Below are 139150 nucleotides of genomic sequence, written 5' to 3'. Positions count from 1 at the left end.
AGCTCCTGCCCTGGCCGGAGCGAACTCTGCTCCTGCTGTGCGAGCCGCCTGCTCTGCCTGCATCCCACATCCAGCTTTCTGAGCCTCGTTTCATCTCATGCACTTGCTACAGGCCAAAAAAAAAGAGAAGAAAAATATGATTCATGCCTTAAACCTCCCGTCTGAAGCACCGCGCTGGTCCTCAGCCCAGTTATTTTGCTCTTTGCGCAGGTGACTGCAGCGAAGGTGCCCTCCTCACCCCGAATTAGCAGGGGTGTGGGCGCTGCCTGCTGTGTCCTGGTCACAGATTGGGTACCTGGCTCAGCACAATTCTCTATTTCAGTCGATCCCTCTTGGGTCCTGCCCCAGTTTCTTGTCTTGGGCAGTTGTTGTCCCCAATTGAGTCATGAAAGCCAGTCTGGTATCAAAAAGTTGTCATGGGGATGTTCAGGAACGTCTTGCCTGGTTAGGTTAATCGAGCGAAGGATTTCAAAGCAGTGGCTTGGAAATGTTGATCCAGGCAAAAATCTTGTGCACTGAAATTTCGGCATGGGCTGTGGGGAGCATTGGCCGCTCCATGCACCCATGAGTGGATCATCGCTCTCTGCTTTCCAGAGGCAGCAGCTGCGATTTCTTGTGAGCTGCTTCTCTGACGAAGGCTTCTCCGAGTGAGGAATGGAGAAGTCTTCCTGCGCTTTTCCAGAATACTCTCTTGCAAGGATGGTTATTTGTAGGAAATGTGTCGTATTTGTAGGGAATGCATCATCCCATCTGCTGGTGCCAGCAGACGTCACTGCCTGGTTGTTGCCCAGGGACAAGGGTGTGTCATGGACCACGGCTGAGCTCATCCATCACCGAACCTCCTCTGTGCCTCGGTGTCCTCTTAGGTCATTAGGAAGGATGAGCGCTCCCTCCCTTCTCTCGCAAAACCCTTCGCCGTGCAGCGACAGAGAAGGCTGCAAACAGCCCTTACAAGCACGACTTTTCCCAGCGGAAACACAGAGGAGGGAGGGAAGCAGCATCGTGTCCATTTTGCAGTCAGGAGAGGCAGCGAGACGACCATCTCCCCCACTGCTGGGCACGGTGATGCTAAACCCCATCCCTGGACAGACCCTCCCAGTCCCCGGCTGCTCCTGCCCTCACCATGGAGCCGGAGGCTCCAGCCCAGTGCTGCTGGCACGAACGGAGGATTTGAGCCTGGGATAGAGCCAGCCAGAGCCTGGGAGAGCTGATTCCTCTTCCCAGCCTCAGTACATCTGCACAAGGAAGAGGAAAAGCCCTTTGGGACAAGGAAGAGAAAGCACTGGAACAGGCATAAATAGCTTAGTAATAATACTAATGATAGCACTTAGCATGGAGGCAGCAGTTTGCAGAGCAGAGCGCTTCACAAACATTAATTAGTGCTGGTAGACAGTTCAGCGATACCGTTCCCATTTTGCCAGCTACGAAGAGCAGAGAACCGACCATCTGCTTAAATCCTTTTTAATTTAATCCTGGGGCATTTGTAGGAAAATCCCGAGCCCGTTTCAGCGTCGGATGAAACCGTCCAAGCGCGCGCGGGCCCTTCAGACCCCCTCGGAGCGCGACAGACGCCGAGCGTCTGGGGAGAGGGATGTTTTGAAGGGTGTTGGTGGCTGCGGGTTGTGCCTGGGGTGCGGAGCTGGAAAACACGAGGTGGCTGTTTTCCATGTCAATAAATACACACGGCGTAGCCAGAGCGCTGGTGGTTCCCCTAAAGGCACGTTGTGTTGCTGGAGCCTTTGGGGTTTGCCAGATGGGGATGGGGGGTTTGTTTGGGCTCCTCTCGCCCTTTGCTGGTCTCTGCTTGGCCTGTGGCAGTTTTCTGACCACTCAGAACACCCAGTTCATTAGCGAAAATTAAAGAACGATGAGAGTCAGGTAGGTTAAAGCTGTACCTGGGGTTCAGGTACAGCTGTTCCAGCCGTGGGGACACACGTGGCTGACACCGCGGTCACCGGACACAGCAGCCAAGGATGCCTGGCACCAGGATATGCTAAAGCTGCTTAATTTAGGGTATCCAGTGCTTTTGTTTTTCTTTAAAGATACCTGCTTTGTACTGCACAGCAAGCAACGTCCCTGCAACACGCACTGCAGCGGGGTTTTGCTAAGGAGAGGGTCAGGGCTGGGGGCTCAGCCCAGGGGCTGGAAACAAGTTGAACACCAGCACGAGTCGGACGTATCCCAAAAAGTCCTGGGGGAAGTGCGGATATTGCAGGGTGTCCAGCCAGGAGGGCAAGTGGCTGTGGGCGGCGGGCGGCTGGCGCTGGCATGGCTGGGTTGGAAGCAAAGCTGCTGCTGCACCTTGAGACAGCAGTGCGAGCAGCGTGCGGGGCGTGCAGCCGTGCATGATGTTTTTCCACAGCTTCCACTCTCTCCGGGGATAATTTGCAGGCAGGAAAAGAGGTAGAGGAAAACAGAGGGGATGGGAAAGGCCAGCCCTACCGCAAGAAGATCCCCTTCCACTTCAGCATCAGAAAAAGACATTTGTCTACACTTCAGCTAACACCGAAACCTGCAGCCCTTTCCCAAACATTGCATTTGAATTTCTCACTGCATATGAACTCATCAACTCTACTGATAGAAAACCCTGCTCAGCGACGGCACTGGCCAGTTTCCTCGGCCTGATTTATGAGGATTAGTGGCTTTTTGTCTTAGGTATAGATTTGAAAGTCTGTAATGATGGAATTTTTCCTTCTCTCTGGGCAGATGGGTCCTAACACAGAGCATGGAAGAAAGGGTCAAGTAAGGCTTACAATTAATTTTATTTCTTCTCCAGACAAGAGAGCTCCCAAATCACTGTCCCTGGCTGAGCACACCGTGCGTCTCACTTAAATCCCTTGCTGAGCTGAGCTGGACTTGCCCCTCCATTGCAATTATGCAGCTGCTTAAGTGCTTGGCTAAATCAAGGCCTCCTGCCTGCTCACTATCTCCAGGGCCTTTCCAAATTATCCCCCAGCTCGGCCACATTTTGGGATCAGGATGGTGCAAACAGTCCAGATAAGGTCGATTTTGGCCAGATCCTCTAAGCTCAGGCTCAAGCTCACCCCGCACAGCTGAGGCTCTCGCTCGGTTTTGCGTTGCGGATGGTTTCCCCAGGGCAGCTCCCACGTCCCAGCTCCCCACCAGGTTGCCTCGTTAAGTGTCTGATTTTAATTTCTCTCAATCAGGAGCTAGGCCCGAGCAATTACATAATAACGAGCTATTCATCCAGAGGGAGAGTGCGGATCTAGGTTAATTGGTCTGACAACTGAACCCAATCCTTGCCGGTTTTGCCCAGTTTTCCTTATTTTTCTCTCTTTCTGCACAATATCTGCAAAGCTCTCAGCCTCGTTAATTAAGAAGGTAACTTCACCCCGAGGGCTGTGTTGTTCTCCCCTCCCTCCATCAAAAGCAAGAATAGGAAAAGCAGCAAGAATTAGCTAGTTTGGGATGAAGCAACCACCTCCGAGCAGGATGGAGCCGGTTGGGTCTGACGGGGGTCAGATCACGTCGAGCTGCTGCTGTTCTCCAGGGCTTTGGGGAAACAATGCTGCATGGTGAAAGCAGGTGCTGTGCCAGAAATGCTTCTCCTGGCACATTCAATGCGTTCCATAGGTGCATTGCAAAGCCGGGCAGCGCAGAAAACAGCGGAGTCCCTAGAGCTGGTCGGGTGCTGGGTCATCGCCGGGGCTGCTGAGCTGCAAATTTTAGGGGAGAGATGCAAAAGAGTTTTTGGCTTCTTGGGAACACACAGTCCTAAAGGTTCAGGCACTTCTGAAACCCTTTTAGCCAACAAGCACTGCTGCAAAAGCCCCGTGCACAGGATTCTGCGGAGCGAGGGGATGCTGGAGTCCGGCATCATGCCCCGAGGCCATGCCAGGCGGAGCAGAAATGAAGCTTTGTCCTTTTTTGTGGCGTCTTTGTGGTCTCTATTTATGAAAACCCAAAAGTAGGGACCTGGTCACAGCGCTGGGCCCTGTCCTGTACTGAGTGGGGTAAGTGTGGGCAGTCCCAACCCTGTTATAGGAACTATAACATATTTTGTGCCTCCGTTTTCATTGTCTGAAAAGTTGTGGGTAACCCAGAGATCAGTTTTAGACCAAGGAGGTGCTGGTCCAGCAGGGTTTAGAGTCAGATGTGTTTCCTTGCAGGCTGGTATTTGAAGAGAATGAACTGGAATCTGCAGAGTGGAGCCCCATTGCAGCGGTGACGCAGTCCCAACACAGCAGCACTTGTGTCCCCAGCTGCAGCGAGGGGCTGTGCCCGGCCACGCTGCGGCTGCCACCTGTCCCCAGGAGCCAGCCTGGGAGCGCTTGCCTCGTGATAAAAAAGGATGTATGTAAGATGGAAGATCAGGAAGCACGGCTGTGAGACTGTGCTGCTGGGCTGGAAAGGGAAAATGTGTTATAAAATGGGCATCCAAGGCACAAGTTTACTTTTCCAGAGGATGTAGAGAGCTGGGGGGGGCGTCTGGGACCGAGAGCAAAGGCAATGCCTGCAAGAGGAGGAGGTGGTAACACCTGCAAAGCTTTGGGGATCTGCTCCCTGTAATACTTCCTCAGAGCTGATGGAAGGGAAGGACTCATCCTGTGCAGCATGAGCTGCTCCTCATCCTAGTGCATCCCCCAGCACACGTGGCCAGGACCCCTCGCCTCCCCTTTACTACAGAGAGGCTGATTCCTGGCATCCACGGCTGCTCCCGCTGCATCTCCCAGCACCTTTGGGATTTTACCCAAGCCCATCGTCATTTTGGCGCCATCCCCAGAAGCCATTGGGTGACTCACCTCCATCACCAGTGGACATGCAAGTGGTGAAGGTTGTGCAGATGCTGCCCAGCTGGGGCTACCACTGGGCTGGCATGATGGAAATGCACCACGGGCACCAGGCAGGTCCCAGGGGACTGTGGGGCTTGGGGACAGCCAGCCATGTTTCCATAGACCCTCTGGATCTCAAGAAATGGGACACGGCTCCGGCCCTGGCTACCTGGGGATGCTGAACACAGGCTCTGGGATGTGGGGGATTGGGCTGGGCTTGACCCAGACACAGCCAAAGCAAGTTTCCCCCAAAGTCTGGCAAGTTAGTGTTTAAAATAGTACATATTCAGAGTGAGTCTGTTCTGGGAGAGGAGCAGCATCTCCCAAAGCACCCTCTCCGTCCTGGGAGCATTGCTGGCACTTGCCAGCCAAGGAAGAGCGGGTGGGCGAAGGAGCTGGGGATGGGGACGGGATCAGACCCATCGGAGGTGGCCATGGGAGTGGAGTGTGCAAGCTCTGCTCCACGAGTATCTGCCTATGGTGTGGCCTGAGACCAGTGTCCTCCCCTATGATCGGTATTTATGGAACTGAACAGGATCCCTGGAGCCTTTGTGTCTGTGCAAGACACCGGGGTTGTCTGAGATCATGGTAAGACCCTTCCCCTGGCTGCATCCCTGCTCCAGGACCATGAGCTGGGAGCCTCCAGGAAGGACCCACTGGTGGGACGTTGCTGGTAGGTCCCGGTGATGCTCGTGAGTGCAGCGTCAGCAGCATCAGCAGCTGGTTTTCAGCAGCCGTGAGCTGTGACCCTGCATCGCCCATGGGCCTGGCCCCAGGGAGGCAGGGAGAGGGTGACATGCTCATGTCTAAACACAGTATGTTCCACAAGTGTGTTTGTTAACACAGTCACAAATAAACCTTCTGCAGGGTCTTTGCCAGAAGGACGGGCTTAACGTGCGTGGAGCCCTGAAGGATGCGGGAAAGTTGATGCAGCCCATCACTGTGGGCCCTGATCTGGTCTCCCCAGCACTGTTGGGGCAAGGGAAGCTTTATTCCTCTCTGGGGAGTGCATTAGTTAAGTCCTTGTGCACAAATAGAGAAGCAAAGCCCATTAATCCTACCAGGAGGGAAACGATATCGTGGTGCTGGGGGAGAAGGGGAGAGCAAGAGGAAACTTCTGGAAACCATTTGGCTCCTCCTGCCCTCGCCCCTCGTGGCTCTGCCCCCCTCTGCCCCTCACAACAGGTTCCGGCTTCAGGGTAAGTGAGAGGAAAAAGTAAAATAACAGCTCTGGGTCCTTGGGGAATTTCAAGCTCAGAGGGACAGGGTGAGCCGTCGCAGCCCTAGGAGAGCAGCAGGGTCCTGGGGGGAGCCGGGACAGAGCCAAGCAGGGCGACATAGAGGAGGAGGGGGATGCCCTGGGCTGCTAGGGGCCTATAGCCCGTGTGTTTTCTATATAGACCCTATAGATGCTCAGTTCCTCTTCTAACCCACAAGTTTTTCATGCCTTTGCCCATCTCTTTCTCTCCCCATCCTGCTGCAGGGGGAAGGAGCGAGCGGCTGGGTGGGGGCTTAGCTGGCACCCAGGGCCAGCCCAGCACATTGCCCAGTGCCTGCAGATGCAACCGCTTTCTCGGTACCCCCCAGCACCCCACCTGGCCCCAGCTAAGCCGTGTCCCCCCGCCCCGGGCTGCGGTGCCCAGCGGGAGGGATGCGGAGCCCGGACTGGGAGAACCAGGAGGGCTGAGGGCCGGAGGGAGGCACCAGCCCTGCGGCCGGAGGAGCCGGATCCCGCTCGGCAGCCGGGCTGGCTGCTGCGCTCCCACACACGATCGCACAGTCCCCTCTAGTGGATATTTCTCCTGCATCCACACGGTTGTCCTGCCCACGGTGCGCGGGCAGCACTGGGCTCCGGCCCCTGAGCCCAACCCCCGGGCACCATCCTGCTCCTCTCCCGAAGTCGGGCAGGGTGGCCCTGCAGAAGCAAAGCTGCTGCTGGGGCTGAGTCATCGCTGCACCCGCTCTGGCCTCTCCTGCGTATTTGGGTGACTCCACGCTCCCGCCGCCGTCCCCTGCCCTGGCTCCGTCCCACACCACCCGCTGCCCGTGCGTCAGGGCCGGCCCCAACCAGCCCCTGCAGCCCTCGCTCTCCACCCTGGCTCCGAGTTATTTGGGTATCGGCCAACGTGAGGAAGAGCTAACGAACACCCGCGTGGTGACAGCGTCCAAGGGATCCAGGTGTGAGCATCGCTTGCTCCCACCCTGCTGGGTCCTGCAAGCTTGGTCCAGCTTGGACTGGGGTGAAGTGGGCTGCTCTTGGGGTGAATTCTCTACGGGGCTTGGGTGTTCGCACCCCCACCCACTCCCAGCAGCTGAGGGATTTCATGTGGTGGCTGCCCCAGCTGCTGGGAGGGGACTCAAACTTCCCAGAACTTCTCCAGTGAGTTTGGGCAGTGCTCAAATGCTTACGTGATGGAAGATATGTGATATCTGCGACCTGAGGCTTTTCAAGGGAAAAAAAGGCACGCAGGTGAGCATGGAGGAGCAGATACAGCTGCAGACCTGCAGGTCAGCTGCGTGCTGGTGGTTTGTGATGCTCCCTCCATCTTGCTCCCTCCATCCTCTGTGGTGAGGATGCGGTCCCTCCATCTTGCTCTATCTTTTACCAGGAAACATGCGGCCCTGGTCCCAGTGCCACTGCCGTTGCAGCCCCAGCTCAGGGCAGGGCTGGTGTCAAACCCGCTGCCTCTGTCCCCATGCCGGTGAAAGAAGTGGAGCTGGCACCTCCAGCGCGGGGCAAAGGTGGTGGGGAAAGAGGCAGCTGGGGCAGAGAGGTGCTTGTTGCCCAGACCAGCCCCAGGGCAGCCTTACGGACCCCACAGCAGCACCTCAGCGGACGCAGACCCAGTGCAGGCTGTGCTGCCAAAGCTGGCAGCCAAATTGCTCCGGTCTCCATGCCAACCAGGAGCCCCTGGGTGTCCTGGCTCCAGCAGGATGGCACCTCCAGCTCATGGATGTGATCCTGCTCGCACTCCTTGTCACGTCCTGGAGTCACACCAGTGTGAGGATCACGCATCCCAATCCCGGTGCAAATGCCCCGTCCTTCCTGCTGTCTCACAGTGCACTGGGGCAGGTCACTGCCTCCCGCAGGACACTTGGGACCCCGGTATCAGGACGAGCAGAGTCAGATCTTGCATTATCCAGCTCCAGCTGAGCATGACTCAGGCCCCAAAACTTGGGTACAAGCTATGGCATGGACCACGTTTTCCCTTGCTGTAGCATCTAGGCAGGGGCTGAGCTGTGGCAGGACTGGGCTGACGAGTGACTGGGTGAATTTAACCTCTGAGTGCTTGTAACCATCTCATGAGCTGGAAGAGACAAATCAAGCTGTCTTCAGAGCAGCACGTGGTAGCGAGCTAGTGCTGCACTGAACATCAGGGGAAAAAAACAACTCCCATGCTTTGTCCCAGCACCAATGTTTGTTTCCTCTGTGCTGATCCCCACTACTGTGCTCAGGGCAAGGAGAGCCCGGGACAGGCCACTGGAGCATCCCTCCCCAGAGCCCAATCCAGAAACAGGGATTTTCCCAGCCCTGCCAGGCTGATCCTGCACTCCTCCCTCCCCGCCTTGGATCCTGCGTGTCTGGCAGGGCTACGGCATTGCTTACAGTGTGCAAGTGCTGGTCAGGAGCAGCGGTCCCCCATGGCATGGTCCCACGGTGGGCAGGGGAAGCCTGTGGATACCCAGCCAGCGTGCGTGGATATGGAGCGGCTGGCAGCGACGGACAAGGCACAAAACCCCAATGAGAGCCAGCCCATGACCACTTCAGCCCCTTTTATAGCTTCTGCTCTGTAGCCCAACAGGAGACACACTTTACAGCTTTATTTATTATAAAAGACCTTCAGGAAGCCGACTGCTCCCTAAAACCACCCCTCAGATTTATTTCTGCCCACAGGGACCCTGTCTAACAGGGTAATGGCACTGCCAGGGGCTGGTTTCAGGTTTTTGGATGTGGGGACTTGCCCAAGCCCACAGGCAGACATCCCCCATCCCCACGCAGAGGGCAGAGCTGCGGGGGGAAACTGCAAACCCCAAGCTCTGTTTCTAGGAAGCTGGACGCCAATAAACTCGTGTTTATTGCAGTGCTCCTCATCGGCCTCGGTTTTATAGATGTGCATTTAAAAACAAAAGCTCTGTGGATCTTAGCTGGCCACAGAAGGGCTTAGACGTTGAACTGGCCGATCTGCCGGGCGATGGAGAACCGTCTCCCGGTCCTGAGCTCGGCGGGAGCAAACAGGCCAACTACCTGCACGGGGTTTCTGTGCGTTGAGTCGGAGTCTCATGCATGAGGAACTCCAGCTCTGCTTTCAAGTATATTTGGCATAAACCAACGTGCTCTCTCCGGTATCACGAGTCCCCCCCAAGGGAGAAAGACCCACTGGCTCCCCGAGACCCACGTCCTTCAGGTCTGCCCCAACCTTGGGGGAAAGATGGCTGGTTTGGGCAGCTGCCATAACAACGTGCCAGCTCCAGTTTTGGCGTGAGAATGGGCACGCAGAAGGCTCCAGAGAGCTCGGGCAACTCATGTTTAAATGGTGCTGCTGGGAAAAAACACAGCTCAGGCGCTATGAGACCACCCCAGCCGCATGAAGGGGCCAGCAGCCAGCACTGCTCTGGCAGGGCTGAAGGGAACGTGATGCTCAGCAGCCGTAGCAGCTGCCCACGGTGCCCAACCGCTGTCCCAGCTCCCCGTCTGCAAAACCGTCAGCTGGCTGCATCTCAGGTAGCTGCATGTTGCAAACACTCCTCCCAAACACATGCCCCAAACCAAACCCACCACTCGGAGAAGGATCCAGTGGTTTAAACAGAGAAAATAAGAAAAAAAAAGGAAAATAAAAAAAAGATCCTTATGGTACGTAACTCGCATTGCCACAGGTCAACCATGCCCCCTTTACGCACTCGCCCCATCCCAAGACACAGGGCAGCTTTCAGAAAGACCCGAGACGATGTGGGCTTCATCCCTGGCCCCGCAGCAGCTGGGGAAGGCACAGGTTCAGAAGCACCGATTTCACCAGCCCCTCCAGGTCCCGGACACGGCGGGGGGCCGGCTGCTGCTGCTGCCGTGGGTTATTTGTTAGCTATGTGGCTTTGAGTTCACATAGTTTTTTGCTGACAGGGGGCCCACAGGAGAGAGGAGAGGCAAGCCAAAGGCATGAGCAAGCAGTGCAGGGTGGCTAACCCCAGCCAGGCCCTGGCTACCACCCCCGCCCATGGGGCTGTATGTCCCAGTGGGGAATTTTCCTCCCGCAGCCAGCAAGTCTTCAGGCCAGGAGAGCAGGAGCACGCGGTGGGATGCTGGATGCCGTGGGCGCAGGCAGGAGCAGGGGCTGCTTATCCTCCGCTGAGTCAGCAGTGACAAAGGCACACACCGGTCCCGATGCTCCCAGTGTGTCCGTGGGGCTTTGCCCGGGGCAGCCCAGCACGAGCTCGGCTCTCCCCAGCAGCTGGGACAGCTCTTCTCCAACACTGGGCAGAGGAGAAGCAGCAGCGGCTGCTTTCTGGTGCTGCAGCCGGTGCCAGCTGGGTCACTGCAGTTCAAGGCCGGGGTGGTGAGGGCTCGGGGAGGCAGGAACAAGCTGGGCAGGGGAGCAAGATGCTGTGGGCACAGTTATGCATAAAGCATCCCTCTTGGAGCTGCCCCTTGGTCCAAACGCTCCCTTTTCGGTGCCCAGCTGCAGCTTCCCAGCAGCACCGGCCGCTCCCAGAGCTCAGCAGCCCCAGCACGGCCATCCGGCACTGGCGGCTGGCACAGACAGCTCCATACACCGCAGCCTCTTCGCACCAGCCAGGTGACCGAACACCTCACTGCAGGAATCCCAGCACGGGGTGAGCGGGGCCGGCAGCACGCTCTGTCCCCAGACATCCAGAGCCGGGACAGCGGCAGAGCCATGGGCAGCTGCAGAATGAACTAAGCCTGTGATACTGCCTCATGGGCACCTCTGATGGGCTCCCCAGCCTCTAACAGCAACGTGCCCCCAACCTCTTCCCTTGTGGTATGTGAGGACTGAAAACAGCATCCGTGGCCGTGGCAATCCTCCACCAACACACCCCTCAACCTGCCCTATGGACACCCCTGGTGCCTCTGCTCTACCCACTTCTCAGCGATGCTGGAGCTCCTCCACCAGCCCCCCCTTCTCCACCCAGCACCATCTTCCCAGGTGGCTCTGCACCGAAGGCTTTAGGATGCTCTGTGGCATCGACTGTCCCAGTGCCTGACCCCGGTGGGATGCAGCACCCAGAAGCCTCTGTGTGGAAGCACACTCAGAGCTTTCCTGGCAGGCTGATGTCGGGCACTACCAGGAGGAGGGAGGTGGGGTGATTTGACCACGCAGCCTGTGTGTGCAGACCTTCTTGGCTTTGAAATCCAAGGAGCTACCGTCCGATCACCAGCTGGCAGGGAGAGCCATGAGCTCCTGCAGGAACTGCCTGGCTCCCAGGAAGGGCTGGTGCTGGCACTGCCGCTACCTGCTCCAGCAATGCCCTGGGCGAGCGGCCCGCAGGCGATGAGCAGGTGGAAGGAGAGCCCCTCTCTTCATCCCAAATCAGCTCTAAAGCTGCAGCAGCTCCTCAGGGATGAGGACAGGTGGGGATCCCTCCCACCAGCGGGAGGACAGCTACATCTGGGGTGTGACAGTGCCTCAGGGCTACTTGCCCACGGCCAGATCCATGCAAGGAGTGGTACCATCCCCATATCCCACTGCAGGGACTCTTCCCACAGGGAAGTACATAGCCGCCCCATTGCATCAGCTGCAAGGAATGGCACAGCTGAGGCAGTGCAGGGAGCCTGGGTAGCATCTGCCGGGTACCCCTGCCCCTCCAGTTGCCCCTCTCCCCGGAGCCTGGCACCAGCCAGGAAAGAAACGTCCCTCAAGGCAGTCCCTCAGGATGAAGCCCTGTGAGGATGCATCAAGCCATCCTGTGCCATCCCCAACTGCAACGCAGAGGATGGAGAGCAGGTCGATGCCACGCAGCGCACCGGACAAGGGCAGTGACATGCTGAGGGTGACCTCGTCTGTCAAACGACGGGCTGGCCTCGTGGGGGAGCACACACGCAGCACAGAGACGTCCAGAGCTGATGAGAAACGTCCCCTGGCCAGGCTGCCAGGTCCCTGGTGGCACAGCCAGGCTGAGGTCCGTTCTCCAGGTCCAGTTGGCCACGGTGCGTCAGCTCACCGTCCTCTTCCTCTCCGCAGCAGGGTCAACGTCCATCTGTCTGTCCATCCACGGTTTCAGCCTTCAGCCGGACTCTGCAGGGACACGAGCAGGTGGCCACAGCCCTGGGCGGCCGCAGGAGGCTGACAATTAGGCAGCCTGGCCGGGTGGCAGGCGTTTGCTGTCCAGAATGGCCTTCCAGTCGTCGGTCCAGGACTGCAGCCTGCGGCTGGGGGGCTTCAGCTGCAGGTGCTTGTTGTGGCAGGCGGTGAAGAGCACGTGCTCCCAGCTGGGGTTCAGCTCAGCCCCTGCAAAGCAAGGAGAGAGGTTGGTTCTCTGGACAACTCTGCAAGACACAGAGGTTGACCTTACTCCAACATGAGGAACCTGCAGACACAAACCCCTAATGAGAACCTAATCAAGCAGAGAGGGATCAGCTCCCATCACCCCTATACCACCTCCGGTCTTCCCTGCCCACTCCGCACCTCCCTTACCTGTTATATCAGGTCTGTCATCTATAAGCAGGTCAGCAGAAACCACCGTCTTATCTCGTGTCAGAACGATCTGCTCAAGAAACTCGGGGCCGAAGTGCTTCTCCACCCAGGCGTACTGGAAGGCGAGGGACGAGCGGTGAGCGCGGGCACGGGAAGGCTGATGGATGGGGCAGGGGCTGCTCGGCAGAGCGGCAGCAGAGCCCAGCACGAGCCCTGGCCTCCACGCAGGGAGGACATCCCACTTAGTAAGTTCATTAGTGGGAAGGATTCGGATGCTGCTGGAGCACAAGTTCTTTTAAAGCCAAACAGCTTTTGACATCGTGATGAAATATTAAGACCAAGTGTCTCACTGCACGCAAATGGCAGAGCTTGGCCGACGGCGGAGCTGCCACTCTGCAAAGATGCTTGGGAACAAAATTGGTGGAGCAGGGAAACTTTGCTGCCGTTTCACAGCCAGAGGCACGTGAGGGTCGGCGGGCTTTCGCCAGGCAGTGCGGTATGGGAGGGGGAGCTGGGATTTGGACTGGCTCACCTTCTCATAAGGGCAGTAGCGGTACTTCTTGATCGGGCTTGTGCAGATGAACACGTCGGTGCTGCCATGAGGAGAGAAATGGGAGCAGAGTGTCAGTCCAAGCACGCTGATCAGACCCTGCTCCCCCTCGAGATGTACCTGGCTGCCTCTGCAAGACCCTGCTCGGTGCCTGAGCAGGCAGGTGCCCAAAGCAGATCCCCCGCCACACACAGATCAAACTGGGGTGATTTAAGATGTTAATCCCCCATCTCGCAGGATCTCACACCCGCAGCACAAGTTCCCCTTTTCGTCACCCTTGCTGGAAACAGAGAACTGAAGGAAAGGGGCTGCACATGGCTGATTTTTTTGGCAACTGCTCCAGGAGCCAAAGCCCCCTCTTTCCTCCCATGCCGGGCAGGCTGGTTGGCATTTTTAACACTGATGTATTCAGTGCTTCTGCTGAGAGGAGCTTGAGCCTGCAAAGCCACTGCTGCTCCCCCGTCCATTCCCCAATACCACAGGCACGTCCCTACTCACTCTGCCAAATTTGCCATTTGCTTCACAGCTTCCACAGCCCCAGGGAGTGGGTCCAGCTCGATGAAGAAATTCTTGGATTCCCAGATGCTGATGGCTTTCTCCTGTGAGGGGGAAGAAAGTAGTTATTGTACAGGGCTTCTTACTGTTCTTCTCCTTGCATGTGCATCTTCCCCACCCTTTGCTAGGACAGAGGATGGTGACAGTGAGAAAGTTGGGAGCCCTGGCTCTGGTCTCCTCCTGCTAACCCACTTTGCCTCTGTGGGTTCCTCTGTTCCCCACCTCCCAACCTACACCCATCCCATACAATTTAGATTGAAGATGCTCTGGAGCAGGCTTGGTTTTGCCAGTGCAGCCCCAGACACAGAGGGAGCAGCACATTCCTTCAAGGCAAAACACTGAGATTGTCCAGAACTGAACCAAACTCTGGGTCTGCATCTGGAAGGGCACCTGGGCATTTCCACATGGATCTGGCTGACATGGCCTGGTAGCCCTGCTGTAACGTGATGCTGTTCAGCTCCAGATGCTGCCTGGCCTATTTGTCTCAATCAGATCACTTAAAATAGCAGCTGGGCTGCTCTCCTAGGAGAAAGTGTATTACAGGTTGAACTACATGTCAGGATGAATGCAGATGCTCTTCCTCAGGGATGCCTGGGCAAGGTCTACCAGGCAAATAGAGCATCTCCAGGCAAGGGTTTGAAACACTTAACATGCAGGTCAGCAGCTGAGATGCTCTGGTATGGCACACCGGGAGAGCAGAGCAGAGAGAGACCACAGGGAGCAAGACCTTGGGACAAGGGCAGAGTCCAGGGACTGCCCGCAATGGGTCCAGCACGGCTCTAAGGAACAGCATCCTCTGCACTCCCTCAAACAGGTAATGGGCTTGTCAGATGCCAAACAAAGTGATTATTTGGCAAAGATGCTGAGTCCTCAGGGAGGAAAGCCTGGGAGCGCTGCAACACGGCCACAGGCAGAGGAAGCAGCCACGTGCGTGTTGCAACACAGTTGAGCAGCTGTGGCGGGGAGAAGTTGCGAAGGGAGCCCTGCCCTGAAGCACCGGTCTTGATTTTGAGCTGCTCTGTTTCTGTGTTTGAGGAAGGGGAATAGTGACAAAAGGAATTTTAAGCTCATCTTGGCCTTCTTGTATTGCTCAGTATGGAGGCGCCATAGGGAGAGCAGCCTCAGGGATGCTTATATGGCAGTTCGTAGAGCTCACAGCAACAAACAGGCTGGTTGGACATGCCAGCGAGACTTGCAGCTCCCTCCTGCCTGATGAGTGTGAATCTAGTGGGTAACCACCACGTTTTGCCTTTACTACACCTGTACTGGGGGAAGAAAGTTGCTAACCATGAGCAACTGGGGCTTTGCTGGGAACTCCAGGCTCAGGGCAGCAACATCCCAGAGCAAACACAGGGAACACTTGGGGAGTCATGTTCTGCTTCATCCTGCCAGCTGCCTGTGCCAAGACGCTGGCTGCGCACCTTGCCTGCTCTCAGGAAGATGAAGACAGGAACCCATTACACATTTGGGCACTGAGTGTTTAACACGACACGCCAGAATCAAACCCTGTATTTCTCAAAAAATCCCAGGTAACGTGAGAAGACCAGACACCCAATTGAAAAGGAAAGACCACTCAGATCAACTGTTGCACTCTTGCTTTTTGCCTGAGCAGCAGAAAACATCGGTGGTTCAGAGGAGGGAAGAAAAGCCTTCTTCACTCGTGTTCGAAACGAAACACGCTGATTTGGTGCAAGAGAGTCAGCAGAAATGCCTCCTGGCACCATGACAAGAACAGCCACCCTAAGAGCTTGCCACGGGGCCAGGCAAACATTCAAATGCCAGTTGCTCTGCTTTAGACCTGGGAGCAATGATGTTTTAAGATGCGGACTGAAGTTGCACAAGAAACATCTGAGAAATGCGGCCTGATGCAGCAAAGCACTTCAAACTGCGCTGAAGTGTTTTCTTACAGCAAGGACTTCCGTAGCTGTTCTGCTCCCACTTGTGTCAAAAAGCATTTTGCAATCAAGCTCGATGAGGGAAGAACTAAGCTCATCTTGAAGAAAAGACCCATTTGTCTCCCAGAGCCAGAATAAGTCCCCGCGGCACCGCAGCCAGAACACTGCCCAGCAGATGGAAAAATCCCGCAGGCTGGGAATCCCACCACATGCCGGGTAGGACAGACCCTTGGTTTCCTTCTTCTTATCTCTCCCCACGAGCAACTTCTCTACCCATCCAGGGCTTCCCATCCTTCCAGGTCTGTGTGTTCTGAGCATTGCTGAGCTGTTGTTCTCCCTTTCGGAGCTGGGACCTTCAGCTCGTTGGACTCTTTGTCTCCTGTTTTCTGGTTTCCTCCAGCAGGTTGATGGTGATCTCTGATGAAGAGAGACTAGAACGGCTCATACGCCCGTAGCCACAGAGCAGCTCCTACTCTCTTTATCCCTGGTCTGAAACCACAGCTGAAATCAGAGCTGCCCTGAGGTTGGTCAGTGGAAGTTTTCCTACTTGTTCAGCCCAAGGTTTTGGTGGTTTTACGTGATCACAGCAGACACAAGATAAGCTCACTTCATTTAACACATCCAAAGTAGTTAAGATCAAGAAAAAAAAGAATTATCATGCATTAACCCTGCCAAACATTTAGCATCTGCCTTACTGCATGAATGATGTCCTCCATTTCCCTTTCTCAATCCCAGCTAGAGAAGACGCTCATCAAACTGTTTAGGACTTTGCCAGTGGGAGAGCCCCAGTCCTTATTCACGCCCCCTTCCTTGTAGCCATCATAGCACCAAGGACAAGAGTACTTTTATTTGCTGTAATTCCTTTCCACTAGTGCAACTGCAATCCACAGATGAGAACACAGACACCCCATCGAGATGGGAAACCTGTAGAGGTAGAAACTGACTTCATGCAGCCCTCAGCCCTTCACTGAACGATAAAGTACAACATAAAGAGAGCTTCTGCTTTTAGGCTTTAATTATTAAAATGAATACAAGCATTTTCAGGCATGGAGGGCTTGGGGTTGTTTCAGTTTTAAGTAAGCCCTCACACGAAGCATGAATTGCATGGTTTGCTCTCAACTTCCCTGCTGCATCCCACCCCTCACGTTGCTGTTCAGCAATTATTTACTTTAATAATCCACCCAGGAACAGCATCAATCCATGCAGCTTGGACAAAGCAGAGCTAGAAAAAAAACAGCTATGCAATTTGGGGTATTTTAAAACAGATGTTCTGAAAGATCTCCTTTCCTTGCATCTATCTCCATCCATGCATGCAGGGAAAAAGAGACAGATGTGCATGAAAAGAGTTGGATTTCTGGGAAAAGAGGCACCGCTGGAAGCCCTCCTACGTGCAGACCTGTACCTGTGTTTCCGTGGGAGATCCGGCCAGCACCCGCAGCCCTCCCCAGCGCTGCACCCACAAGCTGGGGGCCAGTGGGTCCCACAAGGCCGGAGCTCCAGCTGCACGGCACAGAGGGAACAAGAGCCACGCGCAGAGCCGGGGGATGCAAAAACTCACACTCAGCTCAGGTCCCAGGCGCCCGTATTGCTCCGACACCCAGAAGCCCCTCCGGTCCTCCAGGGCAATGTAGGGCTTGTCGGGGTACCTGGCCCTGAACTTCTTGAGGAAGCCTCCCTCGAAGTCAGCCAGGACCCCGTCCATGTCCACCAGCACCCGCAGAGCCCTGCGGGACCCCGCTGTGGGGCCGATCCCCCTGCCCAGCCCTGCAAAGGGGCCGCAGCGCCGAGGCCGCAGGTGCAAGAAGCTGCTCAGCAAAATCATGGTGGAGGGGGGTTTGGGGCAGGGGATGGGGGGGTGGGTGTCCGGGAAGGGCGGGGGGGGGGGGGGGGGCTTTATTTCAAGCACGCACCCTGCAAGCAGGCGGCCCTGCCAAGCACGTCCCCTGGCAGCAGAAGGAAGGAGCGGGGGGGATGCGGGGGGGATGCGGGGGGGGATGCAAGGGGGAGCAAAGGGGCAGCAGGGGGGGTGCGGTGGGGATGCAACGGTCCGTCCTCGCCTCCAGCGCCTCCTCCCCTTCCCCGCCCCATCCCTCCCTTGCAGCGAGCGCGGAGCAGGCGGCGGCAGCGGCAGAGGCGGGGGCCGGGGCCGGGGCCGCTCGGTGCACGGCGGTTCGCTCGCCCCGACCCGGCAGTGCAAAGCCCAGTTCCTCTTCCCAGTGCCTGAGCGAGCCCGGAGCGACGGCACCGCCTTAAAGCGGCACAAGCGCCCTACAACGGCGCGGCTGCACCGCGCCGCCCGCCCGCTTTAAGCCTCCCCCGGCCCCAGAGCGGGGGCTGTGCGGGGCGGCGAGCCCCTGCCTCAGTTTCCCTAACTCTCAGCCTCGGGGGCACCCCGCGCCGTCGCTCCATGTCCCCTCGCCTGCTGCGGACCCTTTCTCTCCCCCATCCCCTGCCGACACCCCCCTCCCCCCGCCCCCTTGCGTGTCCCTGCTGGGAGCAGGTGGTGGGTACGTCTTTGGGGGGCACATGTGCGTGGTTTGGGGGCATATATGACGTAGTGATTTTTGCAGGTAAGCTTTGACACAAAATGTACCTATTTCTACCAGCTCATGGGGAGGGGGCATGCTCTGCCCTGGATCTCACTAGATGTGGCACAGCTCTCTCCCCACGGGTGACGGGAACCCATAAAAGATGCTGCCTGAAGCCAGAAGCAGCTTTGACAGCCAGGAACAGCACATGACGATCCGTGTATCCTGACACGGGACCAAAGATTACTCTGGTCAAAAAACACTGCGGGGATTAAAGCTGCGGAAGAAGGGGGAGGCCTCTGCATGTGGCTAACAGGATTAGGCAACCGGCGAGCTGGGAAAGAAAAGATTTTGGTCGATGGCAGTAATACGGCTTCAGTGGCTCCAAAATATTTCGTCTTTCACTTCCAGAATGTTTTCCAGCAGAACACGTTGTCCTTGTTTCGCAGAAAGGGCAAACGAGCGGTAGAGATCGGGTGATTTGGGGAAGGTCAGAGCGTGACGGAAGGAAGGAGAAGCGGCAGGCAGGCTGCGCGTGATGGCGAAGGTTAACAGCGAGGAAAAACGGGAAAAAAAGGTGAAGTTCGAAGTCTGTGTTCTGCTTTCACTTGCGCTGGAGGCACTTCGCTTATTGCAAGGAATGGGATTTCCACACAACGTGATGCTTCTGGCTGAGCAGTGAGGGAACACGCAAGCGTCTCCATGACAGGGAGAACGCTTTCCTGCGTCTTCGCATTGAAGGACAGACAAATTCCCTGCGGAAGGCCCCGTGTGGCGGTGTGAGAACGGCGGGCCACCGCCGAACGGCGGGCCACCGCCCCTCACACCGCCACACGGGGCGGCCGGGTGACGCCATCATGACGTCGCCAGCTTTGCTGAGTCACGGCTTCCCGCACTGAACGGGGCCGCCCTTGCGCTCGACGCGGCGACGCCATTTGCGGGCGGGCGGAGGGAGGGAAGGCGGCGGTTACCATAGCGACGGCGGTTCTCGCGAGAGGCGCGCGGCCTCCGCAGCGGCGGCTGATTGGCTGGCGGCGGCGGCAGTGGGTCCTTCCCGCTTTCCCCCCCCCGCAGCGCGCGCGCGGCCGCGCCGCCAGCCGCCAAGATGGCGTCGGCCCTGGAGCAGTTCGTCAACAGCGTCCGGCAGCTCTCGGCCCAAGGTGACCGTGGGAGGGAGAGCCGCGGGCGGGCCCCGGCGGCCGGCGGGGCTTTGAGGAGGAGGAGGGGGGAGGAGGCGACCGGTGGAGCCCGCCAGGCCCCGCGCGGCTGGGGAGGGCGGGCCGGGGCCTGCTGCCGCTCGCGGCTCTCCCTCAGGCGCGGGGCCGGTGCTCCCCCGGCGGGGCTGGCGGGGTCCTGGCCGGGCCGTCATTCAGGGCTCCTTCGGCGGCCCCGGAGGGATCCCAGCGGGGTTTGGCCGCCGCTGGTTTGACAGGGCGCGGGGAGCCGGCTGTGCCCTTCGCGGTGCTCCTCGTTTCCTCCCCCAGGGCAGCGGCAGGGAATGGTTTTCGGTGGCTGGAGCTCCTGGGTGAGGGGAGTGAAGCCGGCACCGGCGGTCGCGCCGAAATCTGAGCCTGAAAATGAGGGGAGTGGGCATCACCGCGACCTTAACTGGGGTTATGTCGTCCAGCCTGTCCCTGACTGGTGAGCGTGCAGCGTGTGTTGGCAAACACGTTTCGGAAGCGTTAACTCCTGGGAACGGAGTGGAGCACGGGCAGCGGTCCCGCCTCACCGCGTGTGAGGGCCCTGAGACCGCATGTCAGAGCTGCCGTAACCCAGTGTTCAGACAGCGTTTTAATAACCGCAGTTAGAATTCCTCAGTTTCGCTGCCAGGCTCCCATATTTCTTGTGTGGGGGCCCAGCGTTTTCTGATTCGTGAACTTTCTGTCTGTGTTGATCCTCCCTGAAGTGTGTTCTGAGCGTTTCTCTGCACGGGATCTTTGCTCCCTGGAACTGATCAAAAATTGATGCTTTCATCTGTGGCCCCAGGCTTTATCTCTGGCAGTTATTTTGCGTGGAGCTCCAACTTTCTTCTATAGAATCGCAGAACCGTTTGGGTTGGAAGGGATCTCAAAGATCATCTAGTTTCAACCCCCCTGCCATGGGCAGGGACACCTTCCACTACACCAGGTTGCTCAAAGCCCCATCCAACCTGGCCTTGAACACTTCCAGGGATGGGGCAGCCACAGCTTCTCTGGGCAACCTGTTCCAGTGCCTCACCACCCTCTGAGTGAAAAATTTCTTCCTTATATCCAATCTAAATCTCCCCTCTTTCAGTTTAAAGCCGTTGCCCCTTGTCCTGTCACTACACACCCTTGTAAAAAGTCTCTCTCCAGCTTTCCTGTAGGCCCCCTTTAAGTACTGGAAAGCTGCTATAAGATCACCCCGGAGCCTTCTCTTCTCCAGGCTGAACAGCCCCAACTCTCTCAGCCTGTCTCCATAGCAGAGGTGCCCCAGCCCTTGGATCATCACTTTGGTTTAACTTATTTAATATAGAGTATTTTTACTGGGGGTGTCATATGCAAGAGAGAAGGTGTAGGTGCAAACCAGGTGAAAGGTGATTCTTTGTACGTGTGTAGAGAACTACGTGCTGGAGAACTTTTCATTAGACGGTTTTGCGGATGCAAAAGGTTCAAGGGGAAACTGGTTGACTTTATGGAAGTTCTCCCATTAGGGATGAGCCAGAGGGATGTTCTCTGTGAGAAAGTAAATCCAGGCTACAGGAGGTTATGAGAGTGCACAGGAGAAGTACACGTGCTTGTGATGGTGTCGGTTTCTGGTTGTCAGTGTTTGGTTGCAGGGGAGGTGACAGAAACAGGCATTTAGTTGGGCCTTGTTTGGGTGTTTCTACTTATACTGTAGGTTGTTCAGTGTGTGTTTGTTGGTAGAGGGTCGTTTTGGTGGTTTTTGCTTTGTTTTTTAGGGGGATACTAGATGATAGCTGTAGAACGGGCAGATTTTTCTCCTAGGCAGGACACCAGAACTAAGGTTTTGCAATTCTTGAGTACTGTTATCAAACCACAGAGCGTCCTACAAGCTCTGTTCCTTTCCATGCTTATGCCTGGAGTTTTCATTCCATATGGAGAGCGCAGTTTTGGGGACCCGTTTCTGGAGTTCCTGGGCTCTGGTCCCCCATTTGGAATTCTTGATCCCTCTGTTACTGCAAAGCTAATGTTTCATTGCTAGGGCTCCCTAGGTTTCCTTTTTGAAAGGAAAAAGCTGGAGAGTTGAGGATAGTGTAAATCTCTATGAATGGAGCCACTATTCCTCATTTCAGGAAGATGTTTGTAAGGGTGAGAGAACCTCTGTTTTTTCTCTCTAATCTGCAAGGATTGAGCATTGAAACAATAGTCTGCTTTGGAAAAGCGTAATTTTAATTCAAGTAATTGCAGAGGAGAGGAAGAGTTTAAAAGCAGTTCATGATAATTGATCTGCTTTCTTTGTAAGATTTTTTTTTGGGGCTTACTGTACCTTTCTAATTCAAAATAGTTGCCTTTCATGCTGCATTCATCGCTTACAACAAATAGAATAACATTGTAGCATTAATTATACAAAGTAAATTTAAGAACACATTTTTAGATCCTTTTGTTGCAGGTACTTAGTTGTAATTTAATGTCTGCCTCAAAAAAATGCTTACGAGCAGACCTGAAAAGTGGGTAGGGCACTTGAGAAGCAGCAAGGAACAAGCTCTGGGATTGAGATTTTTCAGAAAGTGGAGGAAGCTATTTTTGTTAGTTTTGTGTGGTTTTTTTTTTTTTCCTTATAACACAAGAAACGAGAAACTTTTTCCCTAGAATGCACAAGTGTAGCTAAATTTATCCGCATGAGGCAAAACTTTGCATCACAGTACACTGGTCAAAAGTTTTGTAGACTTGGCTTCGGTGGAGCTGGGTGTTAATGCCAGATCCTGAAGCTCCCTCTGACGAGGTGAGCTAATGCCACTTTTCGTGTTGTGTTTGTGTTCTGAGGGCCTCCTTTGCAATCCCAAAGTCCAGAAGCTTAGCTGTCACCTTAGAAAAAACATGTGGTGGGTACCTCACTTGTTGAAAACTAATGCCTATGGTATTAAAGAAAAGTAAAATCTCTGGGTGATGCTACTTTTTCCTCAGGTTATATAGAATCACAGAACGGTTTGGGTTGGAAGGGACCTCAAAGATCATCCAGTTCCAACCGCCCTGCCATGGGCAGGGACACCCTCCACTAAACCAGGTTGCCCAAAGCCTCATCCAGCCTGGCCTTGAACACTTCCAGGGATGGGGCAGCCACAACTTCTCTGGGCAACCTGTTCCAGTGCCTCACCATCCTCAGAGTGAACAATTTCTTCCATATATATATAGGGAAGCAAGATCTAATGAAGTGTGGGAATGCGCGAGTAATCTCTAATTAAAGTTTGTCGACGATGTTTTGTGTTTCAGGGCAAATGACCCAGCTTTGTGAACTGATCAATAAAAGTGGAGAACTGCTAGCAAAAAATCTTTCCCATCTCGACACAGTGCTTGGTGCCCTGGATGTGCAGGAACACTCGTTAGGCGTTCTCGCTGTCTTGTAAGTGTTGCTTTCTTTTAATTAAATATCTTAGTGGTAAAACTTCAGGCAATGTGCTGAATTGTCAAACGAATGTTTTTCTTTTGGACATAAATGTTTTCCGTCTGCATTTCTTAGAATGGTGCTTAGTTTCCTTCGGTGAGGAACGTTTTATTAATAAAAATACCAAGGCAAATTTGTATTTTCAAAAGAAAAAACTCTGGAGCTTACAAGTGCCATTACTGTCAAATGGTAGTATTAGGGGTTTGTTTTCCTTAAGGCTGTATCTATTTCTCTTGTTTATGTCTTTATTTTTCCATATGTGCTCAGCAAAAGGGTATAAAACTAACTTTTAAAACTTGATTGGCAGGGCATTAGTGTGCTGAACTGTAAGCACAAAGCAACGCTTTTATTTTCCAGCAAAACATGTGTCCTTCTCATAGTTCTTGGGTGTTTGTCCCTAGGCAGCACGAAGGTTCTTGCTGCTGTCTGTAGTTTAAGATCATACCTGAATTGCCTTGGTGATGCTGAGGTGAGGTAAAGATATTTGGCCCTAAAGCTCAAATGATTGTTTCTAGCTGTACCTAACTGCAGGCGAAGCGTCTACAGCTTCTGCTGCTGTTTAAAGTTCTCTTTTAAAGGAAAGATCTGAATTCTAGTCCTGTTCTACTACCCTTTGGAAACAAAATGACTGTAAGACATGGAGGTAATGCACTTTATGTTGCAATTCACTAGCATCTCGTGAAAATGCGTTATGGAATATACAAAAAGCAGGGCATCGGTACTGCGTATCATGGGGTACATGAAAACAGTCGTTAAAACAGGCGGAGGAAGGAAGGTAACTGTTTGTAAGAAGTAATATGCAAAATGTATGGTTTGAAGAAATGGTATCAGTGGAGCGTTTTCCTGGCTGAAACTGTGGCATGGCAGATCCGATGGTGGTAGAGTAAGACTCTCTAAAGAGACAGGGAAGAGGTGGCAGCACATAACCTGGACAGTCATAAGCCTTGTGGGGAAGGACAGCTCATCATCTAGCTGGGTTTGAACTGCATGTTACAGTGTGTAGCAACGCAAGTACAGGCAGAGTTGGATACCCTCCAACAGCATTCAACAGAATTTTCTTTCCTGTATGTTTTTGTGACGTTTGTAGGATGCAGAGGTGGAGAGTTTTCATTGCGCTCAGATGAGAGTAATCGTAGTTCATCTTACAGAAGCAGCAATGTGGCTACATGTAGTCTACAGCCTGTAGGGTGCTGAGGAACCACCAGAAGTGGAGAGAAGCTGGAAGTGAAGAGAAGGAGCTCCTATCAAGAGATACAAGTCTAATAATTTAATAGTTGAGAAATCTTGAGCACATTCAAGCAGGATAGGCAAAAGTGTCCAGAGAAGTCGTGTGGCTGAGTATTAAAATTCATCATCATTAGCCAGTGTTTCTGTTATCGTAACTATTGCACCAGATAAAATGATCTTTGTTCGCTATCGTTTGTCCTAAATTGTAGTTTGCACTAGATTGAGAATGGGGGTGTGCATGGAGAGTGTGTTTCCAAATTTTGTGCAGCTCCTGGGGAAATCTTATGCCATCTGTCATAAACACTTTGGATTTGTTTGCAAGCATCTGCGTGCATCTGCAGAGGCTTAGCAATGGAGATGAAGTTTTTTAATTAATCTCCAAATATGAAGTGTCAAACCTCTTTTTGTTGTTGTTTTTATTTTAGGTTTGTGAAGTTTTCTATGCCCAGCATCCCTGACTTCGAAACATTATTCTCACAGGTGCAGCTTTTTATCAGCACTTGTAACGGGGAACACATTAGATATGCAACAGACACTTGTAAGTTAAGCTTAATTTGAGACTTTAAACATTTTTGTATAGTTTGCTATTGCTGATTTTTCACTATGTTGGTTTTTTCTTTTTTTTTTTTTTCTATATTTAGTTGCTGGCCTGTGCCACCAGTTAACAAATGCCCTTGTGGAGAGAAAACAGGTGAGCAAGTATCATCTAGTATAAATAAGCAACCTACATATCCAAGCTCTTAAAGATGACATTACTAGTGTCTTACTCGCTTCATAAAGATTTACCACTAACTTCAGGTTAAGTAGTTTTGTGCAGCTCCTTACTTGTTAAGTTTACTGAGAGGTAATGAACCTAAACCAAGACTTTAAGATTTCTTTAAGGAAAATGTAAGGAAGATAAATTTTATGGGGAAGAGTCACCTAAAAACATGCTGTCACACACAAACTCGGAAATCTGTAGTACCAAGAATGTTCTCCAAACCATGTGTGCTTGAGTAGGAGAGCTGCAAAAATTATTAGTGCTGGTGAGTCAGTGGTGCTCGTTTCAGTGTTATTCTCACCAGTGTTATATAATGAAATGCCTTAAAATGTAAAGGAAACTTGATTAAGAAATATTTGACCAATGTTTTTGTTGCCAAGATACTGACTTTTTTTAAGCCATTTTAGTGAAATCCAGCCTGAAAGTCTGGTCTAAGTGGAATAAAGCGAGAGCCTTGCTTTTGTTACTTGGTCAGAGCTTAGATGGCATCATGGAGTCAAGAAAGGTTTCCTTATCGATACAAATTACTGTATTCCTGGTGAGGTTGGCTTTGTGGAGCAGAATTGATGGCTTTAGTTTATCAGAAGAAATTGTATAGCCAAGCTTAACTTTATTTTTTGGAGAGACTGCAGTGTCTTACAAAAAGGGAACCTCAAGTTAACTATTACTTAATGGAACCTGTCAATTAGTGTTATTTTTCATTTGTAAGTGTCAACATAAGATCCAATGTGCTGCCATCTATGAGAAATTATCTGAACGAGATGTAATTTCTGACAGCCCCTGCGAGGAATTAGCGTTCTCAGACAAGCCATAGACAAGATGCAGATGAACACAAACCAGCTGACCTCAATACACGCAGATCTTTGCCAGGTAAGGGCAGCATAAGGGCTTTTTACGAGAGTAAAAGCTTATAAAATACCTATAACCCTTTGCAATATGTGAACATGCATTCCTCAATGTAAAAATGGCTTTTAACTGTTTATTTTTCCAGTAATAAATAATATGATACACTGAAATAAAATCCCTTTCTATGAATTTTAACTGCTCAGTGCATGTCCCCAGATCTTTGATTTTCTTGATGACTTCTGAAAGTCCTTCGACATCCCTTCTCTCTGGGCTGAAAGTCACATTCACCTTCTCTTAGGCAGCATAAGGGTAATATCCAGATACTGTTTGCTCAAGTTTGACAAAAGGCGTGTTTGTCTCGGCGTCTTTGGCCTGGATTTGCACTTCTGTCTCATTCTTGGCTCCTGGGATTTAGGGTTAGACAGGAATGTTTAGTGCAATATTTAGTGCTGCCAGCATGGTAGTCTGGAAGGCCTGGGGTTTCAAGCAGCTTTGTCACAATCTAATTTCTTTAGGATTCAGATAATTTATAACACTTCACAATCAGTGTAAAAGGGTTTTCCAGATATCGTGATACAGTGAATGATGTGTGTTACCCCACTAGTGATGTGCACTGTGTTTTGCTCTTGGAGGAGTGAGATTTATTAAATAGTACTAAATTCAACGTCTTCCTCATCGAAATTGGAATGAAAATTGCTAATTTATGAACACTTGATTTGTTTTCTTGTAGCTTTGTTTGTTAGCAAAATGCTTTAAACCTGCCCTCCCGTATCTAGATGTGGACATGATGGATATTTGTAAAGAGAATGGGGCATATGATGCGAAGCACTTTTTATGTTACTACTACTATGGTGGGATGATATACACTGGGCTAAAGAACTTTGAAAGAGCACTCTACTTTTATGAACAGGTAAATTTGAAATAAAATGGTAAGTCTAAAGTGTGAAAGGCAAAAGTAGCATGTGTGATAGTGCTGAGAGAACATACCATTTTTGAATTGCTGCAAGGATAGCAGTAAAAGCTGAACCTAGTATAAAGCACAAGCAGCCTCCAATTAGTTTAATTTTTAACCTTAAGGATGTAATCCTATGGATAGATTTATACTGCTCTTCATTGTTCACATAGGTTTTGGTTTAGCACGTGTGTGCATCTTAGTAGTACGTAATAACTGATTTGGGTTAGTGTTCACTTACTAGCTCTTTTGGGAAAGGTACAGCCTGAATGGTGCTCTTTGATGTATAAAGTGAATTACCAAGCAAACTGTCTTGAGAGGTGTTTTCCTTTAAGAAGGTCTCGTACAGCCAAGTAACTATTGCACCATAAAACTATGCCACTCAAAGGTTGATGTTAAATTTATCTCACTATAAATATTTTTCAAATGCCTGCTTATTACTGCTCACATAGAAGCAGATCACAGGCTGACATTCAGAATTGTGTATTCTTAAAGAAAAAATGGTTCAGTGGTTTTACTAAGACCTTTGCTAATTTTATGAGGGGAGTTATACTTCTTCAAGGCTATTACAATATTTGCTGCTTTTACTTTCTCTGTGAAAGACGAGAAAATTGCGAAATTGGGAAAACTACATTTGTGTATGCGGGGGAAACGTTGTCAAATGTGCAAAATAAACTGGTGCAGCATTTTTATTTTCTGTAAACAAAGGTCAGCTCTTGAGTAGCTAGCAGTATCACAGTAAACTAAAGTCCCTCTTCCCTGTTCTGCAGACCTCTTACCTCTTTCAGCATACTTAAATATGACATCTGATGATGTAACAGCTTTATAAACCTCTTTAAGGATCTGTCTAAATCCAGGTTCTACAGGAACTATGTAATCATTCCTGGTAACAAGTGATTTCTACAGGTGATTTCTAGTACAACTTTAGATGTATACCCAGGAAAGACGTTTTGATTTGATCTTAACAGGGTTATTTTAAGGTAGGCATCCCTGTAACGTAATATATTTTGAGTAGCTTATATAGAATTTACTTTTTTAGGACACTTTTGGATAATTAATTTTGACAGAAGTTAGTTCAGCTTTAAAGCTCAAAGGTGGATTTCATACGTCATCGTATCCTTTTTGCATTCAGCTTTAAACTGAGATTTTTGTTAATGCAGCAGCTACCAGGATCTCCTAGGAAGTGTACTAAATTTCTATTCCATTTCTTTCTTTCTTGCTTAGGCAATAACTACTCCAGCCATGGCAGTCAGTCATATTATGTTGGAATCATATAAAAAGTATATTCTAGTTTCTTTGATACTACTTGGCAAAGTTCAGCAGCTACCAAAATACACTTCCCAGATAGTTGGTAGATTCATTAAGGTAAGTCTTGCGAATACAGGTAAATAATAGAATGACAAAGCCGAATTTGTAAACCATGTTGGCCAGATTTTTTTCTTCTGCCCTTATTTGATGGTACTGTTTAACATCACTGATTGTGGGAAATAATGCGCGATGTGCCAGCGTACAATCTCTTCCTGCCTTTCTAGTGTGCAATAGCTAAAGATTGTCTGGCACCTTCTACGTCTTTTACTAACAAACTGTGGTGTTCATATTGGTGATACAGGTTTTTAAACAAATTTGAAAAAACTTCAGGGTGAATAGGACTTACCGATATTCTCTTTGATGATACTGCACATGCCTTGATAGCACTTTACGTCAGAACTCAAATGTTTAAGACTCGGATTTCACTTGGCTTTCAATACGCAGTGTCCTTCTTGTACAAGCGTTCAACCCGCAACTCCATCTAGTTGAAGTAAGAAATGCTGAATAGCTTATTCCAAACCTCCGGCTTTATAAAGAGTAAAGCTTGTGAAAAACGTGCAAGTTTGGAGTCTGTAAGCATTCTGATCAGGAGGTGTAGGGTGGAAGAGAAAACTGCTATCAAGAGAGTTCCGGTCCTAGATAAATAACACCCTTTTAAAAGCTTTTCGGTTTTTAATTAACACTGAAATTGTTAATTTGAGACCAAAATTTTAAAGAGTTCCAGAAATCCTCTTCTAACTTCAGATACTAATACGCAAGCTCAAACAATTGCCGTTTTTTAAAGTAATTTAGGTGAAGATTCTCTGTTGTCCCTGCTGCGATGTGTCATGGTCAAGGACGACAGTGTCTTAGAGGGTAGAACAAACAGAATGGATGGGCAGTGACTAGTCAATATGCTGCTTACCTTGAATTCAGCTTCCTTCATGTGCCAGTCAGCTGATGGGCTTTTTCTGCTCTCCCATGACTACAGCTGTCACACACAGGTCCCTGGATGTTGTTTACTCAACCTCATATTGCAGTAATACAGATTTAATGTACGAGGATCTATCGCTGCCATAAAGACTTGTATGGGCATTGCCTATTTTTTATGAGGTGCTTGAGCTACTTGCATTTATTTTTATGCCTGCATGGTTTCAAACGTTGAAGTAGTGAATAGATTTTTGTGAGGCTGGTTGAACACCGTGTTCTTTATGAAAGGTTCTGGTTTTTCTAATTGCAGCCTCTTAGCAATGCTTACCATGAATTAGCGCAAGTTTATTCAACCAATAAACCCTCGGAGCTTCGAAATCTGGTGAACAAACACAGCGAAACATTCACAAGGGATAACAATATGGGGCTGGTTAAGCAATGCTTGTCATCTCTCTACAAAAAGAATATTCAGAGGCTAACCAAGGTAAGATGTAGGGATTTTGTTTTGCTGAGAAGTTCTGATTCGTTTTTTCTCCAAGAGCGGATCTCTGAAATGTATTCAATTCCGAGCAAAATAAGGGAGTGATGTTGTGGCGAAACGACTAAAACTGAGATTTGTGTCTCTGAAACAAGTAAGACTGAAATGCTCTATATGAAAGACCAATTCAGCTGGCTACTTATGCATTATTTAAAAGGGGATTCCATATGTCTGTCCATCAGAGGGGTTTGCCCGTGAGATTTTCATACACAATCAATGTAGCTGTGAGCATTGCTACCAAATTACCTTCATCTCTAATGGAAAAATAGGAAACCTAAACTTTACTTCATTAAAGAAGAGTGAGTGGGAGGGACAGATTTTGGAAGTGTCTGAAGTAAAAGGAAGAACAGCAGCAGTGGAGTGATGTGTTCCTTCAGCTGAGAGATCGGATCAATCCTTAAAGATGATGAAGGGAAAGGTGTTTTTATTTTTTTGCAAGCCTAAATGATGTTAGTTGCAGTAGAACTAACCTCAGCAGTAATGCAATACCTGCATCTCTTGAAGGAAACTCAAGGGATGGACAGTCTCCTTATTCATGTGGAAAGGTGAGGAAAGAGGTTGGACGTGGTCAGAACTGTGTCTGGGGTAAAAAGGAATGCGGGAATGGAGTAATGACTCCATTAGTTTGATCTGCATAATGCACAGCGTAACAAATGGGTATTTTTGGAGAATAGCTGACTCCACTCTGGTGCTTTTATAAGAAATAACTATATGATCCACTTCTTTGTTCCCATCAGACTTCAAAACAAGATTGTACAGGGCAGGAAGGATTGATAGGGAAAGTTCTTAGCATCTAGTATTAACCTTTTAATACTTTCTAAATTTCAGACATTTTTAACATTGTCATTACAAGACATGGCAAGTCGAGTGCAGTTGTCGGGGCCTCAAGAAGCAGAAAAATACGTCCTTCACATGGTAAGGCTTGTGACTTGGCTAAAGTGTCCTAGTTTAAAAGCTGATCCAATTTAAGGCTCTTCAAGTGTTTGGATTGGCAATGCATGTTTTGAGTGGCTGAAGAATGGTTCTTTTTCAGGGTGAAGGAAATACTCATTGAATCATAGAATGGTTTGAGTTGGTAGGGACCTCAGTGGTCATCCAGTTCCAACCCCCCTGCCATGGGCAGGGACACCTTCCACTACACCAGGTTGCTCAAAACCTCATCCAACCTGGCCTTGAACTCTTCCAGGGATGGGGTAGGCACAGCTTCTCTGGGCAACCTGTTCCAGTGCCTCACCACCCTCAGTGTAAAAAATTTCTTCCTTAGATCTAATCAAAATCTATCGGTAATACTGTCAGTCTGCTGTGGTGTTTCAACTGTTCTTAAAAAATCTTAAAAAGATATTGTCTGCCTAAGATAAGCCATGCATCATTTGTCTTTGGGAAGTTGTTAGGAAGTAAAAATCAAACAAGTTAAAGATGATTCCACAAGGAATCTGTGTGGTTTAGTTACCTGAAATTCTGTTCTTAGTGATTAACCTTACATTAATCCCTCTCTCATTTCAGATAGAAGATGGTGAAATCTTTGCAAGTATTAATCAGAAAGATGGTATGGTCTGTTTCCATGATAATCCTGAAAAATATAACAATCCAGCTATGCTTCATAACATTGATCAGGAGGTAAATCTTTACGATTTTAACTGCTTTTGAAATTCCTACTGAAGAACCTTAGTCTGTAATCAGAGAGCTGCTGGGAGAAGCTGGTGTACATAACTTACGTGTAGAGATTGAGGATTACAGATCATTGTTTGACTGTTTCACAGTACCAATATTTAAAGGTTTTAGCTCGATAGTCAATTACTGTCAATGCATTCCTTGTTGTATCTTCTGTGCAGCTTGAGATGTTTTGGTAGAGTGACTGCTTAATATTGGTGATGGGAAGTTCCGTGAATTGAATGGATTAGAAAGATTGTTTTTAGAGTTCTAGGCTTCAAGGACCACTTCCACTGGCTGTCGATAACCTGCCTGTAGGTTGAGCTGGTTGACCCTCATGGGGCTGTCTATCAATGGCCTTAAAAAGGATTGTTAGGAAGGCATGGATCAAAATAAGGGAATAAAAAAATGGTCTGACACTTGTTTGGGAGATGAGGGATGAGAACATTGAACTCTTACAATGGCAAAAATTAGTGGTTCTACATAGCACAGCTGTGAAACATCTTGAAGATTGTGTACAAGCTGGACAAAATAATCAGCTTCATATATGTTTTTAAGATGCTGAAATGTATAGAGCTTGATGAACGACTGAAAGCCATGGATCAAGAGATCACTGTGAACCCTCAGTTTGTGCAGAAGGTAATCGATTTAAGTGTCCTGTAGGAACGTGTAAGAGATTCAGTGCAGTGAGTGTGCGTTGCACTGAACGTCGGTATTTACAGTGTTTTAATTACATGTCGTTAATGTGTGCATAAGCATCATGCTTTAAGACAAAAAGGAAGTGCATGTTATTTCATATGCACTTTATTTTCCTACCTGTTAACTTCAAAGAACTGTCTGTCTCAAAGGTAAACCTTCAGACCTGTTTTTGAAAAGAAATAACTCTCTCCCTTCCAGAGTATGGGCTCTCAAGAAGATGACTCAGGGACCAAACCATCCAGTTATTCCTGAAATTAATGTTGCTCACCACTCCGCTTTCAAGTAAAAGCTTATGAAAGAATCACGCCTGGAATAGGGCATTGAGGAGTTCTACGAAGAGAGCAGAGAGAACTGAGCTTTGCTTTTCACCTGGACATTAAGAAAATAAAAGAACACCCTCTCAGTACTGTATAATATCAGAAATATTCTCTGCAAAGAAAAAGGAAATCTCAAAAGAAACCTAAAAGTCTGTTGTGGATTTATTTATCTTCAGATTAACATCGTTAATGCATTAAATAATCTACCTTTTGTTTTAAAGGGTTTGAATGTTGCTGTGTTTCTGTAGCAGTCTTTCTTTTCTGAAAAAAAAAAAAAAAGTGTTATTCAGGGAAGAATACAAACTAGTGTTGGTTCACTTACACGATAATTCCTGGTTTGTTATTCTGTGTTTAAAGTTGGCTCAAAGTGCAGATTCATCCTATGTATGGTGAGGGTAGAGGAGTGGAGTGTAAATTCACTACATGACGATTTGTGTATGCCTGGTGTAGCTGGCTTCTGTCTATTAAATGATGAAATAAGAACTGTGTTCTTCCCAAAAGGATGAGCATGTTCACGAGTCCTTGTGAGGCGGTTTTGCTGAAAAGCAGTAATTGCTCTAGGGAATCCATACATGACAGCTATTTATGATTTTAACTTTCTGGTACAAAATATCTCCTAAAAACGTTTGCTCTTAGATCAAACTTCTTAGACCTAACCAAAAGGAAATTTGGAAGATGGTGTTCTGGAGGATTATAGATATGAAGTTGTTCACACCGAAAGAAATGTAAATTTTTTCTCATACAATTTTTTCTCAATACAATTTCTCAATATAATCTTTTTTCTCATAAAATTGGCATGAAGATATTCATCAGGCTGATACCTTCCTGTGGTGGAAATCAGTTTAAGTGAAGGTGATGCTCTAGATCTTTGTTTCCAAAGAAAATAATTCTACGTGGAACACAAATAGAATTCTATACAGCTCTCAGAATGAAGGATTTTATTTGGAGATAACATGCCGGAATGCTAGCTGGTTTTTAATCCCCTATTTTAAACATAAAAAATTTGTTGTTGGATTCTTTAAGTGCTTCACCCCTTAAATCAATGGGCTCTTGACTTTTCTGTAGCTCTCATGTATCTGAAGATTCTCACTGTTCAAACGCCTTTGAAACACTTCACGTCCATGCACATCTCCTACTAGCCAGGCATAAAATAAACCTGTCATCAAGTCGGCATGTGAGAAGCTCAGCATCCAGTGCTTCCTACTTCAACGCCTGACTAGGAGCTGCTTGCTATCACTAACCTGCCAGCTTTTTTTCAGGAGCCTAAGTGGGAGCTAAGCATTTCTCTCTCGCTATGTGAAGCTTGAATGTATTGAGGTCACCCGTGGTTGAAAATACTCTGTGCTTCCAGCACCGATGCAGAACTGTTGGGGTTTTCCTTTAAAATTGGTGTCTTAATTCCAGCAGAGCATCTGTGCCAGCGGTCTGCTTTCTAGTAGAAGAGATGTGTCCTCAGGTTGTTCTCTAGGTGGTGAGTGATGGTTTTAAAAGTATAAAATAGCAGTTTAGTATTGCACACAGCATAGGTCCCTGGTGGTCATAGCTCACCACTGAGTTCTTGTGCTTCCTGTCATAGACACTTCCATCTTTGAAGGCAACTTTCACACTTAAAGCAAAATCTTGGGTTTTTCTCATAACTTGCCTTACCGGTCTTGTAATTAAAGATATTTATGATTTTTTTTAACGTTTTTTTCCTAGTTAATCCTGCAGTGATTTCAATGCTGAACATGCTTCTCCAGTTTTCCTCTCTGGTACTGCGGAAGTGTTTAAATTAGTAAATTAGTCATGGCTGTGGGCTCAAGCACAAAGCTGGGTTGTCCAAGTGTTCACAGCCACGTGCGTAGCCATAGAAAGGACTGCAAATGACTAACCCCCTGACTGCCACCTATACAGAAACGTGGGTGGCTCGCCTTTCGTTGGCAAGGGCTTAACTCGCCAGGAGGGGAGAAGGTGTGCAGGATGCTTTCATGAAGTTGGAGAACAACCAGGAATGTCTGCTTCTACAGTGGCTGAGCTTTTATACCACTAGTTCCTGTTGGTGAGCGTGGATTTACCTGCCGACAGCTGCAGGGTGGCTTTCTGCCTGTGGAATAGCATGTGAACTAGTATATGCAGCTGGCAAACAGCAGCTATGTTTTCTTTTCTTTTTTGCCTAAAGTAGATAAAATAAATCCATACTACACATCAAAAGGGTAGTACAAATAGCTATGTAATATTTTCAAATGATACATTATGCTATTTTTCTTAATCTGACCTTGAAGAAGGCAAATGCTTTTGAAGTTGCAGAACTGCTACTGTTCCTTTTCTGACGTGGGTAGTTGTGCTATAAAACTCTGCTGCTGAAAATTCCAAGTCAGATCCCACCTGGAGAATCGGTAGAGATAAAGCAGTTACCGAAAGTGCTTCGGGGAAGGCCTTTTAAGTAATAGTTTGATGAACACGTATGGTCTGGCATCTGCATGTCTTGAGATACTGTCGAAATTAAGTCAGATTTTTAATGAAGTAGCTCTTTTAAGTCTTGGAACTAATTGCATGGGCTGTGATCAGCTGAGATGCTTTGAGAACACTTGAGCTTTCTGGTTTTAATTTGTATTTATTGCAGGGAAGGACTTTTGATCAAATAGAAGAACACTGTGTCTATACTTCTCTGAACTTAGCCTCTCAGAGGTCCTGTGGCTAGTTCTTCCTGTCATGCATGGCCACAAGATGTGCTCACGAAATACTGAGTGCATGCTTTGAGATATAACGCCCATTTGCATGACTCTTAATTAGCAAAGGCATAAAGTGCAGTTCTGAAGGTAGCATTAGACGTGCAGCTACAGTCGTGAGCCACAGGAGGGGTCTGTAGTTCAGTTATTAGCAGCAGGTATTCAAATGTTCCTAAGAAGAAATGGTTAGAAGCTCTTTGTGTACAGCCCCTTCTGGTTTTGTGGCACTCAGGAGCCCCAGTTCATAACCTCTGCTAACACCCTGGTAGCACTGCCATGGCACCACATGCTTTTTGCCTAACTCCAGCTGCCTCTTTCTATCCCATTTCCCTTCTCTATTCTCCAGTACAACCCGTTGTGTGTGTTGTCACAGGCATCTGTATATTTGACGAAATGTTTTCTGCATGGCCAGACTGGCTGAGGAGGTTAGTCCTGAGAAGCTGTTTAAATGTACTATTGGAAAATAAAGATACCAAACGAGTCGTTCTTAGTTTGTCTTAAATGAGATAGTAGGTCTTTTGTATTTGGCTTTTCCTTAGGTTTTTTTTGGGGGGGAGTCTTTTGTCCTTGTTGCTTCTCAGGACACGTGATTCTGGCTGACTGGTGGGAGACTGCTAGTTGTCTGCTGCGTGTGGCAGTGCCCTCTGCTCAGGAGTTGTTATCTTGGAGCTTTCCTGAACTATCTTGAGTAGAAATAGTTGTTCTTTTCGTGCAAACACTGTGTCTTCCTTGGGAAGTCCTGCTACAGGTCCTTGTCCGAGATGGGCTCCGGGATTAGATGGATTTTGGATCAAACATTTCTAGTCATACCTGATCTTTGTGTTACCGTAGTAATCTGTGTCTCTGACCGTCTGAGTACTGTTTTTTTGGGAGGTGTGATTATTAGTCCATGCCTGGATCTGGAGGCATGTATTGTAGTGGTGTCAGTGGTGGCTGCTCGTTCTTGGGATTTAAGTCCAAGTGAATGATCCATGCTGTGATCTTGTGGAAGACTTATTACTATCTTTCCATCATAGTTTTCTAGAGACAAATAATCCTCTAATAAAACCTGATACCCTAAGGAGAAAGTGGAGTAGTTTAATAGAGTCTGTACTGAAGAGCCTGGAGCACACGCTGTCCTGGGCAAGCACCTTGATACAACTGCTTTACAAGTGGAGCGGGAAAAGAGAATACTTCATGGGAGCCTTCAGCTGCCCTAATCTTGGAATAATTTACGGAATTAAACCACGTGCTAGGTACTGACAGCGCTTGTATTGAGTGTCTTTAACGGAGAAGCCGACAGACGGCGGGCACACGGAGCGAAGCAGCAGCCCCTGGCGAACCCCCTTCCCCTCCCGGTTCCCTCCGCGCGGCCCCGCCCGGGTCCCGCCCGCCCGCGGCGCCTGCGCACAGCCCGCGCCGCGGCCGCTCCCGGGGGCCGCCGGTCACGTGACGCGCCATGCCGCCCGCACCACGTCGCGGGGGGGAGCGGCGCCGGCTCCGGCTGCACCGGCTGCGGGGTCGCAGGCGGCGGCTCGTCCTCTCGCGGCTCCCCGGGGTCGGGCGTTGTTGTTCGCTCTCTGCGGGGCGCGGGATAGCGGGGGAAGGAAGGAGGCGTCTGCCGGACCTTTCCGTCCGCCCCCTGTCGGTCTGAGGTAATGGCTCTGCCCGGCCCCTGCGGACAGGGCGGCCGCGGGCCGAGTCACGGCCGAGCCCGCGGGAGGGGGGAGTATCCTCGGGAGAGCGGCGGGAGCGGCTGGCTCGGTACGGCGGTACGAACGGCCTCTTCCTCCCTCTCTCCCGCTCCCTTGTCCCTCTCCTTGCCGCTTCGTGGCGGCGCGGCGGGTGGGGAGCCGGGAAGCTGCCTGCCCCTCTCCCCCCCGCTGCCGGTGGGGATGGTACGGGCCGGCGGGTCAGTCGGTGTCAGGCGCCCGCTGACACGGGCCGCGCCGGGCCGGGGCGGGAGAGCTGCGGTGAGCGGGGCCGGGGCGGGGCTGTGGGTGTCCGGGCACACGGAACCGGGGCCGGGCCGCTCTCGGAGCGGAGAGGCCGGGGCCCGGAGGGGAGGGGTGGGCCGGCCCGGGTGCGGCTCGGCCTGAGGCGTTCGGGTCCGGGGTGCTGAGCGGGGCCGGTCCCGACCTGTTACGGCCCGAGGCCTCTGGGCACGGGGAGGCCGCGCCGGGCGCGGGAGGGCCCGGGGTGTCCGGTCTGTCAGATCCCAGCTCGTCCCTTGAAGACCGGAGGTATCCGGGCACGGGGCGTCCCGTCCCATCCCACTCCCGTGGGGCCTGAGGTGTCCCGGTTCGGTCAGGGACCGGGGCGCGGGGGGTTGCTCTGCTCCAGTCCCACCCCATCAGGGCACGAAGGGCCGGTCCGCCTTCGGGTCACCCCGCCGTGGAGCTGTGCGGGTCCCTGGGGCTGGGCTTAGGTCCAGCCGCTCCTGGAGGGTACGGAGCGGGACTTGGTGTCTGATGTTGTGCTCTCTCCGCTGGCTGCAGGAGGCCCAGCGGATGTGCTGAGCGCTCACTATGAACGCTATTGTTGCCCTCTGCCATTTTTGTGAGCTCCACGGTCCGCGCACCCTCTTTTGTACGGAAGTTCTGCATTCGCCGCTTCCCCAAGGCGCAAGCGGGGACATCTCTGGGCAGAATGAGCAGGCAGAAGAGGAGGAAGGTGGCATTCAGATGAGCAGTCGGATCCGCTCGCACAGCCCAGCAGAAGGTGCCAGCGCCGACTCCAGCAGCCCAGGGCCAAAGAAGTCAGATATGTGCGAGGTGAGTGCGAAGATCTCCATGTGGACATCAGTGGCCCTTGGATTAACTAAAGGAAGGGCTCTTGGATTCTCTAATGCAAATTAAACTGTTTAAGAGAGAGAAAAAAAAAGTGAACTGCACTTGTTTTGTATGCGACTGCTAGTACCAGAAGATGTACCTAACCATTCCATGATTCTAAGATCTCCAGGTCCTCATAAATTGTAATGATCTGTCACAAGAGGATGAAGGAACTGTGGTCGAGTATGTAGACCTTGATAAGATGGTGTCTTGAGGTCTCTTTAAGTCTTGTGATTCTTTTGTGGCTGAGAAATTCTTTCCTTATCCTTTCAGAGCATTTACATTATTGGATTAGGTCTGGTCATTTATAAGTAGTGATTTTAAGAGAAGTCTTAATTAGGAAGCAGAAAAAAAAACGTAAAGGCAATTAATAGAGAAAATGTATGTTCTCAGTCGTTCTCATGCTTGCCTACTATTAGTATTTGTTCTGAGGTATTTGTTATTTACTTTCCTTTAGATTATGGCCAGTTTTTGTAGGCCAGTTGGTTTCACAGCTGCTGTTAACTGGATTTTAGGACTTGTAGAGTCAGCACCAAGTTCACAATCAAATTGAATAGTGGAAAATGAACATAAGAGCAGAGGAAGTATATCTCAGAGAGTTTTATGTGAGGAGCTGGTTCAAATCCTGACCCTGACTCATATGTCTTGTCTTCTGAGTATTTGTGTTCTTGTCTAAAAGTGCAAGTAACATTTCCTGCGTTTTGAAGGGAATGTGCAGAGGCCTTTGGAAACCTTAGATAACAGCACGCTCATTTATGGCTGGATTTGCTTTTCTATCTTCAGGGTTGCCGCTCTCTTGCAGGAGGACATCCTGGATATGTCAGCCACGACAAAGAAACTTCCATCAAGTACGTCAGTCACCAGCACCCAAACCACCCCCAGCTGTTCAGCATCGTGCGCCAGGCCTGTGTTCGCAGCCTGAGCTGTGAGGTAACTGCCTTGGAGTGGAGGGAGAAAACCTGTTTGTGGCCTTATGTCTTGTTCCAAATTCAAGATGGTGCTTTGCTGCTCTGCGCAGCCTGAAACAAGGAGAGAATGGAGGTGGAAAGACAGACTCACAAATCTGTTCATTCCAGGGCTGGTGGTAATTTTTAAGGCTGATCTGTGATAACTGTGAGGGTTCCTTCCTCTCACCTTGTGAGACCAAAAATTTCCCTTTCTTGTTTTTGCTTTTATGTGTTTATTGTTTTTCTTTGTAAGGTAAACTGTTTTTGTAAAAACATTGGAATCTGTTGTTTAGCGCCGAGAAATATTTGATGTTTGTAGACCTTTAACATCCAGCGTCTCACAGAAGTGAAGGGAGAACCTTGCAGATTAATGAGCGTTTTTGTGTCAGGATCAGCAAAATCCCTTGTGGATTCTTAACAGTATCGTGGATGAATAGGGCTGAGTTCTTAAAATACAGGTTAAGTTGAAGGTTTTGTGGTGTTTGTAGGATACCTCTGGAGGTCTGTTTGACCACGTGTTTTGGATAGTAGCCTAAAAAAGGTGTGTTTCCTTTACCAAGTGTGTTAAAAAGCAGGAAGCCTTGTTCAGTTTATTACCTTTTCAGCTGGGTGCTGTGCTTAATTACGTTGGTGTTTGTGTCCTTCTCCTTCAGGTCTGCCCAGGCCGTGAAGGCCCTATTTTTTTTGGCGATGAACAGCATGGTTTTGTGTTCAGCCACACCTTCTTTATCAAAGACAGCCTGGCTCGAGGTTTCCAGCGCTGGTACAGCATCATCACTATCATGATGGACCGGATTTACCTCATCAACTCCTGGCCTTTCTTGTTGGGAAAAATCAGAGGCATCATTGATGAGCTTCAGGGCAAAGCACTTAAGGTGGGTCAGCGCACAGAGTCCATTTGACTCAACATTAGTAAAGCATTATGATAGCTGATTTACAGCTGAGTCAAAAAGCTGATCCAGCTCGTTGCAGCCAGGGTGGTCATTCAGGTTGACACAAGGGACAAGAGGACAGTGCATGTTTAGGGGTGTAGGAGAGGAGGAATGGGATCCATCTGTCATCTTAAGCCAGTCATAACACTTCACGCAGACCTAACTGCTAGACAATGGCTCTGTTAAAAATTTGAGTAACTAAAGTTATGAAGGACAATGGTTTTGGAGCACAAGTGTTACTTAATGATAATTTTAGTCAATCTAAGAATAAGATGTCCCTTCCCTCTCTCTTCCCATAATTTACAATATATTTTGGACGATTGTGTGTGACGCACCCTTTCCACTTTGTGGTTTTTGTTGGGGTTTTTTGGCTTAGCTTTGTGTAAGCATTTTATCTTTTTTCACTCTCTTTTACTGCCTTTCCTCTGCGGCGTAGGTGTTTGAAGCAGAGCAGTATGGGTGCCCTCAGCGTGCCCAGCGGATGAACACAGCCTTCACTCCCTTCCTGCACCAGCGGAACGGCAATGCAGCTCGCTCCTTAACGTCACTGACCAACGATGAAAACCTCTGGGCATGTTTGCATACTTCCTTTGCTTGGTAATGCCACTTGCGTTTCTAGCTTCCACAACTTCTTGATGAAGAGAACATTGCCATGTTCTGAAAGACTGGAAATGTGATTTGAGTGTTTGGGTATTTTTTTCTAGAGGCAATAAGCTGGACTTTTTAAGTAGTTCCCGAATTGGGAGGAGCTAAGTACAGAAAGACAGCAGCCTGCTGATGTCTTAGGACAAACAAAAATTCTTATTGCTGTGAATTAAACGTACTAGTGTGGCTGCTAATGGAAACCATGTCTGTCTAGATAGAAAGGCTTTGCAGTATTAAAGTGAGTATGGAAGAAAGCAAGGAAAGGTGCTCCTACCCGCAGCTTGTTGTACCTCGGAATGACACCTGAAGTACAGGGGTTGTTCACCTGGAGGTGCCCGTGTATTGTGATAGGCAGCACAGGAGGTGCAGCCATTTGGCACAGTAGTAATGTTTGTGGGAGTCCAGTTGCTCCAGTGCCTGACTTGCTCATCCAGCTTCCCTGGAAGGATGCCACAGAGAGTCACTGGCATGTGACTTGGGTGGGGGATAAGTAATCGCAAAATGGTGGGCCTTTCGGTGGCTTTGAGATGCATGGATAGTTACCACACCAAGATGTGTTGAAAGGAAGCACACGTTGGTTAGTGGTTGGATTTTTTGGTTGAGCTCATCACATCAAGTTTCTTACTGGGTTTTTGCACCTCGGAAGCAGGTTTAATGAACACTACTTCTGTTCCTTCCAACGTCTCCAGGCTTTTGAAAGCTTGTGGTAGCCGACTTACAGAAAAGCTTCTGGAAGGAGCACCAACAGAAGACACCCTTGTTCAGATGGAAAAACTTGCAGGTGAGAGAGCAGTTTCCAGAGCCGGAAGACCCTCCGAGAAGGCTTTGGATGGTAAAACACCAAGTCTGTTCATCAGCAGAGCATCATATGCACAGCCAGCTCTCATCAGCTTTACCTTACTGCTGGTCTCTGCAGAGCTGACGTGCTCTCCCGTATGGAGATGACTGACAGGAATGTGAAATCCAGGCCCTTGGCCTCGTAGATGCTCTGCACACACGTGGTGTTTGTTACTTCAGTAGGAGTGTTGCATCATCATGATAATTGTCCTCTCTGGCTGGATTGGCCCTCCCAGTGAACCTCTACAGCCAGAAGAATTTGCAGTTCCTTTTCTACTTCTTGTTCCTTTTTCTACAAAATTTCTAAAATTAAAGGATCATAATTTTTTCTTGTATTGAACTATTTTATTAATCCATTTAGACTAGAATCCGCAAAACCTGCCTCAAAGCTTTGGCCACGACCCTTAAAAAAAGAATAGAGAATATATAGCTGGTCAAAAGATATGCCTTTGTGTTCTGTAGAAGATGAAAATTCCTTCTTGCCCCTTCAGTGGTTATCTTATATCTGAATTAATAAACTTCATTAACGTTTCAGGTGTGTTTGTGACGCCAGTACTTTTCAGTTACTGTGTTCTGAACTCAACCAAAATCAGTTTGCTGCAACATGTGTAGGCACTTCGGAGGCAGTTCCCATTCCTAGAGAGGAGCAATTTTTCTGACCGCTCTGCTTTTTTTTTGGTAGATCTGAAGGAAGAGTCAGAAGGCTGGGATGGTTCTGAGGAAGACGAGAAACCTTCTTCCCAGCCAGATGTTGTGGAAGGGCAGGAGCTATCTAAGTGCTCACCTGAAACATCTCTGGTGCCAGACTGCAGCAGCTGGAATATAGCTCACAGACGGTTGTCTGTCTTTCGCTCCCTCAGGCACATGAGACAGGTAAGAGGGGAGCACAGTTCCTGCGATGCTGAATTTACAAGCTAATGACCTCTTTTCTCCTGATAATGTTTTTTGAAAAGATACATTTATTTCCTGCAGTCTGCACTTATTTCCAGGTTCTGTGTTCAACGCAGTGCCTGCACACTAATAACACAGAGTTAACCGCGTCTCTGAGGACACTGTTCCTCTGAGATCACGTGGGCCTCTAGTCATGTGGGATGAGATCATATGATTTCTCCCAAATTCTGCACTTTTCTTCTTCCCAAGAGCAGTGACAATATAATACAGAGGTTGTGCAGCATCTTCAAATAATATTTACTTAAAACCAAAGTGTTTCAGAGGGAAAAAATCATTTACAAACAAAACAATCTAGCTTTTCTCCAGTGCTTCCAGTTACCTGGCTGAGGGGAAAGAAATGAAACTGTTATTCTCTTAATGTGCATGATATTGAAGTGGGTCATTGATGAGGCATGTCAGTAAAGTGGTACTTTGCTGCTATTTGTTCTTGAAACCATAGATAGGGCGAACATCGCTTTGATTCACAGGCTGGTGCCCTTCACACCTGTCAAAGAAACACTTGATCTCAGTGCTGTGGTTTAGAGCTACTACTCTGTGCACAGACCTGCTAAATTTTCATGTTCTAATTGTTTTCTTATGTGGCAGTCATGTTTTTGACAAGGCAAACTGGCTGTTTCACTGATTTTCATAACCAATGCAGGATGTTTTTTGTTTGTTTTTTGTTTGTTGTGTTTTTTTTTTCCCAGGTCCTTGGGGCATCAGCATTCCGCATGCTGGCTTGGCATGTTCTGATGGGGAACCAGGTTATCTGGAAAGCTCGAGACATGGATCTTGTCCAGTCTGCTTTTGATGTGCTACGGGTAGAAACCTTTTCCTTTATTTCCTGACTGCATATTTTTGCATGTATTTCTGTACTAGTCCAGCGTATCTCTGACATGTAATCTTGTGGAGAATGTGTGTTAATTGTTGTGGTGTGGGGCAGGGAGACAAACGACCAAACCCCAAAACAAACCTAAAAAAAACCCCAATCTTTGGATGTCTTCGTTGTCCTCAGCAACTGCATAGTTTTTCAAGCTGAGCTGGATATTCCTGATCCTCCAAATCAGGAGCATCTGCCTTAGCAGTGCTCCAAGTCTTGACTGGCCCTGGAAGTCTGGAAGAAAGTTGTACTTCACTGGTTTAGCTCCAGTGTTTCTCTTGACATGTTTCCTTCCATCTTTAGACTATGCTGCCTGTTGGTTGTGTGCGAATCATCCCCTACAGTGACCAGTATGAAGAAGCATATCGGTGTAACTTCCTAGGGCTTAGCCCACATGTCCAAATCCCATCCCACATATTATCATCTGGTAAGAACCTGTTGCAGAACCCCCTCTTTTTCCTGTCACCTTATGTTAAAGGACACATGATGATTTTGCTTTTTTTTAAAAAAATTAAATATTGGCAGATAGTCTTAACAATGCTGCATGAACTAAAACCTGTAGCACTTAATTCTGCTTTTTCCCCTGTACCCTTGCCCGATGAGTCATTGGAAAGTGTGACACCTGCTTTAAACGCTGATCACACCATAGCTGACAGTCCTGGTTCCTATGGAGGAAGGGTTAATGCTGGGTCAAATGTAAGCTGACAGAGCTGTGCTTTCTCAGTGCTGCATTTTAGGATCTGGACTAGTACAGTTCATGTTCTTTTTGGGCTCTTGTTGCTCTAGAGTTCGCGGTCCTCGTGGAAGTTCGCGCTGCTACCCGGTCCAGTCTCTACCCAACTCTGTTTGATGACGAGCAGTCCCTCAACAAGTACGAGTTTGTTGTCACCAGCGGTAGCCCTGTTGCAGCAGATCGAGGTGGGTGATTTGAAAGCAGAAAGAACCCGTATCACTGAGGTTAAAAGGGTGCCTTGATCTTTTAACTGGTTTTTATGCTGTTCACGTGTTGGCCCTTCAGGAAGTCTGAGCAGGAGCCAGGTCAGCGTACAACAGGGGTACTGCTGCTTGAGGTGAGGTTTACCACGACCTGTTTAATTACAAAGGATTTGCTGTATCAGATCAGTATTTTGCTTATTAATTTTCAGAAACGAATTCTGTAATGTGTGTAGTAGCAATTGTAGGGAAATTATTCTGTAACCCATAATGAATGTTTTCTATCCTGGAATACTTGGGGTTTATTTTGAGTAAGTCAAGCTTATAAGGACCATAATGTTACTCATCTCCTGTGTTCCACTTGGTAAGAGAGTATGACTGATACAGAAATCCCCAGGCCTTTTTTTTTTTTTTTTTTGCTTACTTTGTTTGAGGACTTGGAACACTTGCACCTAGATGTGATTTGAGTCAGGTCCATCAGTCTCGTGTTTTCTGGGAAGTCTTAATTTAGATGAATTGGCCCCATTGACTGTCTCAAAAGACTTGAGATTTGGCTAATCCTTCCGGCTCTGTCCTCTGAAGATACAGGAGCAATGCAAAGCAGAGACTTACTCCCTCTGTAGTGTTGTTCTTGTGCTCCAGCAGCCATTGTAGGAATTACAGTAGTCTACTTTGCATCCAGTGGCATGTCCAGAATCTTCTCTGGACAAAAATAGTCACTGAAAGGTCTTTTCTTCACCACAGCATCAAACTTACTAAGCCATGGACTGCTGGGAAAATAGTCTTCTAGGGAATTCTGAAAAAGTGGTCTAGGAAAGAAATGCCTTGGGTTGGTTGTCTGTTTATTTTTATACTATATCATGGAACTGCCCTTAACAAGAGGAACATTAAATCAAGAGTAAGTGGAGACTTTAAAATTGAGGGGTTATATTTTTATGTATGTATGTTGTACAAAGTGTGAAAATTTTTCACAATTTTGTATTTTTTAGTGAGCTTTCAATATGAGACTAGAAACAACAAAATCTAAACAACTTCCATTTAAAAGTGAGTCTGAAGAAAACAAGAGGCCCCTGATTCTGTGTGCATATCCCAGGATCCTTCACAAAATCCCATATTGCTTCTTGAATCAGACGTTTTACTAGTGGGATGATTTTTAGCTCCTCTTCCATGGAAATGAAATCAAGGCAGGCCACTGGGGGGTATATTTTTCCACCTTGTAGAATAGGTAGGTTTCTTCCTGACTCAAGAAGATTATTATCTTTGAACTAAACATGCCAAATTCTATGCTGAAATTGACTATGCTGTGTAACTTTCTGTATACTGAGGAAGCTGTGTTAGTGTACCAAAGTTCTGGTGAAAAATGAGTGCAGACCAGTGCTCTTGAACAGAATAAGAGGTGGAACAAACGTATATTCCTCTCTATAATTCCAGCAGGTATTCATGCCCAGGTCACAGAACAAATGGACTAGTCCTTGCTAACAATTACTAGAAAAGGTGTGAGTAACCTATAGTTTGCACGACCTCTTTCTCACCCTTTTTCCCCTCTTTATGATCCTGTAGTTGGCCCTACAATCTTGAACAAGATCGAAGCTGCTCTGACCAACCAGAACCTTTCTGTAGATGTTGTGGATCAGTGCCTTGTTTGCCTGAAGGAGGAGTGGATGAAGTAAGTACGACTACATTGCTTTCGGAGAAGCAGCTTTGGCACTAATCCTGGAATGGTTACAGCAGAGTACAGGACAAACTCATAGTCAAGTAACTTCTCCTGAGGTATTGAGAGTGGTTGGCTTTACTGTTGGGAGCTAAGAATATCGGAATTCTTCGACTCTAGTCCCAACTCTTTTTGGCTTTCAGCAGTTGTTAACCTTTACGCTTCAGTTCACGCATCTGTAGATCACCTGCATGACAATACTTGTCTGCCTTAGTTACTTTGTGAGGATTAAGTATGCAGATACGTGAGTGCCTGTCAATGCACGCTGCATCCCAGTGCAGAGAACACGCCAAACAGATGTCACGATTGCGCCTTCAGGTGCTACATTTCAAAGACACAAGCAGTTATAAAGGAAGACCAGACAGTCATGTGAAATAATTCATGGAACATTACGATTTTGTGAATTTACCCAAAGGCCAGATGGACACTAGATGTGTCTCCCAGGGAGATTCCCAGTTGTCACAATTAATCATTTTACTTTCGCTAGAATGAAAAAACAGACTGGAATTAATGCATATGACTACTGAGAATGAGTAATCCCCCTGACTAATCTCCCCTTTTCTTGTACCCTTCTTCCCCCTACCTTCTTCGTTCCAAGTATGAGACTTGTTTCCATGGGATATTGCTGGAAGCTTTTATTAATGTTTAGTTGCAGTAGGTACTGAGAGAAGCTACAGTTACTGCTCATTCCCTGTTTGATGCGTGAAAGTCCCTTGTGATGGTGACTGGAGTTTCTTGTTTCGCAGTAAAGTGAAGGTCCTCTTTAAATTCACTAAAGTGGACAGCAGACCCAAGGAGGATACCCAAAAACTGCTGAGCATTCTGGGAGCTGCAGAGGAGGACAACGTCAAGCTTCTCAAGTTCTGGATGACTGGCCTGAGCAAGACGTATAAGTCCCACCTGATGTCAACAGTTCGCAGCCCGACGTCCTCAGAGTCCCGGAACTAAAGGGTGCCCAAACCTCACTTGCTGCCTTCAGATCATCGCAGGGAACCCCAAGTTACCGCTGCTGAGCCTGCAGCACGTGCGTTAGGCGGATAGTGAAACTCCATCACTATTCTTTTTGGTCCTCAAACTAACTTGAAGAGTGACTTGAGTCTTTTCTAATTGCTGTGAGACTGGACTAATAAGTGCTAATAAATAGTGCTGCTGTCTGTCCTGAAACTCAACTCAAAATCTAGACCTCCACACTCGAGACTAAAATACAGCAACGCTCAAAGTATCAGCATGAAATAATTAAATTAAAATCCCATACCGTCCTCATTAAGCGTTAACGGTGTGGCAGTAGACCTCAGTTTTAGATTTCATTGGCAAGACTCAGATACCTGTGACAACGTCAAGAACTGGGAGTGGATGTCGCTAATCTCTCCGAATCCCACGTAAATCTCCTAAATGCCTGAGAGAACAGGAACCAAAAATAAGTGACGCGTCACAGGGTATGGATCATGTGTAAATTATTTCAAACCACTTTATGCTCGGATTTAAGAAGAGACTTATTTTCTGCTGTAGCATAAGTCAGGATATCCTATTGGAGTCCTGTCATTCCACTTTATTTATTTATATCTTTACTTGAGACAGTTTCAGCATTTGCTTTGGAAATCTTGTCTGGGAGGGAGAGTTGTAACATAAGAAGTCTCAAAACACAGCCTGCTTGGCCTCTCTAGAGGGCAAAATACTCGCCTTGTTTTGCCTGTGGTTGCAAAACTTCCAGGTACCGAAGATAACCTCGCCAGGATAAGGTAGCTGGTGTTCCGTCTTCAGAACTCGTTTCCTAGCTTCCTAATTAAGTTAAACAGAAAGATCCAACCTGTAGGTGCTCCCTTCTTATATAATTCTATAGTAGCTATTTTTGCTTAATAGTTCATGGAAACATTGGTGCATTTTTTAATTACATAAACAGGTATTCCTTATGTGTATCGTAAGGAAATACTGTTTCTGTTGTGAAGTCTTTTTTGTCTTTTTTTTCCCTGGATCATTGTTGGGAAAACTTGACGTTACCGTAAACGTTTTTTTAACAAGCTAGAGGCAGGTTTTACCCAGGTGACCTTCTACACTCACTCAAATAAAACTCAAGGTCAGAGGAGATGTTCCAACTTGCCACAAGTTCTGTTCTTCTGTATAAAAATGCAGGTTGATTTTCGTCTGGAACATCTGTAAAATGGCGACAGGCATTAAATCTCATTAAGAGCTATTTTTGTAAAATGGACAAAGCCTAGTTTTGTGGTGATTTTCAGTGTGTGTGTGTGTGTTGGGTGGGGGAAGCGGCAGTTGATCCACAAGGTAATTCCTGAATCTTGGCCTTGATCTAATTTACAGAATTGAACAGAGCTTTTACTCTTAACACCGAATGTATTAGTGTCTTGTGCATATGGAGCAAGAGCTGCTTGGATATATTAATTGAAAATGCTTGACTGGACGTAAGCAACTGTAGGATGTTCAAACAGCAAACAGATTCTTGGAAATGGGTGTTACTCTGTTACTTCAAAATCTAACCACTTATTTAGTTTCAGGGCTCGCAAAAAGGCTTGCATTTCCCGATTGTTAATAAGGAAAAAGGAGACAAAAGTTCTTGAGCTCTATCCACAGGAAAAGCAGCTGTATATGCACCTTGCTTCCTATGTGCTGGGCACTAGTCATGAGCGAAAAACAAAGCCCACTGGTAGTGGGATAAAAACAACAGAAGTAATTAGAAAAGTGTGGGTTAGTGAGCCAGAATTTCTGGTATTAGGTCAGTGCTTACTCTTGTGGCCACCTTTATGTGATCTAGTTCTCTATTTTTCTACTTGAAAGCTATTCTGGTCCAATTCAGAGCTGTGTAACACAACAGGTAAGACACTGATTGGCATTTAGACCTTTTCCATTGCTGAGCTGTTTTTATCTTTTAAAGAATAGCTCTCCCAAGCAAGCCAGCATTAAAACCTAGCCTCTGTCTAACCTGCAGTGGGTGCGTAAAGCCCATGTTTCTGAAGAGAGGTGTGGATTCTTCCAAATCAGCAAAAGGGTGGTCACCAGGTCAAGCTTGAGCCTTCCTCCTCTTCTTCCTTGCGCTTGTGTACAATGAGTCGCACACAGTGTCCATGTCCTGATTTTAACAGAGCTGTGTCACGGACAACGGGACTCTGGATAAGGATCATTTTTGAACCAGGGCAAGGAAACCACTGAACACGTATAAAGCACCCACAGGAAAGAAGGGGGAAGAGCTGCCGAAGTCCGTGAACCCGGGGCTCCTGCTTAGAGTGAAAACAGATGTGCTTGCCTGCCAGAACAGCTCTGTACGTGGGATTACGGAATAACTGTCCGGGCAGGCTCCCACCGCTGGCGGTCAGGCCGCGGGTGCTCGCTGTGCCGCCAGCGATGGCTGGAATGCGTGCGCTGCTCATAGCGCAACTTAATTAACCAAAAAGCACGTCTGCAGATGTCTTTCACCACCTTCCTTCCCTCTAAACAATACGCCTTAAAGACAAATGGAGTAAAGCAGGATATTTCTTTATTTCTGCGTGGCTGAGCAGTGCGTGCCGCAGCTGCGAGCTGCCATGCAGAGCGTCAGCGCTGGCCCTGGGGCGCTGGATCCCGCAGCCAGGCAGGATCGGGGTGAGGATCTGCTGAGGATCTGCAGCGGGGCCGCCCGGTGCTTGAGGAAGGGTCAGTCGGCTGCAGGCAGGGAGGGGAGCTTGGCTTTCAGACGAGGCTCACCTCTTCATGGCAGCCCTCGAGCCGCCTCTCCACCCCCCGCAAGCAGCCCGAGCCCCCGCGGGCCGAGAGAGCGGCCGGCTCGGCGCTCAGAGAGGCGGCTGGACGCCCTGAGGCGCGGAGCCCCCCGAGGCGCGGAGCTCCCTGAGGCGATTTCCCGCCACAGCCATGCTCGCCTGCTCGCAGCGACTGCGCATGCGCGGGGGCGGCGGCGGCGCTGCCATGTGGGCGGTGGGAGCGCAGCTGCGGGCGGGCCTGGCTCTGGCGGCGGCGGCGCTGGCCGTGGCGCTGGCGGCGTGGAGGCGGCGGCGGCCCGTACGCGAGGTGCTCTTCTTCCCCTCCCAGCCCAGCTGCACGGAGGCGCTCCTGGCCGAGGCGGCGGGGCGCGGCGCGGCGGCCCGGCCCTGCCCCTGCCCGCTGCCGCGCGGCGACTGCGCCTTCAGCCGCCTCCTGCGGCGCCTCCTCTCCGCCCGCCGCTCCCTCGACATCTGCATGTTCGCCTTCTCCAGCCCGCAGCTGGCCCACGCCGTCCAGCTCCTCCACCGCCGCGGCGTCCGTGTCCGCGTCGTCGTCGACGCGCAGTACATGGGGCTCCGGGGCTCGCAGATCGGCGTCCTCCGGCAGGCGGGTGAGGCGGCCTCGGGCCGGTGCGGGGGGGGGCGGTCCGTGCGGGGCAGGGCACAGCCCGGAGTGGCTGCGGCCCGGCTGGCACCTGTGGTCACCGCTGAAGAGGGGTTGTGTCGTTGTAGGGATCCAGGTGCGCCATGACCAGGAGAACGGCTCCATGCACCACAAGTTCGCTGTGGTGGACCGGAGGATGCTCGTCACGGGCTCCCTCAACTGGACCACCCAAGCTATCCAGAACAACCGGGAGAACGTGCTGGTCGTGGAAGACGCCGAGTATGTGAAACCTTTTCTGGATGAGTTTGAAAGGATTTGGGAAGAGTACGATCCCATCAAGTACAGATTTTTTTCCAAAGACGGTAAATGATTGATTGAGCTGCCTCACTGGGCTGGCGGAGTACTTAACAGATAGCATTCATGGACTTGATGGCTATAGACATCACTGTGTTATCCATCTGAGTGTAATTTAGGTAAGCTCCTCTGGGGAAGCAAAGTGCTCTCTGCCCTAAAGTGCCACAGGTCCCTTGCGCTGGGTCGTTCCTGTGTTTGAGGAACTGTTTGATGAGTTGTTTTGTGGGGGTAGTTGTGATAGGACCGTATTCGCAGAAGTTAAGTTGCCATGCCCATACCGATGAGGTATGTTCGGACGGTGCTGGGTAGGTATTTCAGCAGTGAAATGGACATTTTTCTGCAGAACAGAATTGTAGCCCAATGGCTCCTCTACATCAGTAACTCTAAAGGAAGAGTTAAGAGGGCTGCAGCAAAACTAGAGTTTGTATAGAGAGATGAAGCACGTCAGTTACATTTCTTGGTGGCATTGTTGAAAGTTTGTAAACAGAAACTTGTGCGAAATAACAAAGGCAGAAATTAGGAGTACATTTTTATTGTGTACACGTTTCCTTTGATTTAGGATTAGAGGAGCTCCAGCATAAAATTGTGAGAACAGGCACCAATGCCAGCTCATTTTCCAGCAAGTGCAGGGAAGTCTGGAAAGAAAGGGGAGAAACTGTTATTCGGGAGCAATTGGTCTTGTGTGTAAAGCAAATATGGCCGGAGTTCAGTCAACAGAGTGGAGTGGTGGAAGGAAACCCCAGTTCGTTCAGGTGGTGGGACACCATGTCCTGGTCTGGTTCAGTGACTTGAACCGCCTGTCTTGGCAGCAGCGGGCTGGGGGACAGCGAGTGAACAGCAGGAGGGAGGCAAGATCTCTGTCCCTACAGTTCAAGGTGGAACAAAGATGGGTGTAAACTTAGGGATTTCAAAACTTAAGTAGTGTCTGTATAAGAATTTGTACGTAATATAAAATCCCTCAAAATATAAAGCGCCTCAAAATCTCTCAAAGGTCTTAATATTTTCTTACCAGTTTTGCTTGATACAGTAGTGCTGTGTGTTGCACCATTAAATAAACCATTTTCACAGAAAAGCTGAACATCATTTTCTGGTTTTTGCACTGCAGGTAGCCCTCATGGGTGGGTTGTTCCAAAGATCCAAATCATTAAAAATTCCTGTAGATCCTTAGGTGTTATTTAGGATACATGGAGTAACAACAGATTGCAGATTTGTGCTATTCTGTTTGAGAAAGTTGGCACAAGTCTGGGGGAAAAAGCATTAACTGTTACCTGGGGTGTAGCAACTATGGGAGAAGCTGAGAAAGGTCATTCTCTAGTAAATCTGTTCAGCAGCATTAGGTTTACACTACTTTTAAACATGTTATTTCTATTAAAATGCTCCCTGTTGCATTTTGGGGGTCGGTCTCTTCTCCCACGTTAGGAATGACAGGACGAGAGGGAATGGTCTCAAGTTGCGCCAGGGGAAATTTAGGTTGGATATCAAGAAGAACTTCTTTACAGAGAGGGTTGTGAAGTATTGGAACAGGCTGCCCAGGGAGGTGATGGAGTCCCCATCCCTGGAGGTGTTTAAAAACCGTGTGGATTTGGTGTTGAGCAACATGGTTTAGGGACCCTGACAGTGCAGGGCTCTGGTTGGACTCGAGGATCTTGAAGGTCTCTTCCAACCACAGAATGGTTTGGGTTGGAAGGGACCTCAAAGATCATCCAGTTCCAACCCCCCTGCCATGGGCAGGGAAACCCTCCACTACACCAGGTTGCTGAAAGCCTCATCCAACCTGGCCTTGAACACTTCCAGGGATGGGGCAGCCACAACTTCTCTGGGCATCCTGTGCCGGTGCCTCACCACCCTGAGTGAAAAATTTCTTCCTTAGATCTAATCTAAATCTCCCCTTTCAGTTTAAATCCATTGCCCCTTGTCCTATCACTACACGCCCTTGTCCAAAGCCCCTCTCCAGCTTTCCTAGGCCCCCTTTAAGTGAAGTTTACAATTTTCTTTGTGAAGTGTGACTATAAAGGCCAACAGCTCACTCTTTTTCAGGCTCTTGCCTGTGCTCTGTCCTTTCTGTAATAGTTTCCTCATTGAAAGAAACAGCTCACTACACAGCATGCAAAGGGTGGTGCAAAAATAGTTTATTACGATATAGTTAATGTAAAGTTAGGTAATTATATTTACAAAATAAAAATGATCAGCTACATCCATGGGAACCTAGCATGTCACACAAAATTTTGTAAGGAATAAATACGGTGAGAAAAAGTGACGTTTCTATTACAGTGAGCAGTTGATCAGGAACAGTGGCTCTTGAAAAAGCACTGAAATAAACTGGAGTGGGAGGGAGGAGGGAAGGAGCGAGGAACTCACACGTACTGAGAAACAGGAGCCTCCAACACCCATTCCCCTTTGCGGAGGGGAAACATCACCTGTGAGACATCATTTCCCGCACCCACCTGTGTGGAAAACGCCCCTTGAAAGAGGCTGTTCTGCCCTACGGATGGACGGGGCTCGAGGATGACGGTGCTTCCTCCTCTCCTGACCGCCCCGCTGTGATCGTCCCTGGCTTTGAGCTGCAGGGATTCCCAGTAGCCGTGGGGCTGCAGCATCCCGCCGCTGCCTGGGTACCACCGTCCCTGCTCCACTGACGCTTTGCCCTCCCTCTGGTCACATCACCGGTTGAAGACGGAGGGCTGGCTGCCGCCTCACATCGTCATGGAAACTGGGAAATGACTCTTGCATCCTTGTTACTCACAATTCTTTTGAGTCGTTTCCAGAGTACAAGTGGTAGAGTGCGGCGCGTGCGTGGTTTTAATCCGGAACGAGTCCCCTTGGGTCACGGGTCAGCTGTCAGTTCGAGCTGTGCTCAGAGGGAACTACGGCGAGCCGCCTGTTCTCGTTCGGACGGTGGAGGAGGACTGACCATTAGTACCTGAACAGCCAGTGCCACTTCACATACCACCCACAGACTTGCAGAGCTTCCTTCTCTCTCCCCAAAACTTCATCCCTTCAAATAAATGAGTCTTGAAAATCTCAAGTCATCCGGAACTCCAGGTCCCAGGAGGGTGGATGCGGGTCCAAGACTGCGCATTTGTATCTGCCTTCTGCTTACCGCAGTCTTTAGTATTTTACAACATACTTCGCCATCTCTAGTTTAGAACAGAGTGAGTGTTCTCGTCAGGCAGGTTGTGAAGAACACAACTAATTGCACTCATTATTTACGAGTTAATGGCCAGCTGGTTGAGTTCAGTTGGTACCAACTCATCCTGCTTATCAGGTTTCTGCTAGTAAATCCCACACCCTCACTTTCTTGGAGCAGGCTCGAACCGCTGGGGCGACACCTGCGTAGTTTCCAACCCGGTGCTCCCTGCTCCGGCGGCGGTACGTTCACGTCCTCTTGTAAGAACTGGTTTGTACTACAGGATCACCCAAGTTCAACTCAGCAGTAACTACGTTGTACTGAAAGCCATCTTTGAACAGTTGCGTACTGTAAGTCAGAGTGTGCTTCCGTGCTGTTGTAGGATGTGTGTCTGTACAGCGGGGTCCGTCACGCCCTTGTGAAGTCCGAGAGCATCCTGGACAAGCGGGTTGCAGCGTCACACCGGTGCCTCCCAGAGCCATGACCTCGCTGCGCTCTGTGTAGTGACAGGTAACCGTTTGCCCATACACGGGGTTAACGCCGCTGGCAAATACAAGAATACGGAGTTCTCCGAATGGAAAAAAAAAAAATCCAAACCAAGTTCATAGCGCAGTAAGGTTACAGTTCCCAAACAGGCTGTACACGATCTTTGGACAGGTATCTTCAAAACTAAAGGTACAGATCAGCAGAAAAGGATTGCAAAGAGATTTATAACAGTCATCAAAACCAAACAAAACAGTTTCTCAGGGCAGACGGGGTGGGTTGGACACGTTACACTTGGTGCTCCTCTCCCAGTCCCCACGTGGGACGTCTGTGTTAGAATAAGATTTAAAAAATCAAACCCACAACTTAGTCACAAAAGAGAACCCTCCACTAATTTCTGAGTAATAAATATTTACACTGCGTGCTTTGAATACTATACAGGTTTTAAATTACTGTTTTAAAAGAGAAGAATAACAAAGCTTTTTTTTTTTTCCTAAAAAAAATGGAAAATATTACAGAGGAAAGGCAAGCTACGCCGAGCGTGCATGTGCTTGAGTGTTCACAACAAACCAAGTACTGTATCCGAGCCATGGAAAAATGCAAAGGGGTAGTGGAAGTGCAATCGAGTATAGAGCTGGTACAGAGGTGACACGTTTTACAGTGCTGGGGGGCAGCACTATTCATTACAAGGGGGAAAAAAATGACTTTTCTGGTTCGCAAGTCAGCACACAATTCTAGTTTTGAAGCAAACAGTTTGCTTCTTTTTTAATATGTGGGCAAAGAAAAGGTCACGTTTAAAGAAGGATTCAGTCTGTTTCAAGGGAGACTGTACATGGCAGGAAAAAAAATATTACTTGGAGCCAATTCGAAGGCGTCTGTGTCTGCACTTCATTGCACGTGCCTTTTCCGAGCCCCCACCTGTCAGTACCACCAGTTGTGCAGAATGGTACAGAACGCAGCACCTTGCACGTCACGTCTTACACCGTGTATGTACAGTGCCCCGGAGGTATCAGGGCACTGCCAGGCCTCACCCCGTGGTGCTCAGTGGGCACCAGGACCACACCGAAAGGACTCACACCATGCTGAGCCACCGCGCTGGGCAGCGGGATGGTGCAGATGGACTTTGAAAGTCTCTAGTGCCTGCGGGGAGGTCGCCCTCTCTCTTCCCTGTGCTTTCCCTCCACACACTTCCTAATTTAAATAGCCACTGATTTATCCTGAAAGATGGATGAAGCCTGGACGAGGAAAAAGGAACAGGATAATTAAGGACCATCACCTTCCAGCTGGAGACATGCTTAGCTAGGTGCCAGACTTGCAAGTGCAGAGCCTGAAGCCTGGCATACAGCCTGCAGCAGCGGTTCATAACAGTGGTTCACAGCATCTTCCCTCCTCCTCCTCCTCTTTATCACTCCCCCAAACTCACAGCTATCACCGTAAGACATCACAGACAGTGGTCCCACCGGTGAAGTGCTGCCCCAGAGGGTGAGGTTGGTCCTGGCGATGCCAAGAGGCCACTGCTCAGCCCTTGATGCACCTTCGGTTCAGCAGCACCAGGTTCTGTTTTCATTTTCAAAGGAGCCTGACTCCCCCGCGGACGACAGCTGCTCCTACAAGCCACAGCATACGAGACCACCACCACCGCTACGTTCACAAAAGACCCCTTTGCTTAGCGATAAATATTTTAAACCCACAAAGTCCAGCAATAAGATTAACTGAATTGGCTTATTAAGCATTGCTAAAACCGTGACAACGGTGGCTGGTCCCACCTGTGCTCCCTGCAGCTGTCCTCCTGCCACCAAACACATTTTACTTCAGCGATACCTGTAGTTAGTGTCAGGTTTGTTGGGTTTTTTTTCCAACAAACCTGCCTGTTTTGCTTTTACCTGCTATTGGAAGGTCCAGAGAAGTTGGCCAATATGTATGAAATAAAAATTCCCTGATACAGCAAAGCTCTGAGCAGCCGATCCCCGGGCTCTGATCCTGTTAGCGAACCTCGAGTCAAATCCTTTTACAGGTGTTTCAGGGAGCCCACAGAAGGGGGTGTGGGATGCGAGGACTGACATTTTCTGTACACTATGGTAAAAACAAACTAGAGGAAAGACAGGAGAAGAAAATCCGGCTTTGTTCCTGCCAGTGCAGGATCCCCTGGCAGTGCCTCACCGGAGAGATCCAAAACACCGTGTGTGTTGCCTCGGGCAAAGAAATGACACAAGTGACCCAGAACTGATATACAATCCCTCCCTTAGCACAGGGGACGTATAGAGGGAAGGATAAAGAGCTGTACAAGTGCTCCTGGGTGACTCTTTCCCCCGCTAAACATCAGTACGTTTTTATACGTGTATAAAGAAGAACACTCCCCCCAGCTTCTCTCCATGGGGCAATTCAGGGCCAAGCACGAGCAGCGAGTGCATCTCTGGACCCTCCCTGTCTGCAGCACCCACCAGCTCTGCACAGCTCCCTGTGCCACCACCTTCCTACCACACCTTCTGCCTTCCCGCACCGTCCACCACCGCAGCGCTGCCGCCTCGGCCAACACACCGCAGTGCCTTTCTGCACATCCACACCTTTTTTTTTTTTTTTTTTTAAAAATCGTATTAATGTATTTACACACGCTCAGGCAAAAGCTGGGGATGATCCCCACCTGGTCTCTCCGCGTGTGCTCTCCACTCACCCAGCTGTTCTCTACATTACGAAATAAGGCTCGACGCAGAAGCGCTGGCAAAGAAATCAGGTGCTCTTACTCGCTGGGCTCAATACCTACTCCCAGGCAGGACACTAAGCTGCAAGAGAGGATTTCCTGGTATGAGCAAGCGTACAGCAGAAAACATCCCTCCATGGGGAGCCTCAAGATGCTCAGTGACACGATCCTTATCAGAAAGGGTCCGTGTTGTGTCCTCCGTACCACCAACGTGCCCATGCAAATAGCACGGTACATAACTTCTAGTCATCATGCTTAAAATAAGTGCTGCTGAGCACATGAAGTATACAAAGAAAAAGCAGGATTTGCTACGGGCTGCAAGAAAGGTCAGGGTCCACCTGGCGAGGAGACCAGTGCACGTTCTGCTCCGTTGGCTAAAAAGGACAAAGTCCCACCCTATGTCTTGAGAAAAGAGGAGGAGGGGGGGCATCCTCCTGGAGCCAGCGATGTCTTGTAAGGGAAGAGCAATGACAACGACAAGGCCAACGCGCCACCCTAATGCTGCATCCCAAGGTTTCTGCCAGGAGATCGCAGGGCACAAAGCTGCTGGAGAGCAGAGCTCACCACGCACGGACCTGGAGCAGCCAGGGATGAAGCGTAAAGGTTATCCCTGCTGAGGTGGCACAGACAGCGCTGGATGGGAACAAGCCAGGCACCCGGGCCGGGTGACCATCTCCTGACACATGCAGAAAGGTGCATACAACATACAAAACGCAGTGGGTAGAGCCGCCTTCCCACCCAAGTAATCACCCACATTTAGATGAACCTGGGCCACAACACTGACATCTCTGCTGCCCCTGTGATCTACTCCGCTTGGCAGGCGGTGGTGTCCCTGCTTTAACTCAAAGACTGCCTTTAACTGCTCACAGATGCCACTGAAGTGTTCCATTCCCAGGTGCTGTGAGACTCTCTTCTTCCAGAAGTGGACTTCTAAGCACAACATGTACGCGCTTCACCTGGGGAAGGCTGAATTTGGGTAGGGCTACAACCAGGGACACTGCATCTGGATCTCCTCAGCTGGAAGGGACGCTGGACCCTATGCCATGGCTACAAAAAGCTACTGCTAAGCATACCAACATCCATGGGTTTATCAACAGCAGGCTATTCTTCAGCTGGCCATTAGCTAGCTCGGCATGGTGAGAGCAGCTCTTTCCACATCCCCAGGACAGCGGTAAGGTGACCATCTCCACTTTGAGGCTCCCCAGTTCGGACTCCCATCATGCAGGCGAGAAGGTGGTAGTGAGCAGCTTTGGGTGCACAGGCCATGTTCCTCCATGGTGGGATGGGAGGCGGACTGAGGTGACAGCTGACTGATGGGTGAAAGCAAACACAAGGTAAGAAGCAGCAACGAGACTCCTGGAAGAAGCTGATGGCTGATCGGAGAAGTGGTTCAGGTGGGTCACGGCTGGGAAGGCTACCGGGTCCTCCAACACGTAGACTGCGGACAGCACTGTGGTGAACTGGGATTAGGGTGAATGGTTGCACATCAAAACATCGTAGAGGGCACGTGCCTGCTGATGAGGGAAAAGCCTTTGTATCCGAGGGGTTGAACATCTTTCCTACCCTGCTTCTGTCTCCAGGACCTCCACGTACACCCAGGCACAGACCACAGAGCATCGCAGCGGGAGGGCATCCCCATAGGCATTCTGCCTGCTGCATGGCGCCGGCATCTGGGCTGGGGACAAGCAGATTCCTACGGGCAGGACCGGAGCGCTGCCACGTGCTGCCGCGAGTGGCCCAGGAGGCATCAAGCCAAGCGCTTGGCCATGGCAAGGCCACGCGAGCTGGACCAGAGCCTGAGTCACATTGCGGGTAGACGACACCACCTCCTGCTGAGGGTCCGGTGGCTTTTCCAAGTGGGAGGACGAGGGCGAGCTCTCCAGCATCCGCCGTGGTCCAGCCTGGCAGGACTGGAGATGGCTGTCACCAGCCCTGCTCTGCTCCAGAACTGCAGCGAGAGTTTGCTCCGAGGGCCGCGCTTGTACCGCCTGCCTAACGGACCCAAAATCAGCCACGAAAGCACACGGAGCCGCCTGCTTCGACCGTCGGTTAAGCGCCTGAAAGACAAGAGGAAGCTTTGCTCCACGCGAAGGCCGGGGCATTCTTTAACAGCCCAGCCCGATGCGCTGCGGGTCGCTCGGCAGCTAAACAGGGCTGGGACGCCAACACGCCGGAGCGCTGCTTCAGCCCTGCTCCGGCCAGGGCCACCGGTGAGGTTCTGGAGTCTTTACAGGTGGCATCTCAAAGTGCTTTTGTTAGCCCGGGATGAAACCACCATGCCGGGGTAGCTCCAATGCTGCAAAGCAACGTAGGCTTCTTCTAGGACAACGGCCTCCGCTTGACTGGCCAGGCGCTGCCTCTAGTGCTACCAGCTCCTTCAGCTCACTTTGAGTTTGGGTCCTTTTACCGGCCTCACAGTGCTAAATCGTATGCTTTAAATGCAAAAGCTGTTAGGACTGAGAAGGTCTGAAGCACATACTGGTTTTGAGATTTTTATTTCAGGAAAAGATTAAAGAATTAAAATAAGAGCTGCCCTGCTGACAAGAAGAGTTGAATTCAAGAAGCTGATAAAAAAGGAGCATTATATGCATTGAGCACTGTGCATTTTCAGTCAATATTGGCTCTACTTTCTACTCTACTTTCCTTTGACTAGGAAAAGGGAGTTTCACATGCGCACAGACCCTGGGATACACGGGACTCAATGAGAGGAAGGGAGTAACAGCCAAAAAAAAAAAAAAAACAAAACAAAAAACAGTGCTGGGCTTGATCTAACAGAGGCAAGAAAGTGATCTTACAGCTCGGCCCCCAAAACACCGACTCCAACCATCAGCGAGACGGGAGGCAAAGACACGTCGCTGGGACGGCCTCGACGGTGCACGTAAGGATCTGCAGCTCCCTATCCGTAACCACCTGGCAGCCACCGAAGCTCGCCGGGCTTCGGGATCGCCTACATTCAGGACACAGCACAGTCACGGGGCAGGAGAATCACGTCTTGCATCCTTCTCCAGCGAGATGTCAGTGTTGTACCTCCGAAGCTGCGTACGCCCGCACGGACTTGCGCTCCCCGACAGCTTCCCCCGGCCTTTCCCCCCACCTCGTAGGTGCAAGTAACGCAATCCAGATCAACGGATAGATTAGGCTCCTGGCGTGCTCTGAGCACTGGGTCTCTTGACAGCAGTAAGAGCTCGGTATGGCCGATACCACCCAGGCCCTGCTTGCCTACCAAAACGGTTGGTACGACAGAGCTAGCTTATTAACAGGCTACTGAGCCTTAATACTGACACTTAGTGTAATGGTTTACAGTAAAGGAAGGATTCTCCTACAAAGCGCCGAAGAGAGGAGGGGAAAAAACCCCACCCCGATCCCTTCCTCTCCCTCTCAGAGTCTCCGGAGCATCTCACAAGCAGGGAAAGGTGCCGGGGAGGCGAAGGGGCGGCGGGGAGGGCACTGCCACCGTGGCGCCGGGTCCCATCGGGGGCGTCGAGACGAACGACGGCGAGGACAGTCGTAAAAGGAACGAGAGACGAACGGTGCTGGTGCTGTGCTGCCTCAAGCTGGGAGGTGCGCGTGGTCAAGCGGAGCGGGGAGAACTAGTCTTTCTTCAAGTCCCTGGATTCAAAAAGCTTCAGGCGTTCTTGCACAGTCAGGCCTTCCTTCAGGCTCTGGGAGAGAAAAAAGACAAGAGAGCATCGGGCACCGGCGGCGGGCACGTGGCACGCAAGAAAAGGGTGCGGTGCTCAGGCAAAGGAGACGTGGGCAGCGGGAGAATGGCCTCCTCGGTGGAGAGATTAGTGGGACATGCTAAGAGAAAACACACGGTTACGGAGCAGGGTGGGGGTGTTACTGGTAAATGGTGCCGAGAGAGAGGGTGAGATTGCGAATGAACCGGGCGACGGACTGGAAGCGAGTGAGAGGCACACCATGCTGCAAGCGGGAGGAGCTCGACTCGGAAAAATAACCCTGCAGCGGTGGCTGGGGCAATTTCAGCGGAGCTTTGGCACGTTCGAGTCGGGGCCGCGGCGGTGCGGGCAGGCGGGGAGGACCAGTCCTCCCCGCCTGCCCGCACCGCCGCGGCCCCGACTCGAACGTGCCTCTGTCCTGGCTCCGGTCAAGGTGCAGGTTTTGCTCGAGCAGCCTTGAAAATTGCATTTTTTTTTGTTACCAGCACCAATCCCACCCTTTCTCTAACCACAGCCCTAAGCCAAAGCCACCTCTACTGCACAGGGTTAAAGAGAGGACTTGGGCACTGTAAAGCTTTTCATTGCTGGGCTGCACCGTGTTCTGGGACAGCTGCCTGCACGGATCCTACAAGGAATCACTGCCTGCAAGCCACTCTGCAGCCGGAACATTATTTTGCTTTGCAGATCAAGACGTAAGAGCTTCAAAAGGCACGGAGCTGTACACAAAACCCCTTCTATTAACGGGCAGCCATCTCCTCTTTCACGTCTACTTCCCTGCCAGAGGACTGTCCAGGTTATACTTTTGGGTTGGGTTTTGTTTCACGTGTGTTTATCAAGGCAGGACTCCAGGATAAACGTGCCCCGAGGCTGTGCAGATTCCCATGGTTACTCTATTTCTTTCAACATTTCTCCTCCCCACCTGCCCACAAACACAGAGAGGCTTTGCGAAGCAGCACGGAAATGAAAGCGCTGGAACGGATTGGTGTGAATTTACAAATGCCGTAACGCTTTCCTTTCAACCAGCATCACAGTCTCTTGGGATGCCAGTCTCCGAGCACACACACTTCCTAAAGGAAGTTTACTTTGGGCCTCTTTAAACGGGCAGCAACCCATGCATGGCAGGTTGCACATCTGATTTCTCGTTAGATGGAAGGAGACAGCAGAAACCATTAGACTGTTCTGCCTGACGGTATAAATTCCAGTAAATGCAGCCCTGAGGTTGTCTCACAACCCATTTGAGTTGCTGATTAGGGGGGACTAATGTAGGGTGAAATTTGTGATAAAGGGATCCTCCATCAGACTTCCTGGGGGTCTCCAGCCACCCGTCTGCCACCATGCTGGGGAGTTCCCTTCTCTTCTCCAGCCTCCCTCTGCGGGTGCTCTAACCTCAGCCTTTACCACGGGCCAGTAAATTTAACTATTGCTCCAGTTACTCGAAATATTTGGGTCATTAGGATCGGCCTCGTTTCTCATCAGCTTTGCTGGATGAGCTCAGAAGCCTCACACCAGTGTGTGGGATAGAAGCGCAGGGATGGAGCAGTGGGGTGGATCCTGGGGAGCTGGAGGAAGCCTGGAGAGGAGGAGGAGGTTACCGGGCAAGGAGCACACTCACGCTCAGGCACAGATGAACCTAAAGAAGCAGAGATTATGGGTAAAGGAAATTTAGGGCAGCCCAGGACATCCCCTCTGCAGCTGAGATGGGGGCCACTATTTCACATGCTACTGGCCTTTGTGGGAAATGTGTTTATAGGCACCATGGACCCACTCCTCCCTCCGCGTGGCTAACAGCAGAACGGCTGCTTTTCCTACAAGACCTGGATGTTGCTGTAGTTTAGTCTGAGGCGTGCAGAGTCGTTCAAGCATGCACAGTCAGCGTCCCGCGCTCCCAACACAGCAAACAGGAAAACGTGCCCCACCGTGTCCAAATCCTCTCCGTGAGGGTTAGCTGTGTTGGCGAGGGTGGGAGGAGCAGGGAGACAAGAAAGCCGTATTCCCAAGGGAAAAGGCAGAGAGACTGCGTTTCATTGGGATTTTGGGTCTGCTGACTTCTCCCCTCCCATTCCCCCTCCCCCAGCAAAACAATCAGCCGTAAATAAACCAGTTGGTCAGTAAGAGAAGAAGGGCTCTCGTTTGCCATGGAGGCGTGAGCAGTGCATGCAAAAGTGGGCCACTCCAGTGGGCAGCTGCGTCGCTTGGTGGGTGCCGGTGTGTTTACCTACGTGGCAGGGAACCTGGACTCGGGTTCATTTCAGTTATCCCATGAGACCTGCTCAATAACGGACTGTTGGAGGAAAAAGCAAAATAAAGAAAACAAACAAAACAAAACAAAAACAAAACAAGAAGCTCATAAATCCTAAATGCATTGGCGTTCGCACAGCCCCAGCCCCCCCGGCCCGGCGGCGGCGCGAGCAGGCAGCGCGCCCACGCAGAGCCCATGCTTGCTCTCGTCTCCTTCCCCCACCAAGCAACACATGGACACGGGACAAGATAAACAGGCTGAGTCCAAGTGGTGAAGGGAAACCCAGTGTCAGACCTGGCCCAGCAGGTCTGGGCTGTCCCTGGAAGGCGCAGAGATGCTTTCTGCGTTTACTCGGTGCAGCGCAGATCCCCCCGAGCCAAAGACCTGCTCACAGAGCTCGGGTGGTGACCGTTTCCCCAGCACGGGCACCGAGCTAGAAGCCTTTTGCCTGTCTGGCTTCTTGCTCTGCCCAAAGGTCTCAACCACTTCAAACATCAGCATGAGACACCAGATATCCAGTGGTGAGAGGCAAAGCAGGTTTTGCCCATGCTGATCGTCCTTCCAACTGACCTACGTTTAACGATGACTTCTCAGCAGCTTTATTTGGCCCTTTTTATTGGAACAGCCAGGGCGTAACATGCTGATCTCTGGCGTTCCGCAAGCCAAGCGGGCGAGCTTGGCACAGCTTGGCTGGGCTTTGGGACCAACAGCAAGTACAGACCAGAGCCAGGGCCATCTGCACCATGCTAACACACAAGCAAAGTGCATGTTAGACGTGCCCAGGACCGAGGCATCGTTGTTCCATCTCAAGGCCAAAAGTGATAAACACAGTAAAACCTCAAATCCTGTGCACGTTTCCACCTATCGACACCACCTAAATTTCGACTGAAAATGGGGAGCAAATACTGGGAGAGTCCTCCTGTGAAAGACCAGAGAAGAGGGTGAACTTCATCCTTTTCGAAGTGGGGAATGGATTCACGCCTCCATCTCAGCAGGGTCAGGAGCGTGTGTGCCTCAGGGCATGGTGAGGGAAGCTGACTTTTGTCCCCAGTGCCATCCAGGCTAGAACTAGTAACTGGGAAACTCTCAGTTTTCTTCCCCTACCAATTTCTTCCCACCGGAGAGTAACGCTGGGCATTCCCATCGCACGGGGCAGGAGATCTGAGCTCACCTTTGACCTGATATTCCTTAGTTGCCGGCTAACACTGGATCTGTCTTTCTTCAAGAAATCAGGGTTGCTTTTTGATTTCATAATATCTGGAGAGAAGCAAAAGAAAAGAGTGTTAGTGCGGTACCCACCGCCCTCCTGCGAGGAGCAGGGCTGGGGCTCTCCTGCCCTCCCAGCCCAGGCGAGTGCCCCGATGAGCCCCGCTCCAGCAGCGCTGCCAAAGGGCAGAGGGGATTCGCCGGGGCTCTCTGCTCCCCTGCACCGCGCGTAGCATGTGGTTTTCCCAATGCAAAATGCCAGAAGGTTTTCAAAGCCCACCAGCTTCCCATCTGCAGGGCTGGAAGGAGGAACTGCCGCAGGAGGGCAATTCAGGTCCGCCCGGTCCCTGCCACCTCCGGTGAGACTGTCTGCAAGGAGCGGAGGCGGGAAGCAGCGTGAAACGGAAAAGCACCGCTCAGAGCCGTTACCGCACAGGGGTTTGTAAGTCAGGATGCACGTATTAGCTCGGGAAACCCGCGAGGACTGACCATATCCCGATACAGTGGTGTTCACAGGGGATTTCTCTCCCTGAGCTTCCGTGGCTGCTTTCAGCTGCTCTTTCAACCTGCTGATATCACAGTCTGCCTTGGCCTTCACGATGCTCAGCTCCGTGTAGATGTCTTTGTACTTGTCGCTGGCGTATTTCTTATCCTGGCAAAGGAACGAGAACAACCCGACGGAGTCAGACGTACAGCTGGAGCCAAGGGGGTTGTGAATGCACTGACGAGGAGCTTGGCAAACGCCGACGGAAGAGGAGCCGGCAGCGGGGCGAAACGCTCGGCCGGGAGCACGCGTTTCGCATACGCTCTCAAAGCTGTGTCTAACAGCAGTACGGGGCTCGAGATGGGCAGAAGGCTGCGAGCCCAGCGGCCACATGCAGCCCCCACCTTACAGCCCTGACTACTCGTTTGTGGGTTTTAATTTTAGCAAAGACACGGAATTCAAGTAGAATTCCCAGAAACAGCCTTGGCAAAGAGGCCATCCAGAGCAAACCAGATCGGATGCTGGGAGGCTGGGCAGATCTCTAACACTTTTTGCCATTTTTGCCATTTCAAATCTGATCTGATGTGACAGGGAATAGAGAAAAAGGCTGAAGGGGATGTTTTCCCACAAGAAGGGAGAAGGGCCAAGTCCTAAGCTGATACAGTCATGGAGCGCTTTACTGACGACACCAAAATGGGTATTCAATTCCATTCAGGGGAAAAATTAAATGTTGCTTCCAATGTGGGGATAAGTGAGCTGAAACCTAAACCCACACAGACAAGGAGCAGGGAACAGCCCATAAAGAGGATCTGCAGAAACAGGCCCGTCGCTGGCATTACCCTCAGTGCTGTCTGCAGCTCATCTTTGAGAGAGCTGATCTCCTGCTTCAGGTACTGGATTTCCGACTCTTTGACCCGCAGCAGGACCTGTGGGAACAAAAGCCGCGTGTGTTCGCACCTGAGCAGACGCGGCGCGATCCCGAGATCCTCACCCGCCGCGCCTGGTGACAACCGAGCCAGGGCTGGAGGCTCAGCCCCACACCGGCACCACACCGGCACCACAAAAGCTCCTGGTTCACCCGTCTTCTGCTCCACGCAAGAAAATGACTCCGGGGTCTCTTGGGAACTCGCCCAAGCTTGCACCGCTGGTGTGCTCCCTGCACACCCCTCCATTTCTGTTAGTTCCCGCTGCTTTGTGCCGACTGGATCCCAGGGGACGAGCAGCAGATGGAGAAGGCAGAGCGGGTGTCTGGCTCGACACGGTGAGCAGGGAAGATTAAGACCCCAAAAGCTCCCGGCCCCGTTGCACCCCACGACGCACAGTGCTGACCAGCCACGCGGACCCGATGTGCAGAGGGACAGACGGCTGCCGCGCGCTCCCGGGGGTCCACGGGCCCTTGTGCCCATCGACGCTGCCCCTTCAACGGGGCAGAGCTCACCTCCAGCTCGTAGGCGTCCTTGCCCTGCGTGAGAGGCGATCCAGCAGCCTCTCCCCCACCCTCCCCGGTCAGCAGGGTCCGCAATCGCGTGATCTCCGCAGCCAGGCGGTTATTCAGCTCCTGGGAAGAGGGAGAGAGCTGTTGGCAAAAAGGGGAGCGCGGCCACGGCGCGGCGCAGAGCCCACCGCGCTCGCCCGTCGGGTGATTTGCCCCTCGCCCCCTGCCCCGGGCATGGTGGGGACTCTCACCTGGTTGTGGGCGTTGAGCTCCTGGTTCTCCCGCTGGCACTGGCGGAGGGCCTGCCTCTCAGCCTCCAGCGCCTGCGCCAGGTGGGCGTTCTCCAAACACTTCTGCGAATACTGCTCCGAAAGCACCTCCAGCTCCCGCTGCACCGACTGCAGCTCCTCCCTGGCAAAACACACGCCGGATAGTGCCCTCCCTGCACATTCCCACCCGTGCCCGCACTTCCTCCAGCGCCCCGGGACAACCCAACAGGGATCTAAGCCCTGAGAAGGAGGACTGGCATACTCCGTTTGGGAAAACCCTCAAGCCCAGAGCGAGCCAGCCCTTCCTTCTCCTGGCACAGCGGTGCTTGGGCACCAAAGGGGACGGGAGGTCTTTCTCAAGGAGGTTAAATGGCAGGACTTCCTCAGGTTTCCAAAAACTGAGCTGAGATCTATCAAGTTTGCTCAGGGCACTCGGGACGAGGTGTATTTGCACACCTACATATCTTACATAGACACACGAGGGTTAACAAAGCTGCTTGGCCTTGCCATGAAAAGCTCAGTGCTTTCTCCTCGCTGGGTTAGATCTGTTTGAGCAACCCTCTCGCTACAACGGCGTGAAAAGCAGCACCGTGTCTGCACATCTGCTACTTCTGGTGACCATAAAGCAGCTGAACTTGGGTAGTTTGGGGACACGGACCTGGAGCCCGAAAGACTACAGGCAACCAGGAGCCTCTGATGGGTGCAGTTGGGTTGGGAGCAAGGGAAGAGGTCCCTGCCACGACAGGTCTGCCGCCCATCGCCGAAATCAAAGGGGACAAAAGGGTCTCCCATACGTGTGATCTCCCTGCGAGACAGCGACAGAGCACGACGACGGTCTTACAGGTATTGCCTCCGGAGGGCCTCGATGTCGGCGTTGACGCTGCTGATCTGGGAGCGCTGGGACTTCTCCAGCTCTCGCTCCAGCTCCTCCCGGTGTGCGTTCTTCATGGCTTCGATGGCTGCGTGGGACAGCACAGCGTTAGCACCCAGCACTGCTCCACCCAAAGGCATTTCTTTTGAGTTTTTGTTCGTTTTTTAAAGGAACAAAACATGAGCCATCCCAGCAAACCTCCCACTGCTTCGCAGCCCCTTCAGTCTGTGCCCCTGGCTGCAAAGCAGCAAAGGGGCTTCTGTAAATCCCACTTTTTAATAAAATCCAAACAATTGTCCAATTCACATGTTGCTTCCCGGATTGTGGGACTCTCAATGCAGAGACGATGGGCTCCAGCACTTCAAAACTACCTGGGGCACAGAAGAACCAACTCAGTGTGGAATCAGCAATAAATTAACCACAGGAATGACTAACACCTTTCTGAGATGGAACAGAAAACGGATCAGACCCCATTACAGCCAAGGAGAGGGGTACCAAGCCTGGAAAAGGACCAGGAGATCAACCTCCATCCAAAACATATGTCCCACCAGCCTCTCCTCATCTCCCTGTGATCCTCACTCAGACCTCGTCCCACCCCATGCTCTGCTCCGCCACACCGGAGCAAACACCGTCCCCATGTACCCATCAACACGGAGCTGTCCCACCGCAGGGGACCCTCTTTCATGTCCTTGTACCTGAAATGGTGGCAGCCGTTTCTTCTGCCAGCAGGCGGTCTTTCTCCTCCCGCAGCTTCTCCAGCTCCCGCTGGTGCTGCCGCTGCAGGTCCTCAATCTTCTTCTGGTGTGTCTCCTCCATGGCTGCAAAGCCTCTTTCACATGTTGCCTGCAAAAGGGACGAGGGGAAGGGGTTGGCCCGGGAGCGCGGGGCCGGTGTCACAGTGGTGGTGAGCCCGCTGGGAGCGGTGCGCCAACGGGTAGGTCAGCACCCAAGGTCCATCCTGGGGATCTTCTCCCTCCCCAGGCATGGAGGAGCTGGCTGTGGATGGACCTCACGAGATCAGAGCTTGTCTTGTCAGCTTGAGCCCTGACAGCTCTGGTGAAAGGGAAGGACAGGGTGGGTCTGGGGTCAGACCCAATTGGGGAATGCAAATATATGTTAAAACCAACAAAAAAAGCACCTGCTGGGCCCCTTCTGCTCTCTTTTTGCAAGGTCTGATTTTATGCAGCCACCTCTGGGGTGGAAAGGAAACAACCTGTGACAACAACATGACCTTAATTCCCAGCTGAGTATCGCTTCAAATGCCACAGGGGCAATTATTTGCTAAGACTGAACAACTAGGAGTGACTTTAGGCCAGGACTTGGCAGCAGCGCTCTGGGGATTCAGGAGTCACCAGCCCTGAGATCTCAAATTCCAGCCTGGTCCTGCCCCAGGCACAGATCTCACTCCTCTGCTACGGGACAAAGGCAAAAAGCCTGTTTCCAGTTCAGCCTGGCTGTCCTGCCGTGCGCACTGGGATCCTGGACAGACACACCGCTGCAGGACAGAGGCAGGACAGCAAAGCCACGGGCAGGCTCCAGCCACGAGCTGGAAAGGGGAACACGCCACAGATGTGGTGCCTGAGCCCCATCAGACATCTGGGGGCAACCCTGGTGCCAAGCACCGCACCAGGCTTTTCTCCCTCTTCATGTTCCAGGCTGGCTTTATTTCCCGATTTCAATGGATTTCTTCCCCATTCACACTCTGTTTTTCCAAGGGAAGCAAAAACCATCACATACAGAGCCACCGGGACTCCGTGGGAAATGCGAAGGGGACAATTTCACTGCCCCAGTGACAAAAGTGCTCACGACAGTCCAACACCCACTGCCCTACACTAACGTTCATTCTTCAGCATCGCTTCATTGCCAAACGCTCTGGAATCTCCGCCACCCTCATTCCCAATTTTCAGCTCTGGTGCTTTTACTCCTCCCCTTTAGGTTTGAATCCTGAGGCATTTGTCATTTTCTCAGCCTTTTTTTTAAAACTTTTTTTGAAACTCGTAACTCAGTGCCAGAACCTGCCTGGACTTGGCTGACTCGGGAGGGGCATGGAAGCAGCCTTGCAGGATTCTTCGTTACACCTCTAACGTCGGAGGAAAATGCTCCTCCTACGGAGGTGAATGCTCCTCCATAGGTCTGGCTGGAGACTGAGTGTTTAATGTATCGTAAATGCATTGCTGTGAGTATTTAATGACGTATTGTAAATGCATTGCTATAAATCCAGGACATTGGAACACATGGTACAAACCAGTATCTCGTGTTCCTGATGTTACATCCCCCATCGGGTTCAGGAGAGCAGAATCGAGCACGTTTTAACCTGTAAAGCGGACAGGTCTGCAATCGCCTGGTTACCTTCTAACCAAGGGGGGGTTTTATTTTGCTGCCTGTCCCTCTGCTGCCTACAGAGGTGCAGAGAGAGGCTGGTTCACTCTGCTCTCCCGCACTGCTATGCCCGAAGATGCCACTTGCCTTCCCGTCAGGTTAACTGCAAGTTTTGGCAGAGCAAAGCTGGAAACACAGGTGGGAGGTCGGGTTCGTTGCTTGCTGTTATTTTTCAGCCTCTGTTTTGATTCTGGCTTTTTTTGCTTCTTCCAAAGCAAGAACATCCTCTGGTCCAATTGACCCAGTTTGGTGCCTGGACAAGGCGCTATCCATGTGTCTTGCTGACCTGAGTGGGGGGTTCAAGAAGGGTTTTTCCTTCCCAAGGGTTATGATGGAGATGACAGCGTTCAGCGAACACCATCGCACCACTCCCAGCTCCCCAGCAGCTCTCCCATCCTGATTCACCCATAACGGGATGCAGCAGAACTACTGCCCCCCCCAGGCTAAAACCAGATTTTAGCTGGAGCTGAGCCACGCTTTAACCCCAGCCCAAACGTGTGCCGAGAATCTCGTGGCTGGAAGCAAGCTCTCCCACGTTTTTGCTGACTCTGAAGAACACCTGCTCCATGAAAGCCTCACTGGCACGGCCTCTACGCGCAGCTGGCATCCCTGCCCGTTCACCCTGGCAGCCTCTCTTGGCACTGGCCAGAGTCCTCTACTGCCCTAAAACCCCCTTCTAACAGGGAATGCTCTCCGATCAAAAGCAGAAACCCAAACCCAAGAGGTATTTTTTCAGATGCTGTACCATCTCAGGCTACAGCCTGACCGGTGCAGCAATCCGAACGATGGCATTTCGTTATCAGTGGGGCTTTTTCTGCACCTAATCCGGGTTTCCCTTAACTGTGCACTGTTTGTTGTGGAAAGAATCGCTGGTGGGCACCATCAGGGTGGTTCCCCTCACAGCCTCGTGTAGAGGAGCTTGGCTTCACTACAGAACTTGGCGTCTGTTCGCAGCTACTCTCCCCAGGAACATATATTTTGGGAGCGTTAAGTTTCCATTTCATGTTATGTTTTTGAGGGCTACAGGGACAGACGGGAGATTGGATCAGACTGGGAAAGACAGAGTTGAGGAATGCTTTTAAAGGGAAGTCACCAACAAAATGTAAGCCTTGGGTACGAGGAGAAAGACTATGGTCTTCAGACTGAAGGAGAACGTGAAGTTAACCAGCTACTTCGAACCTCTCCCTCCCTCTACACACCAAGACCAGCTCCCATAAACAACCCTCCCACTCAGCCCAAGCCCCCAGCAATGCATTTAGAATACCCCAGCATGGAGAAGAGGGAACTGCCACGCTTTCCAGAGGTCTTTCTAATATTTTGGGGCTTCCTTTGGCGTGCTGGCTCTTTCAGGAGACACCCCTGGGTTCACCAAGCGAACCCCGGGACCCAACGCACCCTCCCACACGCTCCGCAGCAGAAAGCGTTAAACATATCGAGACCTTTAAGTTTTCAAAGTCTTTCTGGTATTTTTCCCTCAAGGTGGACGCGTTCCCCTCCAGGTGTTTGTTCTCCAGCTCATCCCTCATGACGTTCATCTGGGCCTCCAGCTCCTGTATGCGCTCCCTCAGGCCGTGCATGGAATCCGGGTCGCTGCCGGGGTCCTGCCCGGTGCCACCCGCCTCACCGGCCACCCAGGCAGCCCCACCGTCCGCGCCTGCCATGGGGGACGCCTCTGGGTGCTGCCTCTGGTACTCATCCAGGGTCTCCTGCAGGCGCTGCAGGTTCTGGCCATAGTGCTCCTGCAAAGCCTGCAGCTCCTCGCCATGGATGACCTGCAGCTCCTTGATCTTGGCCTGGAACTTGTCCTCCAGCATTTGCATCTGCTCCAGGTGATACCGCTCCATGTTCTGCTTGTCACGGACGATGGCATCCAGCTGGTTGAGGCCCTCCGTCCTCTCGGCCTTCAGAGCATCTTCTGTCCTGTTTAGTTGCTCTATCACGTTTCGAATCTCCTCCTCGTACCGTCCCTGCAATTCACTCAAGTTCTTGCTGTGTTTATGCTCTTCTTCCTCCAAGAGCCTTCGCTGACCGTCAAGCTGGGACACCTTTGCTTTGAGATCGGCATTCTCTCGTTCAAGCATGGCGATCACCTCGCCGTACTCGCCCTGCTGCTTTCTGAGCAAGTCTTCATACTCGTCCCGCAGGAGAGAGACCGTCTTCACGCGCTCTTGGCAGAGCACATCCATGCTCTGCAAGGACTCCTTGTAGGACTTCAGCTCTCTCTCGTACTCCAGTCGGACTTTGCAAGCCGCGTAACAAACCTGAGCCTGAACAATTGCATCTTGGACTAACAAAGAGGAATACTGTTCAAGGTCTCCCATGCACGAATGATATGAAAGACTCTGAGATATCTTCAGGAGCTTCTGACGATCTCCCATCGCCTCCTCAGGAGGCAGAGAGAGTAAGGCAACGGATATTTCCTTCAGAACATTTGATTTGTCCTTTAGTTGTTGGGCGAGATCTTCCTGAATGGAAACCAGAGCTTCACTACTTCGGTCTGGCAGGCTGCCCATCTCCTCTGCTTTGGCCAGTTCCTGACATGGCACCATCTGGAGATGGCTGCCATCCCAGGAGATCTGGGCTCTTTCTGAAGCATCTTTTTGAATTTCGAGTGCTTCAGAAATCTGGTGCATAACTCTGTCAAAATCAGGAGTCCTGTAGGCTTTGATGATCTCCTCCAACATGCATTTATGCTGCTGGAGAGCTGTTTTGGTATTATGGAGGTCTTCTTCAATTGTTTTTAATCTCTGATGAAAAGATTCTCTCATTTTCTGTGCGACAAACCCAAGTTCTGCCTTGATCAACGTCGCATCTGCTACCGCACTGAGAAAACACGGAGAAAAGCCCAAACCTGTTGTTTCTGTTTTGCCCTCGGCTTCTTCTTCTCTGGTGCTCAAGTGCACTCTCAGCTCCTCCACCTGGCTCCAAAACTCCCCTTCCAGCAGCAGCTTCTTAGATAGGACGCCTGCCAAGTCAACTGCTGTATGAGAAACGTTTGCTGGCTCCAACAAAACCACTTCAGCCGTTCCCTGGATCTCTCTCAGAAGCTGAGATATCTCAGTGCTCGTGTTCTTCAGAGACTCCGCTATTTGGTTGATGAGAGAGGCCTCAAATGCCACTCTCTCCGAAAGCCATCTCAGCTGCCCGCTGTCAAACACTTCTGCTTGCTGCTCCTTGGAGACGTGCTCCTCTTCTCCCAAAAAACCTCCTTCCGGAGTGGGGCTTTCCGCGATAAGGCTGTCACTCTGCTGATACTCCGACGGGCCTGGCGCCCCTCTCAAGGCTTGGATTGCGTTCGATAAGGTCGTTTCCATGCTGGACAGAGTCACGAGGAACAAATCACCCTCTTTTTCCTTGTCTGATTTGGGCAAAGATCTTAGTTGCTCCCTGCACTTCTCCAAGCAAGTCAGCGCTTGATCATTTTTCATTTGGAAACCTCCCAGCTCGCTAACGTGATTTTCTATGAGCTTGAACTTCTCCTGCCTCTCACTCTCAAGCTGTGAGATCAAAGCACTGACTTGGGATAAGCTGGTCTGAAGTTGCTCCTGCAGCTGAGACTCTGTGCTGGCCCACTGATGGTGGAGAGCGATGAGCGTCTCCTGATTATGGCCATGCTGGCTTTCGAGCTTCATCGTTACATCTTTGAGTTTTTCCTCTGTTATATAAAGTTTGGTTTCCAGGGAATGGATGATTGAGAGATAGGTCTCAGAGTCACTTGTCCCTGAAGATGGGTAACCAAGAGCTGGCTCTGATGACATGCTTTCTTCAGACAGTGATCTGTCTTGGCTCGTGTCTGAAGAGGTACTGCTTGTCCAGTTTTTCTCTGACCCATCCGGATGGATGTATTTTTGGCACTGGATGCTCGAGAAACGGATTCTTTGCCTCTTGGCCCCCATGATTCCTACATCAGGCTTTGCTAAGGCTTTCTGAACTAACTCTTGGTCCTGGAGCTCCACAGCTTTGGACGGGGATCCAAATTCCTCTGCTTGCCTCTGGCTGGTCTCAAGAACCTCCTCTTCCTCCTCCTCCTTCAGTGCGTAAGTCAGAGCTGGGAGGACATCCTGAGTTTGCAGAGGCTGCCCTAGTTGGGATGGATGACTTTCATCAGCCTCAAGATTGGGGCCAAGGTCTTCTGCCTCCTCAGCACACAGACCTGTGCCCACACTAGATAATTTCTTTAAAGCCTCCTCCTTGGCCTTTAGCTTTATTTTAGCCTCCTCTAAACTGCTATCTAAAGCAACCATTTTAACCAAAGCCTCGCTGAGATCTTGATCTTTCTTCTCCACAATTCTCAAGTGCATTTCCTTAACATGTCTCAGCTCTTCTTCTTTTTCTTTCAGCACCTTCTGCACACCCTGGAACTGATCTGACATCTCCTCCAACGACTGTTCCAGATTGTGGTAGTTGGCCTCTTCCATTTTCAATTTTGCTTGCAGCTTTGCCACTTCGTTATCTGACTCGGCCACCTGATTCATGAGCTCGTGGAACCGACATTTGATCTGATCTCTCTCTCTTTCGAGCTCCTTGATGTGCTCTGCGAGTTTCTGGACGCTGGCCTCCTTCATCACCAGCTGCTCCTCCAGCTGGTGGACAAGCTCGCTGCCTTCGAACTTTGCGCTCAGCTTTTCCTTCTGCAGAATCTCCATTTGCTGCTCGGTATTTTGCAGCTGGTTCTCATACTCATTGGCCTTATCCTCCACCTCCTTCAGACTCCGTATTAAAACCTGCTTTTCCCTCTCGCAGCTCTCCAGCAAAGCCTCGTAATTCCTCTGCAGCTTCTCCTCCATGAGGATTCGCGCTTGCTCGCTAGCGTTCAGCTGCCCGCTCAGGTCCGCAATCCTGTCTTGGAGCCTCTGCACCTCCTTCTGATGGTCCCTCTGCAAAGCTTGCTGCATCTCCAGGTCCCGTAGCTCCTGGGTTTTCTCCAGGAGCAAAGCCTCCGCGCTCTTCAGCTTCTGCTCGCTGGCCTTCAGCTGGGAGCTGAGCGCAGCCTCGCCGTGCTGCCACTCCTCCAGCTGCTCTTTGGCCTTCTCCTTTTCGCTCCTCAGGTCGCTCTTGAGCTTGGCTAGGGTCTGCTCCTTGATGGAGAGCTCGGCCGCCGCGTTGCTGAGCCTCGCCTGCAGGCTCTGAATCTCAGCTTCGTGGTGCCGGATCACGTCCTTGGCCTCGGCGTAGCTGCGCTTCAGCGACTGAATCTGCTGATTGATCAGCTCTTGACGCTGGCATTGGGCTTCCAGCTCGCTTTGGAGGTCTTGGTTGACTTTGTGGAGCCTCTGCCAGGCACCTGATGGCGAGGCGGCCACCTCGGTCTTAAAAAAATTGATTAAATACTAGATTAGTAACACTCTTGGCTCTCCCTCCTGAGTGTCACACCTCTGGCCAGACAGGCCACGGAAAAGCTCCTCGCAGCGATTTGGCTGCTAGCCACATGCTCCAATTGGGATGATTTGTTCTTGGCACAATTTGTTTGTTTTAACCAACTTTTTTTTTTTCTTTTTTTTTTTGCAACAACTGCTTTCCAGTTACAGAAAACACGGACCACAACATCAAAACAGCCGTACAGTTAACAAGCTAAAAGGAAAACAAAATAAAACAAAATCAAACAGAACCAAAAAAACAATGAAAAAGAAACACCGGCAGTAAAACAGAGACGGATAGACGAGAGAAAAAACGGGAAGGGTGAGAAGGAGGAGGGGATGGGAACAGGTCGAGAAGAAAGCAACTGCTTTTTTTAGCGTGTTTGTTCGTTTTGTCGCGAAACAAAAAGTGCACAGTTCAGGTAACACAGTCCTACTGACCAAAAGCGACAACGGAAAGTGAGGTGACAAAAAATGACATCACATCCCACCCAAACGCAGGGAGACAGGACAGCCGGCGTGGCGATGTCATTTCTGTGACTGCCAAACAGGGCTTAGTGGCTGCTCATCGCGTTAAAGGGATGTTGTTAACGCTAAAGTTTAAGACTAGGGAGGATCTAATTTCTCTACCTGCAAAAAAAAAAAAACCAACAAAACCCAAACTCAAAACAACAAAGGACAAAATAAAAAGCCCGACAAGTGAAGGGAGGGAAAAGGTGTGATGAGAATGTAAAATAAAAGGAACCAACCTTTGTGAGATTCAAACCAAAGCAATGTAGCATGCAAAGAGAAAACTCGAGAGAGAGAGTCATGCAAAAGGCGACAGAAATTATGTATCTTTTAAAAAAAATACACAGACAGGAAGAGGCGAGAGAAGCACAGCGTTAAGCCTAGGAATTTGGCCTGCCTTGCTGTACTCTGGTTGCTGATAAGGAAAGCCCACAGATGTGACACTCAGTTATGTTAAGTTAAATCTCATGCTTTATACCAAAAACATGCAAGAATATCCGCCCGGGACAGGTTAGTACGTGACCCCTCCCGCCCACCGTGACCAGAGCCGGGGGACATCTCCGATCCGTTTGCGAGGAGCAGGAGCTCCTGCCATTAATCCCAGTAGGGTTCCCCGTCCCGAGGAAGCTCAGAGCGAGAGAGGAGTTACATGAGGCCAGAGAGGCTTCGGTGCACGGCACATGCATCAGGTGGGGCATCTCGGCAGCTGCCTTACGAAACGTGCAGTGTCTTTTATGTCGGGGCAGTGCTTGGGGGTCCGTATGGGGCTGGTCGTGCTGCCAAGGAGGGGCTGGTGCCCCCCAGGCAGCTCAGGAGGGGTGGACTGGCAGCAGTCAGGCTCCTCCATCGTCCCTCCTCATAGACAACGTAGGAACCTCTCCAAAATCAGGCATGATGGAAGTGGGGGGCACACGAAATTCAGATGGTCCATCCAAAAAAACAAAAGGTTGTGATGTTTGCCCGCTGTCTGGGGCTGCAGAAACCCCCCCAGTGATTTCAGTCCCTTCACCCCAACAGGGTTTGATGGGGTTACTCCCTTCTGCTGCAGGACTTTAATCCTTCTGCTCCCAGGGAAACAAAAGGGAAATCCCCACGACAACTAGAATGAGAGCAGGCAAAAGCCTCCAACTCTTCCAAAAACCCTCTCCAACTTCTAGCTCAAAGTCTGGGTCACTTCTTACTGCCGTGATGATTTGCTCAGCCCTTCTGCAGACCTTCCCCCTCTTGCCCTCTCCTCCTCATATTGAGGCTCTATGGCCAACTTCAACATGGCCAACCTGATGGTGGATTCAGCATCCAGCTTTTAGCTCCATTCCCTGATTGTTCCGGGCTCCAGGCAAAGGGAGGTCGGATGTCTTTGCCCAAGGGAAGGGGGAGTCAGTTACTCTTCCAACACTGCCAAGTGAAAATGGAACTCCTCTGAGCAAGCACTGCTAGCTCAGGGGCTCCAGAAATAAATGCATTAGTAACTCCTCCAAGGAGAACACCGGCAAGGAAGGCAAGATGCTTCCCTGCCCGGGCTGGCCCCACTGCCTGGGCAACTTCTTCAGGGGGAATTTCTCCCATGAGAAATAAGGACATAAGGTTCAGTGCTGACACTGCGTTTGCTGTCACAGGAGGACAGCCACTTTGACCCATCAGTTTGGTCAAGGAGATCTGAGCAGGTCAAAATGCTGCCCCTGCACAAAACGGGACTATGGACCCATGAGAGCAGCCAGAAGCTGCCCCGCAGGTGTCTTGGCTGCTCCGGGCACAGATGCTCCCAGAAGACGGGCTGGAAAAGGTCCGCTTTGTTTGGAGGAGGAAAGGCTTCCCAAGAGACTCTCCCATCTTTTTTGCCAGAACCCCTGAACCACACTTCTAGGCTTTGCTGAGGAAAAGCATCTTGTAACAGAAGAAACCACCAAAGTGATTCAAGACAACAAGTCGTCCTGGTGCAAATCCCACTCTGGCTGGGGGTAACAAGATCTGGAGATATGCCTGCGTGTGCTGTGTTTGCCTGTGTAAATGCCACACAAAATACCCAGCCAGGAGAAAATGCTGGGTTACAAGATGCTTAGAAAGCCTTGCGTGCACCCCACTGCCCAAGGGGAACACCTGGGGCATGGGAAGAGAGAAATAGCTGTTGCACAGGCAAACACAGCACAGGATGGATCACAGGTGGACTTCGCTGAGGTCCCATCTGTCTACCACGGCTGTTTTGTTTTCCCTCGGGGAAAACCAGTCGGTAATGCTATCTTCTGTCTACTGCATCCCCGATGACAGGTTTTGTTAAGCAGATGATCCTAGTAAGGCTACAGAATCGGCAATATTTGCAAGAAATGGAGCCCACTCAGTGGTGCACATCTCTGCATCAACCAGGATGCCTCCAGGAGCACCCTGGTCTGAAGCCCACCCAGGTCCTCCATTGGGCACAGAGGAAGGATTCCTCTCTCCTCCTCGCTCTCTTACCTGCAACACGTAGCCCTCCCGGGCGCTCTGCTCCCGGCCCAGTGCCACTTTCAGCTGGTCCTGCAGGTGCCGGTTCTGCTCCAGGAGCTCCAGGGCCTCCTTCTGCTTCTGCTCGAGCTGGAGGGACACGAAGAGAGACAGCGTCCAGGGAGTGGGCAGGGGGTCAGCCGTAAGGAGCAAGTGGCTCAGAGGGGACGTAATGTAGAAAGAACGGGGCTTTTGATGGCACCGCCGCTTTGCTCTGCTCTGGATTTCATTTTGCCAGGCAAAATCCCTCCCCCTTGAAAGAACTAAGTTACGCAGTAATTTAAGTCGCAAAGCTCACTGCAGCAAAGGGCGAACGGCACCAGCTCGTGCCAGGCATGACCCAGGAAAATCCCAGCCCGGTTCAGATCGGCGATACTCCTGGTTACTCCACGCCTGCACCCCTTTCATTCCTGCTAATACACCTTAATCCCAACTAACAACAACCTTTGTTGTCCCAGGCGTGGACCTCTTCCAAGTCAGCTGAGTCTCCACCTTTCTTTTCCTAGAATCCTAAGATCGCTTGATGTAGGCTCCACAAAAAGGGAACCTTTGTGGTGTGTGCTGCAAATTCAAGCCAGTTTACCCTTTTGTGGACATAACTGCAGATACAAATTTCTACGGCTGCAGAGGCACATGGAATTACGAGCTTGAATTTAGAGCCTGGTTAATACACATCAGTTGTACCTGTCTCAGCAGAGGCAGGCTGGCTACCAACCAACAAAAGTGTAGGCTGTGTTAAATGGGAGGGGGGAACAAAATACCACCCTTGCAGGAACAGCCGTTACTGCAGCCGTGGAATACAAAAGCTGCTGGCAAAGCCATACGGAAATGGACACGGATCTGTGCCCTGCCAGGTCCCCAGGGGACCTTAGAGCATCCCCACTCATTGCTATTACAAAGCAGGAATAAATGCAGCTTTTTCAAGCCTTCTTCAGGCTTCCTACAGTTCCTGCGGTGGCCTGAAGGCTGTTTCAGCAGGCAGCCTGCACCCCACTTTACCTCCTTCTCCAGCAGTGTGGTCAAGTGCTGCTCCCTCAGCCCCTCATCCCGGTCCTCAGCGTGGGCGAGGTGCAGGGGCGCGATGGGGATCTGCTTCTCCTCCCGCAGCGGGGTGGTCTCCACCTGGTGCCAGCGCTGCTCAATCTCCACGTGGACGTTCTGCGGTTTGATGTCCGCTGGGACAGGCAGGATCCGGTCCACCTCCATCCTCAGCGCCTCTTCCGACCCTGCCCCGTCCACGGCATCGATCATCTCGAAGCGCTTGCGCCGCTCCTCCCGCCGCCGGGCCCGCTCTCGCTCCAGCTCTCCCAGGTCGGCATCAGTGGCAGTGGCATCCCTGGGGAAGGCGGCAGAGCTGCTCTTGGAGGAGTCTGCGTTTGCACGCTCCTGCGCCAGGGCTTGCTGGATCGGCCGAAATTCAGCCCAGTCAAAGGTCTTGGACCGCCCTTCCCGCCGGCGCTCCCGGGCACGGCTCCGCTTCTGCTCCGGGTCCAGCTCAGCTTGCTCCGCATCCGGCTTCTCGCTCGGCTTTGGACCAGGCTCGAAGGAAGAACTTGTTTTGCTTTTCTCTTCTGGCAGGGAACTGCGAGAACAGAGAGAAGATAAAGGAAAGAGTCACTGGGTGTTTGAGACCGCCGGGCGCTCCCACGCATGCCTTGAAGAGCCGGGTGGAAAGGGGCTGCTGGAAGCCCAAGCCAATGCCACGTGGGTGCCCCCCTGCCCCTCCATCTCCTGTCGCCTCTCGGGCGCAGGAGCCGCCACTGCCCTTCCCCGGGGTCGTGCTGGTGTGCAAAGCCTCGGTGCAAGCGGCCCTGGCTGCTCCTGGGCACCCCGGAGAGCGGCCGATCCCGACCTCGCTCCGCCTTGACAGCCACCTCGGGGCCGGCAACCACGACCCAGCAGCAGTCCACGGCCGAGGCAGCGGCCCTCAACCATCCTGCCAGGTGGGCAATAGGCTTCAAAAGCTCCTCCGGTGCCCGCCGGCCGGCTCGCCACCCGCCTCCCCGGCTGCGGGGCTCCATGCACACACGCCGGTCACCGCAGCCATAGTCACGTGCTTGCGGGGAGGATGCCACCAGTCCCACCAAGGTCAGTTTGGCTTCAGAGCTATGGGGCAGAGAAGCGCAGAGCAGCTCCCAGAGGTCTTGGGTAACAGGGGGAAGGTTTTCCTCGAGCTTGGCGAAGTCGGGGTGTTAATGGGCTGAAAACTTCTCTGTGCCACTATCTGCACTGAAGGCACAGATCTCCCCCAGGGAAACCAGCCTCGCAGGGAACACGGGCAGCAAGGAGAGCAAAAGTTATTCAACATACCATGGAAGTCACTGAAAATGCCGATTTCTCAAGCAAGGAAGGATTTTTAGTGCTGAGTTACGAGGGTGGTGGGTTGAGAGGAGAGACATACTCGTCAAGCAGGGAAAGTTAAGAGGGGAAGGCAACACCGTTTCCAACCTACGGATCGTCTATAATGCAGTATTAGCTTGTTAAACGTAGACATGCCAGCTTTGTAACATGCAGATTGAAATTAAAAAAGAAAATAGTGGCACGCTAGGTTTGCAGAGGGAGCCCGTCCCGAGGGAGCGGCAGGCGTTTGCTGAACCCTCTTTGCTACGAGAAGCCCCAGAGATGCCCCCCGAGGCGCAGCCCTGCTGCCCACGCTGCCTCCTGCCTCTCCACACTTCCAGCACAACCACAGCATCCCCCAGCTCCAGCCTCCAGTGCAGCCTCGACAAGCTTTTTAGAAGGGCGCAGAGCTGGAAAACAGCTCCCCAGGCCCTTCGTGGCAGGCAAACCACCGCTAACGGGGCTCTGACCCACGGGACCGCATGCAGCGAGGCTGCCGTGACCGGGAGGGAGCAGCAGCGGCACGGCTTCTCTTCCCGCCTCGGGATTGCACCCCAGCTCCTGCAGCCAACACCCTGATGTATGAGCATGTGCCCAAAACAAAGAGAGAAGCTGAAGGGATGATTCTGCGTGGGTCCAGGGCTAGTATCTTCCGATGCACTTCCACCCACACTCCAACCACAGGCTCAGGAGAGCTGGGTTTCAGGGAACTCTGGCAGCTGCGGGCTAAAAGCAGCTCGGAGATAATTCCTTCTTCAGCTCTGTCACTCGCAGTTAGTAAAATAAACCCAAAAGGCACCCTGATGAAATCTCCTTGCTCCTCAACCATTAGAAGATAGTGCACGGCTCCAAAGCCAGGTGCTCAATCTGGAGTCCGTTAGTGATTACAGCTGCATTTTAAATAAGTAAAGAGGGGATGAGATGGAGTCTTAAAATGGAGAAGAGCGCTAGGAAAAAAAGGGGGTCCTGAGGCCCCTTGGACGCTGTTGAGACACAGAAATGATGCTGCTCTAAATACCACGTGGAAGAATCTCAGCATTTCTAGAAGTGACATCTCTCGTGAGCTCATTTCTCCTCTGCCGCTTTCCAAAGGGCGTGGGATGTGTGTCATGGAGCGGAGGGACGGCCACTGGGAACTGAGCGAAGAAGAGACTCAGAAGACCAACCCCAAGTTTCTTGTTTCATCTCCCACAAGTGCCCCACGGCTATTAATTCTGCTCAAGTATTTTGCCTGTCCTCCATCCCAGGCAAATTAATTCATGTTACATGGGAGGGGGAGTGTCTTTGCCTTGAAATGGTATTTACAGGACAAAACAAGAAGGTGGGTTCTTTTCGATACGGGTGGCTGTGGGAGCAGTGCAAGCTGTGAGCCGAGCGTGCTGCCGCAGCGTGCGACCAGCAAACGGAGGCTGCAGGGAACTGGGGGGGCACTGGGGAACTCAGCCTCACCGGGGCTGGGAGCTGAAGAAGGACCCAGCACTGAAGCGGTCACCTTCTTTCCTGTGGGTGTTTTATATCTGCATGGTCATCGTTAGCAGAGTGTAATTAGTGCAGATTGCAGGGCACTGCTGAGGGCAGCACCTCTACCCACTCCCCGGATGCTGACACTCACAGCAATATAAACAGTAATTAGGACTTGAGTAACCAAGAAAATGGGTGTTTGGCTCGGTGGAGACATGGCAGCGAGCCAACGAGCTGCGGCAGGGGGCTGCAGGAGCGCGTGGAGCCCGACCAGCCCTGGGGACGAGGTGAACACTGCTGCCCTCCCGGCACAGCCGAGCAGCCAGACTGATGTCCCTCTCACATCCTGGCTGCGCTGGGCAGACATGTGCCATCTCTCCATCACGAGCCTTTGGCAGTCTGTCCTTGGGCTTTCCAGCAGCCCCGAAGCCAGGCAGGACGGGCTGGGACACCCCACGCACGCAAAAGGGCTTGCGAGCAGGCAGCGGGTGAACACACCGTGAACAGCCCTTCAGCTCACAGCGACAACTTCTCAGCAACGTGACTAAACCCACACCAGAGTCCACCCCATCCGAAACCAGCTCGGTGGAAAATGAAAGAAGTGCATCCATAAACTCCTTTTCCCCAGCTCAGGATTGAGATTCCCAGTCTATTTGTGCAGCGTAACAAGTTACGGCCCAACTGGTACCCGTGCTTGGACCCTCTCACTGGGGTAAACCAAGCCAAACCACTTTGCGTGGGCTCGGAGCAGATGCAGAGCACAGGAGCACCGTGCGGCAGTAACCTGTTAGGCTATAAGTATATCCGGCTCTTTAAAGGCAGAGAGGTCCCCTCAAATTTCCTTGGTCTTCATCTTCATAGCTAGTCACATCGGAAGATACCAGTGTGGGGAAATCAAGTGTCAAGACCAGGTTGCTTCTTCCCTTCTCTGTGGCTTTTATTTAAAGGAAAAAATAAAAATAAAAAAAGGAGGAAAAAAAGAAAAGAAAGAAAAATAAATGGAAACTGCAGGACTTCCCATCCGAGGTGCAGAAAAGGAGGAGCATGCAGTGAATCACGAGATATACAAACCACAAAATGTTAATACAGGAGAGAACACAGTTTTCCAACCTGGGCTTCAGCACGGATAGTTTCAAAGAGAAGTTTTTCCTGGGATTGCATGGAAATCAAACATACACAGGAGTGAGGAGTGAGGTGGCTTCCCCGAGACCCCCGCGAGATCCACCAGAGCTCGGGCAGGGCTGGAGAACGGTGGCCAAGTGCCAAGCGGGATGGGGAAGGAGAAGCTGGAGCATCTCCAGGTCAACAGCACCAGGTGAGAAGAGCCATTCCGTCAATGCAGGGACAAACCTGGCAAAAACCTGCTCGTTGAAGCTACGGTAAGGACAGGTAGACGGAGTTAATGGTGCGGCCGTGTCCACGAAGCCTGTAAGAGGTGGCCCGTAGGAGCGTGGCTGGCACGGTTAGCTGTGAGGAGGTCAAACACCCTTTACCCGCAGCCGCAAGCGCTCACAGAAGGTACCCTGTGAAGGGGGGCGGGGGGGGTCCCTTCCTCTGGCACTGAGGACAGGAGGAGATGTGAGCATAAGGGGAAGGAGCTGCGGCAGCTATCTGGAAAATCAAAAGAGGAGGGAAGACGATTTGCTGGCCAGAGTTTAAAATACATGAGAGCCAAACAGCTTCTAAATTGAACCCGGGGCTCGTGCTGCCGTGACCCGCAGAGGGGACGGGCAGCTCGTGCTGAACAGTAGCCAGAGGAAAGGGGGAACCCACCACAACTGAATCCAAGTGGTTGCACAATACCTGGTGGGAATCCAGAGGAGCCTTGATATAGGAACAGTATTTCATATTCCTACGCACAAATTAAAGCCACATTTTCAACCCTCTTTGAAATCTGCACGCGTCAGAGTAACTCAGCCCATCAGAATCCCCACAAAGCGTATCCGAATTAAGCCCAGAGAGAGGGATGTGAGAAAGAGCCGCAGCTTCCAGGAACGGACAGGCTCCGAAAGAGGAAAGAAAGGGGACGAGGGAAGAGTTACTCCTGCGCAGCAAACCAGACAACTGCAGGGGCTGCTAAACGCCCCCCTTTACCTTGTTACGTCGGGAGCAGTGGTGGGGCGAACGTGCTTCATGATGGTCTGGATCCAGTTGCGGCGAATGCCCGACGTCATGGCGGAGAGGGTGAACTCCCCTTCCTTCGTCTAGGGAGAGAGGAGGACGGGCTCAGAGCGGCTGATTGCCCCTGCTGGCACCTTCCTGTCCCTCCCAACACCACCCTGCACCCAGGAGCACCCAGCACCAGGGTACCCCTCACCAGCTGCACAGAGGTGACATCCAGCCCCTCCATCCCCCAGCACACTCATGGTGGGAATTAGCATTTCTCAGCCATCAGGTTGATGTTGCCATAGCTGAGACAAAACCTTCTCTTCGCCCTCCATTTTTTGTGAACCAAAAAACCATCTTCCAAACCCAATGCCAGAGCTCTCCAGGGGATGCAGGGTGGCCTCTCTTAGGTGTCTGGGCAGATGTTTCCCTTGCCACGAATGAGCATCCCCAAGCAGTGGCACAGTGTGAGCCGCCCCATCGGCTGTCCTGCAGCCAGACTCTTCCTCATTCCCACATTTTCCTTACGTGGATCTGGAAGCCGTAGTTTCGCTGAACCGGGTACTCGGTAACATCGTAGCACGTGGATAAATCGATTTCTCCATCCAGGTCAGCTGCCTGGAGAGGGAAGAGGTAAAACAAGCCATAATGTTTTGCAACCTCAAAGCTCAGTGGGCTCACGGGGAAGCACCAGCAGGTCCTTGAGATGCACAAAGCCCTGAAGAGCGATGCTCCAGGACCTCGGCATCTGGGAAGACAACCTGTCCAGAGTCAGTTTGGGAGCACCTGGAGCTCCCCTGGGTGCAGGATGATGGGTTGAACATCGACGGGGAAGACACTTACCTCCTCCGCCACCGAATCCCGGTAGTATCTCAGGCTCTGGTCGGTCAGCACAAACCAGTGCTTCTTCCACTAGAAAACAACCAAGACGGGGCAGTTACAATCCTGCTCCCTCCCTGCCAGCGGAGCCCGGGCAGCTCCTCACTCACAGGTCACCCAGCAGAGACATCCCACAGGGAGGCAGCTTGCAGCCTCTCCTCTCCCAGCTCTGCACCCGGCTTTGCCGAGAGGCTTGCCGGCGGGAAGGAGAGATCTGAACAGGCAGCAGTGCAATGGACACCATGACGGTTTGCATCACCAGGACCCAAATTTCCCCAGTGCCAACGCACCAGCACCAACCCTGTCTGTAATGGTGAAATGACTGCTGGAGCCACGGGGGCTGTCAGCCTTCCCATTAGCTCCAAGACAACGGAGCAAGTGCAGCTTTTAGTGGCTGTACTTAAAGCCTTGGAGGGACCTTTTTCCCCCAAAAAAAAAAGGCAGTAAAACATTCATGTTATATCTGCAGTACCTAAAAACGGAGTTGAAGCTTGTTCCTGGCCCTTGTTCTACACAAATATGCCTTCTGCACGCTCCCAGCGAGGCACAGGCTCATCCAAGGCAGCTTTCAGTACCTACAGATGTGTCCTCAGCCCCAGTGCTCGCAGCTGCAGGCGAGTTGCACTCATTTTCCCTCGACAGGTTGATTAGGAGGGAAAGAAATCCAGGGAATGGGCATTTACAAACAGCCACGGGCACCCACGCCGCATCGGCATCAGTGCCCGTCTCTAAGGCTGCAATAGAGCAGCACGTCCCACATCCCTACGGGAACGGACAGGAGGAAAGTGGCAGCGGCTGCTTCCCTCAGTGACAACTTAGTGGCTTTTATTTATTTCTTGGCCTCTCCATTTCCCTGGCGCTTGGGAGACTTTATCTGAGCCTCATTACTGACGCCAAAGAGGTTGCTGGGTCACAGGGGAGATGAGACTAATGGAGAACGGGAACACGAAACCAGTGCTGCTATCCAAGCTACCCCGGCTCCCTAGAAACCCAGGACATGATATCCAGCTGTGGGGCTTTGAAACCTCCCCAGGACAGAGCACCAGCTATTCCCGCTCCAAGACAAACACCATCTGCACAGGGCTCACACACAGTCACTGCTGCCTGGCTCCAGAGCTGCACCGATTCCCTATAGCTGCTCTGCCCGAGCACCTACATCTGGTTTCTCCCGTCTGGAGCACAGCCCAACACTGATCTATGCTGCAAGGACATCAGGACTTCATCAGCGCTGAGAGCAGCCCCACGTGCAGCCTGCACAGCTGGGACACTGGAATGAGTGTCAGCTGCCAGAAACCGCAACTGACAGTGGCATCGAAGATCAATGCAAAGGGCAGAGCCTTCCTGGATTGAGACCAGCCCTGAGGAGAAGGACTTGGGGGTGTTGGTTGATGAGAAGCTCAACATGAGCCAGCAATGTGCGCTGGCATCCAAAGCAGCGTGGGCAGCAGGTCGAGGGAGGGGATTTTGCCCCTGTGCTCTGCTCTCATGAGATCCCCCTGCAGCGCTGCGTTCAGCTCTAGGACCAACATCAGAAGGACATGGAGCTGTTGGAGCGGGTCCAGAGGAGGCCACAAAAATGATTCAAGGGCTGGAGCACCTCTGCTATGGAGACAGGCTGAGAGAGTTGGGGCTGTTCAGCCTGGAGAAGAGAAGGCTCCAGGGAGGCTTCCAGCAGCCTTCCAGTACCTAAAGGGGCTACAAGAAAGCTGGAGAGGGGCTTTTGACAAGGGCGTGTAGTGATAAGACAAGGGGCAATGGCTTTACACTGAAGGGGGGGAGATTTAGATTAGATCTAAGGAAGAAATTTTTCACTCAGGGTGGTGAGGCACTGGAACAGGTTGCCCAGAGAAGTTGTGGCTGCCCCATCCCTGGAAGTGTTCAAGGCCAGATTGGATGGGGCTTCCAGCAACCTAATCTAGTGGAAAGTGTCCCTGCCCATGGCAGGGGGGTTGGAACTGGATGATCTTGAAGGTCCCTTCCAACCCAAACCATTTCATGATTCCATGATTCCCCAGACTCACCTGCCCGTCCTCGTACTGCTTTGTTAACCAGCCCTTCTTGAAATTCAGCAGGTCGGGCTGCAAGAAAGGAGAGAGGCGATCAGAGGGGAGGGTGGGAGCGTCTGCACTCAGCAGACAACAGCAGCAGCTTGATAAAACACAGTGTGGCAATAAAAGAGACCAGTAACAGTTAAATGGGATCATTGTACTGCGTGGAGCTAAACATTTGCTCCCTGGATGAAGAGACTCCCACTGTATGGTTTATCCAGGCTCTCCCTTTCCTAGCGTTTCTTTTGTAATTTCCTACTGCCTCACCAGCGTTACAGAGGAAGGAGAAGCAAGGAATTAGCAAGTCTGCAGGCAGTTTTGTCCCTCTATTATTCATTACGAAAGAAAAACTATGTGCTATTGATGCAAGGCTTCAGGGTTCAAAACAATGCTGAGTTCCCAAGGCTGGAAATACATGGAAACCCATCACTGCACCACTCCAACCACACCTGCTCCTTCCTCCAAAGCGGGTGCGTTGGGATGTTGAAGCTCTGAGAAAAGCAACCAAGGCAGCGTGGGATAACTCCCGCCAGCCCTTCCTCCCAGCCCTGCCCGTGCATGGGGAAGGATGTGGTGGAAATGCTTTTGCTCCCTTGAGGCTGAGCCCCTCCAGCTGCTCCACGTGCTGCAGAGTGGAGGAGGAAAGGACAGCGGTGTGTGAAATGCAGCTGTAGTGTCCAAAACGGGCTATAGCACATGGAGCAATGGAAAACTGGGGTCTGGAAGCCTCTTCAATCAAACCTATGATGTGGGGTGGCACATCTCACCTTTGAGTGCTCCCACGGTGGTGGGAACCCAGCCCCGCTCCGCAAAAACACAAGGGAAAGTGAATGCCACCTTGCCCTTCCCGAATCCCGATAAACCGCCGCGTCCCACCAGAACCTGCTGACGAGGCAGCAACAAGCCACAGACAAACTATAGAGAAAACTACATTTGCAACGCCGACACCCACCCCTGAAGTGGGGTATGCGAGCCAGGCATCCTAAGCTCAGCCCTAATTCACCCTGAGAGCGCCATACTATCACCTGCCTCCTTCTCCTCTGCTCAAACGCAGGTGGGATCATGCTTCCAGGATCTGGGTCCTGTTTAAGCTCCTTCTTGTACAATAGGAGAGTGTCGAGCAAAGGATCTACATTTTGGATCAAAAATAACCGGCTCCCAACCATGCACTTTGCAAAGAAGGAAAACAGAAGGACTGCAAGTGTTACAGTTGCTCACAGGCTTGTTACTTATCAACTGGGAAGAAGGACAGGGCAAGAATCTGCTCCAAAAGCAGATAAATCCCTCCTTAGCAGCATTAATACTACTTTACTACACTTCTTAGTTTCCTTAAAATGTAAGCAAAGGTGTAGAAGCAGCCAGAGAGGAAAGATGCTGCTGAGCAGTACATGCACATGTTTCAGACTGGGCTGCAGTGAGACACTCCAGAAGCACCTGGAGCGGGAAGGTTTCTCCTGCAGGTCCCGCTCCTCCATGGAAACCCCTTCACTTTTCTCCGAGTGCTCGGGCAGGCAGGGGAGCACAGGCTTTGCCTGAAGCTGCAAAGCTGCTGAAGCATGAAAAGTTTGGGATCAGCTGCCGCTGAAGGGTGTAGACATTAGAAACCAAATCCAGAAGAAGTGCAAGCCCCAGCTCTGCTACAACCCACCGAGCCCAAGGGGATGAACTCTCCCTCGGCTTTTATCCTGATGGATAACCGATCTGACCTGACACAGTGAACCTGACGGGCAGGGGAAGAGTCCTGCAATCATGGTTGCAACCCAGCAGGCGTGCAGGTTTTTCTTATGTTGCTACTTTTATAGCAGGAGTGGCACAATAAAAGCGTATTTCATGCAAGGAAAAGTTTTGCTTCCCACGGCCTGCAAGATTTTCTTGCCTTCATTGAAGACAATGCCCACCACCACTTCATGTGCGCTTCTTGCACCTTTTTATTACCACCAAGAATTTAAAAATCACTCCTGTGGCTGTACAAGTCTACATGAAAAACTACTCCAGAAATGCTAAGCTACTGCGTTTTTCTGAGAAGTCCTTGAATGGAAGCTGTCCATCCACGAAGAACGCAGCTCGTGTTTACAATGGCTGTGTAATCTTTTCGAGAGATTAGCCAGTGTATTTATTTTGTTCCGACAGAAGGGTGGTGAGTGAGAGGAGCGCACTCTGTGTTTGTTCTGTACTGTTTGCCTCCAGGTCTGGTGAGCATTTGGAATATGCAAAGGGAGGGAAGCTCAGGAGGGCAGGTTCAGCCCTTCCTCGCAGCCTTTGTCCCACTGACACCCACTTGCAACTCATCACGGACGCATCGTCAGAAAGCCAGGACACGCGTCAGCTCTCCTTAACGTGCCAAGTGTGAGGCCAAGTCACCAAAACCTGCTCCAAATCTGAGTGTATCCTACGTCCTACGTGCTGGCTATGGGGAAAGCAGCAGACAGCCCGGTTTTCACCAGACCTGCCCAGGAAGGACCTCTCACGTCCTGCCTCAAGGCAGAGGACACGGCCCTGGTGGCTCACCGTCATAGAGGACTCTGTGGACCTTCTGTCCAGCGACTTTGCCCGGCGATGCGGGGACAGAGGAGACGCAGACACATCCAGGATGGAGCCCACAGCGGCACCTTCGCAAGTGAAGTCCTGTGTAAACAGCGTTAGCCCAGATCAGCGCAGAAACTAGGACAGCGAGTCCCACTCTCTTGGCTCGTGGCATAAAAATCCACGTATTTAAGGGGCATCTCAGGCTCAGAACAAATGTCATTTCACTGGCAACACATTTTTTTGGGCCTCTCAGGCATTAATTTGTTCCCAATATATCCAGACACAACTGGGACTCTGAAGACGGCCTGTTTCTTTTGTTACTTCACCCCATCCTGATGTGTCCTGCTGTGCCAGATCTGAAGTTTCCCTCTTTCAATTTTGGAGGAAGGAGAAAAGACAGCCTGATTTTCCACTCTGATCTGCAGCTGGACAAAGGCAGCGGAGCAGCAAGCGGCAAAGCTGCACGGACTGAGCACACGCAGCGGTTCGGCTCCTGCACGAGCCTGCCTGTGGCTCCGGATCCCCTGCTCCGCTCAGGGACAAACCCGATATCCCGGGCTGCCAGATCCCAGGTGCCATCCTCCAAACCCCACCACGAGACCTCGGCTGAGCAGCTTACTCGTTTCCGTGGGAAAACCCTCTTCTCGCTCCTGCCCTGCCGCGTCTCGCTGGAAAGAGCAGCACCAGCCGACGCGTTCGTTTCCATGTGCTCCGCGTTCTCAATATCCAACGCTTCAAATTTTTCAATGACTTGGGATCGCCTGGAAAACAGAGAGAAAGGGGAAACCAGAGCCGGTTTAAACACAAGGACAGCAACTGAGCTGTACAATTCCACAAATGTAGGGCTGCGGGATCGCTCGACCCCGCGTTCATGCACACCTGGCCCGTGGGCCCTGCTTCTCTGCAAGCTCCAGCGTGCACAAACCCAGGGCAAAACACCCCGATCTGACACGCACCATTTGACCTGCAGCCAAAGTGGGGAAAAACCTCACGCTACTCAGCGTATCTTCTTAAATATCTAGGAAAAGCTTGCAAAACCAGCAATTACCTTTTATTTGTAAATTTGACGGCTCTTTGAGAAGCAGGGATTATTGAGCAGTCTTGGCTGAAGCTTTGCCTTTACACCCTAGCACTGCAGCTATCGATGGCCCCCCAGGCCACAGAGCAGAGACACATCAAACTGAGCCAGGGTGCAGAGGGAACGGGTGGCTATGGGTCACCCTGCATGTTCACTGCAATAAATATCCTGTGAAAACTCAGCCCCACGCATGTCACTTCCATGGGATTGCACTGAGTGAGGAGTGTCCATAGATGCTTCCAGACAACAGAGCTGTCTCAAGGGTGCATCAGCTGAAGAGGCATGAGGAGATGAGGAACACCCTGTGCAGGCACAGCAGGGCATCCCCTGCAAAACCCTGGGGCTCTACCTTCCTCTTCAAACTGGTCTGCGAATCTGGTATGGACAGCGGGGAGCACAACTTGGGCTCTTGGACCTCGCCTCAGTGGCCTATCACACCGGGCCACACATGCCTCTGAGGACGGAGGAGGACTATGAAGAAATGTGGATGGAGCAAGAGCCAACCCTGGACCAAACCCAAATGGGATGCTCCTAAGAATGAGCAAACAACAGGCCTTTGCAGGTGGAATTAAAAGCGCCGTTTCAGCACGAAAAGCTGCTCATTGACCCACAGGAGAGGAAATACTGGAATTTTCAAAGGATCTGCTGGTGTTGAAGTTTGCCTGCCTGGGGGTTCGGGCAAGTATCAACCTCAGGTCTTTAATCACAGCCTGGGAACGTGGAGCAATAACCCACCACCAACACACACGCCAGCTGAGCTCCACGTTGTGAGGTTTAAAGCTCCATTTCAAACCTCCCCAAAAAGCTCAATCTGGGTGGGTTTTTGACACAAAATTTGGAACCACGCGTGCTGCATCTAAACTCAGGGCTACTTGCTCTGTGTGAACCTCTAATGTGCATGAAAATCACAACGGCAACCACATGAGGGGAAACAGGTTATCCAAAAAAACCATTTTTTAACACTTTCCACAAAAAGGAACAGCAGGTTAAGGGCTCAAAAACCATGAGATGTTCAGTTTTCAACCAACATTTGCACCAAATTCCATCAATGAGACAAATAGTCTGAGCACATCACATCCCCCGGCGGGCTGGGGGCTCCCCCCAACCGCTGCTCAGAGCCAGGCTGCCAGGACCGGGCACTGATGCCCACAACCAAAGAGGAAAGGACAAAATCAGTAGGGAAGACTCTGCTTTGTAAATTCAAATGTCTCTGATGTTTTTACAGGACATCTGTTCAGCCTCTGCTGCCTCCCAGTTTGCAGACTGGGAGTGGGCAGATCCCAGGCTCGTGCAGAGCTCCCAGTCCCCTGGGATGTTCTGCTCACAAGATGTCTGTTCACATAAACCAGCCCGCAGAGCATAAATCCACGTTCTCCGTTCACAGATAGGCAGGGAACTGTTTTGGAGTCACAATTTTTTAACCCTTTTACACTGGCCCAGCCTTCTCCGAGTCTCAGTTTAGGAGGGAGTAAGAGGTTCCATCAATTTATATTATCTGAGCCCTATCGGGTGAAGGCCTGAAGAAAAACAAATCAGGAGAAAAAAAAAACAAACCAAAACAAAACCAAAAAACATAAAATCAAAAGCAGGTTGATTTCTCATGAAAGGGGCGGCACCACCAGGTTGTTCTACGGCTTGAGATTGAGATGAGATGGTAGCGAAGCAGGCGAAGTAAAGGCGGACACGTCACACAGCAACACAGCAGGAGAAGGTGGAGAGCAACAAGACCTGGAAGAAAACAAGGCTGGAAAATGAATGAACAGAAGAGGAAATTATATATCTGCATCTACATACAAAACAAAATCAAAATCATTCCAGTAATTCGTCGTTGGAAAAGGGAGGAGAAAAATAAATCACTGCAACCAAATCACAGCCCCAAGAGTTAATATCATCCAGATTACAGGAAAGAATCATTTTTTTTTCCCGTTAGCTCAACATTTCAGAGGCTAGAGATCCTGGGGGGTCAGGGAGAGGAAGGGCTCTCCTCCCCTCCCCACCGCCCCAAGAGCTGCTCCCTCTGCACAGCAGCTCTGTCTGACAAAACAAGGCTGCGGACAGGTACGAAGATGCGTTTTAAAAGCCGCGGTGCCATTTAGTGCTTTCTCAACTACAAAGCTCGTCCCAAGGAAAGCCTTGGCCATGCAGGCTGTTAATCTTTTCCAGGCCACTAAACCTGAGCTGCAGATCTGGGCTGTTAGGTGGAGGGGGGTGTGCGGTGGGAAGGAAAGCCATAAAGACCAGCACGAGCTATCGTTAAAGTGATTTTCTTTGATTGGAAGACAGGGCTTGTTTTTATCGGATTCATTCATTATTTAGCAGCAAGAAAGACAGCAAGTGTCAGGAAAAGGAAGAGGAATTTCCCCAAAAGGTCCACAAAAACACAGAGGATAGTTTTACAAGAAAAAAAAAACCTGTGCTTGGGAGAGCAGGCACTTGTCTCTACGGGTAGAAGCAGCATTCTGAGCAAAGCCTCACACCTCAAGAAACTCCAGAGGAGGAATTTGAAAAATAAAAGTCTTTTAAGCGATTTCAGGCAGCTCTGCTATTTATTGAGGCTAGAAATACACCTCAGCCCCCTGACCACGCTCCTACAGCAGATCCAGCAGATGCCACAGCAGACTCCTGCCAGCATAAGCAGCACCCGCGGTCAACCAGGGAAGCCGGGGTTTTAGAGGCTGCATCCCTGGAAGTGTGCAGGAAAAGCCACGTTTGCCCACCAGAAATCCTGGTGCTCCCTGGGGAGCTGCAGGAGGTGGGTAAGCCTGCAGCCGCACACCCGGAGGAAGGGGCTCCGGGTCTCTGTATTCCAAGGAGTCCCCACCTGATGGTGGTCTCCTTCCCAAAGCTGCTGGCACCCTCCTGAGATGTGCCAGGATTTATGCCTGCAGATGCAGAGCTCCGCTGGGATACAGGGACCAGCATCTCAGGCTGTCTCCGCAGCCCTCTTCTGCTGTGATTTCTGTGTGCAGAACAGGCTTCAAGATTCATCCAGGGGATTTCCAAAGAGCTGTTCCTGCTCTTTCACCCTAGGGATGGGTCTGAGATGGGAGAACAAAGGCAGGACCCAACCTCTCTGGACACAGACCCTCTGCCCTGGCGCGGTCGAGCCCCTCTGTGCGGTGCCGGCGGTGGCACGGTGCTGGCAGCCCCATCCTGCCATGTGCCAGCAGAGGGAACTCACACTCTGTCGCTTTGCCAAAATCATGGAGATTATCTCCTGTTTTCCAATACATGTTTCTGGGTGGCTGTAAGCTCAGGCGTCTGCATGGGCGTGGAGTCAGCATCAGGTATAAACGGACAACATGGAAAATTTCCAGTAGAGTCTTGGACATGTCACGTAAAATCTCTTAGTTTAAGGAAACAGAAGAAGCAGCCTTGAAACACGGCTTTATCTGGAGCTAAGCCTGCAGGTGTGTCCCTCAGGATGCAGTGCTGGGTACCTAAAATAATTCTTTTCCATCTGACGTTCTGACGTTCGTGCGAAATTATGGTGGGTAAACAAAAAAAAAAAAAAAAGGGGAGGAAGAGCCGAAAATACCAACAGAATCAGAGCAAGTTTGTTTGGCTGCACTGAGAGATAAGAGGCAGATCTGAACAATGCCCGGCTGGCACCTATGGGGCTGGCATGTGGGTAAGCAGTTTCAGGCAAGCGATTTCAAGCAAGCGTTCCCGGACGTGTTAGTGGGTTAGTGAGAAGGATTATTAGAAATGGTGTTAAACCCGAGGGAAAAAGCTGACCCCACAGCATGGAAGTGAGTTATTGTATTTGCTCAAGCTCAAACAGCACAGCCTGAGCTTGGAGGAGAAAAATGAGAGGGAGATGTAGACTAACTAAACTCAAATTTAAAAAGCAACCAAGCCAAGCTGAGCAGGGTGCTGGCAAATGTTAATTCTCTGGTGTGATGATGGACTGCCTCTTTGTGCCCTGCCAAGACCACCCGAGCTCCGGGACACACGGCCTCTCCCCCCATGCCGCCTGCATGGGCCAATTCCCAGGTTACGGACAGTGCCCGTCCCTAAATACCGCCGGCTGAGCCGTCCCTGCTCATGGCATACTCCTCCGGTGCCGCAGGCTGTGATCCCTGGCCAAACACAGCCAAACCCTTTGGCAGGTGGGGACCCCTCGCCCCACTCTGCTGTTATCCCCCTCCCAAACACTAGACTGGACTCAGCCCGTGGGCAGCAAGATCCCAGTGCCTAGTGCAGTACCCGCTCCTCTCCGTACCCTCGTCCTGCTCCGATAAAGGCCCTGGGCTGACGTAGGGGAATTTTTGCCAACACTGATAAAGCAATAAAAACCTGTTAACAGTCCCAGGAGCCTAGCTGGGCTGGGAAAAACAGACTTTCTCTGGGAAAAGGCACCTGTCAGCAGGCAATGAGTGGGGTTGACATTAAAAAAGGACAGTTTCTGGCAGCAGCATCCTCTCTCAGGCCCCGTTATCTGCTTGTGAATCTGCTCCTCCCTGTCCTCAGCTGGCATGTCCTAACTCTGTCCCAACTCCATGCGGGATCCCCGTGCTGCATGATACCCCCCAGGGCTAGAGTAGGGGACCATCGGCACCGGAGGAACGTGTCATCCTCTTGCACTGCGGCGGGCACTGGCCAGGGTGTGTGGTGCAAGCAAACCCATCAGGGACACAATCTCACCCACACCTCAGCCAACATGCTGCACCAGTTCAGCCTGCAAACCAGCAGTCACCAGCCTTTCCTCAGCCCTGTCCCCTGCCGGGGTGGCCAAGGGCCCCACGTTGCACCCTTCTCCTCTATCCGGGGGAAAACCCAATTCCCGAGGCAGAGAAGGCCAAACCCGTGCTCTTCTCCTTTATTCCCAGCCCAGCACTCACTGTGCACACTGCCAGGGCTGGGCTGGCTTTGGGATCCTCCTGCCAACCGGCAGCACTGGCACAAAGTTGCACCGTGCTTCCCAGACCTGCTCCCAGCTCTCGGAAGCCAGGCTGGAAAACAGTCCTTTAGGGGCTGGGAAGAAAGGGAGGAGAAACGTCTGCTGAAACCGTGCGAGAGAGAACATGCCCGGAGGAAAACCAAGGCAAGAAAATCAGACTGGCAGGCAGCCCTCTCGCCCGGGGCCCGTCTCCCCAGTTTGCTCTGCTGCCCTCACCGCACAAACGCGTCCCTCCCAGGGCAAGTCGAGCTCGTCCTTCGCCTTGCCCGGAGAGCGCCGAGCGTGCCGGTGCGCGCTGCGGGCACGCGGGCGGATGCCCTCCCCGTGTCCTCCTCCGCGCTGAGCTCTTTCGCAGCCCGCTGCACCCGCCTCTCCTCTCCCAGATTAATGCCATGACATTTTGAAACCTCTCTCAGCTCATTAGGCTGTTGCGTAACGCACCCGGCGCTAACACTGTTTAAAGAGCTAACCTAATTAATGGTGCCAGCTGCCAGCGTGTGTGGCACTGGGAGGGGACGGGGAGGGTGGGCTTGCTTGCAAGTACGGCCACCGAACATCACCCACCTCAGCCAGCTGTCCCCAAAGCAGCCAGGCATGGTGACACCTGCCTGCTGGCACTGCTGGGGACGTCCCACCGCCTGGTTGGTGACTATGGGTGTCCTTAAACCCAGGAGCACTGTAATACGAAGGGGCTTCACCCAGCAAATACCATCTGCTCTGTCCGGGGTTGCGGCGGGGACTCAGCCTCGCTGCCGTTGCGAGCATGCAAGGAGGAGATTAGCCACTCATCCCTTACCTTCTCTCACTGCCAAAGAGCCGGGCCACTTCTTCTCTCCCAGGGCTACGGGCCCGGGTTCTCCGCTCTAGCCGCTTCCTCTCCACCTGGAAGGCCTCACGATTACTGATCCTAATGGCCTTGGGAACGTCGGCCAGGGTGGTGTACTGCCGGCTGGCTTTAAAAAAAAGGGGACGCCCCGATTTTTCAGCTCCCCTTCCTACATCTCTGCTGCCGGAGTCCTTGTGCATGGGGCAACTGCTCTTCGAGTCCAAGGAGTTCAGAGAGAAGCTGTGAATCATTCGGTCGCCTGATCGGGTACCTGGGGAAGGAAAGGGCCGGGCATGCTCCTGCGAGGGCGATTTGGGATAACTGTACCTGTTGTTCGGGGTGCTGGGGCTGGGTGGGCTCGGCGGGGGCGGCAGCTGCTGCTCTTCCAGCTTCGAGTCTTGCTTGGTCTTCTCCAAGGAAAAGTACCCACTCTCGACACGCGTCTTCCGCCCACAGTCTATCCGGTCTCCATTCATGGAGCTCTCGTCTGAAGGACAGAGAAGTCAACGCGCTTAGTTTCAAGTCCAAGTTCTGCTTTTAACAAAAACTGCCCTGATTCTACTCAGGACAGGGGCAGGAAACGAGAGCAGAGATGGTCCAGGCCCCAGCCCCATGCTGTGCCACCTCTTGCACCCTTAGCTTTTTCACCTTGGTCACCCTTCACACCCATGGAGACGGTGGGATGATCTGCAGGGAGCTGGGGATGCCAGTCCAACCCTTGGGTTGGGCTTGCACAGATGAAAGATCTACACCTTCAAACCAAGAAATGGACAGCCGTGGTTACTGCTCTGCACTTATTTCCATCCCTGACCTTCCCAGCCCAGCACTGACCACAGCTCCACGGGCGCACAGTGATGGACACCTCGCTCCTGGCAGCGGGGAGCAGGCACAAAGCGTCCCCCATCCGAGCGGGCAGATAAAGGAAACGGCAGCAGCACGTGGGACCTGTCCGCAGCCCTGGCAGGAAGAGTCCCCAGCCCCTATTGTTCCAGGGAGAACAATGCCGCGGCCCCGGCGCCTTCCAGGGCCTCATCGGGGAGACCAAATGTAAACAGTGCCCTGACGCAGGGGCCAGAGGAGGAAGCCACGCTCACGGCTTGGCAGCCCCGACAGCAGGGCTGGGCGCAGCATGGCCCCCTACCCTCCGAGTGCCCCAGGCAGGGATGTGAAGGGGCTAGAAAAGGCATTTTCCCCCTCGTTTTTCCCCCAGCACAAGGGCAACACCACCTGTGAGGCCAGGCAGCCCTGTCTCCCTGCCAGGGCAGGACTGGGTCCCATGCTGTGTGGTTTTCCAGCACGTGATGCAATTTTTTTCCTTCCTGAACTCCAGCTCGTTGGGTCTTGCTCAGGTCCCCGCACAATGCGGCAGGGATGGAGGCTGCCTCCCTCTCCTCACTGGGATGCTCCGGGAACCAAACCCACAGAAAACTTTTCCCTTGATGGTGTTTTTTTGCTGGCTCAGCTGCCCGAAACACGTCACTGCAGCGTCACACCAGTGCTGGCACCTCTGTCCCTCACCTTCCTTGCTGTCCAGTACGGAATCCTTCAGGGAACTGGCAGACCCAGCCTGGCTTTGCACCGGGCTCTGTGCTGGGCTGATGCCGCTGGCCCCATCCACTTGGTCTTTGCCCCTCATTTCTTCCTGCCAAAGCGTGGACTTGGTGGCAGGGACCTTCTCTGCACTGGGGATGTTGCTGCTGGTCACAGCCATCTTAGCAGGACCGGGCTCCTAAAGAGAAGAGGGGAGACAGTGGGGTTAGAGGGGTTCATGCCAGCTCCATGCCCAGGGTCCCCACCGGGCTGTCCCCGGAGGCATGGGTCTCACACGGCTTGGGTGCTGCCCACACCGCATGCCATGACAGGATGGGGACAGGGACGGGGACGGGGCTGCTCAGCCATGTCCCACCGTCACATTCCCAAAGAGACAAGCTCACAGGTGGAAACCTTGTCCCAGGGCAGTGTGACGGAGGGGACAGGTCAGGATTTCCTCAACCAAAGGGGCCATCACCGCTCTCGCAGCGAGAGAGGAAACATCCCTCATTATCCCTCGCCGGGGAGGGGTCCCGAAACCAGCCGCACCTCCCCACGCATCCAGCTGGGAAAAGATTCAGAGTAAAGGCAGGCTGACAAATGAAGGAGACCTTCTGCAGCAGCAGAGGGGCTCGCTGGCTTTGCTTTCGGATAGGAACTGCCCCTCCTGGCACAGCATGCAGGACGCTGCGGCCACTGACACGTAATTCCTTACAAAAACGTCATCTGGTGGTGACGCAGCCCAGCCCCAGCCCCAGCTCTTCCCCCCGTGTCGCCCCCCGGTCCTGTGCGGCTCCGCTTACGCTCCAGCACAGCAGCTCTTCCCAACAGCCGCCCCGTACACACGTAGGGCTCTGTCCCTGAATTCATGTGCAACGCCGCAGACCCGTGGAGAAATGGGTCTGTCAGGTCCTGGCTCACGGGGAACCTGGAAATGATCCCCTCAGCTCTGCCAAAACCCCGTCTGGGGTGACAGCGCGTGCTCCGTAACTGATGCAAATAAAACCAGCATCCCCCTGTTTCCCTCTGCATGTCCCTGGTCCTTCTCCATGTCCCTGGTCCTTCTGTGCATCCCTGGAGCCTCTGCGAGCTGCCTCGTGGGCAGCCACTGCCTTTCACAAATACAGACCAGGCTTCTCTCCAGGGTCCCATCTGCCAGGACTGAATTTTCTCAGCGTTACAACTACTATCAAAAAAAATAAGAACTCAAGCTAAAGTGCATGGGATGGAGGAGAAAATTCATTCCCTGCCACCAGCAGCTGCATTGTTTGTTTGTCACAGCTGGTTTGCTACAGCCCACTGACAGAAAGAACAAAACCCAGCCGGCATCGTGCTCCTCCCGGGTGCGTTGCCTACCTAACGGGCTGCTTGTTTTAAAAAGAAAATACAACATTGCATTGAGCTTCTCTAGCTACCGAGGGCTCTGGAGTCCATCAGAGGATGATGCCGCCTCGGCGGCGCAGCCAGGGCAGCGCAGGTTCGGCACACGCCGCAGGGTCGGCTTGGTTTGTTAGCGGATGTTTTGCTGTCGTCGTATTAAGCTTCTGCATTAGCAGATTATTTTCCTTAAAGCCACCGATAAATCAATGACAATTAACCTCCCTCCAAAGTCTCTGGATTGCGGGAAGTTTCCCAGCTGCTTGTTCCCTTTCCATGGAGCAGGGGGAATGTGGGAGCATCTGAGCCAGCAGCCACGGGCTGGGGACAGGGGCTGTGAAGAGCATCCCCTCTGTTTCCCCTCCCACGTCAGCAGAGCCACTGGTGGGTTTAGCCCTGCACCTCCCAATCAGCATTCGCAGGGCTGCACTGGAGCTGCCGGGGCATCTCCCAGGGAGCGGGTCCTGGCTCCGTGCACAGCCACACCAAGCAGCAAATGACCTCAGTTTAAAAAAAAAAAAAGAAATCCCCTTGGAAATTCCACTCTAAAGGAACGCAGTGCTGGAGGTAAATGATCCAGAGTTCACGGGATCCTGCTCCAGGGGATGCTGCTTGAGCAGCAGGTCAGACCAGATGATCTCCAAGGGCCCTTCCAGCCTCAACCACGCTCTCAATTATTGATCCGAAAGCCCAAGGCTAATCGCCGGCTCAGGATATGTATTTTTATATACTCCTTACACACACCCCCATGTAATTATTTGTAGATACGTATTTAATTAGACAGAGACACGAGGGCGAAAAAGCAGTCTATAAGCAAGCAGAGAAATTAACTCTTTGCCGCTCAGCGGTACGAACAGCTCCAAAAAGGAGCGTGCTCCAAAATCGGCAAAACCGGCCTCCGGTTGCGTTAAGTGTGTCTGGGCACGCTCTGCCTACCCGAACCTGCCGCACCCCTGCGCAAACCCGTCCTGCAACAGAGGGCAGTGCCTCGAATCCCAGGTTTCAGCCCCAAATCCTGGCTGCGCTTCCCAGCCCAGTCCCTCCCGCTGCCTGCACGGCTCTGCCGGAGCACAGCAAAAGCTGCAAAAGAAACCTGCCCTTTTTCCCCTAAGACTGCAATCTGCTTGCAAAGCAAAGGTGCAAACACCTCTAGGATTGCACTTAACAACCCCTGTCCAAAAAAATCTGCAGCTGGAGCGATATCCCCATCTTCGCCTGCACTGCTCCCACCCCAGTGATTTTGCAGGGAGAAGACGGAAAATGATGGAAGGAGCTGAAAATGCCCCAGGAGGGTCTGGCTGCAGCCAAACTGCTGTAGGACAGACAAGGAAAAACTACATGGGAGTGAGAAAAAGCAGAAATATCCATTGTTTTAAATATTACTGTCTTTTTAAATCACAAAGGTGTTCATCCCTCCCTGAGCGGCTCTCAGACACGATCCGCTGTCGGATTAGCGGGCGGCCGTCTTTAGAAAGAAATCAGGCTTTCTCCGCCGGCACACGGGAATATGAGCTGAACAGCAGCCAATTTCAGAAGAAGCCATTTCCCAGACAGGGATTTGATGCCGATTTTCTCCCCAGCATCCTCTGTCCTTTCCCAGACTTGCCGCCTGCATTGGCACGATTCGGGAGAACAAGAGGAATGATCCTTCTTCGGCTTTTGCAGGTTGCTTGAGAGCGCCGGATGCAGCAGAGCATCCCTGCTTGGGTTGTTTTTTTTTTGCAAAATTTAGGTCTTTTTCTGGTGTCACGGAGCTGGGAGCGATGGGATGGAGACGGTGGAAGGAGGGGAGCGAGTGGGATGGGGCTTGGGGCGGACCACCCCACTCCTTCTCGCGCGGGAGGGAGTGGGGTGGTCCACCCCAAGCCAAGGAAGGGGAAAAATGCCACCAAGCTCCACGTTCCCCCTGTCCCCAAGCACCTGGGGATCCCATCTTCCCGCGGGGAGCCAGCATCCTTCTCCCAACCGCTTCCCTTATTTGGTGCTCAGCAGCTCGGATTCTGTAGGGTTGCCAAGAAGTTGCCATGGCAATGAAACGTAACCCGGAATGATGTTTTTCTGGCTCCACGTCTCTTCTCCTCTCCGCCCCGTCCCCCTCTTGAACCCAGTCTGGGTTTAGCGTTGCGCCTGGGATGGGGTGAGCATCCCTGCCCTGCTGCATCGACTCGGTGGAGTGCCCGAATGCGGCAGCCCCCTCCCTGGGGCTTGAGGACAGGCAACTCATAACACATCAGCTCTTGGCCACGGAGGGAGGCATCACCAGGACCAGCAACTTGGCAGGGGGTGGCTCAGACACCCAACCTGGTGTGCAAAAAAGGATCATCTTCCCCCCAGTACTTTTTTCCCATTGCCCAGAACCTCTTTATCCAGTCAAGTGGTGGAAACTTGATGCAAACGAATGTTGCACAAAACCCATGCATGGCCCAGTTTGCACCAAGACCATCCTGGAGAATTCATCAAAGGGGACCTGAAAACTGGGGCTCAGGGGAGCCCCGATGCTGTTTTCAGTGCCCCGGTGCCGCAACCCGGCTCGGCCGGAGAAGCCCTCCCAGCCGGTCCCCCGCAGTGGTGGGACGTGCTCCCGGAGGTCAGGCGGCCTCAGGGACACGGCTGTTCTCAACCGTGGCGAGAGACAAGGGTGGCCTTGGGGTCACGTTCCCCATCTGTGGGATTCTCCCCCACTCCGGCCACGTGGGAGCCCGGCAGGAACGAGTGAGTCACGGCCAGCCCTGCTTTTTACCATTTATAGTCAAAGTGAGCACGAAGCCACCGCCGCGTCCCTGGAGAGCCTGGCTCCGGCCCCCGGAGCTCCCAGCCTGGCCCTGGCCTTTAGTATTTTCCTTTCATTCCCATTATCTCTGGGGTCATCTCAAAGGGGGTAACCGGAGCCCGATGGAATTTCATCCTGTTTCTGCCGAAACGGCCCGTGAACAGCCAGCACCTCTTCCCGGTCCCCCACGGGGACCACGCGGCTTTGCGGCTGCTCCCGGGACAGCGTGTGCAGGGCTGGTGCCACAAGGCAGCACCCGGGGGGCGAAACGTGGCCCCAAAGCAGCCGGGAAAGCAGCAGCAGCAGCGTGTGACCCTGGGAAGTGATGACCAGGAATTAATTCAGGCTGTCCTGCTGCCCTGGCTCGCCCCGGCTCTCGCCCTCCGCACAGCCAGCGTCACAGGGCTGGCTGCTCGCTGCTCCGGCTGCTTTGGGGGGATCTTCCTCGGGAGCAGAGCATGGCTCTGAGACGGAGGTAAGGGACAAGGCAACAGCGTGGGTGTCCCCCTGGGGTTACCTGAGGAGTTGGGGGCTCTACCTTCCTCTTCTTCTTCTGATTCTGCTTGTTTGTCCTCGGATAGACTATCAGCATCTCCAGCCACCTGCAGGCACACAAAGCAAAAGGTAAGGTCTGTGCCAAAGGGTGATGCTCACACTCAGCCATGGGGTGTAATGCAGCTTCCCACGGGCTGCGGACACCAAAGCTGTTCCCCTCCCCAACCTAGACGACTCTGACCAGCCCATCCCACCCCTCAGATCCCATCTCCCCCATGGGAGACGCAGCTCCATCCTGTCTCTGGGGCAGGGTGCCCTCCTGAGACGGAGCATCTGCGCTTCTCGCTAAGCTCATCCTTCTGGGGTTTGTAACGGCCATAAGCACAATCCTGAGCTGGGCACGCAGAGGAGCTCAGCCTCTCCAACCTGGTCAGGGTCAATGAAACTGTCTCAACCAGCTCCTGGGGGAAAAATGAGGCAAGACAGGAGGGGAGAAGGGATGACCCCAGGCTGCTTTGGTTCAAACCCCACTCACTGCAAGAACAAGGCCAAGGCTGACACAGGACAGGGATTCGAGGATCCTGAAAGACAGCCGAGGGGGACGGAGCCTCTGGCAGGACCTTCCCCCTTCAGCAATGCCAACGCCCGCACACTGCACACAAAGTGCTTTTGTCTAAGAAAGAGCAGCGTGAACTTGGCATTGAGAAGTTCATCCCTTGCCCAAGTCACTCGTTTGGGGGACCCTCCCGTGCTTTCCCACCACGGCCCAACGACCTGTCCCTGCATCTCTGTGAACTCCGCAAGGATCCATGGACTGCTGGGAAACATTCCTGCTTCGGATGTCCCTGCTTCCCTCTCCTCTTCCTCCCACTTTGCACGCTGCTGCTGTAAAGCGTTTTGAGATGACCACATCAAGTGGGTTTGGTTAAGCAATAAATGCCAGACGCATGCAACGAACGTAAAACAAATTCTCTCCCGGCCGGGGAAATCTTCCTGTCGTGCTGCAACTGCAAACGAAGCCGGTCTGGCTCAGACCCAGAGCGGGACTGGTTCGAGATGATTAATGCTTGCAGTCAGGAGCAAACGCGCTGCTTCAAAATCCAGCGCCGGGCCAACGGACAATAAATCAGCCCCACCTTGCTCTGCAATGCCTCTCCCTCCCGCACGGCGGGCAGCACCGGCAACAAACGGGTGAGCTGAGAACCAGCACGTGGGGAAAGGGAGAACGCAGCAGGGCATGGGGGTTTGGCAGGTTTTGGGACACAGCCACCACTCCCACCTCGGCTGGGGGGCAGGAGGTGGCTCCACCGTGCCACGCTCTCTCCGTGCCTCCGCACACCAGCTCCCCAGCTGCTGGCACCACACTGTTGTGACAGGGCTGGGGTGGAGGTCGTGCCACCAGAGGACAGACCAGGCAGCCCAATACAGTACACAGAGGGGGAAGCATGTGTCTCCGTAGAGCAGGGATGTTTCAATGCATGAAAACATACATCTGATCAAAATCCCAAGCTCCTAGCAGGAAAATGCCTGTTTCAACCAGTATTCACCAAAACGGTGGAGTCACAACCAAGGAAAAAGCTTGGAAATAGAAATCATGTCAAGTGAAAGCACTGAATCTGCTGCTGCCAGGTCTCGGGCGAGCCGGAGATGCCATGCTGCTGGCACCTCGGAAAGAGTGGGAAAGAGCAAGCACTTCATCCCTTTGCCTTTCTGCTCGAGTTTCTAATGTCAACAAATTCTGGGAGGGAAGCACCAAGCTCCAGACATCCCACGTGGGAAATGCTCGTAGATGAGCAGCAGCACCGTCACGGTCCGTCGCTGTGTGCCGGCAGCTCAGCTCTCCCGGGGCTCTGTGTCCTCATCAGCACCAGCTTCAACCCAAGCTGGCATGTGAGCAACGGACAATGATGTTTCTAGGTCACCACCCAACACCTGGAGTCGGGAGATCTACCACGATTTGCTCATTTTAGTGGCCTAATCTTCAGCGTTGCTGAGCAACTGCATCCCAGCGGCAGGTGCTCCTCCAAGCAATGATATTTTAATCATCCTCGGAGGTCAGATGTTCCACTGGGACCAGGGGGGTGGGCTGCATCCACCCCCTCTGCCAGCATGTCCACAGGGAGTGAGCAGGGCGATGTGGGCACTGCAAAGATGATCCTGAATGGGGACAGGGTAAACGCAGAGCGGGCAGCTCCAGGAGCCCACGTCTGCCCAGGGACGGATGAGGATCGGACAGCATATGGCACTCGAGGTCGGACACACCAGCTCCAAGACTACAGGACCTGCCACTGGTGTGGGGACAGGACCTGTGCCAGTGGGCTGGGTGCCTGATCGGACACTGTTCTAAAAGCACCATGGGGTTCACCTCAGCACCCATCAGCTCCAACCCCATCTTGATGTTCACCCTGTGGCCAAGCTTCTTTCCCTGGCCAGTAAATAGCTGCTTTCTGCTGGGGCTGAAGCTGCCACAGCCAGTCCAGGAGCACCTCGGCATCAGGTGCACCCTCTGAGCATCCCATACACTCTCCAGCATAGCTCAGCTCCCTCCTGGGGTAAACTGGGAGTGTTGTTCTGCAGTGGGGAGCAGACAATGGCAGACGACAAAATAGACCTGAAAACAGTGGCCTTCATAAGTCATGAGTGACTCAGGAGCATCTCAGCTCCAGGGCCCGGCCAAGGCTCCTGGCAGAAGCTGAGCTTCCTTGAGCACTGGCTCTGAAAGGTGTCCAGCACGTTGGGAAGCCTCAGGCTCCAGCCCAGCACAGCTGAGCACGTGCACTAGGAGTGGAGGAAGGATTTAAATCATCTGCTGCTGCACAGGTCTCTGCTGAAGGCGGTGCTCACGCTCACACCATAAATCTGGTGGCTCGAGGGGTGCTCATGTCCCCGCTCTGCTGCAGAGTACCAGGCGATGGCAGGGGTCTGCCAGGCAGGGGTGCGGGGAAGGGGAAAGAAACCCTGTCCTTGCCAAAAAGGTGGAGCAGACCGGAGCTGATCATGGGGCAGCAGCTACACCCGGTCCCTAGGACTGTCCCTGCAGCAAGATAGGATCGAGCATCCAGCTTTGGGCAAGGTCCTATCCACCCTCCTCTTCCTGGCTAAGGGAAGAGCCCCGCGGCAGCTCGGCCCTGGACCTGCACTCACCCACTGATGATCTCCTTGTTCTCAGCCCGGATGAAGTGCTCTTTCTCCGGTGTCAGGATGCACAAGGAGAATTTCTGCCCTGTCCGGCTCTCCCCGTCCACCACGTCCGTGCACTGGTTCATGTTGATGGTGCCCTGCGGGAGGGTTGTCGGCTGCGAGGGGAAGGAGAAAGGAGACATGTTAAAGGAGAGAAGAGCAGATGGGTGCAGAGTTGAGCCCTAAAACCTCTCCTGGTGGACACCAGGATCCTACACACCCAGATGCTCTGCCCACGAGTACCCAGACTCATTCGTGCACCGTGCTGGCACACGCTGAAGCCCTGTGCCACACATGTGAGGACACAGACCAGCAGGCACAACTCCTGCCCGTCCAGCCCAGCCCAGTTCACTGCTGCCAGCAAGATGTTTCTCCTGTGCTGAACGCCGAGGGAAGGACGGCTGCCCCACTGCAGCGCAGGGACACCAAGGCAAGGCACCGAGTGCCCAGCTCTGGGTTTGCAGCTGCAAACCACCTGGGGTGGTGGGGTGGCACCTGGGGACAGGGGGTGGCAAAGCAGCGAGGCCCCGCTGCCCTCAGCGCAGGATGGCTCAGGCACTACGGACAGACAGACAGATGCACACACCAGGTTTTTCCCATTGAAGTTAATAAAACATGGAGTTTGCTAGGGAGGGACCGCAGCATGGAAGGGACCTTGTTTGATCAGTTTTAGGAACACAGTGTCACCTCCTGCCCACCTCACTCCAAGCAGAGTGGGACAGGCAGTGGCCCTCCTCGCCCAAGAGGACACGGAGGGACCCAGAGGGGTGTCAGCACTGACGAGAGCTGGCAGGTCCATCTGGAGCAGCACCAGTTCATCCAATTACAGTGCAGCCACCCGCTCCTGGTGCATGGTGCCCGTAGCTCCCCCTTCCCAAGCAGCGATGCCCCAGACTGTCTGTGCCCCACCAGACTCGGTGACACTGAAGTCTCCTCCAAATCCTGGCATGAATCTGCCCCTGGGGCACAAATGACCAGGTGGAGGGACCCCTCTGAGCTACCAACAGCACCAAAGGAGCAGCCAAAGCAGCCCACGGCCACCTCCTCACCTCGCCAAAGCCTCCTTGCACCCTCCAGATGGCCAGGTCAACAGAGAGACGGATTCTTGGCAGATGCTGTTAAGGTTTTTACCATGGAAACCCATTCCCTTGCCAGTAAAACCCCTCCAAAAAGCAGTCTGCACCATGCAATGAAGAGGCAATTGGGGAAAGCTCAGTGGCCCCAGCCTATGACCCCAGGAAATTCAGAGCAGCCCCAGGAGGGCCCTGGTTTATGCATCCACAGGTCGTGGGAAATAGCCCCCTTCCCCAGGAAAAGGGCTTTCCCTGCAGTGTGACCCCGGGCGAGTGCATCCTATGACAGCCCAGGGTGGGACAGAGCCATCATGGGTGCTGCAGCATCAGTGCCCAGCACGAGCACACCACTGGGACTGGTCTTACATCAGGGCCACCAAAACCTTCTCTTCTCCCTTTGTGGAAACCAGCATCAGCATCCAGAGACCCCACGGGATGGAGAGGAGGAGGGAGGGAAGGCAAAGTGTAGCCCCGACCCCCGGCACAGCGCATGCACAGCCGCCCGCCCTGCACCGCCGCGGGCAGTCGGCTCCTAAGAGGATTTTTTTGTCTTAGACAACAAAAATAAAACCCCGCTTTCCGGGAGCTATAAAAACCCAACGGAAAAACTTTCTCCTGTTCCAAGTGGAGTCTTAGAAACGTTTGTGTCTCGTTAGCCTTCAGCACAGCCACGACCTCCCAGACTGGAAGGTCTGGGTTCAACCCCCTTCCCCACCCAGAGCATTTGTGCACCATGGAACGCAACTAGGACGGGGGAAAAGGGGATGATGGTGGCTCCAGGAGGGAGCCCCAGTCCCTTGTGGGGACCCCGGGCCACTCGGTCTCTCTTGCCACAGGCACCCCTCGACTCCCTGGGAAGCCCTGCAGGGATTTGGCTGGGAGCTGGCACAGAAGGAGAGGTTGAGACGGCTCCATGCGAAACCCGCCTGCTCTCCTCCCTCTTTAACCCCACAGCAGCGTTCAGGGTGGCTTCCCCTGCTGCCCACACCCAGCCCCGATCCAAGCGTGCCCGGAGCAGAGGAGCCGGTTTGGGGCCCCCACACTGCTGGGCTGGCTCTGTGAAGTGGTTTTGCCACACACTCCTCCTTGCAAGGGCGAACGTCGGCATCTCGCACAGCCTGACGCGTGGGTCCCCATCCACCACCACGCCTCTGAGCCGGGAGAGGGGCTGTGAGCCAAGCTGGGACTGTCCCCATGGAGCTGTGGCCAGGGACAGGATGGGCACCAGAGATGAACCCTCCACCCCATGGCAGCCCCCGCTGCGCCCTCACACCTCTTGGCAGCAGATGAAACCTGATGGACCAGCAGCCTCGCTCCCCCAGGATGTCAATTCCTTTACACCGTGGAGGTCAACTCCTTCCTTGAGACAGCGCAGGCACTTCGGGGCAAAGCGAAATGCAAATGGTGCCAAGGTGGCAAGGCATGGACAAACTTCACCGAGGAAAAGGACGGGGCTGGGGCAGCACTGCACTCCAGGAGCGTCTTGAAACCGGCTGGGGATCCCTGGCAGAGGAGCTGGCGATGGTGCACGGCTGCTCTCCACAAGGAACCAGGAGAACGGACACAGCCCCTCACCTTCCAAAGCTGTGGGCAGTGGTGTGGGAGCAGGGTAGATGGGAGAGACTCTGCAGCAGGGGACGAGGACACACAGACCCCTTCCCTGCCTCTGAGCACCCGCTTCTGCCCTGGGGAGTTTCTCAGGGCTGGAGATGCCCAGGGAAGGACGAGCAGAGCCGGTCCCCGGGCTGGTCCCAGGCCAGGTGAGGACTGCATGGCTCTGGCAATTGGAAGGGAATAAATACACGCGGAAGCAGGGAGGTGTTACACCGCGGAGACGCCACAACAATAACAAGGCCAGGACTTCAACCAGCCCTTTGAAGAGCAGATGCTTTGATACAAGGTCAAACCCAGCGTCAGACCCTGGGGCCATGGGGTGGCTTTGCACCCGGGCGAGGCAGGAGTGGACGCTCAGGCTCAGCTCTGGCTCCAGCTGCTGCCTTCTGGTACAAGAGATCCGTATTTACACACACGTGTGCTCACAGCATCCCCCACCGTACCACACAAAGCCTACAGCACGCACTCCTCATCCTCTCCCTTCCCAGGTGCCTGGGACACCAGTCACACCACGCTTTCCACATCCAGAACCCCAGCAGCCTCCAGAGGAGATGCAGGGACCTTTGGATGGATGCTCTTCGGATGCAGAACCCAGCAATTGCAGCATCCTCCACCTTGGACAGTGGAAAGGAGGCAAAGAAAGAATAGGGACGTCTCACAAGCCCGAAGGAAGAAATCCCAAGCAGGGCACTACTGGGGAGAGCCAGGTGCTGTGGCAGGAGGATGCACAGTGCTGGGTGCTCCATGGGCAACGAATTCCCGGGCGCAGGGGCTGAGGCTGTAAGTCAACAGGGTTTATCTGCAAGAGTCCCTCATTTCTGTCCGGTTTTGCAAGGCTGAGGTAGAAATACAGAATTGTTCAGACTCAAAAATTTCCATATTTTCTCCAAGTACCTTCCCCATCATTTCTAATATGTGTCCATCATAAGAGCTTGATCCAAAATACAACGGAGCTTCGCTTAGCAACTGTACACAAGATATTTCCAGAGCAGGTAACCCCGTGGTCAGGCTCCCGAGGAGCGGCTCTGCCACGGCCTTGGTGGGACACGGCCAATGCCCACGCTGTTCTCTAGGGCTATTACACAACGTGGGTGGATGAAATCTGGAACACAACCTTTAAAGAAAGGCGATGGGGCAGGGGGAGGAGGAAAGCAAACAAAAGGGACATTTTACTTTCTGCCAAGAATCAGGAGGGGAAGGAAAAAAAAAAACCAACCCACAACCATTTGTCTATCTCGCATGGCGGGCTGGTTGCCTTGGCACCAGGGCCCGGCCATCCCAGGGGGGGAGATCACAGCTCTGCCATCCCACTCTGCAGCGACGCTGCACGGGAAGGGCTCGGGCTCTGGCTGGCTCTGCCCTGGCTCCCAGCACTGCGCCAGAGCAGGATCGAGCCTGCAGCGCCTGGGGAAGAGACATCCACACTGCTTCCATAAATGCTTCTTGACAAATGTTCATTCTCTGAGCTAAAATATTCATAAGAGCGGCTGCCGAGGAGCGCGTCGCTCATCCGCAGCGCTCTGGAGTACTCTGCAAAGGCAGCTGCCGTGTTTGCTAAACGCTTCACCCGTTCCCAGTGCCCGGGCTCAGCTGATCGCAGTGCTCGAGGCGGGATGCAAGCGGGATCTTGGCTGGGCTGCGGCACGGGAGGGAGCAAGACTCCACTGTCCCATCACCACGGGTGCATCAGAGCAACACAGAGACAACCATGCCTTGGGTGATGGCAGCAACACAGCTTGGACAGGCAGCTCCCGGCACCAGCGCGGCACAGGATGCCCACACCAGCATCGCCTCCACCATTCCCACCTGGAGGCCACCAGCAAGAAAGCACCAACTCCTTTAAAAGTCACAGGGAGCTCCCTTTTCAGCCCTGTGAGGCTATGCACGTCCTCCCTAAACCCCAGCTGGGGATGCGCCGTGTACGCACTGGGGCTGGCTGTGCCGACGGGCTTGGCCAGGTGCTGCTGGGGTGCTCAGCCTGTTGGTGCCAGCAGGGTGGTCGCGGTGCAGGCCGAACTGCCCCGGTGCCAGGCGAGCCGCAGGGCTTTAATGAGCATTTTAGGCTTCCTGCCACCAGGCACGAGGCTATTGATACGGCCACGGCGCGACCGCAGCTCTGCGGCGGGCAGATTTTGTTACACTTCTAGATCGTCTAACAGGCTGAGCGTCCTGGATTTATTAAATTAGACAAAGGCTCTTGAAAACGACCTCCGCTGGCTCTGCAAAAGGATGGACTGGAGCAGCCACCCATCGAAGGGGAGCAGAAGGTCGTGCTTCTCCACCCCGCACCTCCTCGCGAGCAGGAGCGCTCCCCCATCGCCGCTGTTCCCACAGCAGCTCTCTGCTCTCCCTGGGCCATCCAAGAAGGAGGCAGGTATCTCTTCTTGGCCACCTGAGCACACCTTTCCCACTTGCAGCCTTCTCGTATCAGCAGTTACTGCTCAGCAAAGCCACTGAGAAGCCTCTGGCTTGCTTGGGCCATGCGCCAAGCAATAGAAAAGCAAGTTTTTACCACGGGCAAGGGAATGCAACGGAGGTATCAAGCAACACGTGTCCCCCCGCACGCATGTCTCGTGCCCCCACGCAAGAACCAGAGGAAGATGTCCCACAATCTCACTGCTGCCTGGACTCTGCAGCCAGAAGCCATCACTCCTTTCACAGACGGAGGCACAAATAGTGCTCTGCAGATGTGCCCTCGGCACGTGCCGGTGTGGCTCCGCACCGGCAGCAAACCTGGCTCGTGGTGCCCCCGGCAGCCGTCCTGCACCAGCACGGAGAGCGGACAGAACACCTGCCCCAGCGTGCAGCCAGCAATGCAGAAACACCCTCCCGGTTGGATAAACGCCATAACATTTCCCCTCGCACCATCACACATTTCCCCACCATCCACCCCTGCTTGCTCATCACAGGCACCGACAGCCGGCTCCTGAAATCTGTTTTGGAGCTCCCCATGGCCCCAGGTCACCCACCCTGAGGAACCAGCACGGGGAGGTGGGCTTGGAGGATGGCTTAGCAAGCCCCACGTATGCTTGTCCATGCATGTTGAGCCCTTGTAGAGCCCTCCTGAGCCTCTACCAAACCAACATGAGCTCCACTTTCACCATGGGGAAGGATTTTCTTTTCCCAGGAGCAGTTTGGGGAGGGGGCGAAGCACAGGGGCTGGACAAGAGAGTTCAGCCAGGGGCCGCTTTTAAGCGAAGTCGGTGTTTACAGCGAGTCTAAACACCGAGCGATGCTGCGAGCTGCCCGCGAGCACCCTCGGGCTCCTCTCCCACCCACTGCCACTCCGGCGGGATATGGGCAGCATCCATCCTGGGGGTGCCCAGGCAGCAAGTCTGGGGCCACGCATCCCATCCGCAGCCCCATCCCCACGGGCACCCATCCGGGAAGCGCGTGCTGGAGCGGAGCGAGCTCGGCCAGGGCTGCGCCAGAGGCTGGAGCCGGCTCGTCCTGGCCTTATATGGCGATTTTCGTGCGGCTCTCACAGCTCCCAGCTGCTCCCCACCCCAAAGCGGGGTCGGGAGCTGGCAGCCAGCGCCTTGCCTGCCTCCTTCCTGTTAACCTCTTTCCTGCTGAACAGCCTCCGAGGGGTCCGTGCACAACGGGGACGGCCATATCCTGCCCTGACACAACTGCCTGCACCGGGCAGGGAGGGTCAGCAAAGCTGGTGGTGGTCACCAAGTGGGTGCAACCTGCCTCAGTGCTGGGGTCCGACTCTCTGGGTCCTCGGCAGCATCCCCAAATCCAGGGAGGCCTTCGGGGGAGCGTACACCCATGCACACGCATGCTCCATGTCCAACGCTGCTGGAGGGGAAGAGGGACAGAAGATGCAGAGAACATCAGCACTGTGATGGGAACAAGAGCAAGGTCTCACCAGGATAGGGGTGAAGGGGCTGCTCCGAGCCACCATCCCAGCTCTTTAGGGACCAAAGCAAAAGGCCAAGATTGATTGGATAAAGAGCTTGGAGCAGCCACTCAACCCGCATCCTGGCTCTGTAGGGGCCAAAGCAAGCACAGGCACTTGCCAGCCCAGCCAGGCTGAAGGCATCATCTCGCAGCCCTGCAAATCCAAGAGTTACTCTTCCCTCTTGCTCTCCGGGATTTAAATGCATTTAAAATGCAAAATGTCCTCCTCCCCTCCTAGGAGCGGGGTGGGAGGAATACATCATAACGGATCCGACCCCATCTGCTTGCAGCTGCCAGCGCAGCATCTTCCCCGCTCCCCGATGTACAGGCACAACAGCTACTCAACCAAAGAGGAAGGAAATATCTACAGCGTTCAAGCGAGTTGTCATGGTAATCTGCCCGATGGCAAAAGCCCGGCGAGACCACGTGCTGGGACAGTACACACGGCAAGGGACCGGAGCTTGGTGCAGGGACCACGGCGGGCGAGTTGCCTGGAAAGGGAAATGCAGTCATTTGGGGGTGGGAAGGAAGGGCAGGCTTCACTTGCATCTTGATATTTGAATTTTAAATTGCACTGTTCCAAACTGGCCTTGTCAACTTTATTCTCCACCCCCTCGGTGCAGAAGACAAGTCCCAGGTGGTCCCTGCACCCCGTGCCGGGCGCACACGTGCAGCCGCTCACCACCGCCTCTGTGCACGCTGGCTCGTGCATCCCTCCCCAGGAGTGAAGGGCTTCACCAAAACATCAGACACCACGTCCCCACAGCAGGATCCGTAAGGTCACCTACATGCTGTGTCACATACACAGTGATGCCAATTTTGGAGACAGCCCAGGAGGTGGAAAGCTTGGATGGAGGCAGGGTGATCTTCATCTGCATTGATCAGCCACCCAAGCCCTGTTCAACGTCTGCTAGATCTGGATTTCTGCTTCATGGGGGTGAGGGAAACAACTCGAACATCTGCCCAGGCCTTGGTTGTGCTGGAGAGTCGAGGCCGAAACGTGGCAGGCTGTGCCCAATGGCCCAGGCTGGCTCTGCTAACCGGCCACAGCAGGGCTGAGGCTGCTGCACTGACTCTCCAGAGACCTTTCGCTTTTGAGCCTCAAGTTGGGTAGAAAAACTGGTGAGAGGGACAACGTCCTCGCCCGGGGTCCTTACGACAGCTACAAAAAGGTGTGGAAGACATTTAAGTGAAGAGGGCTTTGTACCTTGGGAAAAACCTTAGGAAATGAACCCAGGGCAAAGCTCACTTGCTGCTCGATTTTGGAGCCAGTGTTCCTGCAAAGTAGGAAAGTAACCGCAGCTGATGTGGGCTTCAATGTTATTCACAGCACCAAGCACTGCTGGAAGGACTTCCAAGGACTTCTGTTCAACACTGCTCCAACCTAAGGGCAACTCCCACCATGGCCAAGGGCCACCTGAGGTGCCACCACCCTTGCAGCAAGGAGGTGTGCTTGCAAAGTGCACAGAAACCGGGCACTGGTTGACCTGTATGAGGCCACCTCAGTGCATGTGGCACCCAAAATAGGACCACGTGGAAAGACGTGGGAAGATCAAGATTAGAAACCCGGGGGAAGAGAAGGGGCTGTGGAAGGAGCTGCTGCTTCTGTCTTCTTTGAACCATCAAAGACAGGCATGGCCAAGGTAAGAGCCATCCAAAGAAAGCAGCAAATTAAGTCAATCAAAGCCCTGTACGTCCCTAAGTGAACCCATCTCCCCTCCAGCCTAGAAAGAGGGATGGGTATCCTGGTCTCCAGCTGTCCCACAACCTCTCCTAAAAGCACACCTGAGCAGAGGAATCAGAGCAAACATACAGCAACAGACCAAGCCATTAGCACCATCGCAGCTGTGCGAAGCCACCTCCAGCACCATCGAGCTCTGGACAATTTAAGGCCTTGCACTACACCAGCCTGGGAAGCACCATGAAGTGCACCCAGAGCGAGGTGAAAAATGGCAAGTGCTTCCCACAATCAGAGTAAATAAAACGGCAAGACATTTCCTGGTGTCTCAACAGAAGAAAAAGAAAATAAAACACTTTCAGTTTCACACGAACTAGAAATTTTCATTTTTTTCACTAAAACACAAAAATAAAAGAAGGAAAGAACCACCTCACAATGGACAAAGTCAGCAGAAGCTCTGCTGAACACTCTCACAAGGCACAGGGTTAGACCCACCCAAGCCAACTCCATCCGATCAGTTGACCCAAGGCTGTACCACCGGGCCACAGCTGCAGTTTCTTCCCCACTTGGCTTCTTTAGGGCTCAGCCGAAAATATGCTTGGCAGATTTTGCTTTGCAGTGGGTGAAGGCAATTTATCCATGGCCAACGCTCTTCCCACCCTTCTGCACACACACAGGTCACCTCTGCACCCGCCTGCTCTCCCTTCTGCAGGGAAATATGGTTCTGGTCCAGCTATGGCAAAGTGGACGCCGGTTACATCCCATGCTGCATATTTCCAGCAGGAGCCATCCACTACAGCGCTGCCACCGTGACAGGGCTTCCCCCAAGCACCCACCTTCACCCCCAAGGACTGGGCATCGTGCACCAGCACTCACTGACTGCCAGCGAGGTGAGCACAATCCTGAGGATGGGCAGCACCAGATCTGCCAGAGGCTCAGGGAACTCCCATGGGCGCAGATGTTTCAGTGGAAGTTCTTGAATCCGGCCAAATCAGCCTGGAAATCTCATTACTCCCCAGCGCTGCTCTTATGAGCTTTGCAGAGCTTCCTGCCGGGCTGGGAATACCATGTGGCCGGGCTCCCAGGGCGCTCGGGGGTCTGCAGCTGGGGGTGCAAGGGCCAACCCAGGAAGAAGAGGTTGATGAACCAAGCAGCAGTTGCATCCTGCACCCCATGCCTCACCCCTATAGAAAACCTCACACCTGCTCTGCTCTGCATTGCTCCCAGCAGCTTCCAGACAAGCTTGGACTCTGCAGATCTTCCCAAAAGCTGAGGCGGTGGCTGGAGAGCGTTTTCCAACCTTTGACCACTAGCCATCCCACCGAATGGACCAAAATAGGAGGCTTTTTCACCAAGAAAAGCAGCTCCAAGGAGAAAAGCTCCCGACAGGAGCACCCAGCTGTTGCAGGACAAGGAGACCACCCGGCTACACCTGGAGCTGGGCTTCGCTGCCGCACGCAAGGTTTGGTGGAGGCATGGGTGCAGATGGCAAAGAGCTGTCCATGCCGGGCAGGCACCGCTGGGCTGGGGCTGGTTGAAAGGCAGACGGCACCCGCGGAAAAAGTGCTTTGAGTGCTCGCGACAACCGGGGATGAAGGCTGGGAATAACACATAGGGCTGCCGGAGCCATCCCCATGTCCTGGGGGAGCAGTGCAGCGTTTTCTTCCTAAACCTGCTGCTCCCGTCTGGGTCAGGCTCTTGCCCAGGAGTTCAGGGAGAGGAGCAAGTTCATGAAGCCCTCCTCGCAACCTCTCCTTTCGGAGCAGCTGTTCAGTCCCAGAGGAGAGGAGCATCCCGAGGGGGATAAGCTCAAGGAGGTTTCTCCATCCCCCATTCCTGGGCTGACAGACATCTCCCCCAGCATCGGCCTGTGCGTGGCATTAACCACCCATGCAAGCCAAACGTCCCCTTCCTCCACACATCTGCTCCGTCCATAATCCCCACTGTCCCTCCCCTAACGGGAAAGCAGCCAGAAAAGCAAACCAAAACCCTAATTATATCCCAGTAGCTCACCGGTGATCCGCTGTGACTTTATCAACACGGTTACAACAGGGCTGACGAAACGAAGAGGAAAGGGCCGAGGCTGGGTGTGCTCCAAAAACTCACCTTTTCTCCCCAACCGCAGCATCGCAACGGGTGGAAATGCTGTGCAAGCTCTGGGTGCTGCCGGGACATGCCTAAAACCAACCAGTGCTCCCGTTCCCTCTGCCTCCTCTCCCCAGGGACCCCATCACCCCCAGCAAAGGAAACACCGCAAGCAGCACCGTATGGGGACCGAGAGGAGGGCGGTGATGACCATGAGCTGCAGCAAAAGAGCAGCCCACAGCCTCGCTGCGGGTCGCCAGGGCACTGTTTGGCCATAAAATCATGGAGAGCTACGGCACCTGGAGCCACGGCACCCATGGCACAGGGCGTGCAAGAGGGGTGTCCCCGCAGCGAGGGGTGCAACGGCAGCAGAGAAGGGGCATGGCCTGGAGGTGCGTGCCAGGAAAATACGGGGGGAAAAAAAAAAACCTGTCCCTAGCAGGGGGAAGTATCCCAGCTCTCCCCGGCCCCCGGAGCAGCCCAAGCCGCGCGCAGCCCCTCTGCCCCAGGGACCTGCTCTCCCTTAAAAGCAGAAGAAGTCCCAGAGGAGCCGTGCTGCCCACGGCGGGTGGCAGGGTGGGAGCCACGGTAACACACGCAGGAAGGAGGCGAAGGGTAACATTAAGTTGCGGCACACGCGATTTACCGACAGTAATTTTAGTTTTCGGCAAGACTGGCTGTTTTATCCCGTTGCCTTCAGCGACTGCAGGGACGAGTCTCCACCACAGCTCTGAAGGGACAGGGCAGAATAAAAAGGTCTTACAAAATACCGAATAGCAGAAGCACATTCACACGCTGTTACTTGGTCTGGCACGAGGGACAAGCAGTGTTTTGCTGGCTAATTTTTTTCTACCTTATAGATCTTGCAACCCATGATAACTCAATGAGCAAGACCAATAATAAAACCTGCCTGGGAATTCTCATTTTTTGCCAGAAATGCCTCAAAATAACACAGACAAAAGGTGGAAGACTTCTGGGAAAACCCTGCATTCAGCAACCCTGAGAAAAGCCGTTTACAAAGCCTCACTGAAGACCTCAGCTTGCCTCCACACAAGTTTTAACCTGACAATGTCCCTTTTACAGACTCCAAACCTGATGAATAATGCATGTCTGGTATAAACCAGAAATATAATATTCACTAACGCTTACCGTAACAGAGAAACAAGGACTGCAAATAAGTAATTTATTAACCCTGAACCGTGTTGCTGCTTGAACCGAGGGCACACTTTGGCTTTCGGCCCCAAAAACGCCGTCGGAAAGTTTGCTCTTGAGCTGTGGCAAGAGCATGCCGAGGGCTGGCTGAGACCCCCTGCTCTCATCACACCTCCAGCACAAACACGCCTTGTCCTGGACTCTGCAAGACATCAATGTAGAGAAACCCCTCAAAAACCATCCGAAAACCCTATGAGAGCAAGACTGAGAGCTGTCACCCTCCTTCCTCCTCCTCCTCCCTGGGGGCTACAGCCACCCCTTCCCTGCTGGGAGGAGGGTGGCGGTGGGAAGCCCACAACCCTGCGCTCGCCCGCGGCTCCAGCCGCTTTCTCAGGCATTCCAAAATTTGGCCGGAGCCTCTTTTTGCAGCACACACCCCCCCTCCACGGCTGGACGCCTGCCTAATTGCGTATTTATTTATTTCTGCATTTTCCCAGCTCCCGGCACACACTAGCGCGGGGCGGGGGGAAGCCAAAGCCGGCTCCCAAGGTGGACCCAAAAAAGAAAAAAAACGGGGAGGGATGCAGCTCCCCCCATTCCCCGGAGGTCGGGAGGAAGCTCAAGGCCGGCTGGGAAGGGGGTGGGAGCGGGGGGCAGGAAGGGGGGACGCCGGCGGCATCGCCCACCCCCTTTGCTTTGTGCGCCTGCTTGGGGAAATTAAAAATAGCTGCGTCCAACGAGCGGCTGCGAGCGCCACAAAGAGCGTGTTGAGCGGAGGCAGCTGCAAGCTATTTGCTGCCCCTGGTAATCAGCATCTCGGCTTGCAGACCCCCCCCCTGGGCCCCCCCAGCCCCTTCCTCCCCTGGCAGAAGCCGGCGCTGCCTTTCTCCAACCCACGTACGTCATGTCAACAATCAAGGAATACAGGATCTCTGCCGGGGGAAAAAAAGGGGGAATGCGTTTTGAGTTTTGGAGCAGCTTTGTTGACTTGTTCCGTTCTTGTCCTCCTCTCCGAGCTGGCACTGGGGGTTTTGCAGCACTGAATCCCACCAGGCGAGGCCAAGATACCCCCATACCGCCCAGCAGAGATGGGACCTCAGTGGGAACAGGGACGTGCCAACCACCGGGACGTCGCTTCCTCTAGGGAATTCCTTTACGCAATGGGAAAAGGGGTGCTACTGCCCAGCAATCCCCGACTCACAGCCCACAGCCCAGTGGTGGTCCTCACCCACCTCAGCCAGTGGCCCGTAACAGGGCAGGAAAGAACTAAAACCAGTCCCGTTCCCAGCGGCACACGGTGCAGCTGGCAGGTACAGAGCTGTGCCGCAGGCGGCTCGTTTCACACCCCGTCCCTGGCACCAAGCAATAACGGGGCAAAAAAATCTGTTGTTTTGTTGGTTCCTTGGGTAGGTTGGTCGTTCGTGTCTCTACAGACGGGCACGGCCACCCAGGGACCGGAGGGATGCTCGGGAGCCCAGTGGTGCCCTCGGTTGTGGAGAGCTGGGACTGGGCACCCAGTGAAGGCACCCACCGCTGCAGCCCCTTCCTCAGCTGCCTGCGGAGATGACAGCAGAGCTCCTGCTGCCTTCGTCTCAACTGCTCCACCAGAAAGGGAAAAGAAAGAAGGGGAAGGAAAGACAGACAGAAGGGGAAGGAAAGACAGACAGAAGGGGAAGGAAAGACAGACAGAAGGGGAAGGAAAGAAAGAGAAGGGAAAAGATTTTTCCCTTGCCAAGAGCCTGCAGCCGGGCTGGAGGCCACAGGTTTCCACGAGCCACGAAGAAGCTCCCACTGCCGCAAGCACCTGGATCACTCTGCTTCCCGTAAACTACACAAATTCCATTTAAAATCCAGCCTGTTTCCCTCGCTGCCCTCACACACATCTTCCACGCAAACGTAGAGGTCTCAAGAGATGGCAGAGTAGGGAAAAAGCGGAAAGGACGGAGCCACTTGAACCTGTTCTGGCTGCTCAGTGTAAGAGCGATCGCAGCTTCGCGGCTCGCCCCGCAGAAGACAATAGGGGCCCTGTTGTGTTCAGGAAGGAAGGACCTGGGCCAGGTCATCAAAGCTGCTCGTTTTGGAGGTCGCTGGCTGTATCAAGCTCTCCCAACTCTGCTTTCATCCTCTCGCCTTCCGTTAACTCCCAAACTTCCCACCACGGACTGCTTCACACCAAGGCCTCTCCCGAGTGGGTCCTGCAGGCACCAAACACCCTTCTCGGGAGGCTTGGATGTGGACATCAGTGTCCTCCATCCACGCTCAAGAAGACATGAAAACAAACAGCCAACTCAATCCACCTAAGCTCGCAATAAACCCAGGCGCTTTTGGGGCCCCAGCGATGGTCCCTGGCCATGGATCCAGGCACAAGGACTGGTGTTGGAGCCGTCCCTGGAGGAGCCCTTCCCTGTTCCCTCAGCCTACATGACCCACCCTTCTTCAGCTCAGCACTTTTACTTCCCTGAACACCACACTAAACCAAAGTAAAAGAGGGAAAATAGAAGAAGGCAGGGAACCATTCATGGAGGTGCCCACAGGTGTCTTGACAGCAGGACCCAGCTCCAGCAGCTACTGGGGCCAGACACTTGGAGCAGACAGAAAAGGGAAGACACAAACCTCCTTGAAGCCAGAGTTATGGGATCCCCACATCCAACCCCAGTAACCAAAACGACACTGGATCAGCAATTGAGCATGACATTAATATTAGGAAGACCACAAATGAAGACCTGCATATCTTCCCAACCCCTTCAAGGCTGCTTCATCCTAGCTCCAGTGATGTCCTGGGAAATGAGTTCCCCAAGCTCCCCACAGGTTCATAGATTTTTTTTTTTTCCCGAAAAAGTAGTACTGAAAATTAAACATACAAAAAAAAAAAAATCACCAAAGATCTCTGAGCTCCGTTGGGGACCACCAGCACTTGTGCTGTCTCTACATCTCCTGTAGAGCAATTACAAGGATGCGCTTTGTCCCCTCTCCCTTACAACTCGACTTCAGGGGTCCCTCTCCTGCCCAGCTCTCCTGGAGGAGAAAGGATTGCTGCTCCCCTCATTATTCCCAACATTTCCTTATTTTTGCTGCATTATTTTTGAGATATGTACTAAACATCCCAGGTGAAACCTCCCCAGCCCACTCCCCACTAAACCAGTTATTTCCCCGTCTCTACTGAGCGCTGCTGCCCATCACCTCCACCATCTCACACCCTGCATGACTCCCCATCCACATCACAACTGTGAATCCAGGAGCTCCTGGATGGAGCCAATCTCCCTCATCTCATAAACTAGCGGGGCTGGCAGGGTGCTGTTGGCAGCGCTTCCCGGTGACAAACCACATCTGGACCATCACAGATTGCAGCCGTGCAAGAGGTCACTTTCCCTCTCCCTTCAGGTCAAACCAAAAACTGGAGGAGTTGGAAATAAAGTTCTCCCACTGCAAGACCACGTCAGACTTGCGCTCCGAAACAAATCTGGGATGGGGGGTCCCTGCCATCGTCCGAGCCTTGCACAGCTGTTCCCCTCCAGCCTTTCTGTTTCAGCTTGCTTTAAATTCAAAACATGCTTTGATTCAAGCCAGAAGTTTTTTTATGCTAAATAGAAACCGAAAGTCTTGACAATCTGGTCAACAGAGTCACTGGCAAAATTGCATCCATGGGGGAAAACGCTAGGGATGAGGGAACGGGGTCTGTAAAGCCTGGTGCTGCCATGGAGGAGGGGGCAGAGAGAGCTTGGAAATGTTTAAATGGTGAAATGTGTGGAAAAAGGACGGACAGAGAGGCCAGGATGTTTAAGGTTCGTTTTTAATCCCTGCCAATGAATTTCCATTCTGTGCCAAGACTGAAGTAAACTGCTTTGATCTGAAAAGGAGGAAAAAAAACACATGCACAGATTCTTGGCTGCTGAAAACAATATAGATGACAAAGGAAGGAACTACAGTGAAAATTAACACAGTGCAACTCTGCTGACAGTGACGTTTTAAAATGCCCCTTTCTTCTGAATAAAGAGCATTTTGGAGGGGGGTCGATTAGAAAATAATAATCACACGCGCCTGCACATCCCGGCATTGCTGAGCACGCGTCGCTGCCTCCCTCTGATCCCCCATCAACAGCCACCAACGCTTACGCTATTCTCTTTTTTAACTATTTATCAATTCCTTAGGTTTCTGCCCGGGGCCACGCAGGGCTCCAGATGTGACCCGGCAGCCCTCTACGCGGTGCCAGACCTCCCACCTCTGAGCTGGCCTCTCTTTTCCTATTTATCCACCCGGACCAGGGGTCCCAGTGCTCCCCTAACCACTGCCAGATGCCAGGTTGGCCTCGCTCTTCATCCCACCCTGGTCCCATCAGCTCCCAGCTCCCTCCTGACCTCCCTCCCAGCCATCACGGGCTGGAGCAGGGATATCGCTCAGCATCCTCTTAAATTCCTCCCAAACTGCAGTCTTAACGTGCCTCCCCCAATTTTAGAAAGCAACTTGAACCCAGCAAATAAGGGGTAGGGTAGAGTCAGGGCTCACAGCCCATCCTCATGCTGGAAGGCACCAGACACAGAATGAGGCCAGTCTGTTGGGAGAAGGACACGCTGTGCCCAGGGATGCTCCTCCTGATACCCCACCGCAGGGAAACTGGGGAAAGCCCATCCAGAAGATGCTCTCACCTTGGCATTAGTTATCCACAACACCAGTGAGTGTGAGACACTCCCAGGTGAGCCTGAATTTTGACCAGCTTTCAAACCAGCATATCCACAAAGAAAAAAAAAAAACAGCACAAAATTAATAGTCTCAGGCAGCCACTGAAAAGAGGCCTGGCATGAAGGGAGAATATCCCCACGGATATCCCCAGGCAGTTGCTCCTCTGCTCTCACTGGGGGCAAAGTACTGGCACAAATGCCAACCTAGTATAAATCCCAGGCCAAGGGAAGTGGCAGAGGGGTAAACTGAGGCACAGAGACTAGTTCTGGCCCCTGGACATGTAACGAGTCATTAAGCAGCTGGGCTGGAGACACGGACCCTCTTCTCTGACCCACTCTAGCCACAGGGCCGGATCGGTCCCCAGGCAGCGCTGAGGCCATCACCCACCACAGGTCCAGGTAGGGCTGGGACGTGCTCTCCGCTCCGGCACAACCCCTCTCGTGCACCCACTGCCTCTCCGCTACGTTCCCACGCAGCAGGGCTCTATTTATAGAGACCTCGGCCGCTAATTATAGATCGCAGCAATCAAAACAAAAGGAGGCAAACGCTCTGCACTCGCCGCTCTCTGGCTCCGACCCCTTACCCCCGGCAGTGTTTTTGTGGCAGCTCCTACCCCTCAAACAAAACCTCCCAAACCGCCCTGGCACCGGGCTGCTCTCCCGCTGCAGCAGCGGTGGCTTTGCCGGGGACCGCAGGGTGTTTTATCGGAAGGGCTGAGACTTTGCGCAGCACAGGATGGCATCGGAGGGTGTAGCCACCAGCACCAGTTTGGGCATCTGCACCCCCGGACAGAGCGTGCGGGATGCAGCAGCCAGGGGAGGTTTCACTCACCGTCCTGGCACGGGTCCTCCCCCATCCCCTCGAGCACCTGAGCACGATCCCTCCCAGCCCGGGCAGGGCTGTTCCCCCTCGGGCTGAGGACTTTATCCTCTCTAGTTTCAAATATCTTGAAGTACCAAAGTTCTAAGGTCTTTGGGCGACTCTTCCACTTCTAAAACAAGATTTTGGACTCATTTGTCTTGGCGGAGGGTTTTCGGCAGGCTTTAGTCTCACACTCCGTGCAATAGGGAATCAGGGAATGTAGCTCTTGGGAAAACCAAGGAAGTGCCACAGGACTGGGGACTGCACAGGGGCAGATGTCCTCGGGCACTTGCAACGCAGCGGCTCATCCCCAAGTGTGTTCTCAGCTCCCTGTCACCCTCTTTCCTACCTTCGCTCAACTCAAGAGCAGTTTCACCATCCTCCAGCTGCTGCGGAGAAACATCAGACCCTGAACATCATCCAGCCCAGCACGGAGGTTTATCAAACAGCAGGAGCAAGCCAGCACCGAGGGGTAATCATGGTGGTTCAGCATGGGAAGGCAATCCTGAGCGATCGCACAGCCTCGGCATCCACCCACGGCTGGGAGGGAGGAATTTCTGCACGTCTGAGCAGGCTCGGCTTAGCCAGGGCTCGGCGGAGCCGGGGACGGCCGCTGGCACGCTCCCCGCACGGGGAAGGGGACGCGCTCTGCTTGGTGTTCCCAGAGGCCAGGCAGGCTCTGGGTGCCGGCACAAGGCTGGGGGTGCTGGCAGGAACGGCAGCCAGTGTGAAGGAGGGAGATGCCAGGGAGCAAGTCTGGCAGCTCAGCCTGGGTCTGAGGGGACGGAGGGCCATAGTCTGGGCATGTCATCCCTGTCACAGCCATGGTGCAGAACTGGTTTGCGTTTTCAGAGGGAAAATATGGCAGAGAAAGGATAGACAGATGGATGGGACCCCTCAAAGTGTCCCCAGCCTGTGACCAGGCTTCAGGCCACCCCTTCACACCCTGCTGCCCTCCAACCTGCCAGGAGCGAGACGCAGGGTCTCCCCGGCTGGGGACAAGAGTTTCTCTGCCGTCATTGCCAGCCCAGGGCTCCCCTCCCGAGCCCACCCCTTCTGCTTTTAGTACGAGCAGAAATTGCCAAACCCACAAAATTAATGTCTAACAGGTTCAAGGCAGAACAATTCAATCTTTGCTTGCAACAGCCTGGGAGGTCTCCGGCCAGCTGCCACCTGGCTCCCGGCACACTGCGAGGCCGCCCCCGCGGGACCCCCACCCGGCTCCAGGGATGGGGGCAACTGGGCCATACTGGGGGTAGATTGTCCCTGCATGGGCTGCACAGTGGGTCTCCCATGCAAAAAACAGCGTCCCCACTGTGTGAGGGAGAGGCACCTCCTGGGTGAGGCCCCAGCCCCGTGGAGGTGGTGAGGACACAGCCAGGAGCCGGCAGAGCCAGAGAGCCGCAGGCAGGGAGCAGGGGCTCGGGTCCCACCACCTGAGCCATGCCGGCACCCGATGCAGAGGGGTCAGGGACTGGCGGTTTGGCAGAAAAACCACTTCCCCCAAGGTCAAGCGGAGGACACGCCACAGGACACACTCCCACATGTGGAAGATGATGGTCCCTGTCTGTTCTTCCTCAGCCACCCGGTCCTGCTCCTGCATGGGCTGAGCAGCAACAAAAAACCTCATTTCCTCCTGTTCAGACGCTTTTCCTCCTGCCCCAGGATGGCCAGTGCGACAGGGGATGCTCCAGTGCCGCAGGGCTGGAAGAGGCTGTGTCCAACTATGACCAGGTGACACCTCTAGCAGAGCTCGTGCAAAGAGCAGCGTGGATCCCACGCAGTGATGTGCTCCGCAGAAAGGTCAGGAGGGTATTTTTACACCATGTGTCAGACCCCAAGGAAAAGGAGAGAGCTGTGACCATCTGCCCCATCAATGGCCATGGCGAGGCTGGACCGAGCTCTCCTGCCCTCCTCCTGCAGGACCTGTTGCACCACAAAGGGCCACAGTGGCAGCGAGTCCCAGCACCCCATCCCAGTGGTGCTCTGCTGGGTCAGAGCTGGGCTGGCGGGGTACAGGGACACAGCAGCAGTTGAGGAGGGAATCCAGCCCAGGACCACCATGGGCCAATCCATGCTCCACACGTGCATGCTCTTTGTTCAATTTATTTTCTTCTCCCCCACTTTCACGCTTCTCAAAGGGAAAAAGCCCAAGAGATGCCTGGAGAAGTGTGGGATACTTCCCTCATCCTCTGCATGCTCTCTGGCAACAGTCTCCCACAGCACAGGGCTGCTAAGGAACACTGAGCAGTGCCATGAGGTCTGGTGAGCAGGGCACGGGGCTGGGGCACTGCCCATCTGCTCCTGCCCACAGGCAGCGGTGCCTGGGGCAGGTCAACCTCTCCGGGATGCAAAGCCAAAAAAGAAAAATAAAAAAATTAAAAATCATGTTTCCCAATATTCTTCTACCTCTCCTCAGATCAGGGTGTCTCCCCACCCCAGCCAGCCACACACTGCTCTCCTGTCACTGCAGGACATCAAACACCAGCCCAACTCAGAGCCAGGTTGCTGAGACACCAAAAATGTATTGAAAAGCTCCACCACTCCCACCCGAGACATCTAAATTATTTAGGGCACTTGGATCAACCCCAAGAAAAAAAACAAACAAACAAGGCATGAAACTCGAGTAACTCTCACTGTGCTGCTGTGCCCCCCCGTCCCACTGTGCCCTCGCAGGAGGACCAACACACGCCGCCCTCGCCAGGGCCCTCCCCGCCGCAGATGCAGGTCCCCGCGTGCCCCGTACATCCCAGCCCCACTGCCCCATATCCCAGCGTGTCCAGCTTCATGAGCCTCCCACCCAGGCGGACCCCAGCACGCGGGCACGTGCCATGCCACGTCGGCACGCTCAACGCTGGGCACCCTCCCAGGGCCTCACTGTAGCCGGGAGGAAAAATCCACAGCCCTGGGTGGTCATGGCAGGGCTGGACTCACTGGGCTCAACAGTCCCACTTCCCAGCTCGCAGCACACAGGAGGGTTCCCGTCATCTCCCTTTTCTCTTCTACCAAGGGGAGTAGCATCAGCAGCGTGCTGCAGCTCTGGGGCAGGCGAGCAGCCGGAAGGCATTCCAGCTGCCCTACTTTCCATGGGCATTGCTAGGCAGGGCCTCCTTCCTGGGCACTGCCAAGGCGATTCGCCACCACCAAAACTCAGTAGGCACTGAGGAACGGGACAGAAAAGAGTGAGAGGGGGACCCTGAAGACCTCCCAGCACTCCCTGCTGGCGTGGGATCTGTTGGCAACTGATCAACCTCATGCCAGGTGAGACCCACGCACCTCCAAAACACCCACCGTCCTCCACAGACTCTGCCAAGCTCCCATGCAAACCCAGCCTGGCATTAAGTCAAACCCAGAGAGCGAAACTCTTCATCAGTTTGGCAGAGACCTCCCCACACCACGTACCAGGAGTGTCACCTCCAGGTCTGTGTTCAAGGCCAAGTTGGATGAGGTTTTCAGCAACCTGGTGTAGCAGAAAATGTCCCTGCCCATGGCAGGGGGGTTGGAACTGGATGATCTTTGAGGTCCCTTCCAACCCAAACCATTCTATGATTCCTCCAAGGGCAGCGGAGGTGGCCCTGGCTCCGCAGCACGGGCAGCCCGATCCCCACAGCCTGAACACGGCCACACGCCTCTGCCAGGCAGCACTTACCATCTCGTCGAGGGCGTAGCGCAGCAGCCCGTGCTCGTAGAGGATGAAGAACCGACGCTGCCATTTCTGCAAGAGAAGACAGCAAGGTGGGTCATGGAAGCGCCCACTGGCCCCTGGGCTTTGCCGGCAGCACCGGAGCTGCACACCACGATGCCAGGGCAAAGAAAAGGCACCAAAACCCCTTCACAGTGGGGTACTCGTGACAACAGGGCAAGTGCCCAGGTCTCACTAAGCACCAGAGCACAGCTGCTAAAAGAGTAGGGGAAACCCCTCAACACCGTGGGGACTGTTCCTAAAGGGTGATGAACGTTGCAGGAGTATTTCTGCTCAGCCCCTCGTGCCCCAAACCCAGCCGTTCGGGGTGCTGTGGGCTTTGTGAAGCCAGATCTTCCCAGGCCACGTGCCAGGGCTTTGACAGAGGTCTGCTCACACCAGGTCACACTGCTTGATGCTGATTTACTGCCCGGCTTCGTGGGCACCCAAAAAGAGGCTATTTTGGGGTTGCTTCCCCACCCCGCTCCTCTCTGCGTTCAGACAGGCCCCAAGCTGGTCTGGTTTAACCACACAAGGAACAAAAATAATCAGAGACAAAAGATTCCAGCTCCTAGGGCTGGAACCAGGACTTTCCTCCTCTTCTCCAGAAGGATGCCCACAAGCCGCATCACTACTCTCCAAGAGACCTAAGACCTGCAGGACACCAAAAGGATCCTCCAAGTGCTCCCAGCCTTCAACTTCATCCTATGTGGTCTATCCCAGCACCCGGTGCTGCAGGGTGACAATGGTGTCATGCTAGATGTCCCTCAGCAGTGGATGAGCTCCACTTGGATGGTGGCTGCGCCTCCAGTGGTGGCACTGCCCAGGTGGTCCTGCCTCCCCGGCACTGCTGCTTCTGCAGCCGCACAGCAAACCAGATTGGAGAAGTGATCTGGCTGGAAATCTGCTTTTTTTGTGTGTGCCAGGTTGTTTTCAGCCAAGAGCAAAAACTGGTTGAGCAGGCTGAAATAAAAAAGGTCCTGGATTCATAGCCCCAGTGCAGCAATTCTTATCTTGCTTTTCTCAGCCCTTCGGGCAATGTCCAAGGTGCTCAGGGACAAGCAAAACTACAGAGGACCCTGTGGACCTCCACATGCCCCAGCTTAGCAGGCAGCCTCCGCTCTGGGGGTGGACCAGAGTCCCACATCTCCACAATGCTGGGCCAGCAAGCCTGCTACTAGCTTTAGCTGTGACTCCAAAATACGACTCTCATACCCCAGGCTGAACTTAGAACCCAATCCTTCTGTCAGGAGAGATTTTCTTTATTACTAGCAGCTCTGAGAGCCTTTTGGCTGCGTGACAGAGGGTTCACGGACCATCGCCATCCCTCCCACGCACAAGACAGCCCTGTCCTGGCAGCCTCAGCAGCAAGTTCCCTGGAAGAGCAGCTTGAGGACAGGCTGGGAGTCCTCGTCACAAGCCAGCGGTGAAAGGACATCAGCATGGCCGTGTCCTTTTGGGCTTCACACTCCCCAGGGAAGGAAAGTAGGTGATGCTCTGAACCCACAAGATGCTGGTGTTTCTGCAAGGCATGAGAAAACCCCTTTGGGCAGGAGCTGAGTGTGCCTCGCTCTGTCTGTGGGTCTCTGCTGCCAGCACACTCTTGTTTCAGAGCTCCACAGGGCTATAAGCAAATGGGAATCACCTCTCAGTCCCTTCCTTGCTGCAGGACATGCCTGACAGGGGCATCTGCGCTAGGGGATGGGATGCAGCCTCCCTCCAAGGCTCTGGGCATGCCCACGCTGAGCTGCAGAAAATAAAGCAGCTGTTTCCAAGCACCAAAGGGGAACTCAATGCCTTGCTGATGGTCCCAGTACAGCTCAGAGCCGCACAGCCCACACCACACTGGCCTGAGAGCCTCCTGTCAGTGTGGCACGTGTCAGGCCAACCAGATCCCAACCCAAGCAGCATGAAGGCATCATAAAGCATCAACAGCAGCAAGCAATAAAACCACATGGTCTGAGCCTGACCAGCACCTGCAGTGCCCCAGCCTGCTTCCCAACCCAGGCGACCTCACAGCCAGGAGAAGGCATTCATGCCCTGCTGCAGGGAACATCTCCTGGCTTCCTGGTTTGCACAAGGGAATGGGTGCACGGCGGTGCTTGCAGCACTCCTGGGGCCGCAGCCACCCCCGCGGGCAGGGACAGGCCCTCACCACTCCTCTCAGCCGTGGCACAGGGAGAGGGCATCTGGGCTTCACTTACCCGGGAGCGATGGACAGGGTTGTCAAAGTCCGTTCCTTCCGGGGCCAGCAGCAGCCAGCCACCATAAATGGGTTTGGCCTGCAAAGAAACAGCAGAGAAACACATCAGGCACAGAGGAAACCAGCTCACCGTGGACCAACACCGCAGGGGATCGATGGTCGGGGACCAGGGGAAACTGCACCTGCCCCCGGTGCAAAGGCAGCAGCACGAGTTCAAGCTCCTGCACACAGGCAAACTCAGCCCTGCCAGCACAGGGAACACAATGTTCCTGTGTTATATACACTGTGTGCAAGTGGGACTGAGACACGGACTCAGAAGGAGGTAAAACCCCAGCCACAAACACCAAACTCGGCTGCTTCTGCACAGCATCGCACCGAGAGCGCCCACCTCCCGGGTACCACCACGCTGCAGGGCCCGTCCTCACCAAGAGCTCTTCCCCTCGCCATCGGCAGCGTGCCTCTACTCCAAAGCAAAAACACACTCCAGAGGAGAGCTCGATGTTTTCCTTTTGTTAATTAAGAGAGGAAAAACTACCCAGCGCTGGCAGTTCTCCAGCTCGCCGCCGCTTCCCGTGCCGCGCGCATCCAACACCCGTTTCCCCGCAGGGTCGGCCCCTGCCAGCGGCTTCCACCAGCCCCCGGCCGAGCAGGCAGGAAGGTCAGAGCCAGGCGGAGGGAAAACAGCTCATTCAGCCAGCCCGGAAGAGAAAGGGAAAGAATACCCGGAAAGAAATGCCTTACAGCACTGCTATTTATCAGAAAAAAAAACACAACAGGCTCTTTCCATCAGCGGTTTGGGAGCAGAAGCCGTCGGCGCGAAGCAGACCCACGCCACGGTGAGTGGTGGGACAGGGATGGGCACTGGGCATGTCCTCGCCCACAAAGTCCTATGGGCACCGTTCCCGCTGCCTGTCAGGCTGCAAACTATTAGCCAACCCCATTCCTGGCAAGGGCTGGGGCCAAATCCTGGTGCAAGAACAGCGAGGCATTGCCACACTGGCGAGGCGGCTCCGTGGAGTGACTGGGACAGGCCAGGAGGGAGGAAATCCAGGGCAGATCCAGCTTCAGGAGCCCCTGGGTCCAGGGTCAGTTTTCCACCATGAAACATCCATGTACGTCCAGCCCCGGCCGCACAGTGACAAGGACACACATTCCCAGCTCCTCTCAAAATTACTTGGTTAATCTCGTTGCTTTCATTCTTCTCTTTCTGTTTTTCTTTTTTTTCTTCCCCCCCCCTTAAAGCTTCAAACTGTTTCCAACTCGGTACCTCCCCTAGATTCCTCCTGCCAGTTTCTGTGGTTTTGTAATGTTAAAAAAAAAGTTTCCCCTCTGGAAAAATCCCTGCAAACAATAGAAGAAACTGCCTATGCACCAAAAACTGTCAAATGCATGAAGCACTGAGTAAGCAAACTGGAAACCAGCCGGAGGAGTCCTTTTACTGTTTATAAAGTGAAAAGAAATAACAAAATCTCTTATCCCCCCCGACAACATGACATATCAGCTCTAGGTGTTGCTCCCCGGCAGCTGGGAAAACACGATTTGAGAAGACTTTCCTTCCTTCCCTTCTCTCCAAAGGGGATTAAAACCAATAAAAACAGAGTGCTGGGAGCAGGATCCAATTTTGGAGAGTTGCTTCCCTCCCTCCCGGGGGGCCAGAGCACCCCTGCACTCGCCTGTTACCACGACCAGCATAAGCCTCACCCACACCGGGTGCCTTGCCAGCACAGGAGGGCACCCCGCAGGCACCGCAGCCCCCAGCCCTCCCTGGGTTTGGTGAGGAGCCCCTTGCCCCCCACCACCCCCCGTCCTGCTCACCTGGGTGCCGGTGCCCTGCTCGCCCATGGCTCCCATGCCGCCCTCCAGCCAGCGCAGCACCCGGCCTGTGCCGCCCACGCTGCCTGCACCTGGCAGGGTGAGCCGTGCTCCGCCACTCCCCCGGCGCACCCCACTGACAGCCCGCCCCGCGCCCCCACCCAAAGGTGCCCGCGATGCACCCGTGCCCACGCGAGGGGAGGACTTTGGAACGGGGGCTCCCACCACTCCCCACTGTGCCAGGATATGGCTGTGGCCACCCGTGTGGCCTGGGCAAGGCTGCTTGCAATGGCCTTTCCCAAATTTCTTTTCGGTTTTACAGGGAGAAAAAGCAAAATCGCAAATAACTAACTGAAGATGAGCCACCAGAGAGCCGGGAAGGGCCTTCAATGGGTCACGGCGGCAGGGCAGGGGGGTCACCATGAGAGGCACTCATGGTGAGCCCCAAGAAACTGGCTCCAGCACTTGAGAAGATACTGCGAGTGGCCTTCACCTCCCAGGAATGAGGAAAAGATGACAGTGAAGGCGGGATGTGGCGTCCCCGATGCTTGGCACCGCCACGCCAAGGCAGCACCCCGAGGAGCCCTCAGCAGCAATGCCAAGGGCAGCCAAACCCCTTCCAGGGCTCAGCCCTCCTCTGTCCCCAAATTTTCCCTTCCATGTCCCAGCACAGCCCCTGGGCACGGCCAAGCACTCAACCCAGCAAAGTCAGGAGCAAAATCTCTCCCCAACACAAGCCACGGCGCTGCATCCCTCCCAGCAGGACTGTCCTGTGCCACCCCGAGCACTCCAATGCACCCAGCCCCATATCCCCCTGGTGTGACAAGCAGCAGGGCACGTCCAAGGGCCACACCGGGAATGAGGTAACTGAAACCCAAACAAGGGACACCATCACCAGGGTCAGCAGGGGTGCAGCCTTAACCCAGTATGACAAGCGTGAAGCCCTGTCCTACCTCAGCCTGGCTCACACTCAGATGACACTATTTTACCCTCAACCACTCCAATTTTGGCTCAACTGACCATCTAAAAAGCACCAAGCACCTGAAATACATGCCCTTAACATAGAGCACAGTCATTTCTCTACCGGTGTCATAAAAAAGCACCAGTGGGCTATACTTATTTCAGCAGAAGCATCCAATTCCAGATATTGAAACCAAAATAGCTGAAAGGTATGAATTAGAGTCAGCCAGCGTGGGCAGCCCAGTTCCACCCGCCAGCAGATGAACGCTCAGCAGCGCTTTTTAAAGCCAAACCAAAACAAGCTACTGCTAAACCCAAGCAAATGCCCAGAGAGGTACAAGCCTAAATATGAATTAGCGCAGAAAATGCCCAAAATAAACCCATCGCACCTGCATCGGAACGGCCCTGCCGAAGCGAGGTTTAAAATAAACCCGCTCGATGCCGCTGGGGGAGGCAGGTCCAGGGGAGTGTTACCGCACCGGGATGGAGCTGGAGCCACACGACGCTCTGCACCAGCTCGGCTTCCTCCAGAGAGCTCAGGAAGAGGAGGAAAATACAACGCCCAGCACTGAGCAAGAGCTCAGAGCAACAAAATTCCCCCTGTCCAAGCAGATCTGTCCAACCTCAAGTTAAGGACCAGCGTTAGAGCAACCCCGGGGTTCCCAGGATGCCTGTGACCACACTGAGCCCCATCCACCTCCCGTGAGCTTCGGCGATGTCCGAAGGGCAGCTCCGGGCGGGTTTCCCTGCAGGCAGCAGCAATACGGGATGCTCAGGCACTGGGTGGCTTTGCTTTTATCCAGATAGCACCTGGCCGAAGGGTGAGCCGCAAAGCGATGCGGAGAGCAGAGCGGAGGGCAGCTGCCGGCAGCGCGGTGCATCCACGGCTGGGGCGGGGTGGCGCGACGCTCCCAGGGCGGGCAGGAAGAGGAGAGCCGGTTCCTCCGGCACGGCTCGCAGTGGCGAAGCCAAACACCCGCCACGACCGCGGCTGGGAGGTGCCGGAGCCGCTGCCTCGCCACCCCGGGAGAGATCGGCAGGTGCCTGGCTGCGCCAAGTGAGTGACACAGCCACAGCGGCTTCCAACACCGCGCAGCGGGTGCAGCTGGGTCAGAGTCCCACAGTGCCCGGTCCTGCCCCATCCCGTCCCGTGGGACCGGTGCAGGCTGACTCAGGCACAAACGCCCCGCGTCACCACTCCGCTTCCTGTCGCACCTCTGGGAACGCCCAACCGTCCCATCCCGCCTCTGATCCCACCTGGCCCTGCTTCGCTCCAGGGCCCACCACCGGAGCTGTGCCGCGGGTGCTCCGCAGCCCCTCACCTGCTTCCTGGGTCACTGTCCCGGCCACCGCATCCGTCCCCTCGAGCTGCACTGCATCCAGGGGGAGGATGCTGCCTCCAGCCTGGTGCCCCAGGCCCGTGCTGGCAGCACAGTGGGTGGGAGGAAGCGGAGAAGGAAGCGGAGAAGGAAGCGGCCTCAGCTCAGTTTACACAAAGCTGTCAGGCTCCGACACTGATGCTGCCCAGGCAGAGACAAACCACCCCACCCCAGTCAGCTCCACCAGGGATGGGAATGTGATTCCCAGCAGCCGGGCTTGAAGGACGTGCGAAATCATTCAGCACTTCCCAATTACAGGGTGGTACGGGAACCTCTGCACATCCCCAGGGCTGCAGGGCAGAGGAGGCACAGCCACCCCCTTCCAGCAGACAAGACGGGTCACAGGATCATGACAGCCCACAGAGTGCCAGTCCCGGGGCCAAAGGTGGGCTGTGACACCAACCAGCGTGTCCGTGGCACAGGCTCTCAAACACGCCTGCTGTGTTTGTTGGTGGTACCTTCACCTCTTCCCTCCCCCATGCCAACCAAGCAGGGGGAGGTTGGTGCTGGACAGCACTGAGCAGAGCTGCACCGCGCAGGCCATGCGGTGCTCCACAGGAGCTCATTGCACAAGGTGGAACACGAGAGCTTTGCTGACATCCACATCTCTTAGGGTCTGGACTCAGCCCCATGGCAGAGCAACCATATTCCCATTGGGGTGCTGGGATGCCTGAGCAGGCTGGTGATGCCCCTGCAGCCAGTCCCCACCCAACCCACTCCAAGAGAAGTCTGAATCCATCACTGGGAGAGACTCCTGGCTCCAAGCGCGTGGCGGGAGGGATAATCTGTTTAGGCTGCCGGCAGACGTAATCAGCCTGTCTCCGGTGGAGGCAGGGCTTGTTTTGTTCAGGCTTGGCAACTGAGTGGGAAGGGGAAAAAAAATGGACCATTGTAGCTGAGCTTTAGCCTCAGTCTCCAACACCAAACACTGAGTCCTGTGCACCACGGAAGCAGTGCCAGGACTTCCAGCAGCCCCGCGAGAAAAGAACATCTCCCCAGGCTGGTCCAGGCTGTGCATGAACCCATGGTAACTCCTGTCCCACCACCTTTATGGCTGCAGCCCCAACATTCACCAAAGGAGCTTCTCTGAAAGCAGTGACAGCACAGGGGAGGACAACAGGGTCACAGCTCCCAGCCAGACCCACGGGAGAACGTGGTCCCAGAGCGGGGACGGTAAGGTCATCATCCCCTGCACACCAACTCCTGAACCATTCAGGGCTGCCCCAGAGGCAGGGACCTGTTTATGGCACAGCTCAAGGGGAAAGTCGCCACAAACACTGTGGTTGCAACCTCAAAAGAGGAAATCTGGGCAGTTTCAGCTCCGCTCTGCTCTTGGTTTTGCACACCTTGGAGCCAGAGAGAACATCGCTGATGGGTGAGTCGGAGCAGCCATCACCCGGCAGGAATGGGGAAGGTGACACGGTGTTTGGGGAGGGAACGGGATGCGATGTGCGAGCAGGCTTTCCTGCCCACAGCACGGCTTCTAGGAACGGAGAGACAGGCATCGCTTAACATCCTGCACGCTCCCAGCGGGATGCCGCATGGACTGCTGGAGACCCGCGACCCCGGCCGGTGGGAGGCTCTGCAAACACCACTGTGCAAACCCGTGCTCCAGCAGTAACCCCAAGGGCCGGGGACGCAGCCCAGCCTCAGCAGTTACACCACTTACACCACCGTTCCCCTGCCCGCGCAGTATTTCCCCTTCGCTGTATGCCACCCGGCAACGCGCGGCAGAGCAGGGCCAAACCTCGGCACAGGAGGCTGCTGTGCTGCCCGTGGGTGTCTGCACTCTGTCCCCCAGCTCCACATCCAAACCGCTGTTTGCTGCTCCTGGGTTCAGCCCAAATTCTGCTTTTTCCAGGCTGAGACCCGGGCAACTCTCAGGGACAGCCCCCTCTCCATCCACCTCCTGCAAAAACGTGCTTGCACAGCACAGCTGCTGCCATGAGCCAGTTGCTGCTGAAGCTCCCAATCACCCAGGCCACGCTTTCACCACTGACACATCTCACCATGCAGGAAGAGGCCAAACCAGACTGGACAGACCGGACCTGGGGCATAAGGAACACGAGGTGCCGCTGCCATGGGGCGGCTGGCGGGCACCATGCGTGACGCAGCCCTCCTGGCACACCGGCAGTCCTGACCCAGCCGTCGGCAAACCTCAAAGAAAGGAGCTGCCCGGGCAGACTGCTGCGTGGGCAGTGGAGTGACCGACCGACTGGAGGAACAGGAAGGGGAAAGGTTGAATTCGCCCTTCGTGCAAACAGCCAGTCTCCTCCTGCAAATACCCTGGCCCTGGCCCCAGGGCTGTGCTCGGGTCCGAGCGCTGCTATCGGCTCGGGCAGTCGGAGCAAGAGCTGGAAGAGGCCGGTTGCAGCGTGCACAGGCAATTTGTCAAGCAGCAGCAAAATATTAGTGGGAAGGAATGGGCTTCTCAATCCCAGCTCCCGCTCCTCGAGCAGCCCCGATGCCCAGTGAGCTGGCACATCTAACCACCTCCCACACAGGGCTTCCTCGGTGCCTGGGAGAAGCTGCAACATCTCTCCAGAGTGCTGGAGATGGGATTTATCACTTCTTCGGGTGCCAGACCAGAGAAGGTGTGGTGCTGTGCAAAAAAAACCAGTCACAAATAAGTGTGCAAAGCGGACAGTTCTCTGGCACCCAAAGGCACCACCATGCCCCTTCCCTTGGGCCACGTGGAGGGTTAACCGCACCCAAAGGTGACCCTGGCACCCAATCTCACGTCTCTCCCAAGCACCCACCGCCCTCACTGCCTGCACGTCACTCTCCAAGGGTGAGATGCAGCCCGTGGGGGACAGCCACCACGACCCTGCCCACCCCAGCTCCTCTGGCCGTGCCCTCCAAGTCCCTGCCTGCTGCAGCCACCGATGGAGGCGGGTTTGACATTTGCAGAGAATCTCCCCCTGTTCAGTCCTAATAATTAGTCAAGAAGAGGCGGATTTTTGCAGCATGATACAAGCAAGCTGGGAGCAGGGAATGCAAGCACGGGGGCTTTTTTCCAGGAAAGAGGGGGCTTTTCCTCCCCCAAGGAGCAAGGGGTGGAGGCGAAAGCGTGCCCGGGACATGATCCCTCACCCTGCTGCCCTTCGGACAATGCACGGAGCCAGGATAAGACGCCGAGCCAGGGCGTCGCAGCCCATCGATGCAATGTCCCAGAGCAAAGCCAAGCCCATGACCCAACGCTGACATTCTCCGGCCTCGGGGCTGCTGGCGGTCAGCTGTTCAGCGTCCAGAACAGTAGGAAAGTGATAAAGTCCAATGGAGGAGAGATGGAAATAACCACCCCCCCGCCGCTGCGCAGGGGTGTCACAGGCTGGGGTGGAGGAGGCAGTGGGAAAAGTTTGCAAGCTCCATTTTCTAACTGGGTGGTCCTCTGGGCATTCATGCCACAGTCTCAAAAAAGAGGAAAAAAAAAAAAAAGACACTGGTAGCTGGAAAGATGTCCTCAAATTCCTCTATTTGTGCCAGTCCCCATGCCCCAAGAGAGTACCGCATGGAGAAAATTAAAAGCGACTGCTTTACACTCTGCCCTTCTTCCAATTCAGGCCAAGCATAATTTTGAGGTTAATTCCCAGCCTGTTCCTGTCGTGGGGGGCTTCATCTCCTTCACGAACCAAAGGCACATGCATGCGGGCACGGCTCGGTCCGGGCCAGCCAGCACGGAGAGCAGGGACCCCGCAGGGACCCCACGGGGACACCCCCACATCCCTGCAGAGCCCTGGGCTGTTTCCTTGGGAAAAGGGTCTCGCTGGCCCGGACGGTTTCCTCCTGGAGGTGGAAGAGGGTCCCTGGAACTGTCCATCTTCCTGGGGTAGGCTCTGGAAAGTTGATCTCCGCACCAGGTCTGCAGGAGGTTAAAGGGAACCATGTGGTGCCAGCAAAGAGGGAATTCCCACGAAAAGGAAATTGCTTCCTTTGCCAGGAAAGGGGCAGCACAAGGGGAGCTGGCAACAGGCGAGTGGAGCAGCCAGGACAGAGCCATCAACAGCACCGTGTCCACCAGGGACCACGGGCCAGATCCTGCTGCCACACAGGACCACAGGACTCCGAGCACCCACGTCGGGGCTCGGATTCATCGGGGCCGACCCACCGCAACAGATTTTCCCAAGAGGGGAGCAGACATGGTGACTGACCCAGTTTTTCTGTCTCATGCAGGCACCCAAGAAGGTCAAATGCAGGTTGGGGGGCAGGGAGTGGGGGGTGTCAAAGGCACATCACCTCCTGCCCGCAGCCCTGGGGGGGATGGCCAAGGCTCCAGCAAGGGGGGGACCACACATTGCCACCCCAAGGCACACCGACCCCCAGCCGGCAGCACAGCCACGCACGAAAACAACTCGTGAACACAGCGCTCCTGGGATTAGGGACTTAAGCGTCCGCGCAGCCCTTTGAAGTTGGAAGCGCTAAGTCCGATTATTATTAGAGAGCTCCAGCTCATTAATCCTGATGTTTGGGGCTGGATTCCCCACTTCCAGCTCTGTTCCCAACTCGGTTCCCGAGTACAACAGGAATCCACTACTACTACTACTACTAAATATTTGTGACACTTTGCAAACATGCGCTGGTCCCTGCCCCGAGCGGTTCCACCACCCCAGAGCACCCCGGGAAGCAGGAGGGGCAGCTCTTAACGCCCACACAGGTATTTTTATGTAATAAAAATCCAAAAAAGACACGAGTGCGTAAGCGTGAAGTACCTTCACCTTTCCTGCAAGCCAAGTAGAAAGGTCAGATGACTCAAAAGGACTTTTCTAGCTTGACTCTAGGTAATCACCAACACTGTCCCTGTCCATGGGGTGAGCGGGACTCACTGAGCACTAAGCCCCCACACCACAGTGTGGGATCCCCCTACCCAAACCAAGCTTAGAAAAAATAAATTAAAAAGAAAAAAAAAAATATTCAGAGCTGTTAAATGAACCGTTATTCCTGGGTCTGCTTCGGAGCGAGCACACCCCTACATCCTGCCAGGCTCCTCGCTGCAGCACGGAGCCTCCTCCTCCAACAAGGGTCACAAATCTGGAGGGGACCCGGGCAGGGTGGTGGGGAAGAGCGGCCGGGGGCTCCCGGGAAGCGCAGGAGGGTGTGTGCATCACACGCTACCGGAGCCACCATCTTATCTGGGAAGCAGGATTATTTCAGCCCAGCTGCAAGGGAGAAGCCGAGCAGGATCGCGCCGTTTTCCCAACCGGAGCCCCCGCGTTGGGCCTGGATCCGGCCACGGGGCCGACCTCGTCCCCACGGGAGTCGGCCATGGTGGCAGCCCCCCAGGGCCACCCGCCACTCCGACGGGAACAAAGCGGACAGGGGCTGCATGAAACACGGCTCGGGGTCCCCAGGGAGGGTGGTAGGGCCCCCCACGGCAGAGGCGGACAGGCACTATGGGGGCAGCACGCCATGCTTTGAACCCCCCCAATAAAAACAGAAAAGCACTGCACCCGGGAGGTGGCGAAAGCCCACGCATGGCAGCGGGAAGAGCCTGACCGGGAGCTGGGGGGCTCTTCCCGATCCCCCTCCGGGACGACTCCTTTGTCTGGGCACGGCTGCGACGCTCCCCGCCGCCCGCCCCTTCCCGCACACACCACGGCATTTTTTCCAGTTACATTTTTTCCATATTAGCCCTCAGATTTCCTTATGCCCCCCCCTCCCACCCCCCCAGCGAGCGCAGCAATATGTCTGATCTCATTGCCATAATAGGATCGGGAGCAGGGATGGCAGCCCCGGCCCAAAAAGGTGTGGGAGGAGGGAGGGTGGCCCTGTTCCCCACACTGCGGACAGGCCCCCAAACGCTCCCCACTGTGGGTGCATGGGCCTGTGTCAGGCCTGAGAGGAAGAGGAGGAGGAAGGCCCAGTGCTGGCAGCCCCCCAGCCCGCCTGCGCTGGGCCCTCCCCGGGAAGGGGCAGCGGTCACCTTCCCGTCCCCCCAGGAAAGCAGGGGGCTATAGGATGGGGGACAGTGTCCAGCTCATCCGGCAGGGGATGGTTTGTTTACCGATGAGTTTTTCCCGGGACTTTCAGGATCTCCTGATGGATCCCACAGGATCCCCCCGACCTGCTGCCATGCACCCCAAGAGGGTCTCAGATCACCCCAAGCGCCGGTGCCGGTCCCCAAACAGCCTCAGGAAAGGGTTGGAGCCCCAGGGGAGGGGGCACTGGGGTGGGCCATGATCTAAGGGACCAGTGGGCACCTGTGGGGATGCTGGGTGCTCCGCAGGACAACTGGATATCCATGAAACCAGCAGGCACCCCATAAGATCCCTGGACACCCTATGGGACCAGAAAGCACCCACCGGTCTCCCAAAGGATTCATGGATACCTGTGGGTCTCTGTGCTGTCTGAGGGGTCAGCAGGGACCCCGTGGGACCCCACACCATTCATGAGGTCAGTGGGCACCCCCACACCACCCACAGGGTCAGCAGGCACCCCGCGGGACCACTGGTCACCCTATGGGACCAGAAAGCACCCACAGGGCTCCTGAACACCCCACAGGATTCATGGATACCTGTGGGTCCCCGTGCTATCCGCAGGGTCAGCAGGGACCTCATGGGACCTCACACCACCCCTGACAGCCCATGCTACCACCCGTGGGAACCGCAGGCACCCACACGGCCCTACAACATCTATGTGTCCAGCAGGCACCCATGGGACCTTGTACTATCCGTGGGACCCCAGGATAACCACGGGACCCTACACTATCCATAGGATCCTGGGGCCACCCGTGGGACTCTAAGCTAGCCAAAGGACCTCAAGGTACCTGCAGGGCCACCAGGCACCCACGGGGCTCAACACCATCCACGGAACCCCGGGCTACCCACGGGACCAGCAGACACCCCACGGGTGATGGGGCCGGATGCATGGGGGCGGGACCCCCGGGCGGATTTTTGGGGGGAAAACAGTGGGGTTTAGGGGAAGGTCCCACCTGGTTGAGGTCCTCGTCGTTGAGCAGGTGGGACTCGCGGGGCTTGAAGCAGTTCTGGCACTTGCTCTTGTTGAAGATGTTGGCCTGGAACTTCCTGCAGGGGTTGTCCTTGGCAGCCATGGCGCGCCCCGCGCCCGCTCAGCGCCCGCTCAGCGCCCCGCGGAGCGCCCGCCCGCCGCCGCGCCCATCGCCGCCCCGCGCCCGCCCTCAACGCGGGCCGCGGCCTCCGCCTGGCGCCTGCGGAGCGCGGGAGGGAGCGTCAAAAAAAAAAAAAAAAAAAAAAAACACCAAAAAAAAAAAACCCTAAACAACAACAAACACAACCTCCAAAACTCAATAAATTAATAAAAAAAAAAAAAATTAAAACCGAAGACGGGAGCAAACTGCGAGGCGGCCGCCTCCGCTGCGGCTCAGCGCGCGCGCATGGCCGGGCGGCGCGGAGGAAGGCGCAAGGGCCGCGGTGCCCCCGCCCTGCGGGGCCGGGCTGGGCGGTGCCGAGCGGCGCGGGGCCGCGCTGGCTCCGGTGCGGCGGCGGGTGCCCGGCGCTGCGGGCGCTGCTGCCGACTGCGCCGCCCGCAAAGTTTCCAGCGTCGCGGACCCAGGCGGAAAAGAGGGCGGGGCCGCAGCGCGGACGGACGTCCCCGTCAGCC

General features: G+C 53.2%; 5 protein-coding genes across 7 annotated transcripts; 3 read left to right on the top strand and 2 right to left on the bottom strand.

The window, feature by feature from the left end:
- Nucleotides 1–12095: 12095 nt before the first annotated feature.
- NT5M (5',3'-nucleotidase, mitochondrial) lies at nucleotides 12096–17261 on the bottom strand. The gene is made up of 5 exons (XM_009989226.2): nucleotides 16998–17261; nucleotides 13488–13588; nucleotides 12972–13032; nucleotides 12440–12554; nucleotides 12096–12253 (listed from the first exon to the last, which is right to left on the bottom strand). Exons 1-5 carry the CDS (start codon nucleotides 17259–17261, stop codon nucleotides 12096–12098), a joined length of 699 nt encoding a protein of 232 aa, XP_009987528.2.
- Nucleotides 17262–19035: 1774 nt separating this feature from the next.
- Nucleotides 19036–34972, top strand: COPS3 (COP9 signalosome subunit 3). Of its 2 annotated transcripts, XM_086621918.1 has the most exons (12): nucleotides 19036–19127; nucleotides 22380–22509; nucleotides 24204–24316; nucleotides 24420–24469; nucleotides 25316–25408; nucleotides 26115–26294; nucleotides 27561–27701; nucleotides 28864–29037; nucleotides 29920–30006; nucleotides 30595–30708; nucleotides 31300–31380; nucleotides 31639–33438. In XM_086621918.1, exons 1-12 carry the CDS (start codon nucleotides 19073–19075, stop codon nucleotides 31690–31692), a joined length of 1272 nt encoding a protein of 423 aa, XP_086478044.1. In that variant the 5' UTR covers nucleotides 19036–19072; the 3' UTR covers nucleotides 31693–33438. The 2 variants fall into 2 exon arrangements, with proteins under 2 accessions (XP_086478044.1, XP_086478042.1); XM_086621916.1 differs by lacking the exon at nucleotides 28864–29037 and having other exon boundaries at nucleotides 19059–19127; nucleotides 31639–34972.
- Nucleotides 34973–36014: 1042 nt separating this feature from the next.
- On the top strand, nucleotides 36015–46708 carry FLCN (folliculin). The gene is made up of 12 exons (XM_086622181.1): nucleotides 36015–36099; nucleotides 36943–37218; nucleotides 38059–38205; nucleotides 38876–39097; nucleotides 39591–39751; nucleotides 40489–40580; nucleotides 41319–41509; nucleotides 42274–42387; nucleotides 42750–42873; nucleotides 43233–43364; nucleotides 44940–45045; nucleotides 45837–46708. The coding sequence occupies exons 2-12, from the start codon at nucleotides 36973–36975 to the stop codon at nucleotides 46036–46038; spliced, it is 1737 nt and encodes a 578-aa protein (XP_086478307.1). The 5' UTR covers nucleotides 36015–36099; nucleotides 36943–36972; the 3' UTR covers nucleotides 46039–46708.
- Nucleotides 46709–49002: 2294 nt separating this feature from the next.
- PLD6 (phospholipase D family member 6) lies at nucleotides 49003–49818 on the top strand. Its single transcript, XM_086622183.1, has 2 exons — nucleotides 49003–49408; nucleotides 49530–49818. The coding sequence occupies exons 1-2, from the start codon at nucleotides 49003–49005 to the stop codon at nucleotides 49769–49771; spliced, it is 648 nt and encodes a 215-aa protein (XP_086478309.1). The 3' UTR covers nucleotides 49772–49818.
- Nucleotides 49819–58209: 8391 nt separating this feature from the next.
- MPRIP (myosin phosphatase Rho interacting protein) lies at nucleotides 58210–138620 on the bottom strand. 2 transcript variants are annotated; one of them, XM_086622594.1, is made up of 24 exons: nucleotides 138501–138620; nucleotides 127423–127500; nucleotides 125186–125251; nucleotides 104455–104606; nucleotides 101333–101417; nucleotides 96657–96867; nucleotides 95109–95625; nucleotides 88951–89092; nucleotides 88314–88430; nucleotides 85779–85835; nucleotides 83722–83790; nucleotides 83407–83496; nucleotides 82867–82976; nucleotides 77971–78553; nucleotides 76945–77061; nucleotides 70066–73935; nucleotides 66943–67090; nucleotides 66218–66335; nucleotides 65359–65518; nucleotides 65111–65230; nucleotides 64512–64598; nucleotides 63678–63840; nucleotides 63154–63239; nucleotides 58210–59725 (listed from the first exon to the last, which is right to left on the bottom strand). In XM_086622594.1, exons 1-24 carry the CDS (start codon nucleotides 138618–138620, stop codon nucleotides 59654–59656), a joined length of 7338 nt encoding a protein of 2445 aa, XP_086478720.1. In that variant the 3' UTR covers nucleotides 58210–59653. The 2 variants fall into 2 exon arrangements, with proteins under 2 accessions (XP_086478720.1, XP_086478721.1); XM_086622595.1 differs by lacking the exon at nucleotides 70066–73935 and having other exon boundaries at nucleotides 95466–95625.
- Between the last annotated feature and the right edge of the window lie 530 nt (nucleotides 138621–139150).

Source organism: Tauraco erythrolophus, chromosome 17 (assembly GCF_009769465.1).
Source record: "Tauraco erythrolophus isolate bTauEry1 chromosome 17, bTauEry1.pri, whole genome shotgun sequence".
Taxonomy (NCBI): domain Eukaryota; kingdom Metazoa; phylum Chordata; class Aves; order Musophagiformes; family Musophagidae; genus Tauraco; species Tauraco erythrolophus.
Note: the sequence above shows the minus strand (reverse complement) of the source record. Positions and strands in the feature narration are given on the sequence as shown.

Excerpts from the sequence above, each read along its gene's own strand:
- NT5M (XM_009989226.2), bottom strand. The coding sequence starts at position 17,261 with ATGATTTTGCTGAGCAGCTTCTTGCACCTGCGGCCTCGGCGCTGCGGC. Across the intron at positions 13,033-13,487 it reads CAAATGGCAAATTTGGCAGA|CACCGACGTGTTCATCTGCA; the intron begins GTGAGTAGGGAC and ends TCCTCATGGCAG. Across the intron at positions 12,254-12,439 it reads TGACAGACCTGATATAACAG|GGGCTGAGCTGAACCCCAGC; the intron begins GTAAGGGAGGTG and ends CTTGCTTTGCAG.
- COPS3 (XM_086621918.1), top strand. The coding sequence starts at position 19,073 with ATGGCGTCGGCCCTGGAGCAGTTCGTCAACAGCGTCCGGCAGCTCTCG. Across the intron at positions 26,295-27,560 it reads CACTCTACTTTTATGAACAG|GCAATAACTACTCCAGCCAT; the intron begins GTAAATTTGAAA and ends TTTCTTGCTTAG. Across the intron at positions 30,007-30,594 it reads AAAAATACGTCCTTCACATG|ATAGAAGATGGTGAAATCTT; the intron begins GTAAGGCTTGTG and ends CTCTCATTTCAG.
- FLCN (XM_086622181.1), top strand. The coding sequence starts at position 36,973 with ATGAACGCTATTGTTGCCCTCTGCCATTTTTGTGAGCTCCACGGTCCG. Across the intron at positions 41,510-42,273 it reads CCCTCAGGCACATGAGACAG|GTCCTTGGGGCATCAGCATT; the intron begins GTAAGAGGGGAG and ends TTTTTTTCCCAG. Across the intron at positions 45,046-45,836 it reads CTGAAGGAGGAGTGGATGAA|TAAAGTGAAGGTCCTCTTTA; the intron begins GTAAGTACGACT and ends CTTGTTTCGCAG.
- PLD6 (XM_086622183.1), top strand. The coding sequence starts at position 49,003 with ATGTGGGCGGTGGGAGCGCAGCTGCGGGCGGGCCTGGCTCTGGCGGCG. Across the intron at positions 49,409-49,529 it reads CGGCGTCCTCCGGCAGGCGG|GGATCCAGGTGCGCCATGAC; the intron begins GTGAGGCGGCCT and ends GTGTCGTTGTAG.
- MPRIP (XM_086622594.1), bottom strand. The coding sequence starts at position 138,620 with ATGGCTGCCAAGGACAACCCCTGCAGGAAGTTCCAGGCCAACATCTTC. Across the intron at positions 88,431-88,950 it reads GGGTTTTCCCACGGAAACGA|GACTTCACTTGCGAAGGTGC; the intron begins GTAAGCTGCTCA and ends CTGTTTACACAG. Across the intron at positions 85,836-88,313 it reads CCACAGAGTCCTCTATGACG|CCCGACCTGCTGAATTTCAA; the intron begins GTGAGCCACCAG and ends CCTTTCTTGCAG.